The following is a 144,179-nucleotide window of genomic DNA, read 5'->3' as shown; positions in this document are numbered from 1 at the left end:
TGGGATGAGGCCATGGCAGTTACTTTTGATTTCATTCAAGAAATTCATAGATTTCGTAAGAGTCACTCATTCAAGGATGTTTACTGAGCATATACTTCCTTTAAGGTGTTAGCCTAGTGGTGACAGGATGACAAAGGCATCTTTTTACTCTTTGGGCTTATATTCTAACAAGAAGATGGTACTCATATGCTTAAAATGCTAATGAGGGGCATTTACTGAGGGCTTGCTAGGAATGCATTTCTCTCCCCTCTTCATCTAGCAAACTCCTATTTATCCTTCATCTATCTGTTCCAGCATCAACTTCTTCAGGGAAGTCATCTGAGATCTTTCTCGGTTATTACAGGTGTCAAGGCTTCATGTAACTTAAAAAATTTTGTGGTATCTTCCGTTTTCCATTTGTGTTATAATTTAGCTAGTATATGTCTCCTAGACACACATGAACACTCTAGACTGTAAACTCCATGGGGGCAAGAATATGTCTCTTACTGAAACTCACTCTTACACTCTACTGCGTGCGTGCGCACACACACAAACACACATACACCACACACACACACACACACCACACACACACACACCCACACACACCACACACACACACAAACTACTCTTGGAATAAGAATAATGATTCCTAGGGGAGGGGAGCTGTTTTTATTCCCAATTCACAGATGAGTAAAATCTGGCTGAGAGAGATTAGGTACCTTGCCCAAGGTCACATACCTGGATAACTGGCAGAGAAGGACATCCACACAGGTCTGTCTGGTGCTAAAGTCCACATGACTAGCCTCTGTCATGTTGTCCAATAGCCAATCAGACTACATGAAAGGGGATCATGGGAAATAAGGTATACAGATGCTGGGGATGGCATTATGGGGGAATACAGAAATAACAGAGATAAATCATTCAGTATAGTAAGAATTAAAGAGGCATGCACTAGAATTTTTTTTTTTTTTTTGAGACAGGGTCTTGCTCTGTGGCCCAGGCTGGAGTGCAGTGGCAGGATCTTCACTCACAACAACCTCCGCCTCCCAGGTTCAAGTGATTCTCATGTCTCAGCCTCTGGAGTAGCTGGGATTACAGGCATGCATCATCACGCCCAGCTGAGTAGAGATGGAGTTTCACCTTGTTGGCCACGCTGGTTTTGAACTCCTGGCCTCAGTGATCCATCTGCCTTGGCCTCCCGAAGTGCTGGGATTACAGGAATGAGCCACCTCGCCAAGGAGATTCTTAATCTACTATGGGCACCCACTAAGAGCTAGGCATCTTGCTCAGATTTGTTTTTTCTCATTTTAACCTTAACAACAATTCTTTTGTCTAAGCATGGTTATTTCCAATTTACAGACAATGAAACTGAGGCTCCCCAATAAACCTGTACTATAAACTCCAGGGGTACAGTGATATGTCTATTTTAGTTTCCCATTTTATATCATAGTATCTTCCAGCTAAAGTCACTCTCTGTCCCTCTCTCAATCCCTCTCTTACACACACACACACACACACACACACACGCAACTCGCCCAAGGTCTTACAGCTGGTAAGCAGCAGAGTTAGGATTTGATGCTAGGTCTGTCTGTCTTCACAGTTTTAGAGGAGATTGGTATGGGGGCGAGGTGATGTCAGCGTGGTGTTGCAGTTTAGCCATGCTATAGTATTTGATAATGCCTGAGGATCTATCTGCCAGAGAGAGGTACTGCGGGTGCATTTTCCCCTTCATCAAATCTTATAAGGAATTTGAGATTCAAAGACTTAAAGTTATTTTACCAAGGTCACAACCAGTGTCATAATGCAGAGCTACATTCTAAACCCAGGCATCTCTCACTGCAGACGTGTGGTACAGGATGTTGTAAACGGCACCGAGGCTATCCAAGATTTTCATCAGATCCTGGCTGGGGGAACCCTCACTCAGAGAGGACATGCTGTCCAGAGCCAAGCAAGCCTTCTGCACCACTCCTCCCACCTGTTACCTCTCCTCGAGGCTCCACCTTTGTTGAGGCCCCTGTTCCTCTGCCTTTTCAGGCCTTACCTGGAACCCAATGCCTCACCGCCTCCCTGCTCATTGTCAGCAGCAGCAGTGGCTACAAGCCACGGTAAAGTAAAAACTGCATTTTGTACAGCTCTGCTTCTAAGCTGACTGCTGGGCATGCTCAGTGATAAAGGGAAGCTTTGATTACAAATAGGAAGCTTTTGTTAAACACCTGTCCATTTCGGAGTATTACTTTGTAATGGGATCAGTGTGTGTAGCCCGTTGCAGAGATCCCTAGGCTATATCAATCAGGTCTGTAAGAATGAGATGCTTCCATATGGAAAAATATCTCAATCCTTTGCATCCTCTCCCTTATCTCCAGCATTCATCTCCCTGTTCTGTCCTCTCTGTAGGTGCACACAAAGAGCATCCACAAACTGTATCCATTCTATTTACATACCTCACAGCTATAGACATATGCATCCAGCTACAAATACATACTAGCCCTTGACTGTGGATTTGTTTCTTGCAATTGTTTGGCTATTAACTTGCTCTACACTGAAATGTTATGAATAAAGTGAAGTTTCTAAGAAAAGGTTAAATATTAACCTCTCTTTTCTCCCTCCTCCACCCCCCTCCCCAGAATAAATGTATTCCCTAGAAAATGCTTCAGGCAGCAGAAAGGTCTCGGGGATTTTTGATAACCCCTTCCTGTGTATAAGGTAGGTTGATTTTTGTTCACATGTGCAGTGCAATCCTTAACTCGCGATGAGAATAATCAGTTAAGAAAGGCATGAAGGGCAACCTTCAAGGAAAACTTCTCAGAAAACTTAAAGTGTTAGTTGATATTCTGCTGGGGCACCCAGGACATGAACTTTTAAGCTTTTTGAGAAGTCGTGTAACACTTTATAATGCTGGGCATTTTAATGTAGATCATCCCAGTTATTCTTCATAGCAACTCTGCAGCAGGTACAGTCATGATCCCCATTTTATAGATGGAGAAACAGGGGCTTCGAAAGAGCAAATCAGTTACAGCCAACTCATACAACTAGTAATTATCCAAGGTGGATACTTACTATATACAATACCAGCTCTGTCTGCTGCCAAATTCTGTATGGTGAACTGTGCATTCTGCTGCCTCGAACTTCCGACCTCCATTTGAACGTGAGGCAGATGCAGGGAGAGGTGACAGTGACGGCTCATTCGTACTTGGTGTGCACAACACTTCGGGTATAATAGTATCATTATTTTCCAAGAACACTTAAACTCAGTTAGGATAGCCTCTCTAAGGGAGCATTATTTGTTTTATTTGGCAAATTAGAAAAACTGATGTACATGGAGCTTAAAGGGCAAAAGACCAAACAAAATGAGTGTCATTGGAGCAAAGGCGTCTGAGTTCTCATTGATGAGCCTTTATTCCCTCTGCTTTTAAATAGCATTGCACTGTAATTGTCAACCATTTCCCAGGTCACACAGTCTCAACAGACATTCTCATCAATTTTGTAAAATCCTTTACAGAGTATATGTACTGGAGAATTTTCACTTTCATCAGGATGGGAAATTTAGAAGTAGAAACAAGCAGAATTTTTAAATCACTGCAGTTCTCCATGTTTGTTTCCAATGTCTTCAACATCCTTTAAAGATGTTTTAGTAGATGCTGTGACTTCCTATTTTTAAGAGAGGTCAGGAAAAACCCTTGAAAATATAATCTCAATCAGGCAGATTAACCTGGTGCCATTAGTTCATTCATGTGGCAGCATTTGCATTTTTGTACAGGGCACCTTGCATACAAAAGGGTAACCAATAAGATCTTGGTTCTATAACTTAAGGGTAGAAATCTTTTTTGGTATATTGTAAGATAATTCTTTATCTTTCCAGAAATCAGTTAGATAAAAGGAATGATGTCTGAGAACCTCCCACAGATTTAATAGTATAGTTCCAGCATCCCAAATCCAAAAATTTGAAATCCGAAATGCTCCAAAATGGGAAACTTTTTGAATGCCAATATGACTCAAGTGGAAAATTCCATGCCTGACACCTTTACTTTCTGATGGCTCAGTGTATACAAATTTTGTTTCATGCACAAAATGATTTTAAATTTTTTTAAATTACTTTCAGACTGTGTATAAACTGTATATGAAAGTTAAATGAATTATGTGTTTAGACATGAGTCCAATCCTTAAGATAACTAATTATGTATATGAAAATATTCCACAAATCTGAAAAAGTCCGAACTCTGAAACACTTCTGGTCCCAAGCATATTGGATGGGCAATACCCAACCTGTGTCTGAATTTAAATTGCAAAATCCCTTCCTTATTTTTCCTTTTTTTTTGAGATGGAGTCTCCCTCTGTCACCCAGGCTGGAGTACAGTGGCTCTATCTAGGCTCACTGCAAGCTTCGCCTCCTGGGTTCACGCCATTCTCCTGCTTCAGCCTCCCGAGTAGCTGGGACTACAGGTACCCGCCACCATGCCCGGCTAATTTTTTTGTATTTTTTAGTGGAGGCAGGGTTTCACTGTGTTAGCCAGGATGGTCTTGATCGCCTGACCTCGTGATCCACCCACCTCGGCTTCCCAGAGTGCTGGATTACAGGCATAAGCTAACACGCCCGGCTTCCAAAAACCCTTTACATAGTGGCTCAGAGCCCATAAGGAATTAGAAAACAAGAGATAAACTGCTATTTCTAGGAAATTAATAATAGTAAGAAACAGAACTGATAACCAGAGGATGAAGAAGATAAAATTTAAATTTTCCATAAAAAATTTGAAGGCTTAATTTAATGTGTAGGTAAGGCTTCCAATACTGCATTTCAATGGCACTTCTGGATGTCTTCAAATTACAATATTGTAGAACAGCAGTGATGTTAATGATATTTACTTTGAATCCATTCTTCAGTTGCAGTGTGATGTCAAAAATTAAAGCCAGATTCCTCAGCCTATCACGTAAGGCTCTTCATATTTTGACCCAGGAGTGGGATGTGCTTTTCCTCCCATAAACCAATGCGTTCCAACACATTTGATCAGCAGCGACTGCGTGAATAGGTATTTGGAGGCCATATCTACACAAGCGACATTGTTCTGAGTGATGAGATTGATCTGTTGATGGCTGCTGCTGGTAGGGACCCAGTATAGTGCCGCAAATGCCACGCATTTCCCAAATATAGGGCCAATCCACATTTCCTAGATCATGTCTTCTATCCTTTTCCCTATCTAGGCCCTAGTTAAATGGTTCTCATAAACTATAATTTCCTTTGTCCATGGTTTTCCCCTCTTATTTTGCCTCCATCTGGAACACCACCCAACCCCCATCAGTTCCACAAGCCAAATCCTCTTTCGATATCCTACTCAGACATCCTCTACTCCAAAAAGGCTTACCTGAATTCCCCAGCCAAAAATCCTCTCCCCCTCTTCTGACGGTGCTTCTTTGTTGGTGTTCGTCATGTCTCCTTTATATTAAAGTTATTTATGTTCTTGCCTTCTCTTTCCAGCTGGACAACAAACCCCTTGAATGCAATAACCCTCTCTGGATCATCTTTGAATCCATCACTGTGATTCACACAAAGACTTACACTGAATAAAGTATATGATATAGGAATATATAAATAAATGAATGGCGGGTGCTCAATATTTGTTGAATTAATGAACATAAGATTATTATTAGTACTCGCCTGCAATGTCACAAACAGATTAAGTTATGCTTTGTAGGCCAGAGAATAGGGCTGATGCTTTGGCGGCTCTATGAGTAGCTAGGCTCTAGGGAGATGGTGACAAAGCACCAACTCTAGAGCAGATCAGAGGGCAGCAGAAGAGACAGGATAGTAGATGCTCATATGTAATAGGTGAAGCTGATAACATGAGACTCAACAGGAATTTTTTTTGTCTTGAAATTGCTGGCAGGTTAATAAAAAGCTGATGAGCACACTGGATTAGAAAATGTTATATAATATTTTGATGAACTTACTGTCAAGGGGCTCAGTCCTAAAAGAACCTTTTGCATTTGTTAATGCCTGTGTGCATGCGTGCATGTGTGCACACGTGCATTTTCACATGCTCATGCTTGCTGGGATGCGTAGAGTGAAAAGAGCATGCAGAGATTCCACACGATCTCTTGAAATGTCTCCAGAAAAAAAGAAAAAAGAAAAAGAAAAAAAAAAAAAGAAACTGATGATTCCCTTTAGACGAAAGAGAAAACATCCCTGAATAAATAATACCTTTCAAGGGGCTTAATACATTGTAAAGAGCATTTTCACTGATTGGTAGAAATTCTTTTTGATTAATTAATTAGTTAATGTTTTCAAAGCATTTTCAGGATGAAAAACATTTTGCGAGGGCTATATAATTGTTATTTTTCCTATGCACCCTGGCTTTCCACATTGCTAGGTTTGTTTTTCTCTCCTGTTGCTCACCAAGCCACGTATCCTCACAGAGGCATGGTAGGGAATACTCTCAGAGAATAGAGACAGAGAGATGGGTTACTAATGAGCAGGGAATAAGAAAAACAAAACTCTGAAAATACACTTTAAAATTATATTTGAAATATAATCATATACGAAAATGGAGAGGAGCATCGTGCTGAAAACTAGTCATATCCTCTACCAGGAAAATTCCTTTTACTCCCTTGCAAAAAGCCCCAAGTGCCTTGCATGTTGCCTGGACTAATGCCTATAGTTTAAGGAATAACCATGACTATCTTTTACGAAGTGCTTACTATATTGTTATTATTATTGGCTAGTACTTGGCATATATTAATAAAATTTTTCCTCAAAGCAACAGTTTGAGATACCGTTATTATAAACATTTCACACTTGTAGAAAATGAGGACTATGGAAGCTAAGTTAGTCACCCAAGGCCATTACAGCTTGGCAGTGACACATCCCAGCACTTGACCATTATGTTGGGAGGAAGGAAAGGAGGAAAAGGGGAATGAGAGGGAAAAAGAGGGAAGTAAGAGGGAACGATGGAAAGCAGAAAGAAGGGAAGGAGACAGGGAGATGAACCAAAGATTCTCGTTTTTAAAGAGTGTTGAAATTCTGACTATAATCTACCCTTATGGTATCTGATGAACACGAATAGATTAATAAATAGAAAATAAATGAGGCCAACATGTCTTATTAGTGAAACTAATTCACATGGCAAAGGAGTTGCAGCTTCATTTCCAAAGTGAAGGTCTATATTCAAGACAGCCTCATCTGACATTCTGCCCACAGACCCAGGCCCCTAAAGTCTTCATTGTCATCAAACGCCGTGGCACCATGGGGAGAATGAAGTCCAGGGTCAAGAGTCTCTGATTTCCCTTTGGTTTAAAGCAACTGTATAGTATTTTTTTTTTTTTTTTAAATAAAAGCTTCATGATAGAATGAAAAGAACAAAGGCTTCAGATGACAGCTTCGTATCACCTCAGCCCCTTACTTGCTGTGTGACCTTGGTCCTCATTACTTAACATCTCTGAATCTCAATCATCCTACTTACAAAATGGGGGCAAAAAAAGCTCCTATGCTAGATTTGTCGTAACAATTATTTAACTGTGAAAATACAGGGACAGCAACTAGCAATGCCCAGAATATAGTAGGTGCTTCATTAAAAAAAAAAAAAAAAAAAAGTAATTCCAACAGTCCGTCTTTCCCCTCTTCCTCTTTTTTTTTCTTTTTCTTATTTTTTTCCCCTTCTCTCTCTCTCTCTCTCTCTCTCAAGCTCATGTGACCTGGCCTGTTGAAGAACATGCCAAGAAATTCCCAAGCAACAGGCTCCAGAGTGCGAAAAACGGTGGATTGAGCAAAGTAATGCCACTGAAACCCACTGTTTGGTTGAGCTGTGCCTCTCCCCACCCCAGACATTAGAACATCCATGTGATGGACAAGATGTGTAATCTCTGAAATGGGTGAGCTAATAAGAATCTCGGAACACTGAAACCAAGTGTTTGGCACAGGGACAAAAGCGAAAAGTAAGACAGGTGTGCAGAGTGGATAGGCCTTCTCGGCTGCAGGTTTCTCATTTAAGGGGGAGTAATTAACAAAGCTCTTTTCAGATATGAGATGTAAAGACGCCAAATCAACGGAGGAAAGCAGCACAGCAAATCCCGCTGTCTCCATCCACTAGCTAAGTGACCCCAAACAGGTTACATTACTTTTTCAGCTTCAGTTTTTCTCATCAGAGAAATGATTCCTAAGCTAACCCGTTGAAAGGACTTAGGGCAGTGCCCGTTAACAGTGGCTTTGGAGGTGATGTAGAAGGGGCCCTCTCCTGGAGAAAAGACGGGGCTTAAAATAAGCTATTCGTGCTGAGTGAGGCTGGCAAAGGGGAATGAAGGAGGAGAGGAAGGGCAGCAGTATCGAGAAGGATCTTTCGGACACTGTACAGCTCTGTCAAGGAGCAGCAAAAAGGTTGTGATGTGACTCTCATTTGTATGTGTTTTCCAGAGACCTCCAGAACCTTCGAGGCTGTGTTCCCCTCACCCACTCCACATTCTGAGAAGCACAGGAGACCCTGAGCTCGCTTAAATAGGAAGATATTGAATGGGTTGGAATTGGACTTCCTATTTTTCTTTCTTTTTTCTTCCCCAAAGCCTTTGAACAGTTCACAGCCATCAACAAGCATCCTCAGAGAAGTAACAGGTTAGGGCAGGTTAGTGTTCTGCCCAGAAACCTGTGAGGAGGCAAGTTATAATAAGAACGCTGTACTCGCTGCATTTTTCCGACCTTCTGTCTCCACTAAAAGAGACGACCTCCGCGGCAGGGCTTCCAGAAGCACTCGCGAGTGCCCTGTGATTATGTCACACCGACTTGGAGGAGCAGAATGCCCTTCATAGTCATATGAAGTTGGAGAAATCAGAGCGCAGAGTATTTTTGGTTCTGAGATTAAAAGGCCTGTGTCCTTTCCTGCCAGCCGAGATTCCACCCCACCCCCCTGTCCCCAACCAGGAACACTTCAAAGATATTCTAATAGGAAAGGTTGCCAAATAATTGTCAGAGAGGATTAGTATTATCAGTGACCAAACTGTGAGTCTTTGGTCTTCTGGCAAGCCAAGTGGAAAGCAGAGCCAGCTCCAAAAAGCAGTTTCTATGGAGAGCAGAGAAGTAGCCCTAATTCCGGGGTAGGGGACTTAGGCAGCATTTAGCATCCCATATGAGCAGACCACTTATTCCTAGAACAGACCGGATACACATTGCCCTCACTTCTATTCGATGATAAAGACCAAACATGCAAGGTAAAGGCAAGCAATACACAAAGTAGCCATTGAGGGATTTAGATTAGGATAGATAATTATCTCGCTTCTACCCCCAACCTCATTCCAAATGGATTCCAAACCTTTACAGAGAGCTCTAACAGCCCAGAACACAGACTTGGTCATTGGGAGGGAAAAAGAGAAGAAGGGAACTACAGTTAATACTATATCTCACTTGACATTTCAGCTGGAGAGAAGGTGGCAAAGAGGAAGCAAGATAGTGGTTCTAGCAAGGAATTATGTCATTCCACTCCCCGAATGTTACCACAGATAGACAATGCAATAAAAGTTGATTTGATATCCTAGCTGGGGGAGAAAAGCTGAGAAAGTGAGAGAAGACTGGAAGATTCTTGTTGGGAATATTTCCTTATCAAGGATCTCCTTATGAGTCATGTTTCTCCTTAAGACAAAAATTGTATCCATGTGTTTCTTTCTTTAAATTGCTTTATCTTACAGATTTCATCAAGTCATCTCTTAAAAACCTTCTATGGCTCCCTCTTGCCTTTTAGATTAGCTTCAAAGGGCATGGCTTGACCTTGGTCATGTATTTTAAACCTACCATCAAGTACCATCTAACCCCACTTTTCAATTATGAATCCCATGTTTTGATCACACAGATTCACGACTGTTTTGTAAATGCATCATTCTCTGTGTACAGCAGGGTTTGTTTCTTTCTTTCGCAATGATCTTCCTTTCTTCTCCACATTTGGTAAACTATTTCTTTTTTCAAAGCTAATGTTAATAGAATAACATTATTCTGAAATCTTCCCAGATTCCTCCTGGAAGAAATCAGAATTCTGTCTTCTGTGATTCATCTTATATTATAGATGCTTCATCTTTATGATATTTGAAATTATTTTACTATATTACTTTGATATGATACTTATTGTGCTAATGTATTGCTAAAATACCGAATTATTTGTGGGCTTGGGGTTTTGTCTTATTTTTATGGTGAATGGCTGCCTACAATAGGCAACTCATTATTATTATTTTTTCCCAAGTGAAAATAAGATGGGTATTCAGAGTTTGACTATCAATCAGTTCGTTTCACCTATTTTATAATAGTTACAATGACTGAGATCATGTGATCATGACTAAAGCACACACCACCATCTGGTGGTGTGGGCTTGGGGTTTTGTCTTATTTTTATGGTGAATGGCTGCCTACAATAGGCAACTCATTATTATTAATTGTTTTCCCAAGTGAAAATAAGATGTGGGTATTCAGAGTTTGACTATCAATCAGTTCGTTTCACCTATTTTATAATAGTTACAATGACTGAGATACATGTGGATCATGACTAAAGTCACTATTTTAAAATTCCAGGTGAGGCGATGCCTCGCCCTGCTTCAGCTCTCGCTGGTCGGGCTGCAGCAGCTGACCAGCACTGATTGTCAGGCACTCCCTAGTGAGGTAAACCCAGTACCTCAGTTGAAAATGCAGAAATCACCTGTCTTCTGTGTCGCTCGCGCTGGGAGTTGGAGACTGGAGCTGTTCCTATTCGGCCATCTTGGGGAAAAAAAAAAAAAAGAAAAGATTTCACAGATGCAGAACTGAAAGTGATTTTAAAATTCAATATTTTATACAAGCTTAAAACTTATGTTTTCCAGTAAATATGATATCTTTGTTATAAGAATGTTGATTTATTAAAATAAATTATTTGTTACTAACCACTAAAACAAAAAAATAAAAATAAAAATAAAATAGTGACTAGGCTGGGCGCAGTGGCAAACGCCTCTAGTCCCAACACTCTGGGAGGCCGAGGCGGGCGGATTACCTGAGGTTAGGAGTTCAAGATCAGTTTGGCCAACGTGGTGAAACCCTGTCTCTACTAAAAATACAAAATTAGCTGGGCGTGGTGGTGGGCACCTGTATTCCCAGCTACTCGGGAGGCTGACGCAGGAGAATCTCTTGAAACCAAGAGGCGGAGGTTGCAGTGAGCTGAGATTGCGCCATTGCTTTCCAGCCTGGGCAACAACAGCGAAACTCAGTCTCAAAAAAAAAAAATAGTGACTACACTAAGAGTTACCATTTTATGATCATTTTGGTAACACATTCTTATATTGATGATTAGCAGATAACTTCATAGATACTTTTAACGCATTGGCTTATTCACCTTCTCCAGTTATTTTCAATTTTAAAATTCTATTCATATGTTTTAAATGGATGCAGTTTATTTCATGTAAATCCTATAAATTTGATATTTTAGAAGTCTATTTACAATACAGCATCTTTTCATATATAGTCTGTGCATGTGCTTTTGTTCCTGTAACAAATGAACCTACTACATGCGACACAATGCCCGAGACACTGCATTATGAAAAGTTTTCTCTTGGGTTAAAAGAATATAATGTCAATGCATGTGCCCAGCACTTGACCAACCAGACATCTCCATAAGTTACCACATTTTTAAACATAAAATGATTGCTGACCCTTATAACAGTGGTCCTTAGGCACTGTCGTTGCTATTGATCTGAAAGGACCATCAAAGAAAAAATTATATTGTGTGTTGTTTCGGGATTAAGAATATGTAGTTGATATAATATATAAGAATATCATTTCCCAAGAATTAGTAGTAATCTTTCTCAACCAGAATATTGTATCAAACGCAACACCCTAGACCACGACCACATAGAAAATTTATGGTATTATGGTTATCATATTGCTGCTAGACAAACATAAAGGTCTTTCTTCTACTATTGCAACTCTCTTTGTGTTCCTCTACACAGTCTTCCAGTATTAAGGGGAAAGTATACTATGGATAAAATAACAAAACTGCTGTATGTACACTGGCTGCCACTCAGAGTAAGATGCAGCCTGTATCTCTATTCAGATTCATAACGTAACTCCAATGTCAGGCTGCTAGAGGGGATAAGAATCCCTGAAAGTAAAACAATGTGTTTTGAAGATAAGAACTTGCTTCTTGAATTGAACCCAAGTCTGAGAATTTCAACTCTCTGTATTTGTGAACTGAGAATTCATGTGGAGGCCTCTGTAAGAACCTCCATACCTCTGGTCTCTCCTTCCCCAAATCTGGTCTACAAATGGTCACCAGATAATCACGTTAAGCCATCTCTGTAGACATACTTTTACTTAGGAGATTTTAGACTTCCATCTTTCCACAGAACAAAATCCTAACTGCTTATTATAGTGATCAAGGCACCTGATGACTTGAGCTTCACTGTGTGGCATCCACCTCACCATGTGCTACACTCTATATTCCACCTATTGCCATGGGTACCATTTGCCCATCACCAAATATGCTCTGTTGTTTCTTATCTTGATATTTTCCCCTATGCCAGTGCTTCTCAAGCTATAATGCAAACACAAGTCACTTGAGAATGCAGATTTTGATTCAGGGGGTCTGGGACAGAGAGCCTGAGATCGCACATTTCTAACCAATTCCATGGGATGTCAATGCTGCTAGTCGCAGGATCACAATTGGAGTAGAAGGGATCTATTCCAAATCTCAACCTGCCCATCCATCTCCATTCTCACCCCCTGACATTTCTGACTTTTGAAATAGTGACTTATTCTTGAAATATCAACTCTGACTCTCTCTCCTTCTTAACATTTTCTCTAGTTCCTCTAGTTCAGTGGTTTTCAAGTTGGATGCACATTAGAATTACTTGGAGAACTTTCAAAAATCCAACTGCACAAGCACATGCCAGGTCCATTAAGTCAGAAACTCTAGGGTGGAGACCCAAGGCATCTGTATGTTTTTTAACTCCTCAGGTGATTTCAACCTGCAGCCAAGTCTGAGAGCCAGTGCTTTTGGATGGAAGTGATTTGTTTTCAATAACTATAGCTATTTGTTCTTACCTGTGTTGAACTTGAACTTACTGTAAACTATTCTTGTCTTCATAAATGTCTTGCTTCTCCTACTAGCCTGCATGCATTTTGAGACTAGGATGTTTGCCGTGTCTTGGCAGGTGGAATACCTTAGCACTTACTCAAGGGCTGTTGGGTTAGAGTGCCTGTGTTCAATTCCCGGATTTGCACATACAGCCTTGCCATGCACCATCTTGGTGTCCTTGGGCTTATAGTTTAAGCTGTCTATGCATTAGTTTTCATCTCTATACGCTGGAAATAATAATGGCAGTTGCATCATCAGGTATTTTTAAAGAATAAGACAAGGCATATGAAACGCTGAGTACTCACAGTGTCTACTCCATAAACACTAGCCATTATTATTATTAATTAGCCTTCTTTGTATGTCTCACATTGTACAACATAGCAGTAAGCAGTCAATAATCATTTGCTGGATGAATAAGTCAATAAATGATGGAGAATAAATCATATTTAATTGCTCTAAAATAAACCCAGAGCAGTCAGCCTTCCACTGAAAAATTCACGTTAATGAATGTTAACTATTTACAAGTGTTTGTAGGTACCTCTATGGCCATTAGCCTAGTGAATTCAAATCTGAGAAAAGATAGATGTTCTCCTCACAATGGAAGAAATCTGACAAAAGATATTAATGACCAAGTCTCAACAAATGCTTTAAAGTTACTCTCAGTAGCATGTGCCCACTCAAATGTATTAAGCCTATTAACATAAATTTAAAAGGTTACATTGAACGTATAATTTTCCATAGGATACCTTTACAACCCAACCCAAGCCCGCAGAACTTGCTGAATTTCATCATCCCAAAAACGTATGAATATCTGTCCTTTGGGAATGAGCAGTGCTTTGCCCTCCATTGGAGGGACATTGTCTTGGCCACCACAAGTGTAAACAGCTCAGCTTTATAATGATTCTTATGTCAACAGAGCATTTCATTACCACTGAACAGTAAAGCAGGTAGGTGACTGAAGACTGCAAGACATAATACCTAATGTGATGGAGCGGGTGAAGTCTGCCTATTACCACTGTGAACAGAGGCCTTTTGTTGGAATCCATCCTGGTGGAATGAATAGCCTCTGTTATGTTTATTGATTACACCCGAAGTATTGAGGTAGAGGTGGCTGAAGCTGCCCAGAAAAATAGTCAGATGCCATTGTGTGCCTTTCATTTTGGGAAGGCCAGATAATCAGTCAGAAATTCACTTTTAAACGCTAAACAAAATCTTCAATAGTCTTACATCTCACAAGAATAAAATCAAGCAGAAAAAGAAATGTCTTAAGTCACTTGTATTTGAGAACTTTTCACTATCTCTGTGGCTGCCATCCTAGCCCACAGTACCATTGACCTTGGCCTGAAGAGCTGCTACAAGGCCCCTTTGGCCCCACTTTCTTCCTACACAGTCAATATACTCTTAAAAATTCTATCTGATCATGGCACTGTCTCACTTACAGCCCTCCAATGACTTCCTATTGTAGTTTGAATAAGATCTAGACTCCTTGGTGGTCTTACTAGTTCTCAAATGGTCCAGCCTTGCTTAATCGTTTGACCTCCTCCCAGGCTGTGTGGATCACCATAAGGCCCTGCAGGCTCTTCCTGCTCCTGACAACTTCAAGCTGATTTCTCCTTATCAACTGACTTTTCCCTTTTACACTTTCCTGGAGTACTTTCCTTACATTTTGTAGATCTTGTCCCTCATCCAGTCCTCCCCTCCATGCTCGCTATCCCATTACTCTCCTTTATTTTATTCACAGAAGTTATCATCATCATCAAGTACTTGATAATTGTATTTGTTCATTTGTTAAGCATCTTTTCTTTTAACCGAAATTTATTCACCTTTAAAGATCTTTGGCCTCAGGTAGCACTGAACACAACATAAGGGGTGAACACTACATAGTTTTATTTAAGTAAATGAATGAAATTAGCAGTTTGTTTACCTTTACACAAACTATTTTTTTCACACACAACATGCATTAACATCAGTATTTTGACCCAAACCATAAATCTCTCCTCTTCAGTAATAGAGAGAGAGAGAGAGAGAGAGAAAGAAAGAAAGAAAGAAAGAAAGAAAGAAAGAAAGAAAGAAAGAAAGACTGACTGACTGCAGGAAAAATTTCTGTACCTAAATGAGAATGATTTTCCTTTTGGTAGCACTATCATATATTATCTATTTTCTGTTATTGGCATTGAAAAAACAGATTTGTTATCAATAAAAGCAAAAACAAAGAAACATCATGCCTAGTTATCCTTTATTATTATATATTATGGAATATATAATATGTATGATTCCATTTTGGAATCATACAATGCCTGTTTTTTTGTGACTGGCTTTTGGTTTTTTCATTTAACATAATGTTTCCAAGATTCATCTATGTTGTAGCATGCATTGGTACTTCATTTCTTTTTATTGCTAAATAATATTCCATTGAATGATTATACAATGTTTTATTGATCCATTCATCAGTTGATGACCCTTTGGGTTGTTTTCACTTCTTGACTACTGTGAATAATGTTGCAATAGTGTTGCTATGATCATTTCTGTGAAAGTTTTTGTGTAGATGTGTTGTCATCTATCTTGGATATAGACCTAGGAGAGAAACTGCTTGGTCATAGGGTAACTATAGGTTTAACTCTTGGAGGAACTGGCAAGCTATGTTTTAAAGTGATTGCACTATCTCAGATTTCCATCACTAATGTATGAAGGTTTTAATTTCTCCACATCCTTATCAACATTTGTGCTTGTCTATCTTTTTTAGTATGTCCATCTCATGAGTGTGAGGTGAAACCTCATTGTGGCTTTGATTTTCATTTCCCTAATTAATAATGTGGCATCTTTTTATGTGTTTCTTGATGGTTTGTACATATTCTTTGGAGAAATGTCTATCCTGATCTCTTATCAATTCTTTAATTGGAATATTTTTCTTTTTATTATTGAATTTCTAGAGTTTTTTATTCTGAATAGAAGTCATCAGATGAATGATTTTCAAATATTTCTTCCATTTTGTGGAGTTTTTTTTTTTTTTTTTTAACTTTCTTGATGGTGTCCTTTGAAGTACAATTAAAATTAAAAAGTTTTGATGAGGTCTAATTTAATCGTTTGTTGTTGTTTGTTATATCTAAGAAACCATTAACTAACCTGGCCTCACAAAGGTTTACTCTATATTTTCTCTTAGGATTTTTATAGTTTTAGCACTGACGTTTAGCCTACGATTAACTTTGAGTTAAATTTTGTGTATAGTATGAGGTACTGGTCCAACTTCATTCTTTTGCATGTGGACATCCAGTTGTCCTAGCACCATTAGTCAAAAAAGACTTTTCTTTCCCCTGTTAAACTGTCTTGCCACCTGTGTAGAAAATCACTTGGCCATAAATATATGAGTTTATTTCTGGAATCTATTCTATTGATCTATATGTCTATCTTCATGACAGTTCCACATTGTTTTGAGTATTTCAAGCTTTGTAGTATAAAGTTTGAAATTAGGAAGTGTGAGTTTTTCAAATGTGTTATTCTTTTACAAAATTATTTTGGATATTCTGGGTCCCTTGTATTTCCAAAGGAATTTTTGGATCCAGTTGTGAAATTCTGGAAAAAAAAAGCAAGCTGGGATCCTGACAGGGATTGTGTTGAATCGGCAGATCAATTCGAGGAATATTGCCATCTTAACAATACTCATTCATTTGATCCATAACCATTGGGTGTCTTTCCATTAATCAGTTCTTTGTTAATCTCTGTCAATATTATTTTGTAGCTTTCGGTGTATCTTATACTCCAGTTGATACAATTATTCCTAATTATTTTGTTCTCTTTGATGCTATTGAAAATGGAAGTGTTCCCTTAATTTAATTTTTATAGGCATATCTAAAATTTAGTACATTAAACATAAGTTAGTCAATTGTCTTTCAAGGAAATATAACAGATAGCTGATTCTGTGCAAATTTGTATAACGCCAAGGATGTTGTCCATTTTTAACTTCTACCATTGTACTCTTGTTGCCAAATAAGAAAATTAGGCAACAATAGCTGAAGAAGTTAAACTAGGAACATTTCTCCAATAGATAGTAAGATGCAGATGTTTAAATAAGATGCTAAAAATGAGATGGGTTAAACTCTCTCCTCTCTTTATTTTAGGTAGCATGCATGACTGGCAGCATACTCTCATATGAGGTTCTGACACACGCAATCTTCGTGACAGGATTTATTAATTAGAAAAGAAAAGGAGTTTTTAAAAATTGCAGCAAATTTTATAGAAAGCATAAAAATAAATTTAGCCTTCAAAGTATATTTCAAGACAAGTCTATGGACATGATATTCTGAAACACAATGCATTTCTTTTTTATATTGAGTGATGGTGTTTATTGTAAAAATTTTGTTTAATGATATTGCTGTCCCAGTGATATATTTTATGTACTCTACTTACTGAAGTATTGTTCCCTTAAAGCTTTAAAGTTTTGAAGAAACCAACTCTAGATTCTTGTGTTTAACTTTAATTGGTAATGTAGCCTCAATACTTTTTAAACATTCAAATGAAAATACTGTTGCAAATCAGGCTTCTGGCAGTGGTCTGACCTCTCTGGTCATTGTTTTATACTTTTGTTTTCTTCTAACATTATGGAAGAAGAGGCAGGTGTGTTAGGGATATACAGCTGTGTTATTTCTTGAAACAGCTGGTGCCAAGTTGTCAAAAGAAAAGCTCTCCTTTCCAAATATTGCAAGCCTTGTGTAAGTAGACATAATGTAAGCTATGTACCCACAGTTATTGATTCTGCTCATTGACAGCTGAGGTGTTTAATATATCCATCCCCTTTGTAATGCCATTTTAAAACTCTTTGAGGATTAGGAAGGCGGTTTTCTCAAAGGTATTCTTGAGAGAGCAAAGGCCAACTAGCCCTGTAGTTGTGAGGGCTCTGATAGAAACTTAAGTGAGGAAAATGGAAGAGAGAAGCTAGCAGATATGTTCTAACCTGCCACAAATAATGATTTTTTAAAAGCCCCAGAAGAATGTGCTTTGCTACTTTACATAATGCTATAATACATTAACTCATGTACTATGACTGGTGAAAGTTTATTTATTCATTTATTTCTGCCGCAGGCAAATACCAGATAAATGCTTACAATAGCAGGTTAGCAGGTGTTTCGGCTACAGCCATCAGTAAGTACCTCCTTGATGTACAGGAACTGTTTGACTGCTTGCCTAGTTCTAGCCCACGTGGAAATTGTCAAAGCCTTTAGCGATTTGCAGAAAATAAAAATAAAAAAAGACCAAGATTTGATGCTGTAGTATTTAGATCAATAGAGGATTTGCTACATTCATGCTTGGATAATCAGCTCACAATACAATGTGCCAGATGCACAGTATGCATAATCTATACATCAAGAAATTCTTACTCATCTTCACCATCCACCCATCTTTTCAATTATTTATTTATTCAAAAAAATATTCTGAGATAGTATTCTACTGCCTCACTAACTATACCCTATGCTAATAAATTGTAGATACTTCAGCAGTTCACTTTTATTATTTTCTGTAATATACCTTCAGGCTACTGAGTGCATCTATAGGTTTCCCTCTCTCCATGATTTGTCGTCCTGTGTGCTTAACAGATCAGTGAACTGAACTGATGCAAATGAGGCTTGAAATGTTAAACACAACTTGTAATATCAAAGGTTTTCATATCAAATAATTTTGTTCCTAGAGAATCCTAGGGAGATTAAGGATGCACATGGTGTCTAAAATGTCCACCATTTACATGAAATATCCCAGCAGTAGATGGATAATTACCAGCTCACACTAGGAATACAAAGAAAACACAGCCAGTTTATCCTGTCCATGTAAACAGACTGGGGAGTTTTTCTAGGAATTAGGTCCATATAAAACTTACTGAATACAGAACCAAAATAACCGCAGACATCTGTCTGATAGAAGCTTTTATGATCGGGCCTTGAGGTAGTATTTTCCTTACAACTACAGTTGCAACAATTTTCTAAGCCCAGCTGAGAAGCAAAATGTGTAAGGCTGAGCTTTCAAACTAGCCACTGTCAACTTATCTCAAAACCCTGTGAAATAAGTTTTTCATAAACTGTAATGCTAAACTGATTTTCAGGTTATGTTGATACTGCTGCTTTGTGCAGTGTGGAAGAATTCCTTACTCTGGGTACTGGGGTAGGCAGTGAGGCAGTATGTTATCTGAACTGACTTGAAAGTTTCCTAAACCACGTCCTTGAGGTTTTCCAGTTCGTGAAAGTCAAACTGGAATAACACACCTGAAATTCACTGTCAAAGGAGGCACTGCTGGAGACAAATAAATATGCATTGTTAAGACACAGAATAAGGATGTCTAACCACCAGCAAAGCATAGAGCAGTGGTTCTCAACTGGGGGACATTTTGCTCCACAGAGAATGTTTGGCAATATCTGAAGGCATTTTTGGTTTTCACACCTAGGGGGTGAGGTGGGGGATGCGTGCTACCGGCACCTAGTGGATAGAAGCCAAGGGCGCTGCTACACATCCTACCATACGCAGGATATCTCTCTGCTGCAAACAATTTTCCCGCCCCAAATGTCAATATGGTTGAGTTTTGAAAAACCCGGGTATAGAGTAGTCAAGCAACTATCTTAGTGTGCCTCCGAATGAGAGGAGATTTGGGACTGAATTGTCCAAATAATTACTTAAAAGTCTTCACTTGGCTCTGTCAGTGGAGGGCTGGTCTGAGACCACAAATAAAGATGCCTCTGCTTGAGTTAATCAGTATAAACATCCAAAGGCTATGGAGGTTCCTTTGGAGTGCAGGCTGAGATCAGCCAATCAATTGTATCTGGTTTTAATCCATCATGAGGGGCAATCTATCCCACGGGAACTGACAGCGAAAGGTGATGTTTCAGAGGACAAACGTTACATGCTGATTCATTGATGCCTTAACCTCATTCTTGCAAGTACCATTATTTAGTTAGGGTTTATAAAGCGTTGTGAAGATAGAAAATGCTATATAAATGCTAAGTGTCATTATTATTGTTATCATCTTTCTGAGGAACTGCTTCTGTGAATGATGTTATAGTACAAAAACACACACACAGATATCACTTCATACCCATTTGTAGTTTTGAGGAGAGGTTACTATAATGAGGAATTCACATTGTGCCATCTCCTTTGCACTCTGAGTTAAAACAAATTAAATAAGGCTTAATTAGAGAGTGTTTTATGCACTCCAAAAATGCAACTGATTGATATTCTGAGTAAATACAGGTTAGCTACCGGAGAAAGAATACTGAAAAGTTTCCAGAATTATAAAATCAAGACTGAATTATTGCCATGATATTAAACATATGAATGAAGCAGATACAATCCCTCCATATATTTTAATTTTTTAATTGTCTTTTTGTTATTTAAAATATAATGTAGCATTTCCCCATTTTTAGTGATTGTTTGAAATTCTACCATTTTCACAGCACTAAAATTTCTATTTAATTTTAATTGTATGGGGAAGGGTTTCTTAAAACACTGTGTGGGAGAAAAATAACAATAAATAAGCAAATAAAAACCTTTTTAAAAAGGCCTAGTAAAATGCTAATTGTAGAGTGATTGCTTACAAAGTAACTGCTGATGTATTTGTAAATTATTTCCAATTTAATTTTGTGACAGCAGTTACTTTCTAAGCTGGCATGCTTTTCTGGAGATTTTGATTCAGGTAGAAACTGTCAAACTGTCAATGGATACGGCAGTCACATTTTGACTGTTATGCCTAAGGCAGTGTGGAAAATACCGATACAATATGGCACCACTAATGATTCAATCATTATGGGAACACAGGCAGACATGGTTTACGGTTGCATGTGCATGTTGATTGTGTTTTCCTGTTAGCCTCCTTCATTTCTATAGAAATCTATGGAAAACCAGGTTGATCCGATTAAATTTCTGCCACTTTTGGCCCATGTCGAGTCAAACTCTTTGGCCTACACCTTCGTGACTACTTAAGATACCTTTTACACTGTCAGAGACAAAGAGAATTAAATTGAGGATTTATAGCAGAAGCAAATTAATTTCTAAAAGAAAAAAAGAAAACATCTTCTCTGTAAATGCTAAAATCACAACATAGTTATATTTTTGCATTTATATACATACTAATTTCTCTACCCAGAGCCAAAGTAAGATAAATCCTGGTGCTCAGCATCTGCCTTTCCCGTTTTCCATGCTAGGTTGCCCCACAGGCTGGTGAAATATTGCTTAGGGCAATAGTGTCATGACAGAGTATGCCATCCAAGCAAGAAGAGAGAGAAAAAGGAGAGATGAGGCAGTTCTGATGAGCTGATCTACAGTTTTGCAATCAAAAAAGCTGGAAAGCTATTTGAATTTCCACCTACTTGCAAGATTTGTGTTTAGGTTTGGTTTGCTCTTATTTTGAATTATATATAGCTGTTGGCAACATAGTCATTCCCTGATTAGAACCACTTAGGCCTTAATCTGTCCCCGTCTCCATCTTCTAACATTCAAAGTCGTCCCAGGGAAAAAAGTAGGGACCCAGTGACAAATACTTAGGGATCTAGCTCAAAACTGGGGAGGAAGATCAAGGTAGAAACCAGAATGAACTAAAATTCTTCAACATTCCCATGGCCCACTATTTTATTTCTATATCCAACCAAGCAAATGAACATTTTCAGAAGTCTTTGGAATGGGCCCCTGTTTTTCCAAAGAGAAGATCCAGGAAGAAATGTTTATGATGAGTGTAGACATGTGCAGGGGTAGACTTAGAGCTGAAATCCTAAAATGCCTACTTCTATTTAATTTTTTTTTTCATTTAGTTACACATACCTATTCAAGATTATCTATTTAAAAAACTTATTTGGATACAATTCAAGTACCATACTATTCAAGTATTTGAATTATACAGTTCAATGGTTTGTAGTATATTCACTGAGTTTCAAAAAGAAACCTATACCTTTCAGCTATTACCTTCTTGTTCCTCCATCACCTCCCCCAATACAGGCAACCAATAATTAATGTTCTGTCTCTATAAATTTCCCTTTTCTAGGTATTTCATATGAATGGAATTATATAATGTGGTCTTTTGTGCCTGCCTTCTTTCAGTTAGCATGATGTTTTCAACTTCACCCATTTTGTAACATGTATCAGTATCCCCATTCCTTTTATAACCAAGTAATATTCCATGGAATGGATCTACCATATTTTAATTATCCTTTAGTTGATGGACATATGGCTTTCACCTTTTGGCTACGATGTATAATGCAGCTGTATACATTCATGTACAGTTTTTGTTTGGACATATAACTATGATTAGATATTTTTAAGTATTAATTTATGCATTTTTAATACTTTCACATTTCCTGAAATAACTTCATTCAAATTCTTCACAGGCATCTTCAACATCAATCTTCATCAGCAGTAAAGTCACTTTTTGACTGATAACCATGTTTGAGAGCACGTAATTTTCACTTTTATTCTAATTTTTTGGCAACACAGAACTTTTTAAATCCGTCTATGATGATCTCCCTGAAAATTTTATCTTGATCCACAAGAGCTCTTTGATATAACATTTGAAAACATTGTTCATGTGCTTGTTTTCTCATTCATCTGGAAAGTTCATATAGATGGTCTCCAAGATGTAACCACTTAGTCTGACACTGTTGGAAGAAACTTTTTTCAAGGCTTGTTTACAATGATACCCTGCGCTTACAAGTCTGAGGTCAGACCACAAGAATCATTATTAATTTTGTATTAGTGCATCTCCTTTATTTTCCTGGTTTCATCAGTTGATTTCTGTTAGAATCCAGAAGTTGCTTTGATTGAGATAATTTCTGGAGAGTATGTTTTCTGTTACTTTTTGCCCTCGCTATTTCTCGGGCTGGGATGCTCTTTCCTTAGATAATAATGTGGTTAGATTCCTCATTTGCTGAATTATCATTTCATTTTACAGAGGTCCTCATATCTAAAATTGTAACTCCACTTGAGAATTCATTAAAAAAATTCTTGCTTCTGCTTTATTTTCCTCCTTAACACTTACAATTTTCTAACATTTATATAATTTTCTTATCTACTGTGCTTTATTATTTCTCTCTCCCACTAGAGTATAAGATATATGAAAGCAGAGATTTCTGTATTGTCCTCATGGCTGAAACAGCACCTGGAACAGTGTTTGTACTTACGAGGCACTAAATATTTGCTGAATAGGTAAACTTGTTGTTGAATAGGTCATCCTGCTGCTCAAAAATAACATAAGCGAGGGAGCTCCCCATGTGACAAATCAAATATGTGGACTCTGTTTTTGATAACGAGTAATTTTTGGGAGTAATATTCTGTTTATAATTTGGCATGCATATTAGCCATTACACTATATTATCTTATTGAACCTCTTCTTACTATAAAATTTTCAACTGTAGAGATCAAAATAAAAATGTACAGATGGATGATGTATTACAAAATGGACATCCCTATAACCACCTTCCTGGTGAAGCAATGAAACGTTGCCAGTGCTTTGGAAGACCCTTGTGCTCTCTTTCCATCATACTTCTTCCCTCTCTTTCCAAAGTAATTGTTTTGATCATCATTTCCTTGCTTTTCCCTATAGTTTAGATACCTAGACTTTTCTAAACACTATGATTTTTGCCTGTCCTCATTTTTTACTAATGAAATAATAAAGCGCCTTCCTTTATATTCATTTTATTGTGCATAGCTATAGTTCACTTATTTCCTTTCTATACTGTATTGCATTGGGTGAATTTATCACAATTTATTTATTCACTCTACAGCTGATTATCATTTATGCTGCCTCTGGTTTGGAGCTCTTACAAGTAACATTACAATGGATATTTTTATACACACTTTCGATATATCTGTATGAGTTTCAACTGGATATGTTAGTTTGGACCGTATAAACTTGTCGTTTGTAATGGCAAATATTGAAAATTTCACATGGTTCAAGCTAATACCTAACAGTAAAATTTCTGGGTATGTGTATTTCCAACTTTAGTTCCCCCAGGAGAGTGTGCACACCTACTAAGAGCCTATAAGAGTTCCAGTTGCTCCACATCCTTGCTAGCATTTGGTACCCTCAGTATTTTTATTTTTAAACATTCTGCCGGATGTGTAGTGGTATCACTTATGGTTTTAATTTGCAAAACTCTGATAACTAATGAGGCTGAGCATGTTTTACAAGTGTATATTAGGCATTAGACATCTTTTCTGAAGTGATTTCAAATACTTGTCCATTTTCTTTTCTACTGTATTATAGCTCTTTTCCTAATTGACTTGTAGGAGCTCTTTGTATATTTTGGATATAAGCTATTAATCCTGTGCTTTAATATACCAGTGTTCTTACTGTAAATGCCACCTAAATACCTATGCTTTTCCTTATTTTATAATCTATAGTATCTCTTCACAAAAGCTTCCCCATGACAAATTTTATGTTCTATAAACATTATTTATCTTTCATAATATAAGCTATAATTCACCTGAAAGTATTTTTTGTATATGATAAGAAGTAGTCTTGTATTTTTTCTGTATGGATATCCAATTAAGGTAGCAACTTTTTTTTTTTTTTTGAGATAAGAGTCTTGCCCTGTCGCCCAGGCTGGAGTGCAGTGGCGCAATCTCGGCTCACTGCAACCACCACCTCCCGGGTTCAGGCGATTCTCCTGTCTCAGCCTCCGGAGTAACTGGGAATACAGGTGCCCACCACAACGCCCGAAATTTTTTGTACCTTTATAGAGACGTGGTTTCACCATGTTGGCCAGGCTGTTCTCAAACCCCTGACCTCGTGATCCGCCCGCCTCGACCTCCGAAAGTCCTGGGATTACAGGCGTGAGCCACCGCGCCCAGCCAGAGGTAGCAACATTTCTTTTTCTTTCTTTTTTGAGACGGAGTCTCGCTCTGTCGCCCAGGCTGGAGTGTGGTGGCGCGATCTCGGCTCACTGCAAGCTCCGCCTCCCGGGTTCACGCCATTCTCCTACTTCAGCCTTTCCAGTAGCCGACACCACAGGCGCCCGCCACCACGCCCAGATAATTTTTTTTCTGGATTTTTAGTAGAAACGGGGTTTCACCGTGTTAGCCAGGATGGTCTCAATCTCCTGACCTCATGATCCCCCCGCCTCGGCCTCCCAGTGTGCTGGGATTACAGGCGTGAGCCACCGCGCCCAGCCGCTGCTTACATTTTTGAGTCTTCATAGTTTCTCCCTTTTCCCCTTTCCCCCTTCCCCTTTGCCCTTTGCCCTTTGCCCTTTCCCCTTTCCCCTTTCCCGTTTCCCCTTTCCCCTTTCCTTTCTTTGAGACAAGAGTCTCGCTCTGTCGCCCAGGCTGGAGGGCAGTGGCGCTATCTCGGCTCACTGCAAGCTCCGCCTCCCGGGTTCACGCCATTCTCCTGCCTCAGCCTCCCGAGTAGCTGGGACTACAGGCGCCCGCCACCTCGCCCGGCTAATTTTTTGCATTTTTAGTAGAGACGGGTTTTCACCGTGTTAGCCAAGATGGTCTCGATTTCCTGACCTCATGATCCGCCCGCCTCGGCCTCCCAAAGTGCTGGGATTACAGGCGTGAGCCACGACGCCCGGCCGGTAGCAACATTTCTTGAGAAAACTGTGCTTCTCTCATTCTGCAGTGCAAATTATGTCATAAATCAATACATAGGTGAGTCTGTTTACGGAATTTTTATTTTATTTCATTGTTTAGTTTGTCTATGTTTACACAATATCTTTCTGTCGTAATTGTTATAACCTAGTAATAAAATCTTGAGAGTGGGTACAGTAAGTCCTTCAATTCTGTTTTATTGCTTTAGATTTCACTGGCTATTCTTCACCCTGGCATTTCCAAATGCATTTGCCATCAATTTTACAAGTTCTACCCAGAGAAAGAAATTCTAAAAACTTTGGCTCAATTTATTTAGGTCGTCTTTATCTTCTCTCAGTAATATTTTACGTTTCATTGGTAGAGTTATGCACAGCTCTTACGAGGTTTGTTCTTTTAAGAGGTTTGTTTTTCCTATGCTCTCATAAATGGCTTGCTTTCATGAAATTCATTGTCCAATTGCTCATTTAAAGCAATACAGTTCATTTTATACATTGACCTTACTCATTAAAACAATTTTATGCAGATTTTTTAACTTTTCATATAGTTAATCATGTTGTCTGTGAATTAACAGTTTTGTTTCTTTGTTCTCAGTTACTGCATTTTTCTTTTTTTCTTGCTTTATTATATTGGCTACAACATTTACTATAATATTGAATACAAGTCATGTTATTAGACTTACTTGTACCCAATCTCAGAGGAAAAGCTTGCAATACGTTATACCAAATATAATATTGACTGTGATTTATTTATCTATTTTGTAAGTAATTTTCATGAAATTAAGGTAATCTTCCTCCCAAGTCTGCTAGTTTTTTGTTTGTTTGCTTGCTTGTTTGTGTTTTGAGACGGAGTCTTGCTCTGTCGCCAGGCTGGAGTGCAGTGGCACGATCTCCTCACTGCAACCTCCGCCTCCCGGGTTCAAGCGATTCTCCTGCCTCAGCCTCCCGAGTAGCTGGAACTACAGGCACCTGCCACCATGCCAGGCTAATTTTTTGTATTTTTAGTAGAGATGGAGTTTCACCATGTTCTCCAGGATGGTCTCAATCTCCTAACCTGGTGATCTGCCTGCCTCAGCCGCCCAAAGTGCTGGGATTACAGGCGTGAGCCACCGCACCCTGCTGGAACGTTTTAATTTATTATTGAATTTCTTTAATAATTATAGGTATGCTTAGATTTTCTGTTTTTCTTTAGTAATTATTTTGTGGATTTGTCTAATCTAGATGTTTATATTTATTGGCATAAAGTTATCAGACCTTTAAATATCTAATATCTGTAGAGAGTGGTATTGATGCCTTCGCTGTTCCTGACATCAGTTATTTGTGCCTTTTGTCTTTTTCTTGATTAGTCTCAACAGAAGTTTATTACTTTAAAAAATTCTTTCAAAGGTCCAGCTTTTGGCATTGTTAATGTCTATGTTTATTTTCTATTTCATTTGGTTTTCCATTTTTCTATTTTATATTCAATTTGTGGTTATTTTCTAAACTCTGGGAGAGTTAATTTTCACATCTTTCTTTTTAATAAATGCATTTAATGGCACAGATTAGCATCTAAGAATGTTTTCCTGTAGCAGCCCACACTTTTTTTAATATAGCACTTTCATTATTCCTTAATTCAAAATATCAATATTCCTCTATTGATTTCTTCTTTGATCGACTAGATCATCTATAAGAGTATTTCTTAATTCTCATCCTATATGAATGTTTTCTAGCTATCTTTTTGTAATATTTGATAGCTAATTTCTTCATGGTCAAAAAATACACTATGAGTAATTTCAATCCTTCCTTAAAATTTGCTTGATGGGCCGGGCGTGGTGGCTCACGCCTGTAATCCCAGCACTTTGGGAGGCGGAGGTGGGCAAATCATGAGGTCCAGAGATCGAGACCATCCTGGCTAACACGGTGAAACCCCGTCTCTACTAAAAATACAATAAATAAATAAATAAATAAATAAATAAATAAATAAATAAATTAGCCAGGCGTGGTGGTGGGCGCCTGTAGTCCCAGCTACTCGGGAGGCTGAGGCAGGAGAATGGCGTGAACCCAGAAGGTGGAGCTTGCAGTAAGCCAAGATCGCGCCACTGCACTCCAGCCTGGGCGACACAGCGAGACTCTGTCTCAAAAAACAAAACAAAAAACAAAACAAAACAAAACTTGCTTGATGACCTGGCAAATGCTCCATTTGCAAATGTTTGGCCTGCAGTTAAGATGCATTTTGTAGTTTTATAGGGAGTGACATCTTAGACATGCCCATTAGATCCAGTCTACTCATCCTGTTATTCAAATTTTTAATATTCTTATTAATTTTAGTTTTATCTGTGTCTGAGAGAAGTGTGTAAAAATATTCCACTGTGATTAGACTTTTTTTTTCCTTTTCTCCTTATAGTTTCGTCTATTCTTTATATATCTTCAAGCTAAGTTTTCAGTGCACTCAAATTTAGAATTGTTGTATCTTTCTGGTGAATTCATCCAATTATCATTATAAAGTGTTCCTCTTTATCTCTACTAATTCTGCTAATCTTAAGACTTACTGAGACTAATGTTGATATAGCTAAGCAATGTCTTTTGGATCACATCTGCAAGGTATATAATTTTCCTTTTTTGTTGTTTTACCTTTTAACTATTTGGAATCCTTATTTTGGAATATTTTAGATGAGACTTTTATAAAAATTACATAAACGAGCCTGATAATTTTTCTCTTCATTTTGAACACCTAATTTTTTTACATTTAATATTTGAGTTTAAACATAAAATAATGCGGTGTGTTTTGTCCTAACATTTTTTCTTTTCTCTCTTTTTTCTTGCCTCCTTTTCAATTTATTGATAATTTTTTGTTATCTTATTTTTGCTCTCTATTATTTAAAGAGTTACATAGTCCTTTACAATTCTTTTAGAGGTGACCTAGAAATGATATATTTCATTCTTGCCTTAATATTTGGTTGTTGCCTTGTTGTTTAACTTCATTTACTATCTTTTTTTTTTTTTTTTTGAAACAAAGTCTTGCTCTGTTGCCCAGGCTGGAGTGCAGTGATGCAATCTCAGCTCACTGCAAACTCCACCTCCTAGGTTCAAGTGATTTTCCTGCCTCAGCCTCCTGAGGAGCGAGTAGCTGGGATTACAGGCACTCACCGCCATGCTCGGCTAATTTTTGTATTTTTTTAGTAGAGACGGGGTTTCACCATATTTTCCAGGCTGGTCTCAAACTCCTGACCTCAGGTGATCCACCCGCCTCGGCCTCCCAAAGTGCTGGGATTACAGGCGTGAGGCACAGCGCCCGACCTAACTTCATTTACTATTTAACCCCATTTTATTTTATGTATATGTTTGTGTATTAAAATCCAAACAGGCATGACATATTAATATTTACCATACAACCTTTTGTTATTTAGTAATACTAATATTATTATTCCATAGTTAATATTCACTTATATTTACCCATTTGTTCATCATTTTATTGTTGTCCTTTTATTCTACATCTTTAATCTTCTATTAGGGATCATTTTCATTTGGCCTGCATAACAGTCTTCAAGAGGTACTTCTGGTTGAAAATTCTCAGTTTTTGTTTGTTTGTTTGTTTGGTTTTTTAAGACAGAGTTTCGCTTTTATTGCCCAGGCTGGAGAGCAATGGTGTGATCTTGGCTCACTGCAACCTCCGCCTCCCAGGTTCAAGCAATTCTCCTGCCTCAGCCTCCCGAATAGCTGGGATTACAGGTGCCCGCCAACATGCCCAGCTAATTTTTGTATTTTTAGTAGAGACGGGGTTTCCCCATGTTGGCCAGGCTGGTCTTGAACTCCTGACCTCAGGTAATCTGCCTGCCTCGGCCTCCCAAAGTACTCAGATTACAGGCATGAGCCACAATGCCCGTTTGAAAATTCTTATTTTTTATTTGTCTGAAAACGTCTATTTCAGTTCAACAATCTTGAACGACATTTTTTCCTTGTATAGAACTCTAGTTTGACAATTATTTTCTATTAATACTTTATAGTTTATCTTCTGGCTATGTCATGATGTTAAGAAGTCAACAGTGAGTCTTATACTTGCTTTTTAAAGACCATCTATCCTTTTTACGTGGCTGCATTACATTTCTTCTCTTTCTCTTTGGTTTGCAAAACTTTAATATTATATGCCTACGCATAGATTACTTGTTGTATATTCTACTTGTAGTTCATATAGATTTTAAAATCTAAGGTTTAATACCTTTTATCAGTTTTATAAAGTTTTCAGTCTTTGTGGCATTAGATACTACTTCTCTCCCAATTCCTTCTTCCATTTATTAATGGGATTCAGATTGCACCCATGTTGGATCTCCTCATTGCATCCCATATGTATTTTATATTTTCTTGTGATTCTCCATATTTTTGTCTCTTTGGTGTATTCTTAATATTTTTTCTTATCTCTCTTCCAGATCTAGGCCTCTCTTTATTTGTGTCTAATCTGTTGATAAAACCACCCATTGAGTACCTAATCTTGGTTATTGCATTTTTTCTGTTCTGAAGTCTATATATTATTCTTCTCTTATTTCCAGGGTTTTCCATAATTATTACTGTTTTATTTTCCTGAACATAGCAAGCATGCTTATTTTAAAATCTATACACTATAAATTGAATATCTGAAGTCTAATTGAATCTGTCTTTATTGTCTTTTGTTTGCATTGGTTTTTATTGACGATATGTGTTATTTGTGCTGGTTTTCATGTATGTTATCTTATAACTGAACACAGAATTTTAAAAATACAGAAATAACTCGAAGACTCAAAGACTAGGGCGATGTTATTTTTCTCTTGAGAAAAATTAGCATTTGCTTCCATAAGATGCTCAGAAGCACAGTCAATCTATAATCGCTCCATCTTGTTTCAGGTTTGAATTAGTTTGAAACCGGTCTGAGGACACTGTAAGAATTTATCTAGTTTCCAGAGTTCTAGGTATTTAGTCCCTCAGAGTACCAAACCCAAGGGATTAAGTTCAACAACTGCCCCACTCTCCTTCCTTCTGTGGGCTCTGGAGCTCATTTGCTGTATCTTAGGCCCATATGCTATTTTCAAGTGCTCTTTAATCTTTAGTTTCTGAGATGATCTGCTCAGAAACTAGAAAATACCCAAGGGGAAATACAGTCCTAAAAATGAGATCTTTCTCTGGCCCTCCACCTTCTTACAGGTCCTAGCCTGGTAGTATTTGTTTTCTGATGGCTCAAAAGGCATTTTTTTGGTTTTGTCTAGATTTTCTCACTGGCATCACAGGAAATCTTGGTCTGAATTACTCAGTGATTTATTACTAGAAGCTGAAGTGCTACTAATTGTATAAAATAATATAAAATAACAGTGTAATATTTTATAAGGATGTGAAAGTTGTATCATTTAGGTCATAAACTATTGAAAATTTGCACTTTATTGCTAAAGTTGATAAAAATAATGTCCATATTAATAAGTAGCCAAATTATGAGAAAGGGTGAAGAAAACTTTAATACAGCATTAATTTTGCTGAAACTGTCTAATCTAGTAACTAATATTAATATTCAAACAATGTAAAAAAACAATATTTACTTTATTTATTTATTTTTTGAGACGAAGTCTCGCTCTTGTCCCCCAGGCTGGAGTGTAATGGCACGATCTCGGTTCACTGCAACCTCTGCCTCCCGGGTTCAAGCAATTCTCCTGCCTCAGCCTCCCGAGTAGCTGGGGTTACAGACGCATACCACTATGCCCAGCTAATTTTTTGTATTTTAAGTAGAGACAGGGTTTCACTATGTTGGCCAGGCTGGTCTCAAACTCTTGACCTCAGGTGATCTGCCCGCCTCGGCCTCCCAAAGTGCTGGGATTACAGGTGTGAGCCACCGCACCCGGCCAAAAACAATATTTATTAATATTAAACCCCTCTGACCCACTAATTAAGAATGTGTGTGTATATACATATATGTGTGTGTGTATATACATATATACACACACACATATATATACATATACCCACTAATTAAGAATGTGTGTGTATATACATATATACATATATATACACATATACATACACACACATATATATACATATATATATATATTGCATTCAAATTGAGCTCTCACAAGGCTTAGATAAATTAATTTATCTTTAAGGCTTTGATAGAGACCTATTTCCTCCTTTATTATAATGCTTATTAGATGTGTAATCTATTACAAATGACTTATCATCTGTATCTACTATCTGTCTGTAAAGTAAGAATAATAACAATACCGCTTCATGGGGTTGTGATGAGGATTGATTAAACACATATATAAACTTAGAACAATAGAGAAAACATAGTACACATTCAGTAACCACTGCATATCATCAATGCTATCATCATCATTAAAAGTTAGAGAACTTTGAAGATTTCACCTTGCTCTAGAGAATCTGAGAAAGTAAAAAACATCAAAGAATGTTGCTTTACATGAATATCATACAAAATATAGAACACCAGAAAATATAGATATCAGAAGTCTCCTTTTTGCTATCCATGGTGAAGAAGCCATTTTTATTATCTCAGCTCACCTGGGCAACCGTAACCCTAATCCAACACCTTTGCAAGCTAAGCATGTTTCACTGCTCACACTCAATGGATTCTACTGACTTCATAAGGATAAAATGCTCCAAATAGGATGTATCTTGATCTTCTCTAGGTAACTTTAAGATGCATAGGAGTTCATGAAAGAGAGGGAGAAACAATGCTTTAAATGTCTGTCATCTGAACCTGACCCCAATTTGTTCTATGTTGTAGATTAGAAAGTCATATTATGAGTTAATGAATATGTCAGAGTGAGGCATAAATGACTTACAAATGAATTTTGAATGACACCTGGCTCAGAAATTGGGTGCTCCCTATATAAGCACAAATTTAAATAGATTTCCTTTTCAAATTTAGTAGCCTCCCTCTTGCCTAAATGAGTGTCGTCTGACTTCTCTCAGGGACTCAACAAGTCAGCTCTGGTAGAGGAGGGGTTGGCAAATGTTTTCTGTAAAGAGCCAGAGAGTAAATAGTTTAGGTTTTGCAGGCCATATGGTCTTTGTTGCAACTACTGGAGTCTTCTGTTGAAGCTTAAAAGTGTCAATAGGCAATGCGTAAATAAATGGGGATGACAGTGTTATGATAAAACTTTATTTACAAAAACGGGCGGGTGGCTGGATTTGGCCCATGGTCCACAGCTTGCCAAATTCTGAAAAGTACCCTAAGTTTGAAGCTATTTCAACACAAGCTAGATAATTTATTTTGGCTTTTACCTTGCTCTGATTTACAGCTATGGCTGGACATTTATTTTGCCTATATAAAATGCTCTCTGTACTCAACAACTTCTACAAACAGAGTGCCTTCATTTTGGTTAACCATAGTTTGAAATCTTCATTTTTTTTTTTTTTTTTAAGAATAGCACCGTGAGATATTTATTATTTATTTAAAGAATGCAATCTTATAACAAAAGCATGTATGCATTATTCAAACTTATATATTTTTTTAGCCTCAGATATATAAAGATACCTTGAGTATAAGTGGATTTATAAAGAATTCTCTCACATTGTTATGCAGACATCCTTGAGCTATAACAAATAGTTTGCACATTTGATTCTTTTCAGTATTTTCTCACCAACACTTTTATGAGAAATAATCTATTTTTTTTAAAGATAATTTGAAAACTACCATACTTCACATTGTAAAGACTACAGTTCAACACTATCAGGTCTAGAATGCTATTTTATCAAGAGGGAAAAAGGAAAAGCACTATACTTTTTTTTTCTTTATTTTTATCTTTTTTTTGAAGAGCACACGGAGGAAGTCTTAAAAAATGAAATTATCAGCTTTGATTTTGGAGTTTGTGGTTTTTATTTTTTTTCACAACATTTAATGATACTGAGGTTGGTATTTTTTACTTAATGATCAGGACGGAGGGCTGAAGCCAAAATCCTAAGCATAATTTAAATTTTGGCATTGACTTCCCATCTGGTCTGGAAGAAAATTAGCTTCCTTTTAACTTGTATTTACCTATCTTGTTTCAATAAAATGAAAATTAATTAATTGGTGTGAGTAAAACACTTGGAAGATGAAAATGCCTTATAAGTGCTAGATATCATTAGATAAAGTTGTCCCTGTTGGAATGAATGATTCCTGCCAAAATACTTTTAGAAACAATATTGCGTTGCATTTAAAACCCTAATTTAATTTTCAGTAAAATGTTATTGCTTTTTTGTTAAATACATTGAGTAACTATAAAGTATTTGATCAAATAAATGCTACCATGGATAGATTATTGTCACATTTTGGTTGGAACATACACTGGATATTGATCTTGGTGATGTTTTATTCATCTTAGAAATTATATCAATATAAGCTATTTGGACAGATGGAGAGTCCTATACTTAACTACAGAATTTAACGACCTGTCCTTGTTTCCTTAACTTTTCCAATTCATTTACAGTGCCTTTTTGTTTTGTTTTGTTTTGTTTTGTTTTGTTTTGAGACAGAGTCTGTCTGTCACCCAGGCTGGTGTGCAGTGGCCCGATCTCAGCTCACTGCCACCTCCGCCTTCCAGGTTCAAGTGATTCTCCTTCTCCTGCCTCAGCCTCCCGAGTAGCTGGGATTACAAGCACCCACCACCAGGCCCGGATAATTTTTTTTTTTTTTTTTGTATTTTTAGTAGGGACAGGGTTTCACCGTGTTAGCCAGGATGGTCCCGATCTCCTGACCTCGTGATCTGCCCACCTCGGCCTCCCAAAGTGCTGGGATTATAGGCGTGAGCCACCACGCCTGGTCTACAGCACCATTTTTATTAGTAAATCCAAGATAATGAGCTTGGCGCTTGCTTACATCATTGGGCTTCTTAGTGATATTTTCTGTATCACCTGCAGATTAATCTTCAGGGCACAAAAATTCATTCTTCTCTCTTCCATGAATCTTTATATGAAACTGACTTTGACATTAGTAAGAGCAGACCAGAATTTAGTGATATTCAAGTAAAATGCTGCTGGACCTCATACATAAAACAGCATAGATAGCCTCAAACTTGTGAATAGTACTAAGCCAAATGTTAAGATAATCAATGGAGAGGAGTTTTGCTACCTTTCTTTCAGATAAATCCTGTCTTACACCTGTTTAAGATAAAGTTCATTTAATTGGTATGTTGCAATTAATTTTAACATGCAAAGTGATTTTTTAAAAAACTCTCAATGACCTTAACTATTTTTAGTTGGGGTTTGTGTTTGTTCAGTCATCTAAAAATCTGTGGGTAAAATTGAGAATAAGCCCTTTCTCCCCCTAGTAGAGGAGAGAACACATAAACTGCTTCTGCAAACCTGGTCGCATTCAGTTGTGTAATACTGTTTTTTAAATGCCGTCTTGACCCAGTTTTGAGGCCCTGGGTAGAAGCCAATCAGTTCCCTTTCTTGAGCAGCCAATTAAATCCACACCCACAACCACTTCCTCTTATGGGACTCTCATACTCTGGACCACTATACACCCACCCTAATCACCCCAGGGCCAGATAAAAGACAGTTGAAATATCCTCTGTGCCGCAGAGTCCACAGATATTTTTCATACTAACCAATCCTAAGCCTACTTACTTAACCTCCTTTGCCAGTCCCTTCTTGTGGAAACCACAATAATGGCACTTACCCAGTCACTCCCTCTCTCTCTGTCTTGTGATACCCCCGGGTGGTCTCTGTGTGCCCCCTCACCCAGGTGTGACCTGTTTACTCTCTCTTGAAAATTGAATAAACTCTACTCTACTTGTGATTAGAATAAACTATCTTTCAAATAACAGTCATCCTTACATCTTATAATCCCTTATCATTGGCCTTGTCATACCTAAATAATAACAAAACCTATTACATGTTGGAATTTGATTTCTCTTTTTATTTTTTTTCTTCTGTCCTTCTTTCCTTCGTTCCTTTCTTTTCTTCCTTCTTTCCTCCTTCCCTCTCTCCTTCCTTCCTCCCTCTCATTCTAACTTCCTTCCTCCCTCTCATTCTTCCTTCCTCCCTCATCTTTCCCTCCCTCCCTCATCTTTCCCTCCCTTCTTCTTTCCCTCCCTCCCTTCTTTCCTTCCTTCCTTCCTTCCTTCCTTCCTTCCTTCCTTCCTTCCTTCCTTTCTACCAAGTACAAGTAGACATCTGTGCTCTCTGTCTTATACTGTGTACTTTATGATATTGATATTTGCTACATTTTAAAAGTAAGACCAGACTAATAAAAGAAATACCAAGCATTGTCCTATGATGTTATATCAAACACTGTCTTGACACCAAGAATGGGATCATGTTGGAAGGGGTATTTCACTGAACTGGGCTGTGAACTGTTCTCCAGCTCACTGAAGTTGCCTCAAGTAGGTTCATGGACATTGCTGAGGACCTGCCTACTGTTTTCAGAGTTGCTTCCCAATGCCTCTCTTGTCACCATGACCCTGGCTTCAGTAACTGCTGTTATGGAGCTGTGATTGCATCATTACAATAAACAGATCACATCCATGCAAAATGAAAAAATAGTTCAGATGCTGCCATTGTAAAGGGGATTTAATTTATGAAGGTGGCATTCAAGATTTAGTGCTTAACTAAAATGTTATTTTCTCAGGAAGTCTTTTCTCAATTCCCCCAACCAGGTTTTTCCTACAATTTGCTCCCCTCAAATGCTGTAAAACCTCCACTTTTCGCTGGGCGTGGTGGCTCATGCCTGTAATCCCAGCACTCTGGGAGGCTGAGGTGGGAGGATCAAGAGGTCAGAAGATCGAGACCATCCCGGCTAACACGGTGAAACCCGGGCTCCACTAAAAATACAATAAAATAAAATAAAATAAAAAATTAGCCAGGTGTGGTGGTGGGCACCTGTAGTCCCAGCTACTCGGGAGGCTGAGGCAGGAGAATGGCGTGAACCCCGGAGGCGGAGCTTGCAGTGAGCCGAGATCGCGCCACTGCACTCCAGCCTGGGCAACAGAGCGAGACTCCGTCTCAAAACAACAACAACAACAACAACAACAAAAACTTCCACTTCTCTCCCTTAGTGCTGATCACAATTGTAAAATTTTTACATTAATACCAATCTATAATTGGATTTAGAGATTTTGATTGCAAACTAGCTTGTCATACTTGCTGGGTGGTCTTGAGCAAGACACATTCTCTGAGGCACAGCATCTTGATTGGACAAATAGGCATAAGAATACCTAATTTACAATAGGCCACTGGGATGATTGAGGAAAATACTGTTGGTTGCTCATCCCACAACCATTCCTTACTTTTTCCCAACCTTGATTTTGTTCACTCTCTTTTAAACTGTTCTATTCTTCAGGGAGGCTAGACCTTCCTCAGTTTGGAGTGGAGAGCAAGGGGTGTAGAAAATGTTAAGTTTTCTAATTAAGTCATATCTCATTTCCTTTGCCAAGTGGTCTTTGATTTGACTTTAGCGTGCAATACAGTTCTGTCCAGTAAATTATGAAGGGAAGTCTGCCTGGGCTGGTATGAATTAGAGAGGTTTCTTTATCCTTAAAAGAAAAATAAGATATTGACACGAATTTTTCTTCCCTCTGTACTTGATTTCTGGAATTTCTATAGCCATCTTACACAAATGTGGGGCAAGTCTTGCTGAGAATATCAAAACCTTGACACGATTAAGCAGGTAGATTATTCCTGCAAGCACCTTCCCTCTGGGCTTCTTCTTACGTGAGATAATGGCTTCTTCATGTTGCTTAAGCCAGATTGAATTGAGTTTCCTATGACTTGCATCCAGATGCAAGAGATAATAAAGATAACATAAGATAATGTATGTGAATGTTCTCCAGAATATAGTGGGAGCTCATTAAATCTATATTTTAAACTTAACCTGAACTTTATAAAAGGGTAGGTTAAAATAGCCAATGAAAATATTTTAAAATTCTACCTTTCAAAGTAAAATGAGGTATGACTTTCATGTATTTAATTAGCCAAAATTAAATAAATGATAACATTCAGTGTTGCTAAGAGTGTAGGGAAATTGGACTTTCATGTGTCACTATGAGTAGTAAAAGAACACAAGTTTCTTAGAAGAATTTACCAACAGATAAGATCCTCTGTTAATTAGTAAGTTCATATGCACAAATATTTACAATGGACCTTAATTATATAATTGTTTATAATAGTAAAAATCAGAAATAACTGATTGTTCGTAAGATAGGATTGTTTAAATGCATTAGCTATGCAAAGAATCAGTATACAGCCATTTAAATATTTAGAAGAATAACTTTTTAAATAAACTCTGTTTTTAAAAAGTTTTAGATTTACCAAAAAATAAAAAAATAAAAATAAAAAAAGGGAAGACAGTCCAGAGTGTTTCCCAGATATCCACATCCTGTTTTTCATATTATCAACATCTTTTCATATTATCAACATCAACATTGGTAGGGTACATTTGTTACAATTAATAAACCAGTATTGACAAATTATTATTAACTAGTCTATACATTATTCAGTTTTCTTAGTTTTTAAAAGAAAATAATTACTTAGAGGATAGAAATACCTCATGACAAAGCCTCCTAGATACAATACTCCCAGTTATGAGTTGTGCAGTTAGATATATATTAAAAATTTTTTTCCAGAATAATGCTTATGTTTTGTATAGCTAATTATTGTAAGTCTGTAACTAAAACCAAGATTATAGAAGCTCAATGCATAGAAGTTAAAGATAAGTCAGTTTTGTAACCTCATCACTGGCTTTTTGTTTGTTGGCATTTTACTTAAAAAAAAATATATATATATATATATATATATGGGTTAATAAATGGTTGTCCACATCCATTTCTATCTGACCTAGAACATTTAGTTTTCTATTAGTCTTTTGATTCTAAGTCCCTTGCCCCAGGGAGTTTCACTGAGGAACAGGATGGACCCAGGGCAGGCAGCCCTGCCACCCCAATGGTGCTATGGGAAAAAATAAAAATCTGGTGGTCATTCATGTTGCCTCTAGAAAATCTTGGCCAGAAGGGGGAGAATGTAAATGAAAAATAAAATTCTAAGGTCCCCAACCATCTGAATGGACTCCTCCTCTCAGCCAAGGGCATTACAGAGTTACTTAAGAATCCAGTTCAGGTCATGATGGAAGAGAGGCTTGAACGTGCCTCATTCTACCCCACCAGCATTAACATCAAGACAGACCTTAAGTCTGATAATAAACATCTACAGTCACTGGCACGGCATGATGGCTCATGCCTGTAATGCCAGCACTTTGGGAAATCGAGATGGGAGGATCACTTGAGGTCAGGAGTTTGAGACCAGCCTGGCCAACATGGTGAAACCCAGTTTCTACTAAAAATACAAAAATTAGCTGGGTGTGGTGGTACGCGCCTGTAATCCCAGATGATACTCAAGACACTGAGGCAGGAGAATCACTTGAGCCTGGGAGGCAGAGGTTGCGATGAGCCGAGATCATGCCACTGCACTCCAGCCTGGGTGACAGAGAGAGACTCCATCTCAAAAGAAAAAGAAAAAAAAAGAAAAGAAAAAAAAAGAAAAATATGCAGTATATTCTCTCTAAAGTGTACAACTTGGAGACTTAATCTGCATAATAAAACCTAGGTCTCCACAACCCCTTATCATAACTCAGACATTTCTTTCTACTGACATTAACTCCATCAGTTGCCAATCAGAAAATTTTTTAATCTACCTATAACCTGGAAGCCCCTGCTTCAAGTTGTCCCATCCTTCCAGATCAAACCGATGTAAATCTTACATATATTGATTGATGTGCTATGCCTCCCTAAAATGTATAAAAGCAAGCTGTACCCCGACCACCTTGGGTACATATCCTCGGGACCTCCTGAGGCTGTGTTACAGGGAAATCCTTAACCTTGGCCAAATAAACTTTCTAAATTAACTGAGACCTGTCTCAGATATTTCAGGTCCACAAAGTCATAATTCAATTTATACATTATTTTATTTTACTGCTCAAGTTGTTTGAGCTTTGGCCATTGGATGTTCTTTTAGTTGACTCCTGTGTCCCTTCAACATATCCCCATCACCGTGTCTGTTTGTTTGGGGCTTATCTGTTTGTTGGGCTGCTTTAGCGCTATACTTACTCTCTGACAATATAAGATGCTCCAAGTTCATCTTGCATATTTCCTTCCCCAGTCTTAGAACAAGTCCTTTCTCAAAGAGGTCTGGTTCCTTTTTACTGAAGAATGGTATTATAAACCAAAACATGTGGGCACTAGATTTGCTCATTGCTACCGACTGTCATTGCTACTGGGCCTGACAGAGTAATGAAATATGAGTATACTAAATACAGTGTATACATACACCTGTAAATATTTCCGTATTTAACTGTCCTTAACTACATTAATCTAAACATGAGTTTACACTGATGTCTCCAACTCTAACCCATTACTACGTGGATCATTCTATACCTCTCCCCTTGCTTGTCTCTAAACCCCCACTTCAACAGTAAGATTCCTGCCTCCTGCCATCTTACATCAATTTACTTAATGTTCCATTCCAGGATCCACATATAGTAATTCAGAATTGCTAACTTATACTCCTGTGAGTGTCAATTTTATCAGCTAGAGTACAGTGTTTAGGTGCAATCTGTTGTGACTTCAGTCTTATAGACCCTATTCCTTTCACATTCTTTAATCAGTTCCTTTTCTCCCACAGCCTTCTGTAAGGTTGTTTCATAGACTTGGAATACACTTATATTGTTTAATCACAATGTATTCTGTCTTGGAATCCTTGGATTTCCTAAGTGATTTTTTTTAAAGTCGCACACATGAAGTTCGCTCTTTGTACTGTAAAGTTCTTTGGGTTTTCACTAATGTATAATGTCATCTGTCCATAATTACAGTACCTTACAAAATAATTACAAAATTGTCCTGAAAATGCCCCTGTGCTTCCCCTAGTCAACACATTCCCACACCCAGAATTCTTAGCAAACACTGACCTTTATGTTGTTGCTCTAGTTTTGCCCATTACAAAATGTCATATGATTGGAGTCATATAATCTGTAGCCTTTTGAGACTGACTTCTTTCTCTTAGATCAAATAAGAAAATGGAAAATGGCTGGGCACAGTGGCTCATGCCAGTAATCCTAGTACTTTGGGAGATCAAGACAGGCAAATTGCCTGAGCTCAGAATTTTGAGACCAGCCTGGGCAAGATGGTGAAACCCCGTCTCTACTAAAAATACGAAAAGTCAGCTGGGCATGGTGGGGGGCACCTGTAATTCCAGCTACTCAGGAGACTGAGGCACGAGAATTACATGAACCCGGGAAGCAGAGTTTGCAGTGAGCCAAGATCATGCCACTGCACATCCAGCCTGGACAATAAAGCAAAACTCTATCTCAAAAAAAAAAAAAAAAAAAAAGAAGAAAAAGAAAGAAAGAAAAAGAAAATGAAAAACAAGATATATTATTTTACCATCACTGGTTTGGTTTTTCCTCCAACACTCTTTCTTTCTTTATGTAGATCTGAGTTTCGGACCTATAACATACTTCTTCTACCCGAAAAACTCTTTTAACATTTCTTACAGAGAAGATCTCCTAGAGATGGACTCCCTCAATTTTTGTTTGACTGAGAAAACCTTTACTTCTCTTTCACTTTTGAAGACTATTTTGCTGGATATAGAATTTCATGTTAGTGATTTATTTCTTTCAACACTTTAAATACTTCACCCTTGTCCATGTGTGGTGGCTCATGCCTGTAATCCCAGCACTTTGGGAGGCCGAGGCTGGCAGACCAGCTGAGGTCAGGAGTTTGAGACCAGCCTGGTCAACGTGGTGAAACCCCATCTCTACTAAAAATACAAAAACTAGCCGGGTGTGGTGGCAGGCACCTGTAATTCCAGCTTCTCAGGAGGCTGAGACAGGAGAATCGCTTGAATCCGGGAGGCGGAGGTTGCAATGAGCCGAGATCATACCACTGCACCCCAGCCTGGGTGACAGAGCAAGACTCCATCTTAAATAAATAAATGAATAAATAGGCCAGGCACTGTGGGACACGCCTGTAGTCCCAGAAATTTGGGAGGCTGAGGCGGGCAGATCATCTGAGGTCAGGAGTTCGAGACTAGCCTGGCCAATATGGTGAAACCCTGTCTTTACTAAAAATCAAAAAAAAAAAAAAAAGTAGCCGGGCTTGGTGGTGTGCACCTATAATCCCAGCTACTCGGGGGCCTGAGACAGGATAATCGCTTGAACACAGGAGGCAGAGGTTGCAATAAACCAAGATCACACCACTGCACTCCAGCCTGGGCAACAGAGTGAGATTCCATCTCAAAAAAATAAATAAATAAATAAAGGCTGGGCACGGAGGCTCATGCCTGTAATCCCAGCACTTTGGGAGGCCAAGGAGGGCGGATCATGAGGTCAGGAGGTTGATACCATCCAGGCTAACACGCTGAAACCCCATCTATACTAAAAATACAAAAAATTAGCTGGGCATGGAGGTGGGCATCTGTAGTCCCAGCTACTCAGGAGGCTGAGGCAGGAGAGTTGCTTGAACCTAGGAGGCAGAAGTTGTCTCTAAACCTCCACTTCAACAGTAAGATTCCTGCCTCCTGCCATCTTACATCAATTTACTTAATGTTCCATTCCAGGATCCACATATAGTAATTCAGAATTGCTAACTTATACTCCTGTGAGTACCAGTTTTATCAGCTAGAGTACAGTGCTTAGGTGCAATCTGTTGTGACTTCAGTCTTATAGACCCTATTCCGAGATTGCACCACTGCACTCCAGCCTGGGTGACAGAGTGAAACTCTGTCTCAAAAGAATAAAAAATAAATAAAAATAGAAAAGTACTTCATCTTACTCTTTTCTTTCTTGGTGGCTCTGATAGAAAGTCCACTGAATTCTTATTGTCATAGGAAAGGTGTCTTTGTACTTCCCCCGTCCCCGAGGATCTTTCAAGATCTCTCTGTCTTTGACTTTCTGCAGTTTGAATATGATATGCCTAAATGTAGATTTTAGGTATTTATCTTGTCTGATGTCCTGAACTTTCTGCAACTGTGGTATGATGTCTTTTCTTAGTTTTGGAAAATTGCTGACCACTGTTAGCTCAAATATTTCTTGATCCATTTTCTCTGTCTTCTCTTTGGGTATTCTCATTATGCATATAAGCATCTTCAGAAGCTGTCCCAGTTTTGTGGTTTCTGTTCTGTTTTATTGTTTCAATATTTTTTCTCTTTCCATTTCAATTTGGAAACTTTCTGTTAACCTGCTTTTGAACTTACTGATTCTTTATTATTATTATATTTTTTTAAGGCAAGGTCTTGCCCTGTTGCCCTGGCTGGAGGGCAGTGCCATGATCTCAGCTCACTGCAGCCTCTGCCTCCCTGGCTCAAGCAGTCCTCCCACCTCAGCCTCCCAAGTAGCTGAGACCACAGGCATAAGCCACCACGCCCAGGTAATTTTTGTATTTTTTTGTAGACATGGGGTTTCGCCATGTTGCCCAGGCTTGCCTCCAACTCCTGAGCTCAAGTAATCCACCTGCGTTGGCCTCCTAAAGTGCTGGGATTACAAGTATGAGCCACTGCACTCAGCCTAGCTTCCTGCTTGTTTCACTGGCCATGTTCAGCCACTGATGAGACTTTCAAATGCATCCTTCATTTCTTTACTATGGTGTTTTGTTTTGTTTTGTTTTGTTTAATTTCTAGCATTTTCTTTGGATACTTTCTTAGATTTTCTGTCTCTCTTAGTACATTGACCATCTGTTCTTGCATGTTGTCCACTTTTTCCATTAGAGCTCTTAACATAATGAACATAGTTACTTTATATGCCTTGTTTAGTAACTCCAAAATCTGTGTCATATCTGAGTCTGGTTTGGATGCTTTCTTTGTCTCTTCAAGCTGTATTTTTTCTCTTGCCTTTTAGTATGTTTTGTAATTTCTTGTTAAAAGCTGGGCATGATGTATAGTGTAACAGGAACTGGGGTAAAACAGGCTTAAATAGTAAACTGGGGCAAAATAGGCCTGAAATAGTTTGGGGTTTTATGTTAAACTGGCTGGGAGTTGATCTTTGCTTAAGGTTTGCCATAGCTATAGGTACCAGAGCTTCAATTTTCTCTAGAATCATTATTTTAGACTCCCATGCTACCTTTAGACTTCCCTCAAAACTTCTCAGGTAAAAGCTGTGTCTTGTGGCTTTTTTTCTTCACCTTTAATACATTGTTATTATACTGGAGTCTTGTTCATGTGGTGATAAAGTATCAGACAGGGGGAGCATGCTATAATTACAGGATTAAATCTTAGTCTTTTAGTGGCCATGTATCCCTGGACTATGACCTTCACAATGTATTCCTTAGAATCTTACCCTCTCACTCCTCCAAGGGCCTTAATTTGGGGAAGTTCTCTTTCCTCATGTGAGAGAAGTTTCTGATGAAATCTTTTCCCCTGAAGGGTAGACCTTCATAATGGAGAATGCACTGGGCATATTTCACAATGGTCACTCCTCCCCTCCCCTGCCAGAGCCATAAGAGACTCTTGTTTCTGCAGTGTAAGACGCTAGTAGGGTCCGTGGGGGTGAGTTTGTATAGAGAGCCCCTAAGCCTATGGTCTCCAGGAGTTTCACTCTCTGGAGCTCATCTACATTAAATCTATAACAATTTGTTACAATTACCATTTATGTGTTCCTAGCACTTTATGGCTGCAGTAGGGTCTGCTCCAGTATACAGATCAGGCTATGACTCTCTGGATTTTGCACTAGGGTGTTTGCCCTGCAACACCAGTTCTCCGATGAATCCAAGAAAAGTCGGTGGGTTTTAGTTCATTCTGCTTTTGTCTGTTTTAAGGATGGGAGTGATAACCTCTGAGGTTTTTACATGTTGAAACTGAAACCCAAAGTTTAATAACATTTTTATTGTTAAGTAAAATAGAAGTGCATCTTAAAACATGATATAAAATATAATCTATTTATATTTATATATGTGTTGGAAAACATACCAAAATATTAATAGTTCTTATTCAGGGTATTGAAATGGAAGGTTATTTTTATTTTCATCTACCAGTTTCATTGGGCCTTCTAAACTTTTTACAATGAACAATATCATTTTGAAAAGATACTATTTTAATCTTTTATTATGAAATATGTCATACTTATGACATATGTAAATAAAAGAATAAACACCTATTATTTTTTTTTTTTTTGAGATAGAGTCTCGTTCTGTCACCCAGGCTGAAGTGCAATGGCATGATCTTGGCTCACTGCCACCTCTGCCTCCCAAGTTCAAGTGATTCTCTTGCCTCAGCCTCCTGAGTAGCTGGAATTATAGGCACACGCCACTGTGCCCAGCTAATTTTTGTATTTTCAGTAGAAACAGGGTTTCACGATGTTGCCTAGGCTGGTCTTGAACTCCTGACCTCAGGTGATCTACCCACATCGGCCTCCCAAAGTGCTGGGATTACAGGAGTGAGCTGCCGCTCCTGGCCTAATTCTCCTTCTTTAGAGTAACCATTGTCCTTGTATTTATTCTTGTACTTCCTGATCAAATTTTGTATCTTTAGTTGATATGCGAGTAATATGGTTTAGATGTTGTCCTCCCCAAATCTCATGTTAAAACATGATCTTCACTGTTGGAGGGGGACCTGGTGGGAGGCATTGGAGTAATGGGGCTGGATCCCTCATTAATGGCTCGGTGCCCTCCCCAGAGCACTGAGTTCATGTGAGATCTAATATTAAAAAGTCTGGGATTTCCCCCATCTCTCTCTTGTTCTCTTTCCTGCCATATGATATGCTAGTTCCCTGTTTGCCTGCCACCATGATTAAAAGCTTCCTGAGGCCTTACCAGAAGCAGATGCTAGTGCAGTGCTTCTTGTACAGTCTGCAGAACCATGAACCAAATAAACCTCTTTTCTTTACAAATTGCCAAAGTCTCAGGCATTTCTTTATAGCAATGCAAAATGGACCAACACAGAATGTATATAAAGTTTACATATTTTAAAAATTTACAAAAATGTCATTTACTCTATATATCATTCTGTAGCGTGCATATTCAAGTTGAAGATATATATGCCTCGAGCCTAGAATTTCCCTTTCACATAAATGCCCTAGAGATCTTTCCTCATGTGTGCATACTATAATAAAACATGCTTTAAAATAAAATGTATATTTGCATTATTTTGTCAGAACAAAAAAATTGAAAACAACCATTAGAGAGTGGATAATAAATGAGAGCATTCATACAAATGAATACTGTAAAAATTTAAAATAAATAGATTATATCTACATGCTATCACTATAAACAAATCTCAAATAACATTGAGTAAAATAATTGTAAAAATTTAAATAAAAGTAACATTCACTGTTTACCCTTGTTCTTAAAATAATAGCAATATACTCTTTTTAATAAATTAACAGCTATCTGTGTGTCCTTTCTACCTCATCGCTTCCATCATCCTCTGTTATTTCAACATTTAAACTTATATCATCCAGTATTTGAGTTTCTTATGACTCACCCACATTTTAATGATAATTTTCACTCAATTTTTTACATCTTTAAGCACTTCTTGATTTTATCTTGAAGTAATATCAAAGATGACAATCTGCAAAATTCTGGAGTGCCAACTTCTTCCCTCTTTCATTCTTCTTGTCATTGTAGTCTTGCTAAAAATGTTCTTTTGTTCTCATTGTAACTTCAACTTCTTCATGTTTCCAACTTCTTACTATTTCTCCATTCTATGAGATTTTGGAGGGTCTCACTTGCCTCTGTTCGTAGCCTTGATCTTAGGCTTAGCTATTTAATCGATGCTCTCCTGAACGCCATAGATTCATAGATTCACTATTCTTTTTGCTTTTATAATTCTGGTGATTTTCAATTCTAAATAAACCCCTCTATCCATTTCCTGTATTATTTGGCTACTGAGCACTTCTGGAAGAAGTTTAAAAATCAAGTACAGCATGAAAATCGGGTATAGTTAAAAACTCACTAATTTCTAACACAGTTGGGTTTATAAGGCTTGGGTTGCTGGTAACTCTCTTATTTACTTACTATAGACCTGCAGTGGTTTCTTATTACATACATACCTGCAGAGATTTCAAACTTTCTCTGGTCTCCTCAAATTATCAACTCTTTATTACCTTACTGGCTGAAAATAACCTTGATATCCCATTGTCTTCAACTTGACTGAGAATATTTAAATTTGCTAGAGTGCCCTTTATCTTTCTGTTCTGTATTTCAATATAACTCTGTACCTCCAACTAGTGTTTCCTTTTCTCTCCTCCTGTAGAAGAAATATGACTCTGTCTTGTCAAAACTAACAGCTACTTATGTGCCTTAGTTTTGACATCCTACACATGACATCAATATTTTACACTTTTACCTTTTCTCTTATATTGTCTCCGCTCACTGCAAGCTCCGCCTCCTGGGTTCGCGCCATCAGCCTCCGAGTAGCTGCGACTACAGGCGCCCTTAGTCGAGATGGGGTTTCAGCCTGTTAGCGAGGATGATCTCAATCTCCTGACCTCCTGATCCACCCGCCTCGGCCTCCTAAAGTGCTGGGATTACAGGCGTGAGCCACCGCGCCCGGCCAGCTTCCCCCTTTTTCAAAGTCCCTTCTGCCCTGCTTACAAATATACTGAGATCTCACCTCTCCCAATAGCATTTTATATTTTCCTTGCTGCCCCCTTATGATATCACCCAATCCTTCTTTGTATCTCCTTTTTACTCTTATTTGCCAAAATATTCATTTAAAATTTAAAAATTTTTAAATTTGGTATTACATCACAGAAAATACCATGATAGACTTCCACACTGAAATTGAACACATGGTGTTATCATATTTACCTTAAAAATATTAACAGAAATTAATAAATCATAGTGCAAGAGCCCCATTGTCTAAACTCTTCCTTGTTTTCTCCCAAAAGTTATCACTGTCCTCAAGTACGTATTACCATTCCCATGCATTTTTTGCATTTTCATAAACACATATAAAGCCATATAGAACACAGATACTATTGTTGTGTCTTTAAAAAGTTCCAGGCTAGGCGCAGCGGCTCACTCTTGCAATTCCAGCACTCTGGGAGGCCAAGGGGGGGCGGATTGTCTGAGGTCGGGAGTTCAAGACTAGCCTGGCCAACATGGTGAAACCCCATCTCTACTAAAAATACAAAAATTAGCCGGGTGTGGTGGCAGGCGCCTGTAATCCCAGCTACTCAGGAAGCTGAGGCAGGAGAATCACTTGAATCAGGGAGGCAGAAGTTACAGTGAGCTGAGATCGTGCCATTGCACTCCAGCCTGGGTGACAGAGTGAGACTCTGTCTCAAAAAAAAAAAAAAAAAAATTCCAGTGGGGTTGCATATTGTACTAATTCTACTCCAAATTCTGTTTTAAATATGAATTCATGTTAATATATGTAGTTTTGGCTTATTAATTTTAAATTTGTATACAACTGCATTGTAGGAATAAACCAGTTTGTTCATATTTTTCCTATTAAAGGATTTGAGTAGCTTTTTCATTTTCTACTATTACAAAAGTGCTGCTAACCTCTTTTGTCCATGTAGCAGAGTTACCTGGGGAAATGTATCTAGAAGTGAGGTCGCTAGGCAGAAGAATATGGATAAATTTATTCAGAATTATAAAATGAACTTCAAAATATTCTTTCAAATTTATATTAAAAGCAGACAACGTATCACTACTTGCTTCTACAAACTCTTACCAACACTTCGTGTTATTAAACTTAATTTGTTTTGCCATTCAGATGAGAATAAGTGTTATCTTGAGTTAGTTTTTCATTATATTGATTATTACTAGATCGAGCAGCTTTTTCTGTGTTTAGTCATTTGGTGGTTCTGTTCAATGAATTGTCTGTTTATATATTACTTACCCACATTCTCTTTTTCTACCTTCTTATTGATTTTCCTTCATTCATTTGTTCATTCATTTAATCAACAAGTACTATTGAGCACCCACTATTTCTAGGCACTCTTTTATATGCTCAAAAAACGTCAATGAACAGCAGCAATGAAATACTGCTCTTGTGGAGCTCACTATCTTGCAAATTAAGAATATGAAAAATAAGTAAAATATATAGTGTTTTGCAAGGTGATATGCAAAATAAAAAAATAAGGGCCAGGCACGATGGCTCATGCCTGTAATCCCAGCACTTTGGGAGGCCGAGGCAGGCAGATCACGAGGTCAGGAGATCGAGACCATCCTGGGTAACACGGTGAAACCCTGTCTCTACTAAAAAAACAAAAAAAAAAAAAAAAAAAAAAATTAGCTGGGCGTGGTGGTGGGCGCCTATGGTCCCAGCTACTCGGGAGGCTGAGGCAAGAGAATGGCATGAACCTGGGAGGCGGAGCTTGCAGTGAGCCGAGTTTGCACCACTGCGCTCCAGCCTGGGCGACAGAGCAAGACTCTGTCTCAAAAACAAATAATAATAATAAAAAATAAAATAAAAAAGGGCACAGTAAGGAGTATGGTACAAGTTGTATCATAAAACACTGTGGTGGCCGGGCATGGTGGCTCATGCCTGTAGTCCCAGCACTTTGGGAGGTTGAGGCTGGCGGATCACGAGATCAGGAGTTCGAGACTGTCTGGCCAGCATGGTGAAACCCCGTCTCTACTAAAAATACAAAAATTAGCTGGGCGTGGTGGTGCATACCTGTAATCCCAGCTACTCAAGAGGGAGGCTGAGGCAGGAGAATTGCTTGAACCCGGGAGTTGGAGGTTGCAGTGAGCCGAGATCGCACCATTGCACTCCAGCCTGGACGTCAGAGTGAGACTCCTTCTCAAAAAAAAAAAAAAAAAAAAAAAAATTGTGGTCAGACTAGTCCTCATTAAGGGGAGATTTGATAGGACTTGAAATTGCCACGGGACTCAGCCAAGTAGTTTCTGGCAGTACAAAGCTTTTCAGACAAAGGAAACAGCTAGAACCACGACTGTAAAGTGGGATCATGCCTTTCGTGTCTTAAGAACAGCAAGAAGGCTAGTGTGTGGCTGCACCCGAAAGAGCAAGGGAGAAAGAAGTTGGAGTGAAGATCAGAGAGTCACTTCAGGCTTCTGGGCTGTGATCTGACTTAAAATTTTAAAAGATCACTGAGGCTCCTATGAAAGATACACATAGAATAGAAGCACGGATGGATATTTAGTTGCTTCCATGTCTTGGTTATTATGAATAATGCTGTGATGAACAGGGAGTACAGAAAGATCTGTACCTTTTATAACTGACTCTGCCTTCAATTCCTTGGGACATGTGCCCAGATGTGCTATTGCTAGGTGATTTGGTCTTTCTATTTTTAGTTTTTTGAAGAACTTCTATGCTGGTTCCTATAATGGCTGTATGAATTTACACTACACTAACAGTGTATAAGTGTTCCCTTTTCTCCACATCTTCACCAATATTTATCTTTTGTTTTTTTGATACTAGTCATTCTAACAGGTATGAGGTGATATCTCATGTGGTTTTGATTTGCATTTCCCTGATCATTAGTGGTTTTGAGTAAAAACGAGTTACATATATCCAATGAAATATTATTCAACCAAAGGGAATTTTGCCAGTTGTGACAATATGGATGAATCTAGAGGTCACTATGCTAGGTGAAATGAGACACAGAAGGACAAATACTACAAGATACACTATATGTGATAAATTTAAAATAATCAAATTCATAGAAGCAGAGAGTGAAATGGTGGTTTCTACAGGATGAGGAGAGAGAAAAATGTGATGTTCATCAAAGAGTACAAAGTTTTGGTTATAAATGAGAAATAAATCCTAGAGATCTATTGTATAGCATAGTGAATATAGTTAACAGTACTGTATTGTATACTTGACATTTTTCTAAGAGGGTAGAACTCATGTTAAGCATGCTTATCACAAAAATTTGTAATCATAACGTACAATAGATTGGGAGGAAGCTTTTAACAGTGATGAATAGGTCTATGGCACAGATAGTGGTGGTGGCTTCATGGCTGTATAATTATCTCCGAATTGATCAAGTTGTATACATTAATTATGCACAGCTTTTTATATGTTAAAAAATCAATTCTACCTCCCCACAAAAAAAAAAAAAAAAAAAAAATAGAAGCAGGGAAACTTGGTAGAAAGCTATTGTTATAATACTGACAATATACATGATGAAGAGTGGTTAGATTCTGGCTGGGCATGGTGGCTCACGCCTGTAATTCCAGTACTTTGGGAGGCCAAGGTGGGCAGATCACCTGAGGTCAGGAGTTCAAGACCAGCCTGGTCAACATGGTGAAATCCCGTCTCTACTAAAAACAAAACAAAACAAAACAAAAAATTAGCCAGACGTGGCACACACCTGTAATCTCAGCTACTCAGGAGGCTGAGGCACGAGGATTGCTTGAACCTGAGAGGTGAAGGTTGCAATGAGCCGAGATCGTGCCACTGCACTCTAGGCTGGGCGACAGAGCAAGACTGTTTCAAAAGAATAAAAATAAAAAAAGAAAGAGAAGAAAGAAATAGAGTGTACAAAAAAGAAAAAAACCTTTTGTTTACTTCAAAATGAGTATTTCTAACTTTTATTATTAAGAGATTTGTTGCAAGTTTTTGCTAGAAACCTTCATCATATTAGCAATGTTTTCTTAGATTCCCTGGATTCTTTTTTTTAAAAAATCAGGAATGGACTTTAATTTTATCCAATTATTTTGTATCTTTTGGGATGACCATTTATTTCTTCCTCCTTTAACCTGTTAACATATTTAATTACATTAGTAGCTTTTTCTAATGTTAAACCATCCATGAATTCTTGAGGGAAATCTTTTCTGGTTCCAAAGTATTTTTAACACATTGCTTTATGTGGCATGCTAATATTTTAAATAGGATTTTTGCATGTGAAACTTTAATTGAGATTGGCTATAACTGTCTTATACTTTCCTTTGTTGGTTTGAGTATCCAGTTTATATTGGCTTTTAATAAAAGGTACAGAATATTCCATCTTTTCATCTCATCTTGAACTGTGTGTAAAAGCCAAAGATGTTATATCATGAATGATTTGGCTAAATTCACCTCTGAAATGATCAGGATCCATTGTGGTCCGTACTGTCACTCACAGACTGTATATTTTTGCAGTGTACATGCTGAACCACTGCAGTAGCTTGTAATTGGTCACTTCCCATCCTCTGTTGCCTTTGATCTTTGCAAACTTGACACTGTATCATGTTCCTCTCTGAGTTTCTCATGGCCTGTAAGGTCCTGAGTGGTTTGACTCTGCCTGCCTTTCTGATCTCATCCACCACCATTCTCTTCCTAACCCAATATGTTTCTTTCTTCTTTTCTTTTTTTTTTTTTTTTTTTTTTGGAGATGGAGTCTCTCGCCCAGGCTGGAGTACAATGGTGTAATCTCAACTCATTGTAACCTCTGCATCCCAGGTTCAAGCGATTCTCCTGCCCCAGCCTCCCAAGTAGCTGAGATTACAGGCACATGCCACTATGCCCAGCTGATTTTTTTGTATATTTAGTAGACATGGGGTTTCACCATGTTGGCCAAGCTGGTCTCGGACTCCTGACCTCATGATCCACCTGCCTCAGCCTCCCAAAGTGCTGGGATTACAGGTGTGAGCCACCGCGCCTGGCCAGTATGTTTCAAGAGTTGTGATCCTCATTCTGTTCTTCCAGCTCACCAAACTCAGTCCAACATTAGGGCCTTGCACTTTGCTGTTCTTTCTGCTTGAAATGGGCTTTCCTTAGATCTGAGTTTGGCAGACTTAATTGTGTCATTTATGTCTCAGTTCAAACATCAACTTTCAGAAAGGCTGTACCTGATTTCTGTATGTAAAAGATCAACTCCTCCTCTAGTCCCTCTCTATTCATTACCTTGTTGTGGTCTTAGTGTTTTACAAGCATTCCCAGTATCTAAACTTATTTTTTTTAACATATCAATATCTGAACTTACAGCTTTTATCTTTTGTGTTTGTTTGTTTTAGTTCACTGTTTTTCTCTCCTCTATTAAAATGTAAGCTCCATGAAGGTAAGGACTTTTCTCTTCTGTTTATTAAAATGTCTCCGACCGGATGTGGTGGTGCGTGCCTGTACTCCCAGCTGCTCAGGAGGCTGAGGCAGGAGAATCGCTTGAACCTGGGTGGTAGAGGCTGCAGTGAGTCGAGATCACGTCACTGCACTCCAGCCTGGGTGACAGAGCGAGACTCTGTCTCAATAATAATAATAATAATAATAATAATAATAATAAAAAAATAAAAGTCTCCAAGTCCTAGAACAGTGTGAGCACCTAGTACATATTTATTGAATGTCAAAATTAGTGAATGGATGAAAAGGCCAATCTCATCTTTCCCAAAAATTAACTGCCATAAAATTTTAATTTTTGAAATACTCATCAGTCATTCATTCGACATAAATATGTTAATCAACTGTGTCAGACTCTGTACAGGACACTAGATAAACAGTAGTGAACAAAACAGACTGTTTGCACTTGTTGAGCTTATACACTAGTGTTGACCAACAGTGTATATATAAGCACATAAATATTATGTCTTGTCATGTTCTAGTAAACCAGCTCTCCAAATAAAAGTCCTGACTGGTAGTATTGCCAGTTGCCACGGTGTAAATATTTGCAACATGGCAAATTTCAAGTTTTAATATTTAAAAAAAATCACCTGGCAAATTTTTGAGAAATTTAGTAATTGACTTCCATGAGCAGGTATGGCTATGTCAGATAGTATTCAGTGCTATGGAGAAATATAAAGCAGGTGTGGATAAAGTGTGAAGAGACTTTTAAGGAAACCGTGTTAGTTTGTGAATGACATGTGAGCAGATATTTGAAGGAACTGGGACACCAATTTTGTGAGTATCTTGAAGAAAATAATTTAAGACAAAATGAAGGTTGGGTGCGGTGGCTCACGCCTGTAATCCCAACACTTTGGGAGGCCATGGCGGGCAGATCACGAGGGCAGGAGTTTGAGACAAGCCTGACCAACATGGTGAAACCCCATCTCTAGTAAAAATACAAAATTTAGCCTGGCCTGGTGGCAGACGCCTGTAATCCCAGCTACTCAGGAGGCTGAAGCAGCAGAATCGCTTGAACCCAGGAGGTGGAGGCTGCAGTGAGCCAAGATCGTGCCATTGCACTCCAACCTGGCAACAGAATGAGACTCTGTCTCAGGAAAAAAAAAAAAAAAAAAAAGAAACAGAAATGCATAGGCCTGAGGTAGGAGCATGCCTGGAACAAGAAGAAGGGTGTGGTTATGGCAGAGTGAGCAAGTGGGGAGGAGAGGTGAGGTTGGATGAGATCGGAGAGCCTAGCAACCCCTTTCAAGAACTGCCATTGTTACTCTGAATGAGACGGAGCACCTATGGATTGGGGCAGAGGAATAAAAGGATTGATAATTATGGTCACCCTAACACAATAACTGTTGTCATGTTCTGACTCCAAAACTAATAATAAACCTAATATATAGTATAGAAATCCTACTGCAGTCATTACGAACGCAAGTGCAAAATCTTTTTATAAGCCTACAGTGGGAATTTTCCTTTATAAATGTCAGTTACAGATGTACGAGCAGCAAATGTCTTTGTGGATAACTTAAAGTCCTTGTTTGTAGTTCCACCAACAACTCGCATATCTGGCAAACACAAATGTTTGTCTGACAGTTGCTGGTCTATACTTATGGTAAACATCATTCCAGGTTGTTGTACTATAAATTTCCTTTGGGGATGATTTTATGAGACCCATTTTGGATTTTAAGGGGACATCCCTGCACAGGTTTAATAATAGCATAAGAGATATTCACAGATTTTTATAAAAAACTGATTTTTAATGTTAAGACTAGTTTTAATATAAGTGATTTTTGTGCTAATAGCTTTTCAAAGTGCCACTTAACTGCATATTATAGCTAAAGAAGAATGTGGGTAACATTGCAAGAAATAATTCTACATTCCTTCTCCATAAAACTCTGGTCTTGGTTTGTGAATTGCACTAATGAGGTCTATATATGAGGTAGTTAATACCCACTTGGCCTTCTTACAAATGCATGCCCTGACAAGAAGAGGGCTCTATAAGAGAATGTGAATGATTCTACAAAAACCCATGAGAAGCATCAGACAAAAAGAGAAAAATATAAAACAGGTGCCTCTTATTAAGCACTTAGTATTTGCCCAGCACAATGCTAAGCACTTTGTTTACATTAGCTCCATAATTTCCTTTGAGCTAAGTACTGTTTATAGGTCAGGTTCAAAGAATTTAAGTGTCATACAAAGTCACATGAGCGGTAAGTGGCAATGGTAGGACTTGACTCTGCAGCCTGTGCTCCTTCATGCCTGCCATGTGTTGCTGCCTACAGGTAGAGTCAGATGTAACTTTATCATATATAAGAGTAGCACATGGCTGGGTGTGGTAGCTCACGCCTGTAATCCCAACACTTTAGGGCAGATCCCCTGAGGTTAGGAGTTTGAGACCAACCTGGCCAACATGGTGAAATCCTGTCTCTACTAAAAATACAAGAATTAACCAGTCGTGGTGGTGGACATCTGTAATCCCAGCTACTCGGGAGGCTGAGAAAGGAGAATCACTTGAACCCAGGAGGCGGTGATTGCAGTGAGCCAAAATTGCGCCACTGCACTCCAGCCTGGGCAGCAGAGCGAGACTTGATCTCAAAAAAAAAAGTAGCAGACATTACCCTAAAGATGTTTCCCATTTAAAATCTTACAAATTATCCCACAAGTCCCCACAAGTCCCTAAGGATTATGACAGCTATAGCCACACAGAAAATTTTGCTTTTCTACCCGTCATGAACCATTTAAATTTCCTAAGTCAGCATTTCCCAAAAGATATTCAATGGACCACTAATCAATTACATGTCCTTTTTATGGTATACTGTGGCCAGATTGGTATGGGATATATTGGGTAAACAAAGTTATATAGATTATTGTTATTTATTTAATTGGTTTTTAGGACCTCTTCGATTCTTTAATAATGTTCTTTGAAAATTGCTAAGAGGTCAGATAATTCACTTTGTTTCCTAAACATATTTGATTGAAGAACATTTTCTTTCAATACAGTAACACGGGGAATGCTTTGCAAGAGCACTTTTTGGAGAGCTTCCTCTCACTTATGCTTAAGTTCAGGTTTATAACACAAATAGAAGCATCATCTCTTCAGGAGAGTGCCCATCCAAGAGTTCAGTATGATTTCAGAAGAGGATGAATCAGAGCCACACACTTGTTTCTGTTTTAAAAACTCTGGCCCTAGTTCAACTTCTGACAGAGATGTGTAGATCTCACTAAAATCAAAGAATGAAATTGTATTCCTTGAAGATAACTCTTATCACATTCTTAGACACCTTGGGGTTTTTATTTTATTTTTATGTTTTGGAACGGGTAAGATAGTGAACATCACCCCCAAACAAGCTTGCTTAGTTATAGACACTGACTAGAGGCAAGAGCTGAATCCTTGGATCCTTCCATCTTCACGTGGCATTTTCTCACTCACAGAAAGTGTCTATGTATCTGTGTGTATGCCTGTGTGTGTACACATATGTATGTGTTCCTTGCAACGCCTTAGGGGAAATTTTTGGTCTTATCAAAATAACATTACTATCAGAATTTAGTCATTTAATCAGCCTGAATTCCTGAGTAGACATAGCAAATTGCTCCCCAGAACCAGAAAAATTAAGGGAGGAGATCCTCTGACAGAAATCCTCTAACTGCCTCATTGGACATGTTCCTTTTGCCTTTGAATAAACTATGCTCTGAACTGTATATCAGAATATCAAAATCATCATGTACTAAATGAGGAAGGCATTATTATATAGAATAGCGTGGGCTTCTATGTCCGTGAGGGCTGAATCCAATCATAGCTCTATCCACTAACTCCCAGGCTGTGTGACTTATTTACTTATGTATTCATTCACTTATTCATTCCAATCATGCTTATATTAAGCAAATTCTTATGGATTGCCTTTTATATTTCTAAACTTGTTTTCATCACAAGTTCACAGTGCAAGGCAGATAAGCCTTTGAGCCTCACTTTCTTCATCTATAAATTGGGAATTTATGGGACTGGTAGTGAGAATTAAATGAAACTATGTATATAAAGTATCTAGTGTAGTGCCTGGTGCACAACAGGGGCTTAATAAATCCTAGTGATCGTTAAACCAAGGGTGATAATAATACTTCCTGATTTCTAACCAGCTGAACTGAACAGTTCACACAAGTATATTCCTTTGCATGGGAGGGGAAAAAAGCAGCTGCTTATATTGTGGGTTTGTTTGGTATTTTTTTTCCGTTAAATAGCTATAATTTCCAAAGTATTTACTCCTTGCAGTCTAGATAATAAAGGCTGTTTTATAGGAAAGATGCTATCTTAGGGGAATATCATTGTAGGTGACATTACCTATGAATGCTTTAATTCTTATTGGTTTATCAGATTAGTTTACAAATTGCCTGGCAAGTCCCTAAGAGAGTGGGAAGCTGGAAGGCACATTACATGAGAAAAGACCAAAAGAGATCTTTGGACAAGGGACTGACGGGAGAGCTGCAATATTAGGAGGCTCTCAGAAGCAAGGGAATGGAAGTTCTAAGACAGAAAGGAGAAAGAGGATAGATACTTACTAAAATTTTGCAATATTCTCTTCAGATTAAAACTACAGTTTTTATCATTGCCTATGAGACTTACATGAGCCAAAAACCCATGCATCACTCTTTTCCTCATCTTATACTATTCTTTCTTTGTTAATTGCACTTTGGTCTCACAGAGCTTCTTTCTGGCCATCAAACTCCCAGCATTCCCCTGGTCTCAGTTCAACAGAATTGAGGTTTTTGTATTTGCCAAGGTTCTACTATTTGTAATGATTCCTTCCACATTTTCCACCATTTTGTAATAGTAATGGTTGGCTCCAAGGTCTCAGCTCATTGAAGAGGTCTTCTCTGACCACCACACCAAAGAAAGCCTCAGATAGGCCAGGCACAGTGGCTCACACCTGAAATCCCAGCCCTCTGAGAGGCCGAGGTGGGTGGATCACGAGGTCAGGAGTTCGAGACCATCCCGACCAACATAGTGAAACCCTGTCTCTACTAAAAATACAAAAATTAGCCAGGTGTGGTGGCACATGCCTGTAATCCCAACTACTGGGAGGCCAAGGCAGGAGAATCTCTCGAACCTGGAAGGCAGAGGTTGCAGTGAGCCGAGATCGCCACTGCACTCCAGCCTGGGCGACAAAGCGAGACTGGGTCAAAAAAGAAGAAAAAAAAAAAAAAAAAACAGAAAGCCTCAGATAATCTCCAACATATCATTCTATTATTGTTATTACATTTACCATAATCTAAAAACTTCTTTTTAAGCTTAATTAGGCTTTGTTTTTTTTTCGTTTTTCTTTTCTTCTTCTTCTTCTTTTTTTTTTTAGATGATATCTTGCTCTGTTGCCCAGACTGGAGTGCGATGGTGTGATCTGGGCTCACTGCAACCTCCACCTCCCGGGCTCAAGCAATTCTCCTGCCTCAGTCTCCTGAGTAGCTGGGATTACAGGCATGCGCCACCACGTCCGGCTAATTTTTGTATTTTTAGTAGAGACGGGGTGTCATGATATTGGTCAGGCTGGTCTTGAACTCCTGACCTCGTGATCCGCCCACCTCAGCCTCCCAAAGTGCTAGGATTACAGGCATGAGCCACCATGCGGAGCCTTAATTAGGTTTTTAATTATCTGATTCCACTCTGGTTTTCAGAATATAAGCTCTAGATACACAAAGTGTTTGTCTTTTTTGTTGCTGTATCTCTAGCACTAGGAATTATGACTACCATCTAGTAGAGTCTCAATAAAAAAACTGTTGAATGAATAAATGATTTAATACCAGCATAAATAAAATCCTTCAAAGGTATGTTGAGAAGTGGCAAAGAGTAACTTCACCAAATTGATAATTTTGCCTAGGGCCAAAGCTGAATGTAACATTAATAATGTTCATTGATATTTTCTGGACTAATTTTGACATCTCTAATGAAAGAATTATTCCTTCATGCATGCAATTCAGGGAAATCAGTTATTATTCTAATCAATGTCTTGCTACTTTGAGCAATGGTTATTTTGAATCACCATAACGGTGTGTTTGACCATGTGTCTTGAGAACAATTTTCCATCTTTACATTTTTATTTAGTATAGGGGAGAGGTGATTTTTTAATATGTGTATGGAGGATTAATAATTATGTAGATACTTGTTACGTAATAACATCATCAGAAAGAACAATAACAGCTTTTATTTTAACGGATTCTAGGCAAAATATCATTACCTTTATTCTCCCCTCAAAATAAATAACCAAATAATTACTTATCTTGTTTCATTTTCTTAGTGACAAGTTTCATTAGTTTAAGACATTTGTAGAATCTCACAATTTCCATATTTGCTATCATATTACTTCTAAGGATGTCAAATTCCTGCTAACCCACAAATAAGAGACTCAATGCCTGTATGTCAAACACAAGGTGTCTTCCAGAGCTCAAAAACATCTTGTGCTACAAACAGAATGGCAATTACTGATGCAAAAAACGTATAGCTCCCTCAAGGCTTTCAGAAATCTTGATTATTTAATCAGTGTTCTTGATTTGTAAGGCTAGGTAGTTGATGGCTCCCAAAATGTGTCACGTTGGACATTAGCCAGATGGAATGCCAGTTTTCATTTGAGATTAAAGAGGTAAAATCCAACAAGAAAGGTTTTCCACCACCTCGGACTATAGCTCAACTTATATCAGATGACAAATAAAACTTGGCAGTCTGCTTTGCCCATGATTTTAAAACAGATACTTCATTGAACTGTCAGTTACCAAATGAGGTGATTAACTCTGATGTTGATTAAAATTTTATTCTATGTTTTTATAACTGACAAGTCTCTCTTTTCTTTTTGGGGGGAATCTAGTTCTTTCCATTTAATTCTCACCTCTTGTTTAAGGTTTCATTATGCCATTTAGGTTTTGATATACACACTTACTGGTGCTATTTTCAAGGCTTTTCTATTGTATACTTGCAAAATTAATGTACCGTATGTATTACATAGCAGGAACCTAATGAATGTACAGTATGCATTACATAGCAGGAACCTAAATCACATGCATTTCTTTCATAGTTATACATAGGAATACCATAGTGATGTTTTACTTAACTGCTTGCAGATATGCCTCTTTCTCTCTTTTAGTTGTTTGATTTTATCTGTACAGAGTTTTGGTTTTTAGAACGTTGGGGCCCTAATTTACACCAACAGCATACTTGAGATTGACAGCTCTACTAAAAAAATAGGTGATAGCTACAAGGAAAGGGACGGGACAGCAGCAAGTAGTCAGACAAAAAGTGTTTACTAATATCAACACTAAGAAAATAAAGGGGCTGGGCACAGTAGCTCACACCTGTAATCTCAGCACTTTGGGAGGCCAAGGCGGGAGGATCACTTGAGGTCAGGAGTTCAAGACCAGCCTGGTCAACATGGTGAAACTCTGTCTCTACTAAAAATAAAAAAAAAATTAGCCTGGCATGGTGGCACGTGTGTATAATCCCAGCTGCTCGGGAGGCCAAAGCATGAGAATTGCTTGAACCTGGGAAGTGGAGGTTGCAGTGAGCTGAGGTGGTGCCTCCAGCCTGGGTGACAGTGAGACTCTGTCTCAAAAAAAAAAAAAAAAAAAAAAAAGAGAAAGAAAGAAAGTAAAGGAAGGCCTGGGAGTCTGAAGTTCAAGAGTTCAGGAAGAAGTAGTCAGTTCAGATGTCCAGGCTGGAGAGAAGCCAGCATTCCAGGCCTGGAGGTACATTAAATAAAGGACACCAGTGACCAGGTCACTAGGCTGCGCCTGACCAACAGACACAATTATATTTGTTGGGAGTATCATTTCATATGACACTTTCCCTTTCTTTGGCTTCAATCCTATGAAACTTCTTTCAATTTTCTTACCAGACCTTACCCTCTCTCATTTTGGGGCTTGGATAATAAGTTCCCTCTCTGTAGGTCACTCTTTCCTGTTTCTCTCCCCTTCCCCCAATATTTCCCTGGCTATAAGTTGCTTCCCTCCCAATTTTCAGTTCCATATCACCTCTAGCAGGAAGATGTTTCTGACTACATATGTGCAGGTGGAGCCCTAGGATTCTGTTATTCTGTATAGTAGGTGCTATGTACCTTGAAGGTAAGGATTGTATTGATCCTCATCCATTCCTGTATCTCTAGCATCCAGCGTAGCACCATCCAATTGCCTAATAAATATTTGTTGAAGTAAAAAAGCATTGCCTATGGGTGTGGGTGGCTATGGGCACTTGCGTATAAGCAGGAAATTGATTGCAGCCTTTTGAAGAGCAAGCATTAAGGTGGTAGAAAAACTGATATCCGGAGGGGCAGGGCTAAAGGAACTGAGGTTCTTGACAGTGATATAGGATGAGGGTCTAACTCCATAGAACTCAGGCGATCTGCACATGGCAGTCTCCCAGAAGTGCTTGGTTTAGTTAGTGTAAGCCACTAAGCCTAGCCTAATACTAATAATGCTTTCCAATCTCACTGCACTTCATACTCAAAGGATATTTATTGAGCTTTATAAACACTGATTAATCATCCTTGCCCCAGTGAGGGGGGTAAGAGTTATTATGCTCATATTACATCCGGAGAGGAAAACCATTTAAGTACATGAGAGAGCATGATGGATTAAGTGGTTAACCCAAGGTCAGGCAGTGAGTCATGGAGAGCTGGCACTTAGACATGCAGTTTTAAACTTGCAGCTCTGGGCTTAGTCTATTAAGCACAGAACTGGAAGTTGGATGGCTTCCCTGACCCCCTAGAAGGGATGAGCAGCTCCCTCTTCCATGCTTCCCCATCTCCATTGGCCCTACCATTGCCATTATCTTACTATGCTGTCCACGGCTATAATTGTGAGATGTGGACACCATGCGGGGATTCTCTGGGTCTCCTCCCATGAAGGGAGGCAGAGGTTTACTAGAGAGCTACCTTAACCATCCTTCACCTTCCTTTAATCTCAGCAAGATGCAAGAAATCTAGCTTTATCCTTTCTTATTTACATGTATCTGAAAAGCAGATGAAGAGGATAACAAACAGAAATTCAATACAATTCTCCCTCAATTAGGGAAAATCTAATAACTACCTAAATATTCAGTGAATGAATATTAATTCAAATTATCACTATTTTACAACTTTGCAGCCATTCAACATAGTGCATCAGAAGTGATCTTGCAACACATCAGCAGTTCTGGTACATGAATAAATGAAAAAAGCAAGTTACAAAACGTTACAGAGGTAAGTCTTATTTTGTAAAATAAAATATATGTATCAACACAAGAAACTCTGGAAGGATATCTGTTACCAGATAGCAATGATGGTTATCTCTAGGAAGTAGGATTATGGGTGTCTTTATTTTATTGCTCTATATTTTCTGACTCTTTTGAAAAAATCATGTAGTGATCTTATAATGAGAACCAAACTTTGTTTTAATTTTGAAAAAAAAATAAACAGATGCCTCTTGAGAAAGAATGGATTTTGATCCACTGGAATCATAAACCAAGCACCAGCTGCCACCTGAAAATCTCAGCATTAAAGTAAGCCACAGACTCCTGAACATACTCAAGCTTGTGTTCGCCCTCTCCCTTCCTGACATGAGAAATCGAATGATTCATTCTGTTCTCCTCCACCTTACCCTGACATAGCAAAGATGGAATGTGCACTATTTCCAAATCAAAATAGGCACGGTGCAACAAGAAGCACTTCCAAATGATGAAATTAGATTAGAAGTTAAGACAAAATATGTTTAACTGGCTTTTAAAGAAATTTGGTGGAACACATTACTATAAACAGTACATTTGGGCAGCCAAACAAACTTTGCCCAGAGAAAATCAATTTTACTCCTCAAACAATGAGAAAAATTACTTTTGATTCGACATTAAATATTGTTGTAAGTATTTTTAAGAAGGATTTCTATAATTCTGTGTAGAAATAGGAGTCAAAGGATGCCTTTGTTTCCATGGTAACAGTCTCCCTTGGCAGAGCCAAGGATGAAGTAGCATACATTCGCCCTGCATATATTTGGCCAATCAATAAACAAAGGACTTAATCTGCATGCATCACATTAGGAAAGTGGTCAAGGTGTTGATGATTAGGAAAGGGTGCAGAGGGGGTGTTTGAGAATTCTGGGTTCAATCATCCAGCCTAATTTTCAACTGAGTGTTGTTAACACTTTCTTCATTAGAAGCCCATTATGAAGATAAACTATTGCTGAAATGCCTGTAGATCCTTGAAAAATGGAAATCATCATTACAAAATGTTAACATGCCAGTGTGTATAAAGGTGATAAACTAGGATAGGAGTATGAAGACAATGTGTAATACCACGAAAAAAAGGCACATACCTTGGAGCCCCAGAAATAATGATAATAATAACAGCTAATATTTCCTAAGCATTCACTATAGGACAAGCATAAGCTAAGTGCATTATGTGAATTATTTCATTGAATCTTTCAAACAACCTCAAGAATTACAACTATGAGTTTTGATTACCATTTTGCATATGATGTGAGAACTATTATTACTCTAGTTTTGCTGATAAGAAACTTGCACTTAGATTCCAGTAAACAGCCCAAGGTCTTCTGTCTTGGGAGTGTTGGAGGCAGCGGTCAAATCCAAGTTGGTGGGCAGACCCAGTGTTACAGTCAAACCCAAGCTTTGAGCTACAGGGGCATGTTCTATTCACCACCCCACATGGCCAGCTTTGCCAGTAATCAACAAGGTGACCAGGTGAAAAAGCTATTTTACCCCTTTGAGCCCCAGACTCTTCATGAGCACCTAAAAGCTTATAGGAGGTTACAACGAGATAATGTATGTATACTCTTTTCTTCCTCTTGAAAGCTGTCAATTCCTCAGAACTTACTTTAGTTATTGTGAATATTGACAGTTTTTAACTTATTTGGCATGAGAGAGAGCTAAGAATTAATTATTAGCATGCTAAAATACCATATTACTTTTGAATGCAACTTCCTTCCCCTTGAACATTTGAACAAAATTACCAATAAATAACATGCACACATGTGCACTTGTACACACACACACCCCCCCATGAGTTTTTTCACTTATTTTCTTGCCCTTGTCACATGAAATGGCCACAAGACATAGGGTTTCAGAAATGTCAGCAGAGGGAAATGTGATAAAGAAAACAGTCATCAGAAAACTAGCTCTGTGACTTTGGGGACATTTGTGGCATTACTTCCCTGGGCCTCAATTTCCTCTGCTGTAGCAGGAAAGAGTTGAAGGTTACTTCTTCCGAAGAACATTCCAGGGGTAACTATCCATGATACGACTGTGTCTGTGAACTGAGTGGCCTTGCTCATATGAGCCCTCTCTATTCCTTGTGTTTATTTATTTATTTTGGACTTTTATACCCGGCTAAAGAAAATGATCCTTTTCAAACCTCCTGCACATGCCCTCCCTTCCAAGTGGCTTTCTGCACCTCCTAGAATCATCTTCATAACTGAGGCTTCTACGACGTAGCCCTGTGATGAAAACTTGATAAAATTCTTTTTCCAGTTTTTTCAATGAAATGTTTGTCCCTCAATCATGTCATTAGACAAATTATTATTCTGGGATAGAGACCGTAAAACGGGGAATGGGACAGCAAATAAGTGCCCCAAATAAGTATAAATAAGTGATCCAAATATCACCCAATATTCTGAAACATCAACCGAGGTATCAATAATAAGCAAAAACAGAGGCATTTTAGTAGATCACTTATTGAGCAATCGAATTATGTAAGTGTTTCACTTGTCCAGTCTTTATCATCAAATAAAGTATTTCTGTCACCTTTTGCCGGGTTCATTTTAAATGATTTCATAAGGCATTCTAATTAGCAACATCTACTCAGAAAAGCAGTATTGAGCATTTGTGTTTTACTTGATGCATTTCCTTGGATAAAATCATAAATATGGTCCCTGAATTTCATAGCCACCTGAGCTTAACATGAAGCTTATATTAATGCCATCTATAGAGCATGTTTTCCTGAAAACTTGACAAGTGAGTACACAGAACCTCTCTTTCTTTGATCACGTGGAGATAGGAGTTTTGTGCCATAAAAGGCATAGCCCAAAGTGTCAATTGTTTAACTCCCTAAGAGGCAGGCCCATGGTTGTCTTAAATGCCAGCTTCAGGTTGAAGTCACCTGGAATGGTGTTTCAGAGAAATCCTCTTTAGTATAGGGGAGGCTTGTAGTCTCAGAAATCATTTCATGTTGGAATTGGGAATAAAGACAGTCCTCTCACCATCCTTCTAAAGTGGAATTTGCCAACTGCTGGCCCACAGGTTATCCCCAGAAGGGATTATATAGGCTGCAGTGGTAGCTAAATAGTGTTTTACATTTGAATTAATTGCCAATGTTTAAAAATCATTAGATTTCACTGCTTCTCTCAAAAGATCTGGCAACTCTCGAGCTGCGTTCCCACATGGCGACCATCTGCTGGGGCTGAGTAGGGGCTGCTCGCACTCACAGGGGCGTGTAGTATCAAGCGCCCTCTTCCCCCCTCCCCCGCGGTGTTTGCTCTTCAGTATGGCTCACCGTCACCATCTGAATAGTTCTTTACAGCTGGGCCACTTCACCCAGGTTTACTTTACCCAGACTGTTAAGCACGTAATAGTAAGCGTGGCTTGGACACCAACCAATAGTAATTATTACAGGCCCCACTTTGACAACCTAGGAGAAGGGTTCCTGGGCTCCCTGCTATGTTGTCAACCCCTTGGTTATAGGACTATTCCCAGAGAGACTAGGAAATCACTCAGGGCACCTGGGGCAGTTTCAGGGTGCCTGGGGTGTTTGAGGCAGCAGGTATCTTCCAACTGATGTGGGAGTGACTGTAGCTAGTGCTGAATGCCAGCCTTGCCTTAGGCATTTAAATTTGTGATCCTAGGTCTAAAGTGAAGTTCTCTGTCCTTAGCAGATATAAATGGACCAAGTTAGAGGGTACCACTCCCAAAGTGAAAACTGTTCCAAACCTGCATTTAGTATTCCCTGTTATTACAACTTCACCCAGGTTGTTTTTTTTTAAAGTCAGTTTCTCAGAGAAAATGTTAAATGGCACGTGAATGACTTCAAATAGAATCGGTCCTATGAGCAGGGAAAAGCATGCTCATTGATAGAGAATCTGAAGCAACATAGTTTTTATATTTCTGTCTTCCATTTGAATTTCATGCAGCGTTTAATTCATGAATTGCTACACTTGATTATGTTTTAATTTAAAGTATTAAATGACTTTCTGTACATTGTAACTGCAAGTTTCAGAATCTCCTAAGAAGCTTCATATATGGTCCATATAGACATTTCTCAGTATCTTCATTACTGCATTTTACACCAGAGACTTTTCTTTTTCTTTTTTTTTTTTGAAACCAAGTCTTGCTCTGTCACCAGGCTGGAGTGTAGTGGTGTGATCTCAGCTCACTGCAACCTCTGCCTCCTGGGTTCAAGCAATTCCCCTGCCTCAGCCTCCCAAGTAGCTGGGATTACAGGCACGTGCCACCACGCCTGGCTAATTTTTTGTGTTTTAGTAGAGGTGAGGTTTCACCATGTTGGCCAGGATGGTCTCAATCTCCTGACCTCGTGATCTGCCCACCTCAGCTTCCCAAAGTGCTGGGATTACAGGCATCATAGACCAGATACTTTTTTATTGGAGGTGAGCTGGGGCTGTCCTGTGCATGTAACATGTTTGCAGCATCCCTGGTCTCTACCTTGTTAATGCCAACAAGAATCCTCAGTTGTGACAACTAAAAATGGCCAAATGTCTCCTGGAAAGCAAATGCCTCTCAAGGAAGAGCCACTGAATTTTGTATCCCACAATTCAAAAGATTCATGTGGCCAATAATGGTCCTGTTTACAGTCCAAAGTGTAATATCATAGTGTATCAACAGGAACATAATGATGACTTATTATTCCTGAGGAACATAATATATGACTACTATTAATAATAGTAATTTGACGATTTGTGACTTTGTCTAAACTGACCTTCTAATTCCCTTTTTTCTTTTGGGAAGATTTGAAAAAGGATAGTTTTAGATAGTCATTTGGTTTCTCCAAACTTTTTGTTTTTTGGGAGTGTAAGAAAAAGTACATACAGCTTTGCTTTATGTCCCCCCATCTTATTAAAGTCCTAGCTAACTTTCATATTTTGGGAAACATTTGGTATGATTTCAAGGTCTTTCCTCAAGAATACTTCCTTTGACTGATTTTGAAAACACACATGTGCTTAATTAACTACTTTGTCTGCAAATAGCAGACTATAAAGAAGAATCAGAGAAGTTATGTTTTTTTTCCACAGCCAAAGGTTGTTTATGGCTTTAATCCTTACTGAGTTCTTCAGAGCTAAGGATTCTTGTGCCCGATTTGTAGAGGCAGTCTGTGAAATAGTTTTTCTTACTCTCTGTTCGGGGTGTTTTCCACAACATTACAATAAACTACTGCTCAAATAATTGACAGGGAACATTGCTAAACTCTGAAAGTGCTTTTGAAACCAGCAAAAATGATTACATTAAGTCCAGTGTTGTTTTAATATTTAATAAAACCAGCATTCACCTAGTTAGAGCTTTTATAGCTGTACTTGTCTCCCTTCTCCCATCACCTGCCTGTAATAAGCCCTGTAGAATCAGCCTCAGGAATAGCTTTGAAATCCTTTCCTCCTCCTCACCTACCCTTCAACATTTGCATGGACATTCATTTTGTCTCCCCTCATTTATTGCAGTGGCCTCCAATTAGAGTCTGGCTTTCTCAAATCGTTCACCATTTTCATGCCACAATTATGGTGTGTAAAACCGAAATCTGACTTTGTCTTTACCTAAAAACTTCCAATCATTTTCCATTGCTAACAAGACAAAAGTCAAATTTTATAAGATATATACATATGTGTCATCCCCCATAAAGCTCCCAAGCATCTTTCTACCCACAGGTCCTGCCAATTCCCACTATGCACTAATTCTTAAGCTCACAGGCTACTAACAAAAGAGCCCACCCTATTTTTTCCCATTTTTGGGTCCCCTTGGTTTGTGACACCCCCTGCTATGCTACCTACAAATGATCTACTACTTCTGGCTGGGTGCAGTGGCTCACACGTGTAATCCCAGCACTCTGGGAGGCAGAGGCAGGCAGATTACCTGAGACCAGGAGTCCGAGACCAGCCTGGGTAACATGGTGAAACCCTGTCTCTACTGAAAATACAAAAATTAGTCAGGTGTGGTGGTGAGCACCTGTAGTCACAGCTACTTAGGAGGCTGGGGCAGGATAATTGCCTGACCCCAGGAGGCGGAGGTTGCAGTGCCACTGCACTCCAGCCTGGGAGACAGAGCGAGACACTGTCTAAAGGAAGGAAGGAAGGGAGGGAGGGAGGGAGGAAGGAAGGAAGGAAGGAAGGAAGGAAGGAAGGAAGGAAGGAAGGAAGGAAGGAAGGAAGGAAGGAAGGGAAGGAAGGAGGAAAATGTTCTACTACGAAAAAGGAAGGAAGGAAGGAAGGAAAGAAGGAAGGAAGGAAGGAGGAAAATGTTCTACTACGAAACCCTTCTGCAGTATCCCCATTCCTGTATGTTCTACTGTCTCCTGGGGAACTGAGCCTGTTCTTGCCAGCTTTTCGGAATCTTTCTACAGTTGCATTTTATAATGTGGTCTTAGAACAATCGATTTGAACATCTGTCTCCAACACTAGACTATGAGTCTCTACAAGACAAAGAACTGTGTGTGATTATTTTTTAATATGTATACTCTTCAATTGGTAAAGGTCTGTCATATAGAAAGACAGTTTTTAAAATATTTATTTCATTTACTATAAAAAGGATCTATCACATGGAATGTAGATATTTACTGAGTAAATGCCTTATTTGAAAACTTATAGTCTATTTAAATAGTTTCTTCAACAAATATTCATTGAATGATTTCTGTGCGGAAGCTCCTATTCTAGGTAATTAATGTATATTCATAGATATAGAAAATAATGGTATCAATAAACTTCCATAGAGTTTATAAATGAGAGATCTTTGAATTAGAGAGGTTGCTTTTCAATGAGTTTTTTAATTCAGGCAGACCTAAGTTAGATACTATTATATAAAATACACAACACTGCACAGTGCCTAACACTTATAAAAAGCTAAATATAGTTTGGTTAACATTATTATTATTATTGATAAGAGAGGAAATATCTCAAATTGAAAACATCCAGGTAATGTGAGATGACAAAGAATTATAATTTAAAAAACCTATCATCTCTAACCAAAATATTTTTCTACAGTTCAATTTATTTTTTAAGTTCATAACTATATTTGTTGAGTCCAGTTAGACAAGAAAAATGCATAAGTAGAATCAGCTGGAGTGAAATGTGCCAAGTATGAAAATATGGACCTGCCACTATCCCTGAAACGCTAAGATTTCCACTTAATATGTAAAAATGTAAATGAAGCTAAGAAATAAAAGTAAATCATGAAATAAAAGATTCATTTTAAATGGTATATTTCTTCTTTCTTTCTCCTTCCTTCCTTCCTTCTTTCCTTTCTCTCTTTTTCTTTCCCTCCCTCCCTCCCTTCCCTCCCTCCGTTTTTCCCTTCCCTTCCTTCCCTCTTTTCCTTCCCTTCTCTCCCCTTCCCTTCCCTCCCTCCCTTCCTTCCTCCCTTCCTTTCTTCCTCCCTTCTTCTCTTCCTTTCTCCCTTCCTCTTTCCTTCCTTCTTCCCTTCCTTCCTCCCTCCCTTCTCCCTTCCTTCCTTCCTTCCTTCCTTCCTTCCTTCCTTCCTTCCTTCCTTTATTCCTTCCTTCCTTCCTTCCCTCCTTCCTTCCTTCCTTCTTTCCTTCTTTTTTAGGGATAGGGTCTTGCTTTGTTGCCCAAGCTAGTCTTGTACTTTTGGCTTCAAGGGATCCTCCCACCTTAGTCTACCAAAGTTCTGGGATTACAGGCATGAGCCACTGCACCCAGCCATTAAATAGTATATTTCTTTTTTTTTTTTTTTTTTTTTTTTTGAGACAGAGTCTTGTTCTGTCGCCCAGGCTGGAGTGCAGTGGCGCCATCTCGGCTCACTGCAAACTCCGCCTCCCAGGTTCATGCCATTCTTCTGCCTCAACCTCCCGAGTAGCTGGGACTGCAGGCGCCCACCAACACACCCGGCTAATCTTTTGTATTTTTAGTAGAGATGGGATTTCACCGTGTTAGCCAAGATGTTCTCGATCTCCTGACCTCATGATCTGTCTGCTTCGGCCTCCCAAAGTGGTAGGATTACAGGCGTGAGCCACTGTGCCCGGCCTTAAATAGTATATTTCTTTATGGTATAGATAGCACCTTTCTATTTATCATAGCATCTAATTCATTAGATGGTAGGTATCATTAACCACATATCTGAGTATCTTTTAAGCAAAGAATAGACAGTGGCCCTCATTTATGGTGGGGTATAAATAGGATATTGTCTCTGTAGCTGAACTTTTTTCATTTTATGCCACATAGTGGTAAAAAAATTTGTGTAATAGTGATTTTTTTATAAGATCATATTTATTCAGGTAAATTATATTGCCTATGGACAATCCGAGGTTGTTTGTTTTTGAAATGGGGCAGCTAGCTATCTTGGGTTTAAAAATTGGTGAAAACATACATTTGATGACCAGGTGTGGTGGCTCACACCTCTCATCCTAGCACTTTGGGAGGCCAAGATGGTTGGATCACCTGAGGTCAGGAGTTTGAGACCAGCCTGGCAAACACAGTGAAACCCCATCTCTACTAAAAATACAAAAAATTAGCTGGCCCTGGTGGTGCACCCCTGTAATCCCAGCTATTTGGGAGGCTGAGGCACATGGATCGCTTGAGGGCAGGAGGCAGAGGTTGCAGTGAGCCAAGATTGTACCACTGCACTTCAGTCTTAGAGACAGATCTTAGAGCACTTAAGTCTTGGAGCCACTTGTGATTTTTGATCACTCAAAATGAGACTAGTCTAAATTGAAGTGTGCACTGCGATCTCAAAGACGTAGTACAACAAATATTATAAAATAGGTAATATATATAAAATAGATCATATAACTACATATAATTACTTGTTGGAATGACATTTTAGATATGTTGAATGAAATGTTAAAATGTTAAAATTAATTCTACCTTTAAAAATGTGACTATTAGAGAATTTTAAATTATATATATGAATCATACAGATCATCTTATATTTCTTTCTTTTTTTTTTTTTTTTTTTTTGAGACAGAGTCTCGCTGTCACCCAGCCTGGAGTGCAGTGGTTTGATCTCGGCTCACTGAAAGCTCCGTCTCCCGGGTTCAAGCGATTCTCCTGCCTCAGCCTCCCGAGTAGCTGGGACAATAGGTGCCCGCCACCATGCCCGGCTAATTTTTTTTTTTTTTTTGCATTTTTAGTAGAGACGGGGTTTCACCATGTTAGCCAGGATGGCCTCGATCCCCTGACCTCATTATCTGCCTGCCTCGGCCTCCCAAAGTGCTGGGATTACAGACGTGAGCCACCGCGCCCGGCCCTTATGTTTCTCTTAAGACAATGTTGGTTTCGACGCTTTGTTCCTAGAATGATTCATACCGTTGTTGTCCATTTGTACTGTGTTAAATACTATTGCAAAAGAATTAAGAGATCAACTGTTCCAGCACCCAGATTTTACAAATGAGAAAACAGAGGTTCAGAGACATTTTTGCATAGGATCAAGAGACTGACTAATTTGAGACACAGCAGAACTCAAGTATATAGCTCTAGATTTCCAGTCTTGAAATAAGTTACTAGCAAAGTAGCGGATATCAATGGACAGTTGTTAGTAGAACAAATGGATAAATACTGTCTTCATGCTGTGTTGCATTCATCTTTTTTCTATGAGATTTTGACATGAATCTTCTTTGTGTGCACTGGGGAGAAAGGCAAAGCAATTGTGTTCAATAACAATAGTGGTAAAGTTAGCTTCATAAAACACCTAATACATTCCAATATGGAGCCTTTCATAGTAAGAGATGTGACTGATGAAAGGAACATGTTAAAATATCTCTGACCATCCCAATACTCCAATGACTTTGTTTACAAAGTAGGAAGAATGAGACTGTGTCGATGAATGAAAAATAAAACCTACATTTCTTGGGAAGGAGGCATCTATCTTTTTCTATTTGTAAATGCTGACGAGCAGAGTTTAAGGAGGGCTAATGTCACCCATTCATCTTAATTAAAGAGTTAATTGCTCGTGTATCCTGATTTAGTCGAGCCTGGGAGCATGGGAAGCCCTTGCCTCTATGTATTTTATTGACCAGTATAATGACATCATCAGTAAGTCTCAGGATTTATTCATGCTTCAGCCTATCCTCATAATGTTAATAGCCTTGTACATGATAAAACTTTCAACAGGAAGAGTCCTTGCGCCTGGCACGGAATACAAAGAGGACAGTGGCAGACGTTGCTAAATGTCTCGCCTCAGCTGTCATTGAAGCATTCCTTCAAAGTCTAGAGTCACAAAAATAGTAAAAAGTAATTTCAAATGCTAGTTTTTAGAAAATACTTGTGTGTGGAATCATGTAGCAAGTTTTTATGACATAGTAAATATCTGAAAGTTAGCAATTTTCATTGAATCTTACCTAACCAGGTAAGCATGTGTTACAGCGAGAATGAGAGTCTACTGTTAGTGTGTTCAAAACAAGTGTCTTAGAAATAGAGTTGGCTGGGTGGGCACGGTGGCTCACACCTGAAATCCCAGCACTTTGGGAGGCCGAGGCAGGTGGATCACCTGAGGTCAGGAGTGCGAGACCAGCCTGACCAATATGGTGAAACCCCATCTCTACTAAAAATACAAAAATTAGCCAAGCGTGGTGGCCCGTGACTGTAATCCCAGCTACTTGGGAGGCTGAGACAGGAGAATTGCTTGAACCCGGGAGGCGGAGATTGCAGTGAGCCAAGATCATGCCAACGCACTCCAGCCTGGGCAACAAAGTGAGACTCTGTCTGAAGAAAACAAAACAAACAAAAAAAGAGATAGAGTTGGCTAAGGAGAATGTCTTTAAAACACACACACACACACACACACACACCCAGATTCAGAAAAAATTGAGACCGAATAATTTAGCCATGAATTAGATGAAGGGATTCCTAAAAAGAAAGGTTTTTAACCATTATAAAAGAATATTCCTCAAAGTTCTCTACCATTTTCTCAGAAATAATGTGTTTAGGTGAACTAACAGGCTATAGTAAATACATGACTAATTTTGCACTAACACCCTTTGCTAATACATTTTAAAAAATGAAAAAAAGAGGCAAAATCAAGGAACAGCAGGGAAAAAGTACTATCTTGAGGGCATACAGAGCAGAAACACGGAAATGATGTTCAGAGTTAATGGGCCTTTTTGTGTCTCTTTTCACATGGAGCTACAAGCGGTTCTAGTTAAAAGTTAATTAAAGTTAGTGCCCTGCTTCTGCAAACAAAACTGGCTCAAGAATCATCCCAAATTTGAGTTGCTGATTACATATTAAATATCATGTTACAGCCAAGGTAAGTACACTGTGGTTATAAAAGGTACAAAGACAGAAGGTGAGAAGGTGGAAGTTAAATATACATCATTGTCCTACATAGAAAAGTGTTGTGTTCTCTTGTAGGCGGAGGCATCACAATAGCCTTGTGACCTTGGGCAGGTCACTTCACTTGTCTGTTTCTCAGTTTGCACATTTGTAAAATAGTGACAGGTATAGGACTTTTCCCACAAAGTTATTGTGAAGGCTACATGAGTTAGTGAACTCAAAACACTGCCTAGCAGGTGGTAAGCATCATATATATATGTAAACCATAATCATTATTCTTTTTTTTTTGGAGATGGAGTCTCACTCTGTCACTCAGGCTGGAGTGCAGTGGCGGGATCTTGGCTCACTGCAACCTCTGCCTTCTGGGTTCAAGGGATTCTCCTGCCTCAGCCTCCCAAGTAGCTGAGATTACAGGTACCTGCCACCACATCTGGCTAATTTTGTATTTTTAGTAGAGATGGGGGTTTCACCATGTTGGCCAGGCTGATCTCAAACTCCTGACCTAAGGTGATCTGCCCGCCTTGGCCTCCCAAAGTGCTGAGATTACAGGCGTGAGCCACCGTACCTGGCCCATAATCATTATTCTTGTGAATAATTTTGAGTCTGTCCTTTTAGAGGGGCACTTTACTATAGAATTTGGCTTTCAGTCTTAGAGATTTCATTTTTCCATTGTCTTCTTGAAGTTTTTATTTTTTTATATATGAGGAAAAATAATTTTGTTATAATTCTACCTAATAGCATACACATGCACACAAACACCCACACAGAGACACACATATAGGCAGCATTGTGTTGCAGTTAAGGCCCAGGACTAGGAAGTAAAACAAACGTGGACTCAACTGGTTTCTAGCTCTGTAGGTTTGTTTGTTACCTTGGGAAACTAGCCTAACATTCTAAGCTCAAGGTTTCTTTTCTTTTTCTTTCTTTTTTTTTTTTTTTTTTTTTCTTTTAAGACAGAGTCTCACTATGTTGCCCAGGCTGGAGTGCAGTGGCGTGATCTTGGCTCACTGCAACCTCTGCCTACCAGGTTCAAGCGATTCTCCGGCCTCAGCCTCCCAAGTAGCTGGGATTACAGGCGTGTGCCACCATGCACGGCTAATTTTTTTGTATTTTTAGTAGAGATGGGGTTTCATCATGTTGGTCAGGCTGGTCTTGAGTTTCCAACCTCAAATGATACGCTCACCTCTGCCTCCCAAAGTGCCGGGATTACAAATGTGAGCCACCTCACTCGGCCTCTGGGTTTTTTTTTTTTTCTATCAAATGAAGATAAAAATAGGATACTCATATAGTAGTTGTGAATATAATGGTTGTGAAATCTTAACATAGTATCTGGCACCTAAGAAAATAATGATAACATTTTCTACTTTTCCTCTTTTAATTACGACAAGGAAGACAATGATGTATATAAAAAGAGGAAAAATCAAGAAAGGCATATTCTTGAACACTCATGGTGGTTGTCTCTGGGGGTGAGATAATGAGTCTTTTTTTTCTCTTTTTTATCCCTACCTTTCTTGTTTCTCTGCATTGCTCATTTTTCTACGGTGAACATGGTGGGGATAAGGGATAAAAGTGTGCTAGAAACCAAGTGTTACAGTTCAGAGGAAAGACAGCCTATTTCCAGCTGTGGGTGATTAACTGAAAGTTACTAGATAGGTAGGATTTCTCTAGGTGGAAATGGAGGGAGATGATTGCAGATAAAGGGGATGGGGCCAAGTTTCAAAGCAGAAACACTGTCTGTAACACAGGAAAGTGAGCAGGCCCAATGCGTTGCACTTGAGGGTCCACGGAGAGATAAAAGATGAGGCTGAAGAATTGCATAAGAGATTTAGAAACTTGAGATTTATTCTTTAGTTAGTAAATGGCCACCTAAGTGGTTGAGAAATGGGACTATGGAGTCCCAAATTAAACAGTGCTTACCTTGTAAAGTAGCATGTAAGGCAGAAATCAAAGATAGGTGAAATTACCCACAAAAATCATTTAAATCTCTCATAATCTACTGAATGGGGGAGATGTATCTCATGTGATTGTTATATATACAAACCTGCAGAATAATTTTTTTTTTTTTTTTTTGAGATGGAATCTCTCTCACCCAGGCTGGCATGCAGTGGTGTGATCTCAGCTCACTGCAACCTCCACCACCGGATTCAAACAATTCTCCTGCCTCAGCCTCCCGAGTACCTGAGTTTACAGGCGCACGCCACCACACCCGGCTAATTTTTGTATTTTTAGTAGAGATAGGGTTTTACCACGTTGACCAGGCTGGTCTTGAACTCCTGACCTCAGGTGATCCACCTGCCTTGGCCTCCCAAAGTGCTAGGATTATAAAAATACAAATATTAGCCAGGCCTGGTGGCATGCGCCTGTAGTTCCAGCTACTTGGGAGTCTGAGGCGAGAGAATCACCTGAACCCGGGAGGCGGAGGTTGCAGTGAGCTGAGATCATGCCACTGCACTCCAGCCTGGGTGACAGGGTGAGACTCTGTCTCAAAAAAAAAAAAAAAAGAAAAAAAAAGAAAAAAAGAAACCAAGGCCAGAGACTGAATGATAGAACTCATGACTGAATAAATGATTGCATGATAGGGTATAGGATGGCTTGGGGACTTAGGAAAATAATGGGATCCATTGACATATATCAGGAAATGTAGTCGAGCATTGCTTTGGCTGGTGACTGACCTGAGATGTTTTGATGTGTGGAAGTTGAAGTCACTGCCTATGTAAAATTTCAGTTATCCAGAAAAACAGCAACTCTCAAGAGGGAGGCCAGGCTGAAAAATAAAGTTTTCGGATGTAGATGGAATTGACTAGGTGGGCAGATACTTCCAGAGTTAGAGTTCAATTTTCCTGAAGCCTTGATTTATGGTACTCTTGCTTGTGTAGTACTCTTAACTAGCTAATTTTAGCTAAAATTATTGAGGATGTCATCTGCAGAGGGCTCATATAAGGAATAAGGAATTGTGTCTTATCTCCATTAAATACTCCATGAAGTTAAGTAAACTCTTGGTCCAAATTAAAAAAAAAAAACAACTAGAAATAGTGACATTCTATATAAAATAGTAAAAACAATAGTTAAGAGCTATCAAGAATGTACAGTGCGTTAGCTGCTGAATACAAATATTTATAGATGGTGTTATGGATTGAATTGTGTCCTCTCAAGTTCATACGTTGAAATCCTAACTCTCAGTACCTCATAATGTGATTGTGTTAGGAAACAGGGCCTTTAAAGAGGTGATGACTCTAAAATTAAAGTGTATTAGGGCGGGGCCTCATTCAATATGACCACGTCCATGTAAGTACAGGAGATTAGGATACAGATACACAGTCAGCGGGACTACCATGTGAAGACACTGGGAAAAGGTAGTTTTCTGCAAGTCAAAGAGAGAGGGAGGCCTCAGGAGAAAGCAAAGCTGTCCACATGTTGATCTTGGACTTTTGGCCTCTGGAACGGTGAGAGAATAAATTTCTATTGTTTAAGGCATCCAGCTTAAACACTTTATTATGGCAGCCCTAGAAGACTAATATAAGCTACTTAATTCTCCAACTATATCATAAAACAGATATAATTATCCCTATTTTTAAATTTTATTTTATTTTTTGCGATGGACTGTTGCTCTATCACCCAGGCTGGAGTGCAATGGTGCGATCATGGCTCACTGCAACCTGCACCTCCCGGGTTCAAGTGATTCTCCCGCCTCAGCCTCCCTAGTAGCTGGGACTACAGGCACGCACCACCACACCCAGCTAATTTTTGTATTTTTAGTAGAGACGGGATTTCACCATGTTGGCCAGGATGGTCTTGATCTCTTGACCTCATGATCCACCTGCCTCAGCCTCCCAAAGTGCTAGGGTTACAGGCGTAAGCCACTACACCCAACCCATTATCACGATTTTTAAGGAAAGAGGAACTTGAGACTGAAGAAAGTAAATTAATGTATCCAAAGATCACATGCTGGAAAAAGGTGAAACCAGGATTCAAACTCATGTCTACCTCCAAAGCTCAACTCTGCACACCATAGACAACTACTGCGCTAATTTTCTTGATACTATTAAGATGTTTACTGGATTCACTTATTATACTTTTAATTTTTAAAATATTAGTCAAAAGTTAAGGCCAGAGCAGTGGCTCATGCTTGTAATCCCAGCACTTTGGGAGGCCGAGGCAGGCAGATCACGAGGTCAGGAGATTGAGACCATCCTGGCTATCATGGTGAAACCCTGTCTCTACTAAAAATACAAAAAATTAGCCGGGCGTGGTGGTGGGCGCCTGTAGTCCCAGCTACTCGGGAGGCTGAGGCAGGAGAATGGCGTGAACCCGGGAGGCGGAGCTTGCAGTGAGCCAAGGTTACGCCATTGTACTCCAGCTTGGGCAACAGAGGGAGACACCACCTCAAAAAAAAAAAAAGTGAAAACAGCTCTGTACAAAGCAATTACTCAGAAAAATATGGGTATGGGTTGTGGGTTGCAAACACCACTTGAATAGCAGCGAATAAACCTGCATCTTATTTTGAGATATAGTTTCTTTTAGATTGAAGTATTTTTCAAAAATAAATATAAGCTCTGGACAAGCAGAGTGTAAGACTGGAATCTCTTCCAATACTATCCGCTTACTAATAAACATGTGCAGAGAGCGGAACAGACCAGAGGAGTTGTAATTCTTTGACTGTACCTGGTAGCAAAGATTTTTGATATTATCATGTAAAAAAATTGATGAATAAAACCTCCCAGGAAGCTGATATAGGAAAACAGGGCAAACCAAAAGGTAGGTGGAGGGCAGGCCATGAAGAACTTTTAACAACATAGAGCCACAAAAACAAGAAAGAAAATAAAAATGACTGGGAGAGAATGTTCAACAGTCTCTGGAGCCAAAAAATAATGACGTTAATCTCATGATAAACATAACATGTTGAGGAAGAAAAAGCAAGTAAAATCTCATTCCTCGGAACTGAAAAGATTCAGTGGGGAGAAATAAATTTTTAAAGAATCAAAAGAAAAAGGACCAGAGAAATAAAATGAAAGACAATCCAATACAACAATAAATGACAAAGCGGGCAGAGAAATATGGTATTGACAAGAGAGATTGATTGTCTACATTAGAATGAGAGAAACTGAGTGAGGGGAGATAGTTCCTTGTTTCCAAACAAGAGTGGTTTCAGGGAAGGGAGAAAGCAATTAAGGGAAAAAAAAGTCAAATAAAAATCAAGTGAAAAGTGAAAATTATTAGCAATTATGTGTTACTTGGGGAAAATGCTGTCACAGTTAGGATTTAAGTCAGGCAGAAATACATAAAGAGATACCATTAGATTGTCAAAGAAATCCAAATGTACAATCAATAAATATAGGTGTTTAGTACATTCACATATTTTCGTGATTGAAGGCAATCAATAAACTATAGAGACCCTTTCCAAAAGAATAAAGTCAAGATGTTTTCATTAAGACCAGCATTAGTTTTGCTAAACTCAGTTCCAAGTGGTGGCGAGAGCACTAAGTCACACTGAAACAGTGAGTTAAATCTCATCTACTTTTAGAGATTGTCCAGGTGGCAAAAAAAAAACCTTATTTAGCTTTTAGTTTTCTTTTTTTTTTTTCTTTGTTTTGAGACTTGAGTCTCGCTTCCTGTCACCCAGGCTGGAGTGCAGCTGATCCTCAGCTCACTGCGGGGCCTCGGCCCGGTTCACGCCCATCCTCTGCCTCATAGCCTCCCAAGTAGCTGGGACTACAGGTACCCGCCACCTCGCCCGGCTAGTTTTTTTGTATGTTTAGTAGAGACGGGGTTTCACCATGTTAGCCAGGATGGTCTCCATCTCCTGACCTCGTGATTCGCCCCCCTCGGCCTCCCAAAGTGCTGGGATTCCAGGTGTGAGCCACCGCGCCCAGCCTCGTTTTCCTTTTTATTAAACAGGAATAAACCATCAGTCCTGCCTACTTAACAATGTTCCAGAAAAAAAAAAAAAAAATGAGGCTTTTTATGAAATGCTGAGCCTATTTTTGCTTTGGGAAGGCAATCTGGTAAAATGGAATGAAGCAAATCTGGTGCTCACCGTCTGTGTGACCTGGAAGAATGACTTTTCCCCTCTGACCCTGTTTCTTTATCTATAAAGTGAGAGCAGTAATACCACAGCTGAGCACGGTGGCTCACACCTGTAATCCTGCACTTTTAGAGGCCGAGGAGGGAAGATTGCTTGAGCTCAGGAGTTCAAGACAAGCCTTGGCAACATAGTGAGACCCCCATCTGTACAAACATTTTTTTGAAAACATTAGCCAGGCATGGTGGCACACGGCTGTAGTCCCAGCTACTCAGGAGGCTGAGGTTGAAGGATAACCTGAGCCTGGGAAGTGGAGGCTGCAGTGAGCCGTAATTGTGCCATTACACTCCATCCTAGGTGACAGAGCAAGACCCTATCTCAAAATAATAATGATAAAATACACATTTCACAAAATGGTGTGAGAATTAAATGAGCTAACATAGTAAGCATTCATTAAAATGAATTATCCATCGTGACTACAAATCACTATTTGGCCCGGCACGGTGGCTCACGCCCGTAATCCGAGCACTTTAAGAGGCCGAGGTGGGCAGATCACAAGGTCAAGAGATCGAGACCATCCTGGCCAACACAGTGAAACCCTGTTTCTACTAAAAATAAAAAAATTAGCTGGGCACCGTGGCGCATGCCTGTAATCCCAGCTGCTTGGGAGGCTGAGGCAGGAGAATCGCTTGAGGCAGGAGAATCGCTTGAGCCAGGGAGTCCCAGGTTGCAGTGAGCCAAGGTCGCACCACTGCACTCCAGCCTGGCGACAGAGGAAGACTCCATCTCAAAAACAAAACAAAACAACAACAACAAAAAACATTATCTGTCACATACTAGGTGTCTGTTAAAAATGATCCCCTTTTCCTTCATTTGAAGTATTGTGATGAACATCATCATTCTCATTCTATGGCTAAAGCTGACATATTGCTATTTTTCAAAATGGCTGTGTAATAATTGTAGTTCTTGTTTCTGATTATGTAGCATTTAAGCCTGGTTTCTAGTTTTCAAAAGAATATTCTAAGAGTTCCTCAATATATTTTTAAAATAATTTTTTTTTGCTGTTTTTCAGGGGGGTTGTTTGAAATAACCAGGGAGGGCCAGGCGCGGTGGCTCAAGCCTGTAATCCCAGCACTTTGGGAGGCCGAGACGGGCGGATCACGAGGTCAGGAGATCGAGACCATCCTGGCTAACACGGTGAAACCCCACCTCTACTAAAAAATACAAAAAAAAAAAAAAAAACTAGCCGGGCGAGGTGGCGGGTGCCTGTAGTCCCAGCTACTCAGGAGGCTGAGGCAGGAGAATGGCTAAACCCGGGAGGCGGAGCTTGCAGTGAGCTGAGATCCGGCCACTGCACTCCAGCCTGGGCGACAGAGCGAGACTCCGTCTCAAAAAAAAAAAAAAAAAAGGAAATAACCAGGGAGACTTTCTGTTGATGACAAGTAAAAACTTTGATCTACAACGCAGCTCTGGTGTTAAACAAACTAGGTTTCTTCCAATCTTACCTTTCTTGCATGTATTCATTTCTTAATTTACAGATCATTTAAAAGTGTCCACTAGGAATTAGACCTTCGCTCATTCCTGTGGAGGTTTCACCCAGGCCCGTGCTTTGGATACTGTCTTTTCACTAATGACACCATATTTATATCCCAAGCTCCAAACTGGAAGGCTCTGCTATCTAATTGCCAACCTAGGATCTCAGGTAGGGGTCTAATAGGCATCTCAAATGTGTCATACCCCAAACTCAACATTAGATGTTTCCCCCAAAACATACTGTGTTGCAGTTGATGGTGCCTCCATCTTTCCACTTTCTTAGGCCAAAAATCTCAGGTCACCCCTGACTTGCCTAGCACACCCATGTCCTGCATCAAACACCATGTTGTGAGCTTTATTTTCAGAATATATCCAGAAGCTCATTACTTCTTTGTTTTTTTTTTTGTTTTTTTTTTTTTTTTTTGAGACATAGTCTCGCTCTGTTGCCAGGCTGGAGTGCAGTCGTGCAGTCTCGGCTTACTGCAACCTCTGCCTCCCGGGTTCAAGTGATTCTCCTGCCTCACTCTCCCGAGTAGCTGGGATTACAGGTGCGCACCGCACCACCACACCCAGTTAGTTTTTGTATTTTTAGTAGAAGCGGGGTTTCACCATGTTGGCCTTGATCTCTTGACCTCATGATTCACCCTCCTTGGCCTCCCAAAGTGCTGGGATTACAGGCGTGAGTCCAGCTCACTACTTCCTACCACCTTCACTGTTTCTCCGCCTCATTTAAGCTGAATATGATTATGTGTGTCTGAATTCTTTCAATACTTTCCAAACTTCCCTTCTCCTGCTTCTGTTTTTGACCTCTTTACATTTCTTCTCAATGTGGCGATGTGATCATCTTACAAAGATGTAAATCAAGTCATGTCATCGGTTTGTTCAAACTTCATTGGCTTCTCATCCCCCAAAGCCAGAGTCATATATTAGCCTATAAGGGCCTAGAAGGTCTTCTTCCCTCTCTTCCACCCACTACTTGTCTGATTGCAGACCCTACTACTCTCCTCTAATTCATTCCTCCCCAGCCACACCGGCTTCCTTGCTATACTTACACATGCCAGGTTCATTTCCACCTCATGCCTACAAACTGGCTGTGCCCTCTGCCTGGGTTGCTTTTCCCTTTGATCTATCCTCATAGCTCCCCACTTTACCTCCTTCTGCCAGGTCTTGGTTCCACTGCCACTTTCTCAGCAAGGACTTCCCTAGCCACTCTCTCCTTACCCCTTCCCTAGTTTATTGTTTTCCACAGTGCCTTTCTCCATCTAACATTCTATACATTTTTACATTGTTTTTATCTTATTATTTGTCTTTCTCCACTACAGTATTGTTTGCTTTTAGTTTTTTTTTTTTTTTTTTTTTTTAGTGTTCAGCGTATATTGTGCACTCAATAAATATTTGTTGAATAGATGTAATGAATGTACCAAGCTTTGGAAATAGAATAATTAATAATATAAACAAATTCCCAGTCCTCATGGAGCTTAAGTTCGAGGAGCGGGCATACAGTAAACCAGTGATTATATTACAGGGATACCCGTCTCCAACTCTGATGGTGAAAGAAAGGCTTCCTAGCAGTAAATGTATTGGCAAGTCACTGAATCACTCTGAATTTTAGTTTCCTTGCCTGGAAACACGAGACAACCAGTTAACCTCAAAGGATGACTATAAGAGTTAAAGGACCTGAAAGATATAACATATCTGCTAGAGGAATCAGCACTTCAAAGATACACAAAAGTGGGCCAGCCATGGTCCCTCATGCCTGTAATCCCAGCACTTTGGGAGGCCGAGGCAGGTGGATCACGAGGTCAGGCATTCGAGACCAGCCTGGTCAACATAATGAAACCCCGTCTCTACTAAAAATACAAAAAAATTAGCCGGACGTGGTGGTGGGTGCCTGTAATGGCAGCTACTTGGGTGGGTGAGTCAGGAGAATTGCTTGAACCTGGAAGGCAGAGGTTGCAGTGAGCTGAGGTAGTGCCATTGCACTCCAGCCTGGGCAACAGTATGAGACTCAATTTCAAAAAAAAATAAATAAAGATACACAAAATGTGTTCAGCATCATCGCCATCCTGCCTGAAGTGCCTTGATTGTGGGTCTTCATCTAATCCTACCTGTGAAACGTTCCACCTTTCATTCTTGATATTACATTTTGAATGCAATAAGCAGGAGAATTCTGTGGACTACTGCAGGTCCAAGTAAACAATCACACTTCGTGGAATCTGTTGAAGAATCCCTGCCTGTATATTTCTCCTAATCATCTGATTACTGAAAACTAACCAAAATTAACGCAAAATGGCCTAGTGGTTTACAATTTGTCTGTCTCACAAGTGTTATTAAAAAGATATTACTAGGATCCTGTCACGTCTTTAAAACTCTCAATTGCAGTGGGCTTTAAAAAACACCTTCTGGGGCACTGTTAGTGGAGGCCAGTGGGCATCTAACTTTTGGAATTACTATTAGCTTTGCACTCAGATGATATCGAAATCCAGGAAGGCCAGCTGAGATGTGGTTATTGCTCATACCTAGATGTGTTTTTCTCCTCTGCCGTATATATATCCTCAGAAAAAGGTTAGAGCTAAGTTATCCATGCTTCCTGATGCCACAAGTGTTATTTGCACACATACACACACACACACACACACACCCTTTTAGTAAATGGAATACATACACGTGCTACATCTATCTACCTAATTGGAGTATGATATATAAGTACAATAATAAACATATGAATATGTGATAATGTCTTGACCAAATAAGTCATTTTGTGCTAGCTTAAACATATATAATTGTAAATCTAAGCGCTCTTCCTATATAACTTATGTAGTATATATTAGTTGTTTATGATCAAAATATGAATATGTATCTTTAGTCATCCTATACATACCTGCTTAGAATTTTTTATGTTGAGATGTTAAAAATTTTATGATAAGAGACATAAAAAATGTATTATGACACAATTTCCCATGGAAAACTTTCCAAGAATAAAAACACTGAAGTTGCAAGTTAGTATTCCCTCCAAATGCTTCCTTACTAGCCACCTTCTTCTCCTTCTACGATTCACCTTTACCCTTAAGGAGGCAACTCAGGACTGTTTCTGTTTCTTAAACAGCATTAAGGTAATCTTACTTCAATTTGAAAAAGAGTTATAGAGTGTTTTTATGAATAGCCAATAAATTGAGAATAAAAAGAATAGGAAACATCTGCCCCGAGGAATCTGATCAACTAGGATATCATAAACTATTATTCACACCAGGTAAAATTAAAAGCCATAAGAAATATGCATGATTATGAAGAACAAAATGTGAAAACACAGTCAAAATTCAGTGAGGCATATACGCAACATATTGATGTAATTTGATTAGGAAAAAATTTCATTTAATTATATTTATGTACACTGTATTTTTTTTTTTAGATAGAGCCTTTTTTTTTTTTTGAAATGGAGTCTCGCACTGTCACCCAGGCTGGAGTGCAGTGGCGCAATTACTGCTCACTGCAGCCTCTGCCTCCCGGGTTCAAGTGATTCTCGTGCATCAGCCTCTTGAGTAGCTGGGACTACAGGCACGTGCCACCATGCCCAGCTTTTTCTTTTTTTCTTTTTTGTATTTTTAGTAGAGATGAGGTTTTACCGTGTTAGCCAGGATGTCTTGATCTCTTGACCTCGTGATCCACCCACCTCAGCCTCCCAGAGTGCTGGGATTACAGGCGTGAGCCACTGCGCCCAGCCTCATGTATACTTTTTAAATGCCCAGTGGACCAAAACATTACACTTAGACCTACACATCTAATTTTTGGAAAGTTCTAGAGTCAACTATAACATTGTAATGTTAGAATCAAATGTGGGTTTGAAATGGATGAAATGAAGAAGAGTGGAACTCTAGGCCCTTCTTTAGGTAGAACATATGGTATCCACTTACAGGGCAGGAAAAACTTAGGCTTTCTCTTCACATGTTTGACAAGTGACAGAAACACTGAATGAAATCCTATGAAACAATTTTCACTTGAGGCCTCTTTTTACTTCTAGAAGTAGAGACTATTTTGTTAATGCTTCATTTTTAGATCTGTGAGGCTAATTTTCAGAAATCTCATTCTCTCACAGTAGCCCAATATATGTTTAGGGTCATAGCCTTCTGCAAAAAGTATTATGTAGAAAACAAAATCTATTAAGGTGAGGAAACTAACAAACAGAGTCTCAAGCTTGGGACAAGAATAATTTATTTGTGGATGTGGGACAATGAGTTATTTGGTCCTTCTTCACAAATGAGATAACTGTCAAATCCCATCATATCCCACTACATGAATTATATATAACAACATTTGGTGAAATATGAAATTCTAAAAATACACTGAAATGCTAGAGTCATCTTAATGGTTTATTATGATAGGTGTTCCTGGTTTTGAAATATCTTCTTTCATAGAAGACAAATGGGGGTGACATTATTTTAGAAAGTCCACATCTTTTAAAAAGATGGATTAAAAGCTCTTTGAGACAGCTGTGCTGTTTTATTAAAAGAACAACATTTTCTTTCTAAATAGTTCTTGAGGGCAATTTCAAAATCAGAGGGTGCTTTGGGCTCCATTCAAAACTGAAGAAAAGGAAATGTTGCATAGGAGAAGATGGAGACATTAACTGTTTTTGTTGTGAATGTCAACATGTGAATAAGGACAATTTTAAAAATCACACTTAAAGCAATGATGCTATATTTTCATATCCAAAAGACATATCCTCTCTGTAGCACTGCTTCATTGTGATTAAGACCTGGGCTTTGGAGTCAGAGAAAACTAGATTTGAGCACCTTCTCTGTTCTGTAGTAGCATGTAACCTTGGTCAAGTTCATCATACTCTATAGCATCCGTGTCTTGTTCTGTGAAATGGGGAAAGTAATTTGTAACTCTGTTGGTGGTTGTAAGAATTAAATGAGATAATACAAGTAATGGACTTATCAAAGTGACTGTGGCTCGGAGAGGTGAACAAATCTGCTCTTTTGGAGACTATATAGCTTAGTAGATAAGGCCCATGAGCTCTGATATTAGAGCCTCAAGACCTACTCTCTTACTTTCTGTGTAATTGTGACAGGTTGACTCTATCTCTCTGAACATCAGTTGATGCATCTAAAAACCAGAGATGATGTAGGAAACCACCTCTAAAATTGCTTAATACAGTGTTTGGCACATAAACATAGTAAGAGCTAACAGTGACAGGAATAGATGTAACCTAAAATAATAATACAATTAATATATGCATAATATAATATTCACAACTTCCAAGCTATTTTTCTATCTTAAGGGTCTTTTGGTTTTGTTCCTTGTCTATTTTCATATTGCTGAAGTGCCTCAGGGGAAAAATCCTAAATATATAACAGATACACAAGGGCACCGTGGAACATGGGCGCTGCACCTGTCAGCATGTCACTCATAATCACTTTTCTCTGCTCAAATGTGCACACCTGGGGAAGGTTGAAAACTCAGTCTCCTACATTATCCCCCATTACAGTTGGGTAGGGAACATCTGGCCAATTAATTTTCAGTAGTCTAGGAGGTTGGATCACCAATTACAGCATTCAAGGGTTCTTATTTTCATTACTTTCCTATCGTCGGCACACACTACACTTGGGTAGCTGCTTGCTGTGAGAGCTTGCATTGCTAACATTCTAGAGAAGAATATAAAAGACCACAAATCATACAAGGCAGGACTGTAATTGGATATGATATTCTCTTCAGGTTTCTCTTACAAATATCCAAAGTGCCTATACGTAAGCCAAGTTACCCAATTTATGAATTTAAATATTATGCCCAAGACAGAAATGCATTTCCACCAGAAAACACTAGGATTAACCATAAGGTCGGGCAATAGTTTTTCAAAACATTCTCACTCTTCTTTTTCCTAATAAAAAAAAACAAATGTAGTTTTCAAGATAAGTATTAAGAATCCCCGAAACTTATCCTGAAGAGGGTGGCTCATTCTTAAATAATACATTATCCTTTCCTAATACAAACAAAGAACGACTCTCTATTGGAATAATACTAAGTGTCTCGGTTTGGGCCCATCATGAAAGCAGAAATTTAGGGGTAGGAGATGTTGATGTAGCCTGTTTCTCTCTTAGGACTCTGTGTTCCATGTAACTACCATTTGTCTAATAAATACAGGTCTCTAACAGTTCTATGGTGAACTCAGCAGGATCCAGGCTATTATTTAAGGCTTTTTAAAGAATAAATATCAAATAATCTGAAAAGGCATCTTAAAGGGTGAAAGTGCAGCCATTTTTTTTTTTATGGTTCCTTGCTGCAGGGAGTCGAATGAGAATTTTCTTCCTCTGGAACACAGACTTCCACTCTGGCTGATGGAGAATCTGCACTTTAACAGTGCTTGGGTGCACAGAGCTTCACCGTGCCCATTCAACACCTGTAATCACGCTACAACAGGCAGGGAGCATGGGTGCTGGAATAGTGGAGGAAAATTTGATAACTACAATTTTGTAATGAAGTATACCTACATATCCATGTATAGGTTATATGTTATATGCATGTGTTTATACACATATATACTGCTTTAAAGCAGATCAAAATGTGCATCAGCCTCCTGAATTTTTTTACTTAAACCATTTCGCCCCCACTAAATATTGGTATGACTGAAGAATGTTACCTCCCTTGTCAATGAATGGTTGTATGAATCAAGCTAGACCAGTCAGATCTGGGAATTGGGGATTTCCATCTAAATAACAATAGGAAATAAAATGGTAAGTGCTGAGTCATTCTAGTGGCTGATGCCTCACGGGGATTCTCTACTGGCTTCTGCTTTCTAGATTTCAGAGCTGCGTTAATTCTTACCTTTATGTGAGGCCTGATTATTCAGCCATTCATGTGATTGTGAGGATAGCCAATATGTATTAAATTTATTCTTTTGGTTTTCTGATTTCCTTAGTATTTTTCTCTATGGCATGCAACCAATGGTTTTCTGATTCATGATGTATATACCTTCATATGGTTCCTGCAAGCACTCATTTTACAAAATTGGACACAGAATATGCACCTTCTCTTCCCCCGACAAGAAAGCAGACTATTTATTTTGGATGAAACTTTTAAAACCTCTTTGTGAGTTAAAAATCACCATTTAGGTACATTAATGAAGCACTCCCCCTTTAAGATCAATAACAGTGATTTTAATATGTATTTCTTTAACTTTTCTGCAGACTAAATTTTTTTTTAAAAAATTAACTTCATTGGTTTTGAAACATGACTCTTTTCTCAGCACTTGGACAGAACCTGACTGTATGCAAATAGGTTAGTTTCTGTATTTGGACGTTGGTAGCAATATTTTTCCTAGTTCTAAATCATCCACCTAGCATGTTAAATTATAGTGCCTCTGTTCTTGTCTGACAGATTCCAACCTTTTGATTCTCTGCCTTCTTTCTTTGCTACAGTAAATTGATCCTTTAAAACATCCAGGTGCAAATGAAGTAATGGTCCTTCTATTGTGAGTGAGAGTGATGGAGTTTCCTTCTCCCTCCTTTTCCACACTGAAGTCCTTTCCCCTTCTGAGAAACCCACATATCAATTAAACTCACCTGCTAATTAAAAGCTTGTTTGGAAAAATCCTTGCTAGTTAGAAGCAAAGGAAAGTGTAAAGGTGTCTAAAAATAGAGGCTTTGAATGTCAATTACTTCCTTCCTCCTCAGTTCCTGGTTCCTTCCGTTGAATTGGCTGGAAAGAGCTAGGGGAGGGGGGAGAAAAGAAAGAAAAAATAGTAAGTATCTTTTCACTTACATTTCCCTGAGAGTATATCATTGGTTTAGTAACTTCAGCTCTTTGTCAGCAACATCAGGATACATAGTTTTTATTCATGAGAAGAAACACCATTTCTCACCCCTTCTTATACAGCCACGCTGATTTTCTGTATAAAGGCAGTAGAAACCACAGTTCTCACTCGTTGACTGTCAACAATCAAGCTAGAGCTTTTGCGAGCGGGAATATCAGAGGAATGAAAGTGAATGTGGAAATGATGCCCTGTTCTCGTTTTTATAATGACACCGCCTGCTCTTAGATCCTCAACCACACTACTCATTCCTGTCTGCTTTTCCTGAGAAATAGGTCCTAAGGGCAGATTTATAACAATACTAGATTGTCTTCTCTTTCTTTTCTATCACAGACTTAAAAGCTATGTTGTTCTGAAGTAACATGCTAAGTATCAAACTATATAAAATTAAAGGGAGTCACAAAAATAGAACTCAGGAGACTGAGAAAGTCACAAATTATGAACAAAGCCCCCTTTTTAATATGCCAGATGATAAGAACAAATTAAATTACAATCTGCCTTGGAAAAATGACAGCTAATTTATTCATTTATTCATTCATTCAGTGTATTTTTATTAAGGGTCTATTATTGGGTAGTCATTGGGTTAAGAGGTAGGGTTGGAACTGTCCCAACTAGTCCCAGCCCTCAGGGAGTTGATAGTCTATAAAAGAAGTGGAGAATAAATAGAGAAATTACAATGGCATGTGATAATGCTGCTAATAGGAAAAACATAAGCAACTAACCAGATATGGGAGGTCAAAAAGAATTTTTAGAGATAAAGTTTAGTTGAGGTCTGAAAGTTGAAGACAAATTATCTAGGAGGGAGAAGAAGAAGATAGAAAAGACATTCCAATGTTGAATGGGTACCATGAAACAGACCATGGCACTTTCGGGGAACTCTTCATAGTTCTCCTGACCTGGAGAACAGAGAGTGAAGGAAAAGGCCAGCAAAAGATCAAATTACAACAGCATTTTAAACTGCCTTCTGCAATAACTGAAAAATAGTTTTATTTTTTCTTATAGGACATATAGCTGAAAATGGGAAAGGACAAAGGTTATCCATTTCATGACTTTCTGTATGATGTGCAAAAACAAAATAGGGCATACTTAGGTGACCGTGAAAATAAATTGTTTAGAAAACAATTGTGGGTTTAACTGACTTCATATAATTTAGGTCCAAAATAGATACACGCCATAGAGAATTAAATTATTTGCTTTGGGTATAATGCATAACACTGAATAAAGATAATGTAGTGATTAATATAGCAAAGCTCTAAAAAAAAAAACAAAAAACAAAAACAAAGTCTTTTTGGGACAAAAATGGTGTCCCAATATATCTATCAAAAATAGGACAAGGGTTTTTTTTTTTTTTAAGGAGATACATTCACAAAACAGAATATGGTGTATCAGTCAGATTAGAGCTAACATAATAATCTTGCCCAATTCGGTTTGAGAATTTTTGAGTATCTACTATGTGTGAAGCATTTTACTAGGTTGTAGGGCTCTCACAATTGATAAATAATGCTGACATGTCGTAAAGTTGAAATACTAGCAAGGACCATAGATTTTTGTTTTGCTTTGTTTTGTTTTTGTTTATTGAGCTGGAGACTCGCTCTGTCACTCAGGCTGGAGTGCAGTGGTGCGATCTCGGCTCACTGCAAACTCTGCCTCCCAGATTCTCTCTCTCAGCCTCTTGAGTGTCTGGGATTACAGGAGCTGGCCACAGCCCCCAGCTAGTTTTTGTATTTTTAGTAGAGATGGGGTTTCACCATATTGGCCAGGCTGGTCTCAAACTCCTGATCTCAGGTGATTTGCCCACTTCGGCCTCCCAAAGCACTGGGATTACAAGCGTGAGCCACCAGGCACAGACAGATTTTATTTATTTATTTATTTATTTATTTATTTATTTATTTGGACACAGAGTCTCGCTTTGTCGCCAGGCTGGAGTGCAGTGGCCCGATCTCGGCTCACTGCACCCTCTGCCTCCCAGGTTCAAGCGATTCTCCTGCCTCAGCCTCCTGAGTAGCTGGAATTACAGGCGCCCACCACCAGGCCCAGCTAATTTTTGTATTTTAGCAGAAACGGGGTTTCACCATGTTGTCCAGGCTAGTCTCAAACTCCTGACCTCAAATGATCCGCCTGCCGTGGCCTCCCAAAGTGCTAGGATTACAGGCATGAGTCACTGCACCTGGCCCAGATTATTTTTTTAAAACCCTGAATAACTGCTCAGTGTTACAGTATATTTATTTCCTTTATTCTTTAACCTAGAATTTAAAGCAGAAAACTTTTGTTCTTCATAGCTGTATCCCTGGTGCCTAAAACAGTGCATGTCACAATGATTGAGTTAATTGTAAATGTATCTTAATGAGTTAAATGTATAAAATGTATCTTAACAAGTGGAATCTGGATATGAGGGCTTAAGCTCTGGTTTCAACGTAGCTCTATGGCTCACAGCACTCCTAATGTTTTTTCTGTATCATGTTTTTGTTTGAGGCTTCCAGAAACTGTTCCAGCTGTGGCATCCAAAGTTCTTAGATAATTTATATAGCTCTAAATTAATCCTCCAAGTTGCAAATCACCCTCCAATGACTTCTTATTGCAATTAAAATAAAGTCTCAATTTTTTACCAAGACCTATCCCCCTGCCTCTATATACTTCCTCTCGACATTCATCTCACATTTTCTATGCTCTAGTTACGTTGGCTTGCTTTCTGTTCTTCAACATACCGAACTTGTTTTTTATTTTATGGCCTTTGCCCTTGTTTTCTCTGCCCAGAATGCTCTTCCCCCAGAATTTTGCATGGCTCATTCTTTCTTATCATAAAGGTGTCAGATTGAATGTCACATCTTCAATGAGGCTTTCTCTAACCACCCTTTTTAAAATGGCCACATTCACCCATCAATTTTATTCTATCTTGTCACCTTGCTTTATATTTCTCATAGCAGTTCATATTATTTGAAATTTTCCTATTGTTTGTGTCTCTCCCTGTATCCACCCCAACTAGCCTGTAAGTTCCATGTATAAAAGAAAATTACATTGTTCATCACTAGAGGTGTGCCTTGTATACTCCCCATCCCGCCCCCACCCCCAATGAAACTGTAAACAGGTGCAGCGCCCATATTCCACAGTGCCCTTGTGTATCTGTTATATATTTTGGATTTTTCCCCTTAGGCATTTCAGAGGTATGAAAATAGACAAGGAATAAAACCAAAAGACTCTTGAAATAGAAAAAAAGGTTGTAAGTTGTACTATTGTATTATGTCTCTATTAATTGTACTATTACTTGAGGTTATAACTGTGCCTGTCATAGTTAGCTCTTGTTACAATTGTGATTAACCTTCCCAAAGTTAGAGGTGTGTATTTATGTCACCTCTACTCTTTTTTTTTTGTTTTGTTTTGAGACCGAGTTGCCCAGGCTGGAGTGCGGTGGCGCGATCTCGGCTCACCACAAGTTCCGCCTCCCGGGTTCACGCCATTCTGCTGCCTCGGCCTCCCGAGTAGTTGGGACTACAGGGGCCGCCACCTCGCCTGGCTAATTTTTTTGTGTTTTTAGTAGAGACGGGCTTTCACCGTGTTAGCCAGGATGGTCTCGATCTCATGACCTGATCTGCCCGCCTTGACCTCCCAAAGTGCTGGGATTACAGGCGTGAGCCACCGCACCCGGCCTCAAACCTCTACTTTTTAGATGAGTCTCATTGTGGTTTTGATTTGCATTTTCCTGATGGTTAATGATGTTGAGCATTTATTCATATACTTGTAGTCATTTGTATGTCTTCCTTAAGAAATACCTATTCAGGTTCTTACCCTGTTTTTTAATTGGGTTATTTGTTTTCTTGCTATTGAGTTTCATATATATTTTGGATGTTAACTTCTGATTAGGTGTATGGTTTGCACATATTTTCTCCCATGCCATAGGCTGTCTCTTCAGTCTGTTGTTTTCTTTGCTGCTCGAGGCTTTTTAGTTTGGTGCAATCCCATTTGTCTCTTTTTGCTTTTGTTGTCCGTGCTTTCGAGGTCATATCAAAAAAACAAAATCATTGTCAAAAACAAGGTTAAGAAGCTTTTCCCCTATGTTTTCTTCCAAAAGCTTTATAGTTTCAGATCTTATGTTTAAATGTTTAATCCTTTGAGTTGATTTTGTATATCGTATGAGATATGGGTTCAATTTTATTCTTCTGTATGTGGATATCCACTTTTCCCAACATCATTTATTGAAGAGACTGTCCTTTCTCCATTGTGTGTTCTTGGCATCTGTGTCAAATATTAATTGACTATAAATGTGTGAATTTATTTCTGTCCTCTCTATTCTATTCCATTAGTCTATATATTTATTTTTATGGTACTACTATGCTGTTTTGACATAATCTTATATATAGAAAATGCTAATCACTCCACCCAAAAAACTGTTAGAACTAATAAGTGAATTCAACAATATTTTGCATGGCATAAAATCAACATACAACATCAGTAGCATTTTTATATATTAACAACAAACTTTCCAAAAAAGAAATCAAGAAAACAATCTCATATGCAATTTTATGCATATATAAATAAATGTTTTATATATATGAATAAAACTTCAGAATAAATTCAACCAAAGCAGTAAAAGATTCATGTACTCACTGATGAAAGAAATGGAAGAAAACAACAAATAATTGGGAGGATATTCCATGTTCATGAATATGCATAAATAATATTTTTGAAATGTGCATACTACCCAAAGTGATATACAGATTTAATGTATTCCCTATAAAATTTTCAATGATATTTTCACAAAAATAGAAAAATGAATTATAAAATTCATATGGAACCACAGAAGGCCCCAAATAGCCAAAGCAATCTTGAGCAAAAAGAACAAAGCTGGAGGCAACACACAAACCCCTATCAAAATATAACTGTACTATGAAGCTATAGTAATCTGAACAGCATGGTATTGGCTCACTTAAGTTGAGAAAAACACACACATTACTGTCTACAATAGAAAATTAAGGGCAATAGTTATAATATTACAACCTATCCCATTTTTACTGGTATAGCTATAAATTGTAAGGCTGCTATTGAATAGATCTATTATTAAAAGGTATTTAAAAATTCATAAACTTTGTTCTGCAGCTCTCAAATAAAAGTGTTTACTTTTAAAATGAATTTATTCTGAAAAACACTTTTGACCTAACAAATGACCCAACGGGCACAAGGCTATAAAGGATGAAAACTCCACTGTAATTTTCCTCGATGTTTTAAACTTCAAGTAGCTTTTAAAAAAAAATGAGCATAAAATGCCTTTATTCATATTGGCTATAAAGAAAAATATAGTGTGAAAAGTGTCATTATGTAAGATCCATGAGTTACTGTCTTATTTTTTTAGATAAGTACTAAAGCCTAGATTATACCAGTTACTAAATCATTGTAGGACAACCCTGACACAGAAGAAGACAAAATATAGAATTATTTGTGTATATAGCATCATGGTTTGGGGCAAACAGAATTCTAATAAGGACAAAAAGAAAGACACTCAAACCACTTTATCAAATTTAATCATATAAAATTTCAAGCAATACATTATGGATGACTGCAGCCCCTTACAAGTGGATTCATATGAGCAAATGTTATATTAATCAGTTGTTTATTTTGTTTTCATGGAAAAAGGACAATTTAGGTTAGAGAGATAGCAGAGGGCAGTAGTTAAAGATACGGATGTTGGAGGAAGAAACCGTTAGACTGATGATTCATCCTCTATCTATCTATGAGTTCTCTAGTCAACTTACTACAATTTTGTGACACAGTTTCTTCATGAAACTGTGGAGTCATGAGCTTAAATGGAATAATGCACATGTTTAGCATAGTGTCTGACACAGTGAAAGCTCAGTGTTAGTTGTTATTATTATCCTATTATTACTTTTAGAAAAAAATTTAATAACGTGACATTGTAAAACATGTAAAATTAAACCTTAACTTGAATCACTGTAATTGACCTTTGAAGTTTAGATATCTAAAAACAGGCTTTGTTATATTCTCTTTTTGTGAACATTTTCTCTAATTTCCAGATTATGCATTTGCCTGCTCCATGTCTCAGCTTTTAAATATGCTCACATTTCATGATGACTTCCCAATTCTTTTTTGTGCAATAGTAAAAAGTCAAGCTTCATTTTATTTTTTATTTTCTGTGCAGAAGCGATACCTCTAAAATTTCTCTAGCATTCACACAGTGTTCTCTCATATCGCAAGTCTCTCTTAGGAGTTTCCTAACATGTTTTTTCATCTATTTATTAGATATGTAAGTAATTTTTGTGGATGTCATCGTTTTCTTTTTATAGCAAATTTCAGGTTTATCTAAGTTGTATTCTAGTGTGTTGACTTATATTTGGTGGTATTCCGTAGTTTTAGGAAGCAGTCAATAAGGCAGATGTAGTTATAAAACTTACATATGATATTGTTTTCACCTTTTCTTCTACTCATTTCATTCATGTGGTATAGCTCTAAAAGGGCCACATCAGGCTATGTGCAATGCTTAAAAATGAAATGCAAAACTTCTTTCATCCCTTGCTACATTAATTCTTTATTCCCTTTGAAAAACAGAATCACCTTTTTTTCTTGTGTAGTAAGAACATTTCTGTTTTTGCAGAAATCTGTAATGTTTTCTTACCCTTGAAGCTCGTATATGGAAGACCAATAAGAGCAGGTTTTGTTTTGTTTTGTTATTTGTACATTATTCAGTATAAAACTTTTTTTAAATCCACCATCAGCTAGAGTCCCAGAGATCTGAATTATGTGCTAACTACTCTGGTTAATTAGAGTGCTATTTAATTTTTGTAATTCAGCTTGAGCCTGAATAGTGCAAAATCCATTTGACCTATATCTTATAGTCATCTGCTTACCACAAGTCTCAGACCTTTTTAATGATGAACTGCTCTGACTGGTAATCACCTTTGGGCCTCCTATTCCTTCTCTTTACAAATTAAAAAGAAGCCAGCAAAAAACATCCTGGTGCAAGGTGCACAGGCAATGCAGTGAGGTTGTAAGAGTAGAAAACTAACAGCAATTCTGAATACTGATGACTAGAAAATGCAGCAGAACCATCTCCAGCCCTCCTCTACTCTTTATGGACATAGAATTAAGAAAAAAAAAAAAAAGACAAGAGGCACATTGAGCTGAGGGGAGAGCAGCAGCTCGGACTGCTAAAGATGTAAATGTGGGCTGGGCACAGTGGCTCACGCCTGTAATCCCAGCACTTGGGAGGCCGAGGTAGGCAGATCACTTGAGGTCAAGAGTTTGAGACCAGCCTGGCCAACATGGTGAAACCCCGTCTCTACTAAAAATACAAAAATTAGCCAGGCATGGTGGCAGGCGCCTGTAATCCAAGCTATTCAGGAGGCTGAGGCACGAGAATCGCTTGAAGCAGAGAGGTGTAAGTTGTAGTGAGCCAGGATCATGCCACTGCACTCCAGCCTGGGCAACAGAGCAAGAGTCCATCTCAAACAAAAAAAGAAAAGAAAACGAAAGAAAGAAAAAATGTTTTGTGATTCAGGCAGAGTTGCAAGGGACTTCAGATTGGGACATAAGGAAGGAAGTGGTCTCTGAGAAGATGAGATTAAAACAAAGCTTGTTCCTAAGAACAAGCCCATCACAAAAGCAGGAATGAGCTTGATATATTCAAGGAAAGGAAAGTTGAGGTGATAAGAGCCGAATGGGAGAAGTTAAGATAAAAGTTTATGCAGCCGGATAAATAGGATTTTTAAAGTTGGATAAGCGTTTGGATGTTAAGCAAATTCTTTTATGAAAGCAAATTACGTGTTTGGAATTAAGTTTTAAACAGATAGCTCTGGTTCCTGTGTGGTCAGTGGGTTGTAGAAAGCAAGGGGACACATAGATAGACCAGTTTATAATTTTTTACTTTGGCCCAAGTAAGGATGATGGACCCAGGGTAGGAGCAGTAGAGATAGAGAGCAGAAGCAAGATTTGGGAGATTTGGGAGGTAACATTGACAGTTCTTAGTAATAACCTTAATATGGAGTTGGGAGAGAGAGACAAATCAAGGAAAAATCCTAGGTCTTGGTTCTGGCAGTTAAGTGAATATGGTGCCATTTATAAGATGGAGGAACTCAGAAAAGATCAGGTAAGTAGAGGAAACGTATGGCTAAGATGTTACTACCATGTTGCCTATCACAACATCAATGTGGATATGTCAGATTGGAGGAAAGTAATGTGACCCTGGAGTTTGAAATAAGTTCAACAAAAAAAGATATAAATGTGATACTCAGTGGAAAACTGTTGTTGCTCTAAGTCATGGAATTAGAAGAGTATGTAGATAGAAGTCTCCTTAGGTAAGCAGAGCAGAAGACACCAGGGAGAATGGAAAGGGGGATGCATGTGGCTGGAGGAAAACCGGAATGTGTCATGCACCTCAAGAAAAGGAAGAATTTCAAGAAGCAGGAAGCGCTCCACTGTGAGAAACGCTGCTGATGGCTCAAGGAAGGCAATGGATTTGCAGTTCATCTTCTCCCCAAGTTGATGTGGTTTTCCCTTTCAGAGTACATAGAAAACATTACTGGACTGAGAACAAAAGAACCTGATTTCAGAAAGACAAGAGGCATTGAACTTCATTATTATCAACTTCTATGTTGGTAGTAATGGCCTATTTTCCTTCCAAATCAATCAAGATTTACATCTTTAGTCTATGTTCTAGAGAGGCGGGAAAGAGGGTCTTCAACTTCCCATGACCATAAATACCTTGAATAGAGATCTGCTTATAAAGATGTTTCATTTAAGTACCGGAATCCAACCTACATGTTTGCCCAGAGCGTGATGAATGAGGCTGAAGCTGACAGCTTGAAAATGGAGAACAAAATCAAAGTAGCCCTCAGACCACTGGACAGCAGGAGGAGAGGACTTAGGGAGCGCTTGCCTAGGAATTCCTTGGAACAGCACAGTATGAAAAGCTGCTGGGTTTTGCCAATTTCCTATTGCTCAATGAAAGGAGGTTTTATTTATAATTATGGGTGAACTGTTTTTGTCATATTCCTCTACAGGGTCACTGTTTCCAATACTGCACTTATTAATTTGGGAAACATTTTGGAAAATAGCTGAGATTAAGACTGATGGGTTCTATTTTTAACTATATTCCAAAGAAAGAAGCTGAAATAAGCAAGTCAGTGCATCCTTTGGTACATTGACAGGTGGTGAACTGTAGCAAAAAGGAATTAAGCTCTAGGCCAAAATTAAGTCTCATAAAACATCCTAGCTTTATAACCATTTCTATAGCTGTGAAACCTGGTTCTGTTAGCACAAGGATATTTAGTTTCTAAAGAAATTCTATGTGAATGTCTCTGAATTAGGATACCAGTCAGCAAAGAGCCGTAATAACTTGTCAGTTTTTTGTAAAAGCAGTTAGATTTGTCTTTTCCTTTCCCAGGTCTGGGTCTTCATCACCTCATACCTACGTTACAATAGTCTTTGAGCTAGCCTCTTTGCTCTTCTTTCCTATATCTACCCCATTCTGCAAGCTGAGACCAACTGATTCTTTCTAAAACATCACTTGTACTATGTTACTCACTAGTCTCCATTGCTAAAGAATCTACAATGTCTCCCTACTGTCCATTGAATAAATGCCACGCAATTCAACTGGCCCTACCCTATGTATTCAACTTGAAGGTAAATCATTTTAGTCCTGCTGATTTCAGATTTCTCCTCGTCACACAGACATATAAGCTCAGCTTTACCTCCTTTTTTTTTTTTCCCTCTGAGACGAAGTTTTGCTCTGTTGCCCAGGCTGGAGTGCAGTGGCACGTTCTCAGCTCACTGCAACCTCTGCTTCCCGGGTTCAAGCGATTCTCCTGCCTTGGCCTCCTGAGTAGCTGGGATTACAGCCATGCACCACCATGCCCAGTTAATTTTTTGTATTTTTAGTAGAGATGGGGTTTCATCATGTTCGCCAGGCTGGTCTTTGAATTCCTGACCTCAGGTGATCCACCTGCCTTGGCCTCCCAAAGTACAGGGATTACAGGCATGAGTCACCACGCCTGGTCAGCTTTACCTCTTATCTGCTCTTTCGGAGTCCAAAATTTTCATTTGTTATGTCTAGCGCAAAAGTCACCTCCTCCATGAATCTCTTCCAAATAACTCCATACTCCTTCATTTAAATATCTATTAATTCAATGCCTGTATTCAATGTGGCACAGAATACATGTTTCTAACATCCCTGATTTATTGCCTTACAATTGCACTTACCTTTTTTTCCCATGTACAGGTACTGTAGTCCCAATTAAATCATTAGTCCCTTGAGGAAACACATGAATTGTTTCTGTATATTATATGATTGCCTACATCCTAATACAGAGGTGGGCCAATAGCAGGTATTCAATAAATACATGTTGAAGGAAGTGAAAAATTTTCTATGTGGTAGAGTAGAAAGTGCACTGGATTAGGAAATTATAAAGCAGCTTCTGGTCTTGACTGCAGCACTTAAAAACTGTGTGGTGTTCAGCAAATCACTGAATTCCTCTGAGACCAAGTTTGCACATTTGTAAACTAAGAGTAATAATAGTATGTTTCCTATTTCTTTTAAAGTCTTGATGTGAAGGAGGAAGGAAACAAAGCATATAAAAATGCTTTATGTTCAAATAAAGACATTTCTGTATTTGTATATATTTCCACATTCAGCATGAAAACCTATTTTTCTCCGTTGCGGACATATTTTTAAAATAGATTTTTTACTTGGTTGATAGAGTGAACAAGGGTGAAAAATGACTTAAATGACATAAAAAAGTGAATTATGATATGACCAAAAGAAAGGCTGATATGCAGGAGTTCATGGTAACTTTATTTATAATAACTCAAAACTGGAAATAAATCTCTATTAACAGGTTAACTAATAAGCACGTTTTTGGGATATTCATCCAATGAAATAGTACTCAGGAATGGAAAAAAAGAATGAGCTAACAGAAGTGAAATCCAAAAGTATCATGCTAACAAAAAGAAGCCAGACCCAAAAGAATAGGTGTTGTATGCTTCCATTTAGACAAACTCTAGAAAAGGCAAATCTAATCTGTGGGGTCAGACAAGCAAATCAGGAGTTGTCTGATACTAAAGTACAAATGGGGATTGGCTGGGATAGGGCAAAAAGAAACTCCTTGGGGTGACTGAAATGTTCCCTATCTTGATTACATGGGTATATATATTTGTCAAAACTCACTTATATATGTTATTTATATATATGATATATATATGTATGCATTTTATTGTACGTAAATTTTACCTCAATATACATTGTTTTTGAAAACAAACTACACTGATATGTAACTTCACTATAATTCCTGCAGAAATATAAAGCTTGGTATGAGTATTATATATGGCCTTATTTACAATTGGGAGAAAAAACAGAATTACCTTCCCTGAGGAGGATCACCAAAGATATCAACCAATAAGGTTTCCACTTTGGCAGTAAAGAAAGTAAAGTAAGATGGAATTTGTTCATAGGACTTTGAGATCTAATACATCTGCCAAAACCATATGCATTACTTTCTTCTTATTGATGAATTAAAATCAAAATCCTTTTTTCCCCAAGATTAAAAGAAAAATATCTCATTAAAAACAGTAGTGTTTATTTTAGGCGAGATTTCAACAGTCCATAAAATGGCCAACCCCCGCATTGTAGAATCTACGTTTCTAAACTCTCGGAAAATCAGCAAAAGCTGATAACTGTACAGCTTCTGCACTCTCCAATTATCTCCTTTCAGAGCCAGAACACACAAACACTTTTTTGCATTTAATTAAGTATTGCAATTCCAGATTATCTTTGATTAATGAAGAGCGATACAGCGTATAGCTAGCATTATGTGATTATTTCACAATTGATCTTTAATTATTCCATCTGATAATAATTTCACTAATTTTTCATAATATTCTCATCTAGATTCTTATAAATGAGCTATAACAATTAATAATTTTCATTAATTTTCCTTGAAAATGATGTGAAGTTTTCGATAGAACTCTTAACCTTCAAAAACTGTTTCAAAAATTTTGATTAAAGGATAAGCTGTACTGTCATATGGAAAAACTGTGTGACTTCTTCAGATATAGCAAATCAGGTAAACATTCAAAAATGTTTCTCTTTTTGTTGAGTTTGGGACTTGCTGCTTGGGCGTACCTAAATCTTCTGCCTCTCCCTCTGCATGTTTAGCTTGGACTTCAGTGTCAGATAAACGTAGGTTTTAAGCCAGCTTGACTACATTATATGTGACTGTGTCCAACTTCGCCCCTTTCAATTATTGTGGCAGTGTTAATAAGTTGGAGGTGAGAGTTCTCATTAGGAAATAGGTGGCATGGTATTGCAGGAGGCCACATAGCTCACGAGAGTACACGCAGCCACCTAGGGAGACTGGGTAGACAGAGAAGAGAAGCACCAAGGTCAGAATATTTAGGCACTGTCGGCTGGATGCAGTGGCTCATGCCTGTAATCCCAGCACTTTGGGAGGTCGAGACGGACAGATCACAAGGTCAGGAGTTCAAGACCTGCCTGAACAACAAGATGAAACCACATCTGTACTAAAAATACAAAAATTAGCAAGGCGTGGTGGCGGGTGCCTGTAATCCCAGCTACTCAGGAGTCTGAGGCAGGAGAATTGCTTGAACCAGGGAGGCGGAGGTTGTAGTGAGCGGAGATAGCACCATTGCACTCCAGCTTGGGTAACGGAATGAGACTCCATCTCAAAAAAAAAAAAGAATATTTAGGCGCTTTCTTTCCAGTGAATCATAGCAGAAGACTGCCAGGGATCCTGAGAAGGGGCAGCCCACATGGCTGGAGGAAAACTGGAGGTAGTCATAGGAGCTAGAAGAGAGTCCAAGAAGAAGCTTACAATATGCTAAATACTACTATAATGACTTAACATTCATTATTCTACTTACACCTCACAGCAGGCCTCTGAGGCAAATATATCATCATCAATATTTTTAAACTGAGGAAAAGAAAGCATCCCAAGGTCATCCAGCTAACGAGGGGCAGAGCCAAGACTTTAACCTGACATGATCAGCTTTAAAACCCTTTTTCACAAACACCATGCTCAACGAGCTCCTACACACATAACGGTCATCCTAGAGCCTGGTGCATAGCATGTATTCGGTAAAAGCAATCTTTCTATGGTGGTACTGGTTATAAACACATCAGGTCCCTTTGGCTGTCATCGGATCGAAGTTGTGCATGCAGTAACTGATGCGACCTTAGGCAGAGAACAATGAGGTGACCCCAACACGACTTGACTACAGTGTCTCATCTAGCCTTGGGATTTCTGAAGGCTGTTTGAACTGCTGGAGATCATGAAGGACACAGCAGGACTAATGACTATCGATGAACTTACACCTTCGTGTTGAGTTTCATGCTAATTATATTTAGAGGGCATGACTTCAAAGTTTTTGGAAAATAGATTGCCATTAATTACTGTTTAGAAACTCATAGATTGTCACTAAATGCTGTAATTCTTCATGTAAAGTAAAGATGTGCACCATTTCTTAAGTCTGCCCACTGCGCCAGATGCTGTGTGGTGTATTCAATTTATACTTCACAACACTGTGAGATAAGCATTATTATCCCCCCATTTCTACCTGAGAAAATTGAGATTTCCAGAGTTTAAGTGAAATGTTAAAGGTCACAAAACTCGTGAATGGCAAACCAGGACTGAAACTCTGAAATTTAATTTCAGAATTAATTCTGTACAGCTTCCCTGGAATAGATTAATTACTTGGGGAGTAATATGTTTGTTTATTGGGCATTGAACATTGTCGTAGATAATTATATCTTCTCCAGTAGTTAATGTAACACTTCAAAGAATCAAATATTAAAACTGTTCATTGCTGGGGAGCAGAACGCTTTCTAAAATTGTTGAATGCCTTTCTGCCTTCTATAGTATAAAACACTAGATAACACAGAATGGTGAACATTTTCTTGATAGTATAAGGTATTCTTTATGTTCATCAGTCATGGTACTATTCACAGGTGTGAGGCCCAGTGGGTTGCAGATTAAATGAATACAACTCCTATACCAAAAATTTATTTTCTTGAAAAAAGTCTTTTAGTGTTAGCTGGCTTTATTTGGAACATTAGGATCTTTCTTTAAAAATGGAGAAAAGGGGCTGGGCGCAGTGGCTTACACCTGTAATTCCAGCACTTTGGGAGGCTGAGGTGGGCGTATCACGAGGTCAAGAGATGGAGGCCATCCTGGCCAACACGGTGAAACCCCATCTCTACTAAAAATACAAAAAATTAGCCAGGTGTGGTGGCAGGCGCCTGTAATCCCAGCTACTTGGGAGGCTGAGGCAAGAGAATCACTTGAACCTGGGAGGCGGAGGTTGCAGTGAGCCGAGATCGTGCCATTGCACTCCAGCCTGGGCAAAAAGAGTGAAACTCCAACTCAAAAAAAAAAAAAATGGAGAGAAGAATATTTATGTGTCAGACTTCTGGAAAGACATAACAAAGCAAACCATCTACAAATTATATTAGAGAATCAAACCTCAAAATCTCACTCTTTCAAGCAATTTCCTCTTCCTCTGTCTTGTCAACAAGAATCAGAACATAGGATAGTACTCCTATATTAGTAACATAAGGACTAAAATCTTCACCTTGTAAGTCTACATCTACAGGTTTGTTTGACTCACTCACCATGTGTTCACTGATGGGGACGGATCTTGAAGAATACACAATTTCAAGAGAGCTTTAAAGAGAGAGGATACTTTGAACCTCGCATAGTGTTTATAACCAGAAGTTGACAGCATAGAGATGGGATGTACATTCATGGTTTTGACAAAAGACTCTTGAATACTCAAAGAAATTAAGATATAAGAAACATAAACATTTGATCTCTAAAGTTATAATGGAATTGAATAATCTTTCTATATAGTACCTTAAGGTTCTGATTAAGATTCTGGTGCTATTGTAAAGCGATATTAACACCTATTAAGAAAGTTAAAAACAAAAGAGTGCATGGCACCATGTCTGTCCCCACAGGGTAAACTCCATTTTGTCACACAATAGATTAGCTTAACTTTCCTCAGATAAGTCTGCCATTCTGAAGGGATCTTTCATTGAATGGACCAAAAGGTCAATGAACTGACCAGGGAAGTATATTCTAACTCATTCTGTCAAATTTTGGCATATTAGAAAGCTGAGGAATAATGATAACTCCCAATTACTTATCATTTTTATGAAAATCTAGGGCGAATGGAAGATTAACTGAGGTTCAATTTGACTAATTTAAAATAAAACATATGGATTTAATCAGCCATTTAAAACTGTTGGAAGTATTGGCTGTGTTTAAAAGTCTTTTCTCTGAACTAACCATAAAATAGTTTTGTGGCTCTGTGAGTTACTGGCTGATTGCTACCAGTTGTATTAACTTTCTATCATGTGTTATTTAAAAGCACCCAAGTTAACAAGAATACAATGCTCACCTAATTACAGTTGTTCATACATATTTTCCATCCTCTTTTCTTCTCCCGCCCCTCTCTCTTCCTTTCCATCTCTCTTCCCACTTTTGTTTCTCTTTATTTTCTTCCCTCTTTGTCAATTATATGCCAGGTAAGTACACTGCCCAGGTTCGTTCAAAGAGAAAATTAGAATTTCCCTAGAGGTATACGCTAAGATTTTCCTTCAATTTGAACTGCACATTTGGGGATGCATTTTAAACTTCAGCTTTTATGCTACATATTTTCAGTTATAGCTCGTCTACATATTTTCAGTTATAGCTCGTATATTCTACTATAACATAGTTTAGTTTTCCATTGCAGTAGAATGAATGGCTTCATGTCATTCCCAATTAAGCCCTCCATCATCTGTCCTCTTTAGCATAAAGTAGGATTAGGTGACAATGATGATGCATGCTCTCAGAGGCTACAGCAGAAAACAGGACCTGGCAGGCCAGTTCACCAAATGCCCCAGTGCCTGCCTCCACTGCAGATCTGTCCAATGATGGATGTGCCTTTAATGTGGCATCCAGGTGCCCGGAGGGGCGACAGAGATTTAAGCGGCTTGTTGAAGAGACCTCCTCTCTTCTTTCTCCTTGGAGCTAGCATTCTTCTCTGCACTTCAAACCCGCAAGCTCCTTCGTCTCTCCATGGCTATTTCTGTTATCAGGAGCCTCACTTTTCTATCCCTTGTTAGCCTTCTCCCTTCTTAGAGTTTACCTGCTTCTCCCCTGACTCTCAACTTTCTGGCTGAGCAACTTGACTTTCATAGCAGCCAAAGGATGCTTCCATGCTTTCCTTTGAGTCGTGTAAGCAACAACATTTTACTTCTAACAGTTGGCTATTAGGACCTCTGACCTATTGACTTGCCCAGTTGGGAAGCTATACCACATAGTGATAATGAGCCCAGGCTATGAATCAGATTAAATCTTGACTCCACCATTTCTAGCAGAATGATTTGGGATACGTTGCTCAAACATCTCTGAGACTCAGGTTTTTTCATCTGAGAGATGGAAAAAATAGCAATAATAGCACCTACCTCATAGGTTAGCCATGATGATTAAATAAAATACCACACATGAAATCATTATTAATACAGCAGTAACTGTGACATGGCAAGCATTCAATCACTCTTAATTTAAAAAGAAAAAAACTTTTATTGCATGCTGCTGAAGACTTATTTCTTTTTTTTCTTGATGCAAAAGATAATTTTGAAAAGACAAACATTTGCAGGTTTTGATTTCCTTATGATGCTTGATATCAAACCCTCAGATACTTAGGATGTCTGTTGTAATTTTCACAATGATTTAATAGTATGTGTCATATTTAATCTTTAGTTTTTCCCCAAAAAACAAGGGGTGTGTACATACACATACACACACACACACACATACACAAACACACTCTTTCTCTCTCTTGTCTCTCTCATTGCTAAGCAGATGCTACTCTGCTACTTTAAATTAAAATGGGCACATTCACTGGTTGACATACTAAGAAAGAGGTTCCTTTAGATTAATGTTTGGAAGCACAGTCAACTTGAATTCACTTTTTCTTTTCAATGCCATAAAAATTTTATCTGCCACTTATTAACATTGAGAAATTTGATCACAACTTACATTTGGTTTAGATCAATGCTTATAAAAAGCATACAATCTTTTATAAGTGCTAAAAAGGAACTAGGGGCAACGACATATCAAGAAAGAAAGCAGCATGGGGGTAGTTCTGTTAAGAGTGGTTTAAAAGCTTGTATTGTACTACTGCCACGTAAGTAGAGGAAGGCTACTGTCAAACACATTGCTGAAATGAGAATTGTTTAAAATACAAAAAGCAAGACGGCTCCATGTGAGTATCTTAAAGTCCCAAGGTCACTTACAAAGGAGAACCAGGTGGTGAAACACTCGAGAGACAAACATCATAGCCATATCTTGACACTAGTGACCCCCCAAGATGAGGCATACTAAATATTTTCAAAGATAGATTTTCTTCTGCCTCTGGATTAATGTAAAACTTCAAGAAGTGAAATATGAAGAGCAATTGTTGGTTAGTATAACTTTTTTACCTGATTACTTTTTAGGAGCTTTGCGTCAGAAAAACTATTGCATCAAAATAACTCAGATTTTAGGACCCTCAATAAATACCATAAAAACAGAAGCTTCATAATGCTGGGTCCGGCCTCGAGCAGGTTAAAAAAAAAATTCCTCAGGTGTGTCGAATGTGTGTCTCTTTTAAGACTCACTCATCTATTCACATAAATTTTATACATGAGATAAATAAAGGCCCAGAAATCTGGGAGCAAAGGAAAGTGAATTAAAATTCTTTGGCTATCTATTTACTACACCGAAAGCCAAAATGGAGTAGTCACTAAAAGCACAGGTTCAAATAACACTGCGAAGAAGTATTCCCCTTGCAGCCTTGGGGAAGTTAATGCTTTTTTCTGCCTTAATTTCCCCATCTAAGCAGGGGATAGCCATATTACTTGACATACAAGATTATTTTTAAAATTAGCTAAGACCCAAAAAGTCCAAAAACCCTAGCCAAAAGAAAATACTCAATAAACAATAGCTGACTGTATTAGGTGGCAACCCTTGGCTAATATTTTACATATTATTAGGCTGGTGCAAAAGTAAAATTGCAGTTTTTTCCATTACATTCAGTGGCAAAAACTGCAGTTACTTCTACACCAACCTAATACATGCTTAATCACCACATCGACTCTGATCGAGGCTGTATTATCCCTATTTTACAGGTGGACACACAGATTCAGAAATGTTAAATAGCCTAGCAGACTGCAGCCACCAGTGAGCAATGGTACAGGCATTCAAACTTATTTTGGAAAAGTCAAAAAACCCAATTCCATGACACACAAGTCCGTTCTCTCTTTGACTTCATGAAAAGTACATTTGGTTTTGAATCTTTTTGGCCATTGAAGAAATTAAAATAAACCAAAGTCTTTAAAAAGTTACAGCATAACTTTTCTCCCCTGCAAACTAGAGTGATCCATTTTATACTTTTGCGTTCTATTTTTAAAGTGATAATGCTGAAATGAGTATATCTAAAAGGACTGTATGCTCTTGGGCACATATAAATGTCCCTGGCATGAATTGCATGTGTAATTGTGGTTGTTTTGGGGAAAAAGAGGAGAGAAAAAAAAAAAAAACCCACAAGTGCAATATAACTGTTGCCATCTGCCTTTAGGTGAAATTCTGTAAGGTTATTTTGAGCTCCCATTGGACGTTGATTTCGATGTGTACTGAGAAAACTGCCGGACCACCTGCCACCCATCCATACTAGAATTGACCATGATGGCAGATGAAGCTTCAGAGATTGTCCTTTTCCACCACTGTTACTTGACTGGACCTCCACCATGTTACACCCTTCTTTCCCCTAAACAACTCCAGAGGACAACAGGTCTCCAGGTGCAACAGTGTGAGGATTTTATCATAAGAAAGCAAAGACTAGTAATGCATGAATTTCTTAAATCCAAGCTGGAGTCCAAAGGGAGATTTCATCCAATAGAAACAAGCCGCCCATGCAAACCATCTGCAGAATAACCTCACAACAGACCCAGTGGTGATTTCATAGTTGCCAATAAAACAAGCTTAGAAGCCTCCCAAGGAGACAAATGCTTCTGAAAAATATCTTCCACCGCTTAGCATATGGGTCTGCGAATGCTGCCCAAACAAAAGAATAAAGCAAGGTAGGACAGAGCTCTGGCTGAAAAATACTCTTACTCCATTGTTTTGTGATAATAAAGAGAGGCATTTTTTGTCATTAATTTTTTTCCAAGGGTCAGAGCTCATAGAAAGATGCCCAGTTTTTCTGACCAGTGTTGGGGTTTAGCCATTCTTTCCCCTGCTCAGGGGGAATTAGATCTATGCAAGAAGACGCAGCTCTTGGTATTTCCAACCATTTTAAATTTCAGCAGCTTGATACTTTCTCCTGCTGAAGGAGATAGGAGGCCAATAGAGGAGCTGGCAAAAACATTTGTTTCCACTTAAGTCTGTTTCCATTCTTGCCACTCTGCAACTTCATACCAAAGCAGGTTTCCCTCTCCTTCTTGCATGGGCTATGGGATTGTGAGACCAGAAGGTCTAGTCTGCAGGGCAGAGCAGCATCATACATTACCCTGCCATGCACCCTGTGGCTGATAGGGTAGAAGAGCTTACTAGCTTGGAAGGGCATTTGATTGGAACCTCCTTGGCCAGAGGCACTGAGAAGAAGGGATGTCTCCTGGCAGAAAGTAACAGTGTCATCACACTCTTCCCCCGCTTCACAACCAGCCTTGCCAAATGCTATCCAATACATTACAATTAACTGGGTCCCTAATAAACTCCAGTGGAAAAAAAGCAGCCATCATGTGGTGAATAATTCAGAATCCACGAAATATTCAAAAGGGAACCCAGACACTCAACCTTAAAAGGACATATTCTACTTAAGTATAATGTCGAAGATTTGCATTAAAAATTCAACAAAATAAACTGTTGTGAAAGGTAAAATCTGCCTGTGTTGCCAGAAGCAGTGGGTTCAGCCAGAGCTGGAACAGTGATATTGCAGAAGGTAGGCATTGGGAAAAACGGACCAGGTATTACCACCCCCCAGTGGGTACAGAGTATTTCATCATATGGAGGTTTGTACTAAGAGTCAGGATCAGGGTGGGATCCAGGATCAGGAATACTGTAGATCTGGTCTGCTCAAGTGACTGTATCAATCAATAGATAGGCGGGCAAAGTGATGTAGGGTATATTAGAAATAAGCAGAATTCAGAAGAAGCAGTTCTCACCATTCCTCCCTTTACAGGTGATTGCACTCTGGTTCCCAAGACAAGACATATAAATGTGGGATAATTAGAGAATGAAACAATGTCATATACAATAAGGTGCAAAATTATATTAGACATTAGAAAACTGTCATTGATATTAAAAGTGAAGTAAAAAAACACAGCAGGGTCTATAGTTCTTAAGAAAGGCCCCGGAGAGGTGGAATTTAACTAAAATCTGGAAATTCTGACAGCATTTCATTGAAGTAAAGTTAGAGCAAAGATTTTCAGATAAGAGAAAGCTCATGAGCAACGACATTTAAGTGGAAATGAGGAAATTATGAGCAGGGTAGGGTAAAACAGGCAGATGATAAATATTTGACATACAGAGAGGAGAACGTTGAAAGTTTAGGATAGACTGATTGATCAGACAGTTTTAATAACGTTGTGTAATTTGAACTTTGTCCAGTAGGCTCCCTGAAGCTATTTAATAGTAGTAGTAGTAGTACTATTATTAATAGTTAACTTATTATTATTATGGGGTTGTTTTGTTTTGTTTTGAGACGGAGTCTCACTCTGTCATGCTCAGGCTGGAGTGCAATGGCGTGATCTTGGCTTGCTGCAACCTCTGCCTCCTGGGTTCAAGTGGTTCTCCCTTCTTAGTCTCCAACGTAGCTGGCATTACAGGTGCCCATCACCACTCCCAGTGAAGTTTTTTAGTAGAGACGAGGTTTCACCATGTTGACCAGGCTGGTCTTGAACTCCCAACCTCAGGTGATCCACCCACTTCAGCCTCCCAAAGTGCTGGGATTACAGGCGTGAGCCACCGTGCCTGGGCAACTTTTTGTTATTGAGTAATCCTTCAGGAATAGGCACCATCTAAGCATTTTACATGCACTATTTTGTATAATCTTCATGGCAACCTCGTGTGGTAGGAATCACTATTATTCCCATTTTAAGATAAAGTGTTGGCCGGCGCAGTGGCTCATGCCTGTAATCTCAACACCTTGGGAGGCGAGGTCGGTGGATCAGGGGGTCAGGAGATCAAGACTATCCTAGCCAACATGGTAAACCCCGTCTGTACTAAAAGAGACGGTGGTGCATGCCTATAATCCCAGCTACTTAGGAGGCTGAGGCAGGAAAAGCGTCTGAAGCTGGGAGGCAGAGCTTGCAGTGAGCCGAGATCGCACCACTGCACTCCAGCCTGGGTGACAGTGAGATTCCGTCTCAAAAAAAAAAAAAAAAGAAAGAAAGAAAGAAAGAAAAGAAAAGAAAAAACAAAATGTTAAAAAGTCAAAGAATTTTAGAAAATTCCCCAGGTCCATACAATGGTATCGGAATCAGAGATATCTGACCTCAGAACTTTAGTTCTTCACTCTGGTGCCATAGCTCCTTGAGTAAGAGAGTAAAGAGATGAAATCTAGTCTTTTCCAAATTAGCAGTAATTAATGAGTGATTATTAGTTGCTGGTGTTCTTATGGTTACATATGAGAGACATAATATCTGATTTCCCAGAACAAAGGTATGTCATAATTCTGGAGCCCCTACTGGATCAAGGTACCATGCTAGTTGTTCTACTTATGGTAACTTATCAAATGTCACATATCCTGCAACAAGAAGATGGTTTTCTCCACCCCTCCCCCCCGTTTCTGTCTCTCTCTCTCACACACACACACACACACACACACACACTCTTAAACAATCAAACTAAGGTTCAGCGATGCTAAACAATCTATCACCAAGGTCATCTATAGGACAGAGCTAGGATTCATATCCAAATCAATCTCTTTCCTAAACTAGAGGTTGGCAAATTATAGCCTGCAAGCCAAATCTGGCCGACAACCTGTTTTTGCGTGGCCTGTGAAAAGAATGTTTTTTATATTTTTAAAAGATTGAAATGTTTAAATGAGGAATATTTCATGACACATGAAAATTCTATAATTCCAATTACTGTGTCCCTAAATAAAATTGTATTGGAACACCATGCCCATGTGTTTAGGTATTGTCTATGGCTGTTTTCATACTATAACAGCAGAGTTGAGTAGTTGCAACAGAGACTGTCTGGTGTGCAATGCCTAAAATACTTACTGTCTGGCTCTTTCCAGATAAATTTTTTCCAACCCTGTCCTAAATCGTGATCTTTCTACTATGTCACCTTGCTTATCATTGTGTCATGCTATCCCTAAAATATATCCATTGCACAGAATCGAGAAAGAAGGTCAGCTAGGGTACAAGAATATCACAAAAAAGTGAAGGATATTTCCTCATCACTTTATTATTTATTTTTATTTTATTTATTTATTTTGAGACAGAATCGGGCTCTGTCACCCAGGCTGGAGTGCAATGGTGCGATCTTGGCTCACTGAAACCTCTGCCTCCTGAGTTCAAGTGATTCTCCTGCCTCAGCCTCCTGAGTAGCTGGGATTACAGGCCCAGCTATTTTTTTGTATTTTTTTGTAGAAACGGGATTTCACCATGTTAGCCAGGCTGGTCTCGAACTCCTGACCTCAGGTGATCCACCCGCCTCAACCTCCCAAAGTACTGGGATTACAGCCGTGAGCCACTGTGCCTGGCCTTCCCCATCACTTTAAATTTGAGACTTGTAGTAACCAGTAGAAGGCTATTTATTCCCTCCTAGGCTTCAGACCTGAAATGCAAATGCAGAGTGATGGAAAAAAAAAAATGTGCTATAAGGAGTATTTTAGGAAGATTTCTGGAGAAAAGAAGCAAAGTGGATCAGAAACAAGAAGACCAGTTGGATAATCAGGTGTCGAAGTCTCAAGCTGCTGGAATATTTGTAGAATGATAGTTATTCCCCTAATCTGAGTCTCACAACCAGCTGCTTCTGTAGGAGGATATTTGGGAAAAATAAAAATAAGAAGGCTGGTATTATAATTCAGGTGTTCATTATTACCAGGTTTCAAACAACTGGCCACTTACAAAGATATTTTAACCTGGATATGGCAGCTCTTTAGCTATTCACATTAATCCAGACATCAAGAGGACCATTTTCTGAAATCCTTCAACTTCATGTACTACACCTCTTGTGACAAGTTTGACTAAAAACTATGCACTACAAAACCCTTCATTCAAGCAGTTTATGTCTTGATGTTTGGAGACAATGATAACCTTTGCCAAGATTTCAACCAGCAATGTGGAGACATTGAATACGTTTGTCAGTTTTCTGTCCACTGTGTACCATGGTCTCAAAAAATTAAGGCAGAGACTGGACAAAGTGTATCTCATTGCTGCATGGGGAGCAAAAAGCAAGGTTTTGACATTCAACACACTAATTATCAACCATGAATTATGGAGTGTCAGACTCCAGTCCACAATCTTTTACAGATAGCAAATCCTAATAACAAGAATAACATTTTTAAAGAAAGATACTGCTGCTTGGTTTGGATCTGATTCTGAAAAAACTTTTTTTTTTTTTTTTCCCCTGAGCTAATGTGTCACGTTGTCAAGGTTGTGTCAACCATAAAGGTGATATGTCAAAATGACAATTAGTTTACTATGGTAAAAATAAGTGTATTTTTCCCTAAACTGCAGTTTGCTTAACCTCATTTTAAAAATAAACTGCCCAAAGCAGACAGAAAGAAAATTTGGGCATTATTAGTTGTCCACATTTGAGTGCTGCTATCTAAAAAAGCACACACCAAAAGCTTTTAAGAAGGGGCTGTGCAATGCTTTTTCATTAGGGTCAGTCTGTCAGGTAATTATCCCCTGTGAGTATTTGGACTATAGTCTCTCTCTTTTTTTTTTTTTTCTGTGCTAGAGGAAGCCAAAAGAACTGCTCCATGCCCAACCGCACTTTCTGGTTCTAAGCGAAGTTTTTCTAGTGTCAGCTTATGCCCCAGGTTCTTTGTGGGCTTGAGGGCCTAAATGTTCTTCCGCATCGGGTCATCTTTTCATTTCAAGATGCCTATTGAGCAGAGTCAAAAGAGCAGCCTCCATAGAGGTTGACAGGAAGAAGTGAAGGGGATTTGAGAAGAAAGGGACACTGGGGTCTTGCATTTATTTGAAAAGGGCCAGGGATAAAATGCTAGGCATAGTCAAACAAATGCACTGTTACAGGACTTCCTCATCTGGCCCACTTATCCCTGGGCCCAGATTGAAAGAGATTGAAAAGTTATTTATACTAGATTTAGACACAAATTCAATAAGCAATATTTCCTATACATAAGCGGAATAGACTTTCCAAGTTATAGGAATGCTTTGATTAATAAAACAATTTTATTTAAAGATGACAATTAACTAATACATTTTTACCATTATGTATTTTATTTTAATAAATAGCAACTATTAAAGTACAGCTACCAGCCTTTGGGGGTCTGAGATGATTTTTGACAATTGCAAAAATTGCTCACACTTAACAACTTTGGGAACCATGTGCCTGAGACTTTAGAAAATTAAATATCCAAAAGATCAGAGAAAAAAATATGTATTATTCTACTGTGAATGATGCACAAAGCAGTGGAATTTGTCTAATAAACTAGTTAGCTTTTATGGTAGATTATTAAACAGATGGTATTAGAAAAGAGATGATCACTGTAAGCCAGCATCAATTTACTATGGACAAACAAATCATCGCTAACAAATCTAATTTCCTTTGACAAAAGGGTTACTAGAATGGCCAATAAAGCACTGTAGAGATCCTATATCTGGATTTCTATAAAAGAGATGACAAGGACAGGCACAGTGGCACACGCCTGTAATCTCAGCACTTTGGGTGGCTGAGGAGAGCAGATTACCTGAGGTCAGGAGTTCAAGACCAGCCTGGCCAACATGGTGAAACCCCGTCTCTACTGAGAACACAAAAATGAGCCGGACATGGTGAGGGCGCCTGTAGTCCCAGCTACTTGGGAGGCTGAGGCAGGAGAATCACTTGAACCTGGGTGGCGGAGATTGCAGTGAGCTGGGATCGCGCCACTGCACTCCAGCCTGGGCAACAGAGAAGACTGTCACAAAAAAAAAAAAAAAAAAAAAAAGAAAGAAAAGAAAAAAATGGAGAGAGAGAGAGAGATGACAAAGACACCAGTGATATTCTGGTCACCAAAAGGAAAATGTGGACTAAGTAACATGGCATATCAGTTGGGACACTTTTGGCAAATGACAGAAACCTAGTGCTAACTGTCTGAAGCAGAAGAGTTCTTCTTCTGGTTCATGTAACAGAAAAGTCTAGACCTGGCTTTGACTCTAGAATAGCTGGATCTAAAACTTTGGAAGGTGCATTGAGGATCTGGGTTTTTTCTCTTTCTCTTTATCTCTTTGCTCTACTTTGGCCTCTGTCACTTGCAGGCTTAGTGTGGTGACTCTTAACAATTCTAATCTTACTTCTTCCCAGTTTCAATTCCAGTAACAAAGGCTCTCTTCCCAGCACTTCTACAAAGGTCAGGAATTTAAACTCAATAGACTGGCTTATATTATATTTCCAATCTTTTAGCCAGTGGGAGTCGGTATTCTCATTGACCAAGTTTGATTACATGACAGCCTGGGAACCAGGGATAAACTCAGCCCTCGAAATCATACAGAGTGAGAATGCAGAACAGTGGTTCCTCAAGAAAAATATATGGCCAGAGGAAGAAGAAATAGATGTTGGATAGCAAAAACAACAAAAGTCTGCTACATATAGTTAAGTATATGAATCAGTATATCAACTTGAACATGTGTTTGATACACACATTGCAGTCCTACCTTTGGTACTTTCCTGAAGTCACTGAAATAATGTTTATCACATTTTTCACTGACACAAAAGTTTGCTAAGTGTTTCAACTGCCTTAATTATGACTCAAAAATGACTTTGACATGTTAGACATTTAGGGCCATAACCAAGATGATGAAATTTTACATGCATATCTATGAGGTTTTGTATTGATGTTCAAAAATTAATTATATAAGCAGAGAAGAAAGTTAGTATGACAGTAGTTCATTCGAAAAAGACCCAGAGGTTTGAGTTAACCACATGGTCAATATGAACTTGTGAAAGCAATCTTTAGGTTGCAGTATCAAAAATGTAGTATTCAGCTCAAGGTCAATAATAGCTTCTTTATTTTCTGTGCAAGTCTGATCAGATAGAGAATTTTATGTAGCATTCTGGATATTCTATTTGATTTGGGGTAATGTCCTTTTTCACACTTAACACAATTTATAATGGTGTATTTGTGTTGTTCTTTGATACATATTTACCTTGCCCCTCTTGAATATAAATTTCTTGAGGCCAGAGTTCATTTTGTGTGTGTGTGTGTGTGTGTGTGTGTGTATTTCCACTGGATCACTATACAGTAGCATTGATAAATATGATTTATAGAACAAAATAAAAGAAAACTTAAAAGTGCCCTGGACCAGGCATGGTGGCTCATTCCTGTAACCCCAACACTTTGGGAGGCTGAAGTGGGCTGATGGCTTGAGCTCAGGAGTTTGAGACCAGCCTGGGAAACGTGGCAAGACCCCCGTCTCTACAAAAAAATACAAAAATTAGAAGGACTTGGTGGTGCCCACCTGTGGCCCCAGCTACTCGAGAGGCTGAGGTGGGAGGATTGCTTGAGCACAGGAGGCTGAGGCTGCAGTGAGCCAAGATCATGCCAGTGCACTCCAGCCTGGGTGACAAAGCAAGACCTTGTCACAAAACAAAACAATACAAAACAAAATAAAGCAGTGTTCTGAAGAAGACAAGATAAAGAAGGGAGGTAATCTAAGAGCTCTTTTATGAGAAGAATAGATGAAGGAACATACATGCTTAGCTTAGCAAAGGAAGATATTAAAATAATGTGATGTCTGTCTTCAAATTTTTGAAAGACCAGTAGAATGAGCAAGTAGTGCCCATAGAATAGTGCCGTCTCTTTTTTATTAACCATTCAAACTGAACTTAGGTGAACCACTCTAAATAATATTGTACAAGGGGTTTCAATTGGGTGGGAGGAGAGATGACTAGCTTGCACAGTTCCTTGCAATTTTGATGGAATAAGGTTTGTAGAATAATGTTCTACAAACATTCCAAGCTCTTGGGAAACTTATTGAATGCCTTGGCCAGTCGTGTCAAATTAGTAACATTCTGGAAATAGTGTTGTACTGAGCCATGGGTCCTAGTCCATTTGTTGCTGCTATGACAGAATAACTGAGACTAGGTAGTTTATAGGGAACTGAGATCTATTTCTTACAGTTCTAGTGGCTGGGATATGCAAGGTTGCGGGGCCCGCATCTGGCAAGGACTTTCTTGCTACATTATCCATGGTGAAAAAGCAAGAAAGCATAAATGCTAGAAAGAGTGAGACTGAACTTGCAGGCTCAAGTCCTTTTATGATGCCTTTCTGGCATTAGTTCATTCATGAACACTGGGCCCTCATGATCTAAGCACCTCCTATTAGGCCCCACCTTCCAACATTGTTGCATTGGGAATTAAGTTTCTAACACATACTTTTGGGGACACATTCAAACTATAACATTATGCAAAAGTCAAAAACTCATATCTGACTATGCTGAAGGCTAAAATTGATGGTTTGCCCAAATGAGATGCAACAGAATCTCATTCTCTTAAATACATAGGAGTGAGGCAACCACCACTTGGGCACATGTGGGAAAGAAGCATCAGGCTTCAAGTCAAGTTTCTCCATCGTTTTTCCTCTTCTCCCCTCTTCCTTCCCAAGAATAGAGTTTAAAACACTTTTCGAAATAAGCGACCCATTGTCTGGCATTTGGATAATTTTTTGTGTATCTGTATATATTTGGAATTTTGTGTGGCTTAAAGTACTTGTTTATATAACTTGTTTTATATTTGCATATAGACTAAAGCATATATAAATATATATGTAAATGTTAAATTATTTATGTTGAGGACAGAAACTAGGCTTTGTATGTTGTATATATTCTAAAGGAGATGGCTGTGATCTTCCATTCAAATACCTCTCCCATCTAAAGGGTTATTCCCTCTCTTCTTTAAAAATCTAAATTACATCCACCCTACTCAAGTCACAACCTACCCTATTTAGAATTTTTATCCAGTTTTACTGTCTTATATTATTAAATTTTGACTATATAAATCCAATTCTCTGGGTAGTATTATGTACCCAACACTGTGCCATAAATGTTGCAACTCGATGGTAGAAATTCCAATTTGACTGTAAGCAATGAGAGGCCGCCAGGGTGCTGTCTTCCTGTATAAAGCCATAAAAAGCCCCACACATTCCTGGGCACATAAAGGTTGTTTAATAATTAAAATCATTTGAGACTAGCCTGGCCAACTTGGTGAAATCCGGTCTCTACTAAAAATACAAAATTTGGCCAGGCGTGGTAGCGCATGCCTGTAATCCCATCTACTTGGGAGGCTGAGGCAGGAGAATTGCTAGAACCCAGGAGGCGGAGGTTGCAGTGAGCCAAGATCGCACCATTGCACTCCAGCCTGGGCAACAGAGCCAGACTCTGTCTCAAAAATAATAATCATAATAAAATAATAATAATTAAAATCAAAGCTAGGCTTTTTTGGAGAAAAGGATCCTCTTCTCCTGGTACTTTCCATCATTTCTTCGAATGCATCTGTGGAAAACCCTGTGCTTAGATTCTTTTAAAAGTGTTTTTACAAAGAAATTCATCTATAATCAAAGCAGCAATAATGAGTCAACCTAAGAAACATGATAATTTCTCCTAAGGGTTAAATTGTTTCAAATCAGGAGTCAAAATTATATTTATACTAATGACAACCTTAAAAATGTAACACAGCATTCAATTTTTGCATTAAAATTACACATTTTAAATACCAAAAGCTTGATGTGAATTTTATACTCTGTTTATGTTAAACCAAAAAAGTGAACTTAAAAGTAATCATGTAAATTGAATGATAATAAGAGTTCTTTTATATTTTTAGACTACTTCAAATGAATAATTTAAAAGGCATCAAGCAAAATATTTTATTAACATAAAGTTAATGGTATATTTTTATAGTACCTGATTTTCAAAAATTTGCTCTAAGACATTATCATAATCAGCTCATGTCAGTTGTGTGCCATTTTACATACACTATTTTTGAATAAAGTTAATGCACTCATTGGCACAGAAGCTCAGTTTAAATCTTATTCCTGAACTATCACTGTTGGCCTTATTAACATACTTTTAATTTGCCAATTTCCACGTAAACCTGAAATGAAGATGGCTTTACTCTTTGAAATGTAATATCTATCAGCAGTGTTTTTGATATAAAAATGTCATATAAAAATTTGGTTGTTTTTGGTAAACTGGGATGAAAATCCTAAGAATCAGCAGGCTACCCACCATGAAATGGAGCAGAAGGTATTTTTACTCACAAATTGCATCACGATACAAATAAAACTTTATAGCAGTGACTCTCCTGTAAATTAGATATGTATTCCTTTTCCATGAATGTGGCTTTTCTCAATATATTGGCTTTGATTGTAACATAAATCTATAAATCACATGTGCAAAAGAAAATTGGCTTATTTTCAAATATGAATTTTCATATATAATATTATAGCAGAAGATATTTTTTATTAAAAATCAGGCAATTATTTGTAATTTCTCTCATATATTAAAAATAATGGAATAAATAGCCATTGACACTATAATTTGTCCTGCCCTTTTATATGACATGAGGCCTATAATACTATAATTTTACTAATATTACAGTAAATAAAAAACACTTAACTTACAAAATTAATGTGAAATTTGACTTATGACATCAGCCCCTTTCTCTTTAGTTGGTTCTACAAGTTTCACCGTCAAACAATCCATTTCCTATGTATTTCTCATTACAAATGCCAGAATCTATGGAAATCCAACTGCATGAGCATCAAGCCCATTTTCTTGAGTACACAGGGAAAAAAAATACTGTCCTGTTGCAGAATTCTAAACATTCTTAGTATCAATTGGTACCTCATTTTGTGTGTGTGTGTGTGTGTGTGTGTGTGTGTGTGTGTGTGTGTATGCTTTATCTTTCGTTCTTCTACCCAGAATGCCAGAATAAGAGTCATATTCCATCCTTGATTAGGCACAAGTCTCAGTGGTGTTTTGCACTTAAATCAAAGACCCAGAATAGTCCTTTAGAAGTCTTTAAATAAATAAATGGATGTAGGAAAAGATGTATTTTCTTATTTCTCCTGAGAATTGTCTTCAACTCCCATTGGTTGTCCATGAACAAAGAACATTTTTCCTATTTCTCTTGATGTTTTTAACTTTCTGTTTTCTTAGCATCTAGGGTTTTTTTTCCTCTAGTGTATGTGTTTTAGTCTAATAGAGCTTTTGAGTGCCCAGGTACCGCTGTGATAAGTGCCACAGAAATACTTATGTAGAAAGATAGATTACTCTGAACTGGCTTCTATTCTCTTTTTTCCAAACAAAACTTCCAGTGATAGGAAAAAAAAATGCCACTAGTTTATAAAAATCAATGGTGTTTTTGTCTGCATAAGGAGTATGGGATTATGTCAAAAGGAGTGATATAATCAATATTGGATTCCTAGAAAATGGAGCCTTCTCCTTAGAAGAAAAACAGTTTTAAAAAATGCCTCAGACGCATGGCATGTCTTTGAGAATGTCACCCACCTACCCTGTAAGTGATTGGGTTTCCTTTTCTCTAGCTTTGGTGCTAAATTTACGAGAAATTAAAAGTGAGTAAATTTCTCAAGCACCATAAAATTAAAAAACAGAAAGCAGTAAACTAAGCACAGTAATAGAACCAGTGGATGAGTGACTGCAGACTCAGAACTCTAGAAACAAACTTGGCATGTTTAATTACCCTTATAAAAGGACTTGGAACTTTGATAATATAGTATGTAAAATTGTTGCAACATTGGAGAATAGCTTGAATTAAAAATTCCAATTGATGGTGCGTCAAAATAAAATCTAAGAAGACGATGAGGGTGAATGTGGTGTCCTGGGAGTTTCCCTTCAGTACTTCAGTGTGTTTATAATCACCCAGTAAACATTTGAAGCCCCAACATGTCCAAATGATTAATTTAAAAAAGAAACAAAGCAAGAGGAATTTGGTATGTGCAGTCCAGTGGCGTACTTCAAAGATTCCATGAGAAGAGAGTACTTTGTGATGGAAATACTTTTCCGTTGGGCTTTCCCATTGCCACTCGATATTCACGATGCTTTTCCCATATTTTCCCTGGCACAGTACAGCCTTTTCCTCTAAAGAAGCCACACAATTCTTGGAAATAAAAGAGGAAGATGATACAAATCATTACAGAGTCAGTTTTACAGAAACTGTATCACCTTGGGGAGCAAACACTATATCAATGCTGGGGTGATACACATAGTGGTACGTTGCTTTGCATAATGTTAATTTGCTCTGAATTCGAAGAGGAGCATTTTAATTAATTTCAAGTTCTATTTTGCTCATTCCTGTCAACCATAGCCTATTTATGAAACCATTTAAAAGCCAGCTTATCCTAGGAAGATTTCTAGTCTTCCCAATTGGATTTTAACTTGACCCTGAGCCCCAAACTTACCTCCAAAACTCACAAAGTGTGTTTCTTTGTCACTTCAATATTATTCTGATGTATTCAGATCTTGTAAGAGTTGTTTATTACCTACCCTGTCTCCACTGCTAGATTGTGAGCCTTTAAGAGCTGGAATCTTCTTCCCCTACAAGCCCTGTCACTCTTAACACCCTGCTACTCTCATTGGGTCTGTGCATCAATGATTATTTTCATGACTGTGGGATTGGCAGATACTCTCCTTTCTGAGCTGTATTTTCCTGTCTTGTTCACCTGGAAGTCCCAATTACCTTCGCTGGAATTTTGCCACAGTCCTACTCCACCCCGACCAAGTAGGATAAATGGTGTCATTGCTTGTGCTGTGCCAGCACTCTGCAGGCACCTTCTATTCAGCATACAACACACAATAGTCTAAATTGCCTTCTCTCCTCCATTCCTTGATTGTGCTGTTTTCTTTGTCTTTATGACCCAAGGATTTAACAAAGTTTTTGGCATAAGGATAGATATTTGGTAAATGTTTCTCAGTTGCCTTTGCGTCTTACTCATTACCTCACACAATTCCTTGTTCTGAACAAGTACTGAATAACATTGGCTAGAGAAAATGCTATGTTTTCCTAAAATTATCTTCTCAGTTGTAGAATCAACAAGGGAGAATAAACATACTGGGTTGTGTGTCCAGTTTCTAACAATCTTCCTTTTTCTGAGCAGCCATTTTTTAAATTTATTAAAAAAAAAAACGGGATACATGTTACAGAACATGCACATTTGTTACATAGGTATACGTGTGTTGTGGTGGTTTGCCACATCTATTTACCTATCCTCTAAGTTCTCTCCCATCACCCCCCACCCCAACAGACCCTGGTGTGCGTTGTTCCCCTTTCTGTGTCCACGTGTTCTCAATGTTCAGCTCCCACTTACTAGTGAGAACATACAGTGTTTGGTTTTCTGTTCTTGTGTTAGCTTCCTGAGAATTATGGTTTCCAGCTTCCTCCATGTCCCTGCAAAGGACATGATCTCTGAGCAGCTACTTTATGTCAAGCATGACCCACCCTTCAACATGTATGATGGATAGGTCCAGGGCAAGGCATCTGACCCAAGCTAGAACAGTGAAAATTTCTCTGCCAAAATTAAGGATGCCAGAAGGGATTGAGAGAGAGAAAGAAAGAGAGAGAGAGAAGTTTCTGTTGAGATTCTACCTTTGGGTGGCTTTACTTGTAGCAAGGAACCTTCAGATCTGACAGTTCCTGTGAAAGTGTCAATTGTATTCAGTTGTACAGAGGGAAAACCCTAGGGAAGATAGCCTGGAGAGATATTTTCAGAGAAGCAGAAAGCAAATGTGAAGGGCAAAAGTCTAGACAATCTTCCTGATCTTGGTTCTGGATCTGTTTTACTGAACTGGCAGCACTGCTCTCCTTGAGTTTCGTGACATCCCTGTATCCTTATAATAAGCTCTCCCTGTTCTATATAGATCAGTTCAGTTTGCTACCTGTGATAAAAAATATTCCTGATTGTTTCAGGGGCAAATATATTTAGGTATATAAAATGTCTTAGGAGATATGATTGTCAGCAATGATCTTTTTTACTCTTCTCCTTGTCTTTTTCAGTTGTTTATAGCTGCTGTAACAAATGACCACAAACCTAGTGTCTTAAAACCTCACTGATTTATTATCTTACAGTTGTGGAGGTCAAAAGTATGACATATATCTCAATGGGGTAACATCATGATATCAGCAGAGTAGCTGATATAACGGTATTTCCATTCTGGAGAGTCTAGGGAAAAATCAATTTCCCTTCTTTTTCTAGCTCCTAGAAGCTGCCCACATTCCTTGGTCCATTTTCCCCCTCCTCTATCTTCAAAAATAGCAACAGTAGGTTGAGTCTTTACATTGCATCACTGACTTCCTCTTCTACCTCTTTCTTTCATTTTTAAGGACCCCACAACCCAGAATAATATTTTTATCTCAAAGTGCTTATCTTAAGCACATCTGCAGAGATCCCTTTGTTAGGTAAACTAACATATTCACAAGTTCTTGAGAATAGATATGGACATCTTTGGAAGGGATGGGTGGGCATTATCTACCAGCCACTTTCTCTCTTAACTCCCAAAACATAAACTATACTACTGGTTTTATTGTATATCCCAATCCTCTTCCTCAACTCCCCCCAACACACACGTGCACACACAATAGACAGGAGCCTGAAATTTATTTGTTTTATTTATTATTTTTTCCCAGTGCCTACCACAAAGCCTGACACAGTGTAGGTGTTCAATAACTATCAAATAAACATTGAATGTAATCAGTGCCTCCATAAACCCTGCTACTTTTTCTATCTTTTATTAGGAAAGAGTTCAAGCAACAGCACATCCATATACTATTTCTTCTATTTACAGTCTAATCTTGTTAGAGGCTTGTAATGTTTACATGCATAGGCTTTGGGTCAATCAGACCTGGGTTTGACTTTCTCCATGGAATCACTATTTCCTGGAAAGAGATAGAAAATGAAAAAACAAACAAAAAAACCACTAAGCATAGTTTACCATGTGCCAAACATTTTTCTAAGAACTTTACATGCATGTTCTCATTTTATTATCACAAAGGGAAAGTATATCTGCCCAGTTAAATCATGGAATCACGGGAGGTGAATTAGTATGTTAGCAGGGTTTTCTGTCTGTTCTGTAGTAAGAATAACGTCTGATTCCAAATGTGCTCATGTACTAGTCCCCAAAGATGTTTGTGTCTTAATCCTTGGAAACTGTGAATATATTAGGTTACATGGTAAAGAGGAATTAAGGTGCAATTAAGGTTGCTAATCAGCTAACCTTAAAATAGGGAGAGTATCCTAGGTCATGCAGGTGGCCCCAAAGTAATCATAAAGGTGCTTAAAGTTGGAGGAGGGCAGAAGAAGAGAGAATCAGAGGAAGATGTTATTATGAATAAATGATCATAACAATGCAGCACTGCTGGCTTTGAAGATGAAGAAAGGGGGTCATGAGCTGAAAAATGTCGGCAGCCTCTAGAACATGGAAAAAGAAAGGCAATGAATTCATCCTTAGAGCCTCCAGAATGGAATACAGCCTTGAAGACACCTTGGTTTTAACCCAGTAAGACCCGTGTTGAGACTTCTGACAATTCTTACTTCTACAAAACTGTAAGGCAATAAATGTGCTGTTTTCATCTACTATGTTCATGGCAATTTATTATGGCAGCAAATAAAAAACTGATACTGAGTCATTTTTTTTTTTTTTTTTTTTTTTTTTTTTAGTGGGTCTCTCTCTTTTTCCCCCGTTTGTTTGTGGGCTCCCTGTCCCCTGCCCACCCCCCCCCCCCCCCCCGCCATTCTCCTGCCTCAGCCTCCCAAGTAGCTGGGACTACAGGCGCCTGCCACCTCGCCTGGCTAGTTTTTGTATTTATGAGACGGGGTTTCACCGCGGTTTTGCCAGGATGGTCTCGATTCTGGACCTCGTGATCCACTGGCCTCGGGCCTCCCAAAGTGCTGGGATTACAGGCTTGAGCCACCGCGCCCGTCCCCTGAGTCATTTTTTATTAAAACTTAAACATATTTCACTACATCATCCACCTTTAAAAAATTGACTCCTTTCATATTCTCATTTTAAGTGAAATTCAACTTTCTCAAATATAATTTTGTTTGGAACGATCATTGCTGGACTCTCTTTCTCTCATTTCTCTTGTTTCACAAGACAAATAAGAGCAGCATGCACTTTTCTTAAGTGTACTGCCAGTCTTTCCCCTAAGAATTAAAAATCCGTTATCTATTTAACAACTTAGCCTGACAGCCTCTAAAAGAGTGTTAATATACAACAGCTCCAATTCCTTTCCTGTTCAGGAACCAACACCAAGGTCTCCATCTGGAATCAGAACCTAAACTACAGTGCAGGAGACATGGGGGGGCATCTAGGTTGTTGACTTGAGGGAGATAAGCTACTCACAGGTCCCCAGCTCATCAGGTCTCTTTCCTAGTAGCAACAATCGCTTGAAAATCAGATAAAATGGCTGTCTTCTACATACTTAAAATCTGTGTTCACGAATAGTAATGTTTGGCTATTTCATTCTTTCATTCATCATTCATCTTCTTTTTTTTTTTTTTTTTTTTTGAGACAGAGTCTTGCTCTGTTCTGTCGACCATGCTGGAGTGCTGGAGTGTAGTGGCACTATCTCCACTCACTGCAAGCTCTGCCTCCTGGGTTCAAGCCATTCTCCTGCCTCAGCCTCCTGAGTAGCTGGGACTACAGGCGCCCGCCACGCCTGGCTATGTTTGTTTGTTTTTTGTTTTTTTGTTTTTTTGGGGGTTTTTTTGTATTTTTGGTAGAGACGGATTTCAGTGTTAGCCAGGATGGTCTTGATATCCTGACCTCGTGATCCCTGCCCACCTTGGTCTCCCAAAGTGCTGGGATTACAGGCATGAACCACCATGCCCGGCTCATTCATCCTCCTCATTTCCCTCAACCTGCTGTCTCTCTTTTTCTGTCATTGACTTCTGCCTTTTCGCAGTCCAGGTTTGAATATCCGAATCCAAGTGATAGGAAAGGACAGCCAAGTCTGAAGGCACACTGATATTTCAGGACCATGGACAGCAGCATAGTTTGCCCAGGGAAAGTACAAATGGTGTACCATTATTTTAAAAGTTATTTTATTTTAAAAATCATTTCTAAATTTGTATATTTTCTTCAAGCCTCTTTCTTAACACATGCCTTGCTCTCCCAAGCCAACCTTCTCTGGCTTCAAATATCCCATCACTAATTGATCAATTGTTCAAAGTCATTCGGTGGGGGCATGGTGGCTCACGCCTGTAATTCCAGGACTTTGGGAGGTCGAGGCGGGCAGATCACGTGGGCAGGAGATTGAGACCATCCTGGTCAACATGGTGAAACCCCACCTCTACTGAAAATACAAAAATTATCTGGACGTGGTGGCATGCACCTGTCGTCCCAGCTACTCAAGAGGCTGAGGCAGGATAATCGCTTGAACACGGGAGGCAGAGGCTGCAGTGAGCTGAGATCGCGCCACTGCACTCCAGCCTGGCGACAGAGAGAGACTCCATAATAAATAAATAAATAAATATAAATAAAAAATCATTGTCACCACAGATTATTTATTTATCCCTTGATATTTTTATTTGTCTCCTTCTCAGGATCACTTCCTGATTTCCTCTTTCTGATTCTTTTCACTGTTTGATCCTCAAATAATTGCAGGGAATATATTTAGACTTCAAATTCATGTTACTCAGTCTCAGTTGAATCCCACTGAGTAATTTATAACATTAGGTTAAACCATATGAAACTTTCACATAACAAAATGTTTTAAAAATACGGATATGGAAGGAAAAAGGTCAAATTATAAGCAATTTTATAAGATTTTACCCAACTAATTTTTTATTACAAATAATATTTTCAGTAGAGTTTTGAAAATCTTTTCAACACTCTCAAATTATCAACTCCTCTTTGAATAAATTATTTTATTTCTATTTCACTGGATAGTTTAGGTGCTCACAAGAAAGAAGCGTACTCTATTTTTATTCTTTAGAATTTGTCTATTTTTTCCTGATGTCTACTTTTTCACTGATTTCAGAAATTCCACCAGCTTCAAATCTAATAACAACCACCACATTTTTTATACTCAAGCCCTAAAATCACATCTGAAATGTTGTTTCTTAATTATCCTTCATATTCACATTCACCGCTTGAGCATGTCCCTGTTTTTTGCCTTTGCATCTATTCAGATTTTCCTTTCTTAGCTGAAACTGCCCTTAACAATGCAACTGCTTACTGAGCTATCAGCCAACTTAAGAAAAAAAAAAAAGAAAGAAAGGATATTCTACATTCTCTACCTTTACTTTTCTTAACCCCACCTAATACGGTTTCAGCTCTCACAGCTCAAAGTTCACTGAAGATTCTTTAATTGACAGATTTGGGGATGGTGGTAGATGTGGGGTTCATCAATTAAATATGCCTGGTCAATATTTATACTATATTATTTCCTTGTAGCTTTACTTTGCATATTAAAGGCTCTGAAAAAGCCTTTTAGTTAACAAATATGTTTAACTGTTCAACCCAATGTTTCTAAACTGATCTGACCTCACAACATCCTGTTGAACACACAGGAAAATGTCATCATAACACACAGAAACATTTTCTTCAGAGTCTGACAAACCTGTTTAGATCCGGAGTTTGCTACTTATTAGCTCTGTGGGCAAACTACTTAGCCTCTCTGATCTTCTACTTCTTCAGAAATAGTAACAACTACTTTGAAGCCATCTCCTAAGGATTAAAGAGAGTGTAAATAAAATACATCACATGGTATCTATCAGACAGTAACTGCATCATAAATGTTGGTGTCAACAAGGTCATTATTATTGTATGAAAATTACACATGTCTCTTACATAGGTTACATTACAGGATTTTTGTAGTCTCTGTGACTCAGATATTTTTGATAGACTGTCTTGTACATTGTTTTACTCAATACAGGGTCAAATGTATGACGTGTATATTAGAGGGATGAGATACAGGATACAGTATAAGGAATAATTATTTAAATCATTCTCCATTGTTGTGTCATGTAATGACCCAATCTCAGTTGAAGAGGTAATATTTCTCTACAAATAAATGAAAACTCAGACTTTGCCTGTGTCTAAAAACCGCAAAAGATTTTTCAGAGGAAGAATTCCCACAGTAAAATAGATGGGTTATAAGCACTTTGGAAAACAACTAGGAAATTAAAAGGTATTCTTTTCATCATTAACTGCTGTTTTCAAAATAGTTACTTGAATGAATTCATTTCCCTCTCCTTTATAATATGCTACTATGTTTGGTATTCTTATTAAATCACTATGCGTCCATGACCACAGAATGATGGAGTTTCTAATACACTTTCCAACGACACTTAAGACATTTCAAAAGGATGCCATGTAATTGTTCTGACAGTGCAGTGATGCACACATCTTCAACGTAAACAGAAGTTCTAGGACCTCTTTGGTTTTTGTGTTGATTTGGCTGAGAGAACCTCTATGGTTTAGTTACTTAGGATATAAATTAAAGCCAGAAAATCAGTGACACATTCTGTGTAATAAAAGAACAAATTTGTTTTAGAAGCAAGCAAATCAAATAAATAAGCTAATAGAAAGCATAATTTACTTTACATCATCAATATCAAAGTTTGAATCCAAAGGGTCCACTTTGTTTAAGCAAAAATGGTCAAACCAGTTTTTCTGAAAATAACTTCGAAAAGTAATTTACACCAGTATATCATTTTTCAATGTGGTTGTAAATTAGCCTCATTATCTTTTTTTTTTTTTAATATGCTGTATTGAGGGGGTTTACACAGGCTGATTTACACCCAACAAGTTGGTCATGATGACAGCCCAACCAACTTCCCCCTCTCACTAAAACCATTTCACCAACAATATCCAGCTCAAGGAAACCACTGCCTGTGTCAGAGCAAGACTGACTCAAAAAAATTGATTTTACACTTGTTGTTTTTTCTGCTTGGAATGTTCTTTTGTCTCACTATAATGTTTTAAATAAAGCTGAGGTTTAGGTTGCAATTCTGGGCCTAACATTTATAAACTCTGATCTTGATTTGAAATGATTTAATCTCTATGTATTTCTGACTTTTGTACTGCAAAGCTTGTTAATAATACTATCCACCTCTGAGAAAGATTCTGAGGATTAAATTAGTTGGTTATGTGATGCACTTAGAGCAATATCTGCACTAATATGTGTCCGTTTCTATCACCATGATCACCAACACCATCACCATCACCACCATCTTCACAAGGTTAGCCCCTTCACATCTTGCAGGTCTGGGTTTGAATATTCCCTCATCAGAGAGTCCGGCACTGGCCAACCTATCTAAAATAATTCCCCAGTCATTTTCTTCCTATCACTAACCCTCTCCAAAGCATCTTATTTATTTTCATTTTTTCCTTCTACTTCCTTCATAGAGTAGGGTCTTCTGCTTTGCTTAATGTTACATCCCCAGGGCATAATGGATGACCTTGCATATAGTATATGCTCAATAAATATTGAGCTGGTGCTCCACGGTATGGTTGGTTTAAAGAACTCTGCCTGATAATGTCAAAATCAGTAGAAATGGCTCTTTCCAAGACTTACTCTAAATACTACATATGTACTGGGCATACTAGATGAGTGAAGGGAAATCTCAGTGGGCATTAACACAAAATCAAGATGTGGCAAACTGGATTTCAGGAAGCCTAAGCTTTCAAGTCACAGGAAATTTCCATGTGTACCATACAATAAATCCTCATTTAATTAATTTGGCCTGATTGGGTCTTTATTCCTATCAAATATGCTTAAATAACACAACTGTAAGTTCTTTGTTCCAAAACTCTATTTCAACTCAGACTAAATTATTGTACGCTGAGATAAAATAAAATAAAATGAAATGAAATGCATGCTATGTTCTATTCACTCAAACATGAAAGTTAATTTAGAAAATTGGAAATTTGCAACCAGCATGGATAATCAACTGAAAATGGAAGAGGAGTCAATACTTTTCCATGGTCTCATGGGATCTTATATTTGTTGGTTAATTAAAATGACCTGAAATGTTGAACTTTCTTTCTCTAGAGGATATTCTAAAAATTCCTATTTCTCCCACAGGAGTAGCCATATTGTTTCACTCTCATTTTTTGATAGGGAAATAAGGACACAAGCAAGCCAATTAGCATTTCTGGATTCAGAGTCATTAGAATTTTAGAGTGGACCTGGCCTCCCACCAACTTTATTTTAAAGGTGAAGAAGATGAGACCAGAGAGAAAAATGCCTTGCTCAAATTTATGCACAATTAATTTAGGTCTTTTTCCTGTAATACATGGTGCTTTTCCCAGTACAAGATCAAAATGTAAGCTTATGTTAGGGTTCAGCTCAAAGTCATTAACCTAAAATGTTACACCAGTTGGTCAAAACAATAACCAGCAATGGTTGTAACGACCAGTAATTGGGCATTTATTTGGTCCAAGCACTGCCATTAATACTTTGTGTATATTAAACTTAGGGCACCCTGATGGAGTTGTTATCATTATTACCATTTTGCAGATAGGGAAAGAAAGGCGTAGAGGGGTTGCCTTGCCTGGAATCACTCAGCTAAAAATTCTTGAATAGGTGTTTGTTTAACTCCCAATCTGACTGCAAACAAATCCATACTTCTAACCATGAGGCAAACTATTGCCCCAGCAGCCAATTCTGGCTCATCATCTGTTTCTGTATGTTCTAGGTAGAGTTAAGAATAGTTTTTACATTTTAAGTGGTTCAAAAAAGAAACAAGAAAAACATTTCATGACATATGAGAATTATATAAAATTTAAATTTCTGCCTCTGTAAATAAAGTTTTATCGAAACACAGCCACACTCATTTATATACATATTGTCTGTGGTTGCTTTCACACTTCCATAGCAGTGCTGAGTAGTTACAACAGAGACCACTTAGACTGGAAAGTCTAAAATACTGTAGTTTCTTATCGGCAGGGGGATATATTCCAAGACCCCAAAGTGGATGCCTGAAAACACGAATAGTAGCAAACCCTACATATACTGCTTTTTTCTGTACATACACACCTATAATAAAGTTTAATATACAAATGAGATACCATAAGATATTAACAACAATAACTAATAATAAAATAAAACGATTATAACAATATGCCAACATCACCACTTTTGAGCTTTGAGGCCATTATTAAGTAAAATAAGAGTGACTTGAACACAAGCACTGCAATGCAGCAACAGTCCATCTGATCACCGAGGCAGCTACTCAGTGACTAACAGGTGGGCGACCTCTACAGGGTGCAGATGCTAGACAAAGGGATGATTCACATCCCAGGTGGATGAAGCAGGACAGCATGGGATTTCATCACAATACTCAGAACAACATACAATTTAAAACGTATGAATTATTTCTAGAACTTTCTGTGTAATATTTCAGACCTCAGTTTACTGCTGATAGCTGAAATCCCACAAAGTGAAACTGGATTTGGAGGGACAACTATTATATATTTACCATCTGGCCTTTTACAGAAAGAGTTAGCAGTTCCCTGATTTTAACCGTTAGGCTGTATTGTCTCCCAAGGGTTACAATAAAATAATGATGAAACAATTGGGATGAAAAACATCAGCTATATGAAGAGTACAAATGCATATCTCTCCAAACAGGAAAATTCCATTTATGAATGGAGAATAATGTCTAAGAACAACAAGCTGGGGCAAGGAAAATAAGCCTTCACTATATTCTAGCCATGATAACCATATGATCTTAAACTGGTGATAGCCATTCCTGTTAGGAAATGTTTTCTCACACACCTTGCTCAACAAGAGGAAAAAAAAAAACAAAAAAAAACTTCACTCCTAATTCACAGCAGTGATTCACAAATTGTGCTCAAGATCTAGGGACCTCTGGGAATCCCGGAAACCCTTTCAGGGGTCTGTGAGATCAAAGCCATTTTAATAATGTTACTAAGACATTATTAGCTCTTTTCACTTTCATTCATTTACAAGTGTACAGTGGAGTTTTCTAGAGGCTGCATGGCAAATGATACCACAACAGACAATTCAGACCCAGATATATGTCTCATATTGAGTCAGCTATTAAAGAGTTGCGAAAATGTAAGACAATGGCACTCTTTTAACTTATTTCTTTGTTTTAGAAGATATACATACTTAGTCATAAAAATATACCTTTTATGTCAACACATACTGGATTATTATTTACTCTACTAATAAATATTTTTTTAAAATCTCAGTTTTACTTTCTAGAGTAGTAAGTAACATTGGTAGATATAACTTAGATGTACAAAAGTTCTTCACCAAGTTCAAAGGAGTCTTAGGACCAAGAAATGTGGGAACTGCAAGCCAAGGAGGCAAACCTTAGAAGAAGCCAGTCATTTCAACGCTTTGATTTAGACCTCTGAGAAAATAAATTTCTATTGTTTAAGCCACCTACTCTGTAGTATTTTGATATGGCAGCCTTAGCAAACTAATGCAGCCTCCTCCTCTAAAATCCTGCTCTTCTAGTCTATATTCTATTTGTTTGCATGAAGATTTTCACAATCTTTCTTACTGTATTACTTTTTTTTTTTTGTCATCTCCCCCACTGTGATATAAGCTCCATGAGGGCTGAGAGCACATCTACTTATCCATCATGGTATTACTGATTCTTAATATAATGCTGCTACATGGTAAACAATGCATAGTTGATGGCTGAATCTATGAATGGATGTTAACATTTACACACTTATTTACTTAGTTACACCACTACTTCTAGCGTGTGTGTCTCCTTTATTCAGGGAAATTGTCAATGTCTGGATTGCAGACACTGTGGCTTCTTTTTCTCTATTTTTAATCTTTGTAGGTTGTACTTTGAAAAAGAAAGCTGCCGAATGAATGACTTGGCATATGGCTGGAGAGCTGATCTGTTTCCAGGGCTAATGATAATAAAGAAAAATGAATGTTTACGATGTTTACTATAAGTACTTAGTGTATAGCTGGTCTACCTGAGTTTAAAAGAATTTAGGTTTACATCAATGCATCTGCTGATGACTAGTCAGTACCACAAGGATCTGTAGTATCTATTTGCATAAGTAGACTTGCCTGAGGTTCTTGATTTTTGTCTGAATGCTAAATCAGGAAGTTTGTGCATATGTGTGCATGCTCTGGGGATTCCAAGAGACCACTCAAAGGAAAGCAAGAACATCTTTACCTTGCCTAGAATTTTTGAATTGGTTTCAATCCCCATCAAGAATATGGGCTGGAGAGAAAAACTCAGGGGTAATTTTCATAGGACTCTCTGATAATGCTTAGGACCTGAAGCATCATGATAAAGGCCAAATTATACTAGAGAGATGCTCACTGTTTTTGCATGGAACCTGCAATTTCTACAAGACTGGTGGCTGAAGGATCATGTCTAGAGACAATATCCTTGGAAGAAATGCATCTTCAAGGATGTCTATGGATATAGGTCACCAATAAGGAAATCGCTGAGCAAAAGAGGAAGAAAGAGGATTTAGCTCTATCTGATGGCAGGCTCATGAGTTCATATGGGGCATAACTGAGGATTCTCATCAAGGTCAGCTGGGGAGGTGTGACTTCACAGAAGGTCTGGAGGCCCTGTGTTACCCAATGAAAGGAAGAACACAGAAAATGTATATTCTTAATATGACTATCTGCAGTCTGTGGAGTCCTGGGGACACTTTTTTCTTTGTGATTTACCTGATGTAATTCTCACATCAAGCTTACAGGGTAGATATAATGATCCCATTTTCTGTGCTTGTAAAGTGGAGCTTAGAAAAGTTTAATTACTTGAGAGGTAGCATTGTAACAGAGAGTTATTGGTTATACATTGTGGTTAAGCATGAGGACTGGGGCCGGGCGCAGTGGCTCACGCCTGTAATCCCAGCACTTTGGGAGGCCGAGGCAGGCAGATCACGAGGTCAGGAGATTGAGACCATCCTGGCTAACACGGTGAAACCCCGTCTCTACTAAAAATACAAAACATTAGCCAGGTGTGGTGGTGGGTGCCTGTAATCCCAGCTACTCGGGAGGCTGAGGCAGGAGAATGGCGTGAAACTGGGAGGCAGAGCTTGCAGTGAGCCGATATAGCGCCACTGCACTCCAGCCTGGGTGACAGAGCGACACTCTGTCTCAAAAAAAAAAAAAAAAAAGAATGAGAACTGGATTAAGTTCAAGCTTGCCACTTATTAGCTGAACATGTCATTTATACTCTCCGTGACTTGTTGCCTCATTTGCAAAATAGGGATTATAATAATAGCAATACTACTACTAGTAATTGTGATAGAATAGTATGTATTTCGTAGAGCTGCAAAGGTTAAATAAATTTACATGGGTAAATCTCTTAAACAGCTCCTGGCACAAAATAAGAATTCAGTAAGAGTTGTTTTTGTTATATCAGGTCACATAACAAGGAAAAAGCATAGTCAAAATTCAGAACTCTGATCTATTTGTCTCCAAAGTTTCTGATCCTAAGCACTATATTGTTAAAAACAACACGTTTTTACCCCATCTCCTCCTCTTCCTTCTTCCTCTTCTTCTCCCTCTCCTCCTCTTCCTTCTACTTCCTTTTGTATTCATCCACATAGTGTTTGGTAGAGGACTCAGAGGTCAGTGATGGCAAAGGAATGTTTGGCTGACTGACGATAGACATTTCCCTTCATTTTATTCATTTATTCATTTCTTTGCAAATGCAAGAATACAGCCAGAAATTCTGCTAGGTTTTGAGCTACCAAAATAAATAAGTTGCCATCATTATTTTGGAGCACTGCTAGTGTTTGGAAAACTTTTTTTTACCATACATATGAAGGCAGCAAGGCCTTCCTCCCTCGCCCTCTGTATCTTCTTTATATCTAATGGGAAGAAGCACTGACAAAACGATTTTCAGGTAATCTCCAGCTTCAATGCAATAAATGTGTAGGTGCTGAACTTGAAAGCTTTTGACATTTGACAGAATATCAATGGAATTGTTATGCACAGCTACGGTTTGGACTGACTATGTAAAATTACATCACAGGAGATGAATGGCACCGTTTCAACAGCTATGAAATGATAACTTTGTTGACTATGTTTAAGTGTGAGAGACACAGAAAGTAGAAAATGCCCCATGGAACCACTTGAAAATGCAGGCAAGTCATATTTGCAATTGCATGGATGTAACTTATCATGAAACAGGCTTAAAATATAGCAAGGAAATGAAATTAAATACAAAGTGGCAATAGTTTCTCAAATTGTTAGCTATGCATGATAATCACTTGTTTCTGCTATATTAATTTTATTGTTCCTGCTTTATATAATTCATTACTGTAAAAGGGAACCCCTAAATATTGTAGGATCACAATCTCAAAGGTAGCACAAATAGAAGTTGTGGATCATGTTTCTTTATTCTTTTTAAGATACCAAAAACAAAAGGCCACTGATATTTTTGATTCTCCAAAGTCAGACCTATTAACACAAATATAACTCCTGAAAACTCTGGAATGCTACTTAGGATTTTGTTAGGTAAGAATCTTTGACTAATCCTAGTTCTTTCTTCTACCACAATTCATCACAGACAGACCATAGTTCTTGCTTTCAGTAGTGTCAGAGCAATAGTACTTACCACTAGAAAAGTATGCAAGAAGGCCAACTGTTGTGACTAGAGAGGGCTTTACTGTACACTCTGTGAAAAGGCAGAGTTCACCACGCATAACTGGCAGGAAGATCACTCCAAAAGAACACCAACACACGAAGTAATCATTAGGAAGTGAAAAGGTTACTGGAGGCAGATTGCTCTTGAAACTCGGAAATCTGGGCCAATGAATCCTGCCTTAGACTACAGCACTCCTCTGTCTATGCAAAATTGAGTATATTTATTCAAATGTGTGTGTGTGTGTGTGTGTGTGCATGTGAACATGGGGTATTTTGTGAATCAAATGACAAAAATAGAGTGGATCATTCATGATTAACTCACCTTGAGAAGTACCTATGAAGTTTTTTTGAAAATCGGCTAGGCGCGGTGGCTGACGCCTGTAATCCCAGCACTTTGGGAGGCCGAGGTGGGCCGATCATGAGGTCAGGAGATCGAGACCACGTTGAAAATCCATCTCTACTAAAAATACAAAAAAATTAACTGGGCGTGGTGGCGGGCATCTGTAGTCCCAGCTATTTGGGAGGCTGAGGCAGGAGAATGGTATGAACCCTGGAGGTGGAGCTTACAGTGAGCCGAGATCGCACCACTGCACTCCAGCCTGGGTGACAGAGTGAGACTCCGTCTCAAAAAATATAAATAAATAAAAATAAGTATGGGGGGAGGAACATGCTCTTTTTTTCTGTGCTATTGTGGCCTCTCCCTACCAACAAATTTTTTTGCAAGACAATTTGTAAGAATTACAGAATCATTATTGTAACGATTAAACATCTTCAAATGGACAATGGAAAAAGGAATAAACAATGTATCCAGATTTTCTCTGTGTTAAACATGTAACTCACATTTTGTGGGGAGACGTAGGTAGGGGGATTAAATTTAAAGACTCTTTTTTTCTGGCCAGTGTGGTGGCTCACGCCTGTAATCCCAACACTTTGGGAGGCCAAGACAGTGGGATCACGAGGTCAGGAGATCGAGACCATCCTGGCTAACTAACACTGTGAAAACCCATCTCTACTAAAATTACAAAAAACTAGCCGGGCGTGGTGGCGGGCGCCTGTAGTCCCAGCTACTCGGGAGGCTGAGGCAGGAGAATGGCGTGAACCCGGGAGGCGGAGCTTGCAGTGAGCTGAGATAGTGCCACTGCACTCCAGCCTGGGTAACAGAGCGAGACTCCATCTCAAAAAAAAAAAAAAAAAAAAGTTTCTTTTCTCTGAGAATAGACAAGAATTGTGTCATAGGAGATGGTGTATTCTGGTCATTCATGTGTCTACATTTAGGATTTAGGATTTTTAAAATTCAAGTTGCTGAGAACTTTGCAGAAACCAAATGCTACTAATAGACTATTTTACTAAGAAAGCAAAAGTTATATAATTTCCTTACTGCTATTATACTAGAGATCCCAAATGAGTACTTCATAATAACATTTATTTTAGGGTGCTTTATGATTAAATTTTTTGTTTTTTAATTGGTGTTTTGTGGGTTTTTTTGTTTGTTTCGTTTGGTTTGGGATCTTAAGTATCTCACTTCACTGCTGTTAACATGGACTTGTGAGGGATTGTTTATTTCTCTGAGATAAGCACTCAGAAATATATCTCTGAGTGACAAAATATTAAGAGACTTGGCTAGGTGCAGTGGCTCACACATACAACCCGAGCACTTTGGGAGGCCGAGGTGAGAGAATTATTTGAGCCCAGAAGTTTAAGACCAGCCTAGGCAACATAGTGAAACCTCAGCTCTAAAAAAAATAAAAATAAAAAATTGACCAGGCATGGTGGCGTACACTTGCAGTCCTAGCTACTCTAGGGTTAAGGTGAGAGACTTAAGGGCTTGAGTCTAGGAGGTTAAGGCTGCAGTAAGCTGTGATAGTGCCACTGCACTCCAGCCAGGGCAACAGAGCAAGACCCTGTCTAAATAAATAAATAAAAATAAACATACTTACATTCATGAGTTGCTGCCAGCTTCGCCATCGAGAATTTGCTCAAATGCATATGAGACAGGAGGTGAAGTTTCCTGTTTGGCAGTACCCTCTCCAATACTTGATAATGTCCAGATTCCTAATTTTTGCTGATCGGATGAATGTAAAATGATACTTAATTCTTCCTTTAGTTTGCGTCTTCTGGTTAGTAATGATGTTGAAAATTTCTCCACAAATTTGATAATTATTATCTCCCCATTTGTTAATTGCCTCTTTATGTCTTTTATTTGCTATTTAAATTAAAGTTTATTGGGCCGGGCTCAGTGGCTTATGCCTGTAATCTCAGTACTTTGGGAGGCCGAGCCAGGTGGATCACTTGAGGTCAGGAGTTTGAGACCAGCCTGGTCAACATGGTGAAACTCCGTCTCTACTAAAAATACAAAAATTAGCCGGGCATAGTGGTGCATGCCTGTAACCCCAGCTACTGGGTGGCTGAGGCAGGAGAATCACTTGAACTTGGGAGGCAGAGGTTGCAGTGAGCCCAGACTGTGTCACTGCACTCCAGCTTGGGAGGACAAAGCAAGACCCTGTCTCCAAAAATTAATTATTTAATTAATGAAACTTTAATTATGAAAACAGTAAGTACACCAGATTTGGCCCATGGGTTATAGCTTTACAACACCTGATTTTGACAAAATAAGTTTTTGCTTTGTTTTGTTTTGTTTAATGTGAATTATATACCTGTGTGGTCCAATTTTATATTCTACTTTTCTTTTAGAGTCATGCAGAATATCTTGACTTATATAATCATAAGTGCATTGTCAGCACTTAGTCCACATGAATATTATCTGGTAACATAAATGGACTCATCCAGACATATATCCCTTTCCTTTTGTCTGGTAGTGCCCATGTGGTCACATTGTTATAATTATAACTTAAGGTTCCATTTTATTTCTTATTTCTTATTTTTTTGTAGTTTTTCCCAAAGTCAAAAATTGGTATATTTCATCAATACACAAATATTCACACATTTTAGAGGACGTGACTATTGACTAAGAGTTAAAGTTCTCACTTTCCATGACACAATGACTAGATGTGTATTATAGCTTTATTTTTTCTATAATTATGATTATTGAATTATTTCAAGAATTACATGGTATTTGCTTAGTATTCCTGAGACTAAGATTCTCTGCATTTAAGGGCTCCCAAGTTTATTAAAAATTTAAATCTAGACTGCTAATAGATATCTTTACATACTTCTTTACATTTATTGGTGAATAATTTATGAAACTAAGTTTATTAACAATTATTTCTCATTATAAATTACTGGATATCTCCATCATTCTTGCAATTGTAAATTATAAGGCATTATGAACCATTATTAAATATTTGAATAAAAGAAAGAAATCCATCCACATTTCCCTTTAGATTCCTTGTTTTAAGTCACTTGTTCATGTCCCTCCTATTAGAGTGTAAAACCTTGAAGCCAAGAGCTTTAATTGACAAGCAATTAGGAAGTCTTCCTTAAAAATTAGAAATGATTGCCTAAAACAAGCAATTTTCATGTGTCTTCATGTACTGAAATCAAATGATTATGTAAAAATACATTAAGAAGAAATATATAGATATCTATCAACTCTGAGAATGTCCAACTGGGTAAAATAGCTTTTTTTTTTTTTTTTTGAGACGCGGAGTCTTGCTCTGTCTCCCAGGCTGGAGTACAGTGGCACGATCTCGGCTCACTGCAAGCTCCACCTCCCAGGTTCATGCCATTCTCCTGCCTCAGCCTCCCGAGTAGCTGGGACTACAGGCGCCCACCACCATGCCAGGCTAATTTTTTTGTATTTTTCGTAGAGACGGTGTTTCACCGTGTTAGCCAGGATGGTCTCGATTTCCTGACCTCGTGATCTGCCTGTCTTGGCCTCCCAACGTGCTGGGGTTACAGGCGTGAGCCACCGCGCCTGGCCTAAAATTGCTTTTATACACAATCATCAGTCAAAACGTAAATGCTAAAGAACTGCACATACAATGTCTCTCTGATTGCATTTATCTTCACTTCAAATAGGATTTGTTTTATAATTTTCCCACGTCATTAAAAAAAAAAAAAGTAGGCGAATTTCCTCACTCTAATGAATGTGAACTCTTGTGTTAGTCAAACAATAAAGGTGCTAATGACCATGATATCTGGGCCTCCTCCCTTCAAACTTAAATAACGTCTCTGAGGCTGAGCACAGCGGCTCATGCCTGTAATCTCAGCACTTTGGTAGGAGGATCACCAGAGGCCAGAATTTCGAGACCAGCCTGAACAACATCGTAAGATCCTGTCCCTCCAGAAAATTTAAAAATTAAGCAGATATAGTGGTGCATGCCTGTAGTGGTAACTACTAAAGAGACTGAGGCGGAAGGATGATTTGAGCCCAGGAGTTTGAGGCTGCGGTGAGCTATGATCGTGCACTGCAGTCTGGGCAACAGTGAGACCCTGTTCCTAAAAAAAGAGAAAGAAAGAAGAAAAAAAAAAGTATCTGCAATAAAAGCTAAAATTAACTCACTTAAAGCCTGATGGCTGTGAAATTGTTCAAAATCTATACTTTATTAGCTCACACATACTTCATATGTTCATGTATTTCCTAACAGAAGTACTTTACTTTCTATATCAAGCAGTGCCCATGACACAAAGGATCAATGGTGTCCAAAGCTAAGAGACTTAGACTTATTTTATTTTGAAACAGAGGAAGAGCATTGCTTTTCTACTTTCTGGTCAGAAGATGATAACAATGTAAAAAAAAAAAAATCAATTTTTGAGGAGTCCACCTGATCCTCTCCACCAGAAGCATAAAAGTTTCAGCTAGAATAAATTAGATGTTGCCCATTAGAACATAAATTCTATCTCCACAAATTATCATATTCCTGCAACAAACAATAAAATAAATGACTGAACTTCTTAAGCAGTAAACAATGGGGAGTTGTCCGTGAGCAAGATCATCTTTACCAAGTAATTTTAAAACTGTGAAAATCATACAAAGTACACCCAGATCTTTAGCTTTATCTGTTGACCTCTCATAAATTTCCTCTTTAGTCTAGGGCTTGAGAAACTTTTTCTGTCAAAGATCAGCTAGTGAATGTGGTAGGCTTTGTAGTTCATAGATCACAATTACTGAACTCTGCAACTATAGCATGAAAGCAGCCACACACAATAAAATATGAATGTGTATCTACGTGCCAATAAAACTTTGTTTATGTGCATGAAAATTTGAGTTTCATAAAATTTTCATTTGTCCATGAAATGTTTTGTAGTTTTTTTGAAACATTAAAAAACGTAAATGTTATTCCTCGCTTACAGGTAGTACAAAATATAGGTGATGGGCCAGATTTGGCTGGTGTGATATAATTTTCCAACCTCTGCTCCAGACCACACATTCTATGTGTCCTACAGTGTGATGCTTTTCTTTTTTCTTTCTTTTCTTTCTTTCTTTCTTCCTTTTTTTTTTTTTTTTTTTTTCTGAGGCGGAGTCTCGCTCTGTCGCCCAGGCTAGATCTCGGCTCACTGCAACCCCCGCCTCCTGGGTTCAAGTGATTCTCCTGCCTCAGCCTCCCGAGTACCTGGGATTGCAGGCACCCACCACCATGCTCAGCTAATTTTTGTACTTTTAATAGAGATGGGGTTTCACCATGTTGGCCAGGATGGTCTCAAACTCCTGACCTCAGGTGATCCGCCCACCTCAGCCTCCCAAAGTGCTAGGATTACAGGCGTGAGCCACCGCACCTGGCCAGTGTGATGCTTTTATTTTAGATGATTGCTGTTGCCATTCTTCATTGTAATCCTGAAGATAATAAACACTTTCTTCTCACCCTTCACCTTCTGTTGGATACTGTGGCAAGAGTAACCTACACCATATTCTGTTGTTCCATTGTATTTTCCTTCCCTGACTCTACAAACGATGTAAAGGCTATTCATTCACTGTCAGAAAATCAAAATTTTGGAGGGAGAAGCCTGGCTTCCAAGCAGTATCTCCAGGAATACAAACCTCCAGGAAAAAAAGACTGTTCTCTCTATGGTGCTTTCTGTTCCTTTGATTTAAAACATCTCCTGCCACAGTAGAGTGGCAATACTTCAAACAGAATCAGCTGGATCCTGGACGCTTTCATATCTAACCCTGCACAGTCCACTTCATGTAGGTTATACCAGCAAGATAGCCTCCTACGTGGGAGAAGATAGGAAAGCTGACTCTGAAAATTATAAAGGATGGCAACTTTCACCCGGAGGGAATTTTTAAAAATCATAATTTGCTCTGAAATTGCCAGCATTTCCATTAGGATGTGATTAATTCCACATACAACAACATGGAAGGGAAAAAGGATGTGGGGAGTGTAGTATTCAGAGGCTAATTACCATCCAGGAAATAGATGCAGCTCAACTCACCAATCTACAGAGAGGAATCCACAGGTATTCCATTTGTATGAAGGAAATAGCTCTCATCAGAAACAGAATAAAAGTTGCTTTTTCTTTTCCTTTTTCCCTCACTTACAACTCCTGTGTGGCATTGGAAGCATCTGCCTTACTTAGCAGAAATGGCAAGAATTAGTTAAATTATTAAAAGCTATATATGCTTCATCTTTTTGAAATAAAAAGATTTCTATATTAAATATTCAATCTTTTATTAAAATATTTTCTTGACTTACATAGTAACTCTAAACAAGTTGTCTTCTTTTCCTGCATTATCCCTCTTATCCCATTTCTACTTGAATAATCAGTTTATCTTAAAATATCACACCAAAGCTAATCTTCTTTTCCTTCTCTTTCTTTTTTTTTGGAGGGTAGTGGGTGGTGGATATGGGAGATCCTCTATGGTTTTTGCTAATTTCTTAACAAAATTTTTGCATCTTTCTCTAAGCAGTGAGAGTATTTTTGTAACCTCTTTTAGAAAGAGTTTATAACAAATGGTATGTTTTGCGTTTCGATGTTTATGTATCCATCTAAATCTCTGCATCCCCAAAAGTTCAGTGGTTTAAAAGCTGTGCTAACTCTCTGCACAAAGGGTTAAGTTGACAGAAGACATGCATGATACATACATGTTTTCTGGGCTACCTAGCATCTATGTACCCTACTTTAGACAATAATTTTTGATCATCATTAAAAAATCTGCCCATCCAGTACTTTCAGTCTCTACCACTTCTGGGGGACTTTGGAAAAGGTGTATGTGATTTGGGCCTAAACCTGTTAGTGAATTCCATTCCTGTAGTCACAGTTATTGGTTCAGGGATGGGCATGTGACCAAAGCTTTCCAACGAGAGGGAATCTCAAGACATCTGTGCATATCATCAGGAAAGAGACGTGCTTGTTTCTTTTGGACAATAATATTCACGAGATCTGCTAGTAACCATCTGTATCACTGTGAAAGAAAATCGTGTCTAAAAATGAAGTCAAACCATGGAGGAGGGTGAGGCCAAGAGATTAAAAGAAACTAGACCTTCCTAACATGATTGCCTACTGCACTTGAATCCAAATGACCTGCTGAATTTTTCATTTGATTTAGCCAGTAAATTCTGTTTTTTTTTTTTTTTTTTGGTTGTTGTTGTTGTTGTTGTTGTTGTTGTTGTTTGAGACAGAGTCTCTGTCATCCAGGCTGGAGTGCAGTGGCATGATCTCGGCTCCCTGCAGCCTCCACCTCCTGGGATCAAGTGATTCTCCTGCCTCAGCCTCCCAAGTAGCTGGGACTACTCAGCTAATTTTTGTACTTTTAGTAGAGACGGGGTTTCACTGTGTTGGCCAAGATGGTCTCAATCTCTTGACCTCATGATCTGCCCAGCTTGGCCTCCCAAAGTGCTGGGATTACAGGCGTGAGCCACCGCGCCTGGCCAGATAATGATTTTTAATCATGATGGATAATTCATTTCAACGAATGCCTACTATGTTAGTTCATTTAATCCTCACACCACTTTGTGAAATGTGTATTTTTATCATTGAAAAAGATGAGTCTCGCTCTGTCACCCAGGCTGGAATGCAGTGGCGGGATCTCAGCTCACTGCAGCCTCCACCTCCTGGGTTCAAGCGATTCTCCTGCCTCAGCCTCCCGAGTAACAGGAATTACAGGCATGTGCCACCACGCCCAGCTAATTTTGTATTTTTAGTAGAGACGGGGGCTTTACCATGTTGGTCAGGCTATTCTCGAGCTCCTGACCTCAGGTAATCCACCCGCCTTGGCCTCCCAAAGTACTGTGATTGTAGATGTGAGCCACCACGCCAGGCCTGGTTGTCTTTTTGTTTACATCAACTGAAACATGGTTCTACCTACTTGCAACAAGTATTACTACCACGCTTCATGCCTGTAATCTTTGGTTATGACCTGATATTCATCTACATATTATTTGACCAGATAAGAGTATTTCAGGGCATTTTAAAATCCTTTTAAGAGGGGCATGTGCTGAAGGCGTCGTGGTAGTGTGATTAGTCTGACGGATATGGGCAGGGTGGGAGAGGCCATACTCAGAGAGACAAACCAGAACACAGGGACTCAATGAAGGTCTGTCCTTAGGGGAGAGAGGAGACATGGCTGTTATCCCTCTAAGCTAAGAGAGAGAACGCCAGGAAATCGCCTGAGGACACATAGCAATACAAACCTGAAAAAAGAACACAGAGAAATCCTACTGGTTTCCTTCGTGACCTTCCAGTGGTTTTCTTTTTGTGGATAACAAGCATTTATGGAGCACCCCCACTGAGGTCCTAAGGAGTGTGTTTTGCATTAGGAACCATAGGAATTACATTTAAAATGTAATTCAGTTTTCCAAGTTGTATCTTGTCCTTTCTTTCAATTTAATATCTACAACTAATATTCAGAAGGCATAGGGAAACTGGAAAATTATTTCAAATTTTATTCTAAAGATAATCATGTATCCTGACCCAGTTGCATAGTTTACAGGATACTTTCAGGTTCTTTACAGTTGCTAAATTATGAGTTTTCTGTTATTCAATTAGTTCACACTGACTCCTGGAAGCCAGAGTTCAGAGCTGAAAGCATGGTCAAATTCATAAGATATTTACATATATTCATCACAGCACACCCTTTAGAATGACATTAATTAGAGTAAAATATCTGAATCTCACTGTGTTATGATTAGAGATACCACAATAATGTAGACTCTGCCACAAGGGTGGAGATATCCATAGCAAGATAATGTTCTGAGCACTTAGAGGAGGCAATGGTAGGCTTCTTGAGAAGAACATTAAAACACTGATGACTTTTTCTTTTCTCTGAGGCTACAAAGGGGTCATCATCCTTCTTATTAATATTAACTTCAGTGCCCCCAGTGCGGTGCTCAGTGAGAACCCATTGTCTGACTGTCTGAAAAAGATGGAATATAATAATGATCATTCCTGTCCATGCTTGTTTAACTTCCTTATGAGCTCCCCTAGAATTAGGGAAAACTGGAAGAAATACTTCTTAAAATAATGACTCAAGTATATCTTCTGTTTTGCTGCAGAACCGTTTTTAAATAGGGATAATATAAAAGTTCACTCTGCCCTTAAACTTTTCATATAAATGTACAATGTATGACTCTTATTATTTTATTATATAGGTGAAAAACATTAACGCTCAAAGGAGTTAAGTAGCATGCCTAAACTCACAGTTACAGGTGGAAGGGCTAGGAATTACCTAAGCAAATCAATGTTCAAGTCCAAACTCTGCCAATGTGTGGAATTAGCCTACAAGGTAAGTCTCAGATGGAACATCTTTAAATGTTGCTCTCATTTCCTCTATCCTGTTCTTCCCTCCCAACAGTAGTTAGACTGGAACCTCTGTGAGGTGTGAGGGCAGGGGCTGTTTCTTAGTCATCCTTTTATTTATTTATTTATTTATTTTCTGAAGCAGAGTCTTGCTCTGTCACGCAGTCTGGACTGCAGTGGCACGATCTCGGCTCACTGCAAACTCCGCCTCCCGGGTTCAAGCAATTCTGTGCTTCAGCCTCCCGAGTAACTGGGACTACAGGCATCTGCCACCACACCCAACGAATTTTTGTATTTTTAGTAGAGATGGGGTTTCACCATCTTGGTCAGGCTGGTCTCCATCCTGACCTCATGATCCACCTGCCTTAGCCTCCCAAAGTGCTGAGATTACAGGCATGAGCCACCGCGCCTGGCCAGTCAT

At 38.6% G+C, this 144,179-nt stretch overlaps 1 long non-coding RNA gene across 1 annotated transcript; it reads left to right on the top strand.

Annotated features, from left to right (window-relative positions):
- The first annotated feature begins 25,503 nt into the window (after positions 1-25,503).
- Positions 25,504-133,531, top strand: LOC110743571. The gene is made up of 3 exons (XR_002522861.1): positions 25,504-25,657; positions 61,627-61,721; positions 133,509-133,531. It is a non-coding gene; the product is annotated as an uncharacterized LOC110743571 (long non-coding RNA).
- Positions 133,532-144,179: the final 10,648 nt, after the last annotated feature.

The sequence above is a fragment of the Papio anubis genome, chromosome 5, assembly GCF_008728515.1.
Source record: "Papio anubis isolate 15944 chromosome 5, Panubis1.0, whole genome shotgun sequence".
In the NCBI taxonomy this organism is placed as follows: Eukaryota; Metazoa; Chordata; class Mammalia; order Primates; family Cercopithecidae; genus Papio; species Papio anubis.
The sequence above is the reverse complement of the archived record's forward strand: the minus strand, read 5'-3'. Positions and strand labels throughout refer to the sequence as shown.